A 144,179-nucleotide genomic window follows, 5' to 3' on the forward strand; every position below is an offset into this window, starting at 1 on the left:
TAGAGAGATTTCTCTTACAAGGTATTAGGGTTTAATCTTGTAAAGAAGATGTTGGAGATCACATTCGTATTACTTTATTTTTTTCCATCTTGTGTTAGAGATGTGACGAATAGGAGAAAATTGGTCTTCCTCTTTCTCTTCTATCTTGTTTTGTACTTTATCTCACTTGCCTTAGAGTCACTAGGGTTTCTTGGAGCTTTTATGAGCGTCTTGAAAATTGTGGTTAAGGTTTCCTCCCTTTGAGTCTTGGAGATTAGGGTTTTGAGATGAACCCCTAGGTTGTGCTTGTTGAAGTGAAGAGGAGGAGATGTATTCCCTTGTAGGACATGTTTGTGTGATGTTAGCTTGTTGGAGCTTCTTAGGCTAAAACTAGTTGGGACACTTGGGTATCTTTTCTCTTGAATTGCATAGTGGATTCGCGTTGTTAAGAAGTCGAATATTATTCATTTTTTCTTTTGTTTTATTTAAATTTCATAATATCCCTAATGCTGCAAACTCAAAGGGTTAGGATCCAAGAAAGCACTAGTGAAGAGGTGAACTTTTTGTTTTGAATTGAAGTATTAAATTGCAAAATTTTCTAATATAGATAAATAAAGTATTGAAAATAAAAATGTTCTTGTATCAATACTACAGCTTGGCATTTCTACATTTTTTAGCCACCAAAGGTTATTTTCTCAATATTGCGGTTCTAATTCAATTGGAAATTCTATTGTGTACATAAGTACTTGAAAATTTGGTGTTGTAACCATACAAAATAAAATTATAGATTATTTTCCGAAAAGAAGTTATCATAATCTTGGTTTTATCAATGATAATGGAAAGCTCTTTATGTTTGCAGAAATATTGTTGTAGAGATTAAGTTGCTTGTAATCTTCAATATCTTTTGCAAGGAGAATGATATCATCTACATATAGAAGAAGAATGACAATGATTCCAACCATGTTAATATCAATGCATCCCTCCTCTTTTAAATATTTCTCAATTTTTTCAATGTGGATGCCAAAATCAGTAGGAGAAAAGGGGTCACCCTTGCTTGACACCAATACAATAATTAATGTCCATAAGTCACTCATTATAATGTTGCATATTAGAAATAACATTTTCATATCATCTTCTTCAAGCATTTTCTTGTGACCTTTTATTTATTTTCCTTTTGTAGTTGAGGTGTGATACTATGCATGGAACACCAATTGCATTGCTTTTGTTTCTCCCCTGATTGCAACAATATTTTAGGCTTATAAAATATGTTTACATCTCTTCCCAAACTCCCCCACTCATTTCTTTAGTCATGGTCTCAATCTAGCATCAATTTGATGATGTTTTTTCTCCTTGGTTAAGTTTCAACTTCTTTAAATGAATCATTAGTTATGGTTGTTGAAAATGGTTGTTATGTTGGAAATAATACTGAGAGGGGGGGTGAATCAGTATTATCTAGCAATTTACCAAATCTTCCTTATTTGATTCTTTTGAAATATTCTTGTATATCAGTACCATAAAACAATGAGCATGAATAAAGAAAATAGACAGTCACACCAAAGAACACAAGATGTAAGGTGGAAACCCAATGCGGGAGAAAAACCACCTGCTGCAATATGTCTCTATCTTCTTTCAAGAAATTCTTTTTACAATGATTTTGTACTGGTGCAGTCCTTTACCAGCACGCAGGCTGCAACCTGCAGAGAGCTACAACTCTCTCTCGTTTTCCAGACTCTTCTGGAAGGGAGCTACAACCCCCTACTTCTTTTCATGAAGAATCAAATGATCAACAAGTATACAACAGATACAGTCTACGACAGATATCAGATCAGTAATTACAGAAACAACCCAGAACACCTTATGAACAGAAATATACAGTCAACAAATCATCTTAAGACAGGGACGCATATTTTCTTTCTGTGGCCTGCGACTGGGCGCAGTGTACCTTATGCTGTTCTGCGTGCAGACGCACTGTTCCTCTTTGCTTTTCTGCGACCGACGCACACAGAAACACTATCGCGCCGCGTCTTTCGCTTCAGAGACGCACCCAATACCACAGCCGCGCCGCGCCCTTTGCCTCAGAGACGCACCTGAGCCTTTACTGTACTGCGTCCCGGCGCACTTTCCCTTCACTGAATCTGCGTCCCTTCAGATATAGAAGATAAGAGGACTTCAGAACCAACCCAAACACTCAGATCCACAGATCTGATCATGCGCCATATAGATCGTAGTCCATTAGAAGATTTGCCCTTATAGATTTGGACTAGATCTCACCAAGAGATATTCAACCAAGATGATGCTTAATCCAAATGAACTCCTTTGCTTTATATAGGCAAGCTTCTCCCCAAAGCGTGGAACAATACCACGAGCCGACACCATAGAAACACAAAAACCGTCGGCTAGATACCACACAAGAAACCCCCACGTGCTTTTCTCTGCCTTGAAATGTGTGCACTGGGCGGACGCACCTCCTGAACGGCTGGCCTGCGTCCCTGGACGCGGGTTCTGTATGGTATACCTGCGGGGACGCACTTGCTGAACATATTTCCTGCGTCCTTCTTGATTTACCACCTGAAAGAGTTTGCCATCAAGGACAACACCTGAATCATAATGCCAACAAACTCCCCTTTGGACTTGATGGCAACCACATAATCTTCAGCGTCATCATTCTCCCCTTTGACATCAAGGGCAAAGGGTATGCTCCCCCTATGCTCATGCTTCTCCAGATCTGTAACCAGAAATCCATCATGAAGGAGACAGAGACATATTGCAGCTATTTCCAAGATCTCCTTCTCCATAATGCCAACAATGCATTATGTGCTCCCCCTGAGCCTATACCATCAATAGGAAGATGATCAACAGTGAGATGATGCATCAACAACCCCCAGCTTTTGCCTGAGGTATTCAAAAGTGTCCCTGGGCAACGGTTTGGTGAAAATATCAGCAACTTGTTCCTTAGAAGGAACATACTCCAACTTGACCTTCTGTTCAAGTACTTGTTCCCGGAGAAAATGGTACTTGATTGGTATGTGCTTGGTTTTTGAATGCATAACCGGATTCTTTGAGATGCTGATTGCACTTGTGTTGTCACATAAGATAGGAATAGGAGGTGTACAAGTGATTTGATAATCCTGCAAAGTCTGCATCATCCAAAGAAGTTGGGTGCAACAAGATGCAGCAGCAACATATTCCGCTTCAGCTGTAGACAAGGCAATTGAACTCTGTTTCTTGCTGAACCAAGATACCAGTCTGGGACCCATAAAGAATGCACCACCACTTGTGCTTTTCCTGTCATCCACGCTTCCGGCCCAATCTGCATCTGTATAAGCATGAAGAGTGAGATCTGTATCTCTAGGATACCATAGGCCATAATTTTGAGTCCCTTGAAGATATTTGAAGATTCTCTTCACTGCTTGAAGATGAGTCTCCTTTGGATTTGCCTGAAACCTTCCAACTATTCCAACTGCATGCATGATGTCTGGTCGGGTACCTGTCAAATATAGTAAACTTCCAATCATAGATCTGTAGGTTGGTTGATGTACTGCTGCAGATTCATCATTTGCACTGAGACTACATCCTGTGACCATGGGTGTACATACTGGTTTTGCATCTTCCATGCCATATTTCTTCAAAATCTGCTTGAGATACTTGGTTTGAGATAAAAAGATTCCTCCTTTCTTTTGTTGGATTTGCAAACCAAGGAAGTATGTCAGTTCTCCTAGCAAGGACATCTCAAATTCTTTCTGCATGACCGAGGCAAAGCTTTGACTCATAGCTTCTTCATTACTGCCAAAAATAATGTCATCTACATACACAACAAGTATTAGTAATTTGTCATTTTCAACTTTTATATAAAGATTGCTATCTGCTGAACCTTTTGAAAAACCTTGTTGATGAAGATATTTGTCCAACCGGTAGTACCAAGCCCTTGGAGCTTGTTTGAGACCATAGAGAGCCTTTTTTAATCGGCATACAAGATTTGGATCGTTTCCAAGAATGAAACCATCTGGCTGTTCAATGTACACTTCTTCATCCAAGTCTCCATTCAGAAAGGCTGATTTCACATCCATTTGAAATACTTTGAAGTTCTGACAACTTGAGAGAGCAAGAAACATTCGAATGGCCTCAAGTCTTGCAACAGGAGCAAAAGTTTCTTCAAAGTCTATTCCTTCTTGCTGTGCATACCCTTTACAAACAAGTCTGGCTTTGTTTCTAATTACTTCTCCATTTTCATTCAATTTATTTTTGAAAACCCATTTTGTTCCGATAACATTCTTATCCTTTGGTCTAGGAACCAGCTCCCAAGTGTTGTTCTTTTCGATTTGCTCAAGTTCTTCATCCATTGCTTTCACCCAACATTCATCTTTGCATGCCTCTTTCACATTTTGTGGTTCAGTAGAGGAGAGTAATGCCAAATAACTTGAAGCTTCTGCAACTGTTCTTCTAGTTTGTATACCTGCTTCTTTTTGTCCCATGATCTGAGATTCTGGATGGTTCTTTTGAACATATCTGGATGGAGTCTTTTCTTCTACTCTTGTTCTTTCTTCTGCTTCTTCGTGAGGTCCTTCTTGAGATTGTTCTTGCGGTTCTTCTTCTTCATCATTCTGTCTTTGAGGGTAGCTTTCATCTTCTTCAATGTCTTCACGATGTATTTGCCTAGGAATGTATCCCTTCTCATCAACCACTACATCAATGCTGTCAACAATTCTGCCAAGTCTTTTATTGTAGCATTTGTATGCTTTGCTATGTGGAGAGTAGCCAAGAAGAATTCCTTCATCTGCTCTAGGATCAAGTTTGCCAAGCTGCTCCTCAGTATTCTTGATATAGCATTTGCTCCCAAAGATTTTGAAGTGCTTTACCGAAGGAGTTTTACCACTCCAGAGCTCATGAGGAGTTTGAGTGCTGTTCACTCGGACATTTGTCTTGTTGAGAATAATAACTGCCGCATGTGCAGCTTCACCCCAGAAGGTTGCAGGAGTTCCTGATTCATCAAGCATAGCACGAGCCATTTGCTGAATTGTTCTGTTCATTCTTTCCACTACATTTTGCTGAGGAGTTCTAGCTGTAGAAAATTCTCTCCTTATCCCATGTTCATCACAGAAATCGAAAAATTCATTTGAAGTAAATTCTCCACCTCTGTCGGATCTGAGGCACTTAATTTTGTGACCTGATTCATTTTCAACCAAAGCTTTGAAGGATTTGAATTTTTCGAAAGCTTCATCTTTGTGCTTCATAAGTCCTAACCAAACAAACCTGGAGAAATCGTCAATAAATAATATCAAGTATTCCTCTCCTCTAGGTGTTCTTTTTCTGAATGGTCCACATACATCTGTATGTACTAGCTCAAGAGGCATGCTGGCTGATCCTTCTTTCTCTGGAAAGTTAGTTCTGGTTTGTTTTCCAAACTGACATGATCTGCATATGGTGTTGTCAGGAATTTTGATATCTGGAAGATCGCGAACTGCCTGATATTTGCAAGCTTTCCTTATTTGTGAGAAGCTTAGATGTCCCAACCTTCGATGCCATAACCAGTGCTCTTCATCCTTGCTTAGATAGCATTGTTGTTGTCCTTCATCAAATATGTATAGATTATTTGGAGTTCTTTTTCCTTTAGAACTGTTTTACCTGTATCAAGATCACGAACAAGACATCCATTTGATCTGAATATAACCTCGGTTCTTTGATCACACATTTGGCTTACACTTAGAAGATTATGCTTTAGTCCATCAACAAACAAAACATTTCCAGCCTTAACATCTTCTTTTAAAGGAGCAATACCTTTTCCTTTTATAGTTGCAGGAGTATCATTTCCAAAAGAGACTTTCTTTCCCTTTTCTAAATTAGAATAAGATTCAAGTTTTTCTTTATCACCTGTCATATGCTTTGAACATCCACTGTCAATGTACCATAGATTTTCTTGTCCTTCTGCATAGAATGCTATCCCACATCTTTCTGTTTGAGGTTCCTTTATTTTCCATGTTTTGGTGCCTGAGGCTTGTTCTTTTTTTTGTTCTTGTACCTTTCTTTCCGGAAACCTGCTTCTGCATTCAAAGTCTTCATGTCCAAAATTATTGCAAATAGAGCATTCAACTTCATTTTCAAGAGCTGAAAAGTTGTTATAGGTCCTTTTTGTAATCCCTGTCATACTTCTTTGTTTTTGAGCTTCCCTAGTCATGATTGTTTTATACGCAACACATTGAGCTGCTTTGTGACCAAAGTTATGGCAAGAAAAGCATTGTCCATTGAAGAAGCTTCTGCGATTATTGAATCTACCAGCCAACTGATTGTAATTTCTATTTTCATCTATTCTTGAACCAAATTGGGAAGATTTTACCTGTGGCTGGTTGTGGCTTTTGTTCACCCTTAAGCTGGATTGCCCCTGATAGTTTCTGTTTGACGTTTGTCCCTGCTTTACCTGATGATCTTCCTTGTGCTCTTGCTCATTTCTTCTTGCTGCATCAAGATAACTTTTTGAAGTGGATGCTTGAGAAGTTTCTCCATTATAGCCCAGACCTGTCTTATTTAGTGGAGACCGCTGCACACTGATAATCTCATTCAAAGTTTCAGATCCTTTGACAAACTTGAGATTGATAGTTTTTGTTTTCTCAATTTCTTTTCTAAGACCAACAATTTCACCTTCTAATTTTTCAAGATGTTTTTCCTTTTCATCAATTTGAAATTGTAGAGTATCAATAATCATGTTCTTTTCTTCTATACATCTCTTGAGTCTAGTAATTTCATCATAAAGGTTATCCACATCTACAGCATCCTCATAATCATCATCTTCAAATGCCATTAACAATCTGTATTTGTTACCTTGTTCATCTTCATCACTGTTTGATAAGCCATCACTATCTTCATGGGTGTAGTAGCTTTTCTTATTTGCACTCTGTTTCTTGTTCCATCTAACTGGTTCCTTTCCTTTATCCTTATAAGAGCATTTTGCAGCATAATGACCTACTCTTCCACAAGCAAAGCATTTGAAAGGTAGCTTACCTCTGAACCTTCTAGAACCCCTTTGAAGATTTCTAACAAAATTTGATTCTTCTTCCTCTTCTTCTGGAACATGACTTGCTTCATAGTGATCTTCTTTGCCTGATGCTTTAAAAGCAGCTTCCCTTCTGTCTGATAGACCTCCCTTTCTCATTTCATAAGCAGTTAGAATTCCATGTAGCTGAGACATAGTGAGAACACGGAGATTTTCCTTTTCCTCTACTGCAGATACTTTAGATTCAAACTTGGGGGATAAAGATCTTAGAATCTTTTGAACTACTATAGTCTCTTTTATTTCTTCACCCAAATTTTTCATACAATTAACAATCTCATCTACCCGAAGAAAATAATTAGCCACACTTTCATCATTATACATCTTGAGAGTCTCATATTGAATCCTGAGAGTTTGAAGTTTAGCTTCTTTTACCTGTTCATCTCCTTCATAGCTAGTGATCATTTTGTCCCATATCTCTTTTGTTGATTTGAAGTGCATGACCTTCATGAACTCTGTTTGGGATATACTTCCTAATAGAGTACTGACTGCTTTTGCATTTGTTTCATACTGCTTTTTCTCAGCTGGATCTGTAGGAGTAGCTGAAGGAAAGGCATAGCCTGATTCTACAATGTTCCAAACTTCTGTACCAAGAGATTGAAGATATGCAGTAACTCTTACCTTCCAATAATTGAAGTTTGTCCCATCGAAGACGGGTGGCCTGATTGATGCTTCTCTCTCGTAGTTGCTCATGATGAACGATCTACCTTCAAGCGATCAAGCTTTTCAGAAGGACATGCTCTGATACCAATTGTTGGAAATAATACTGAGAGGGGGGGTGAATCAGTATTATCTAGCAATTTACCAAATCTTCCTTATTTGATTCTTTTGAAATATTCTTGTATATCAGTACCATAAAACAATGAGCATGAATAAAGAAAATAGACAGTCACACCAAAGAACACAAGATGTAAGGTGGAAACCCAATGCGGGAGAAAAACCACCTGCTGCAATATGTCTCTATCTTCTTTCAAGAAATTCTTTTTACAATGATTTTGTACTGGTGCAGTCCTTTACCAGCACGCAGGCTGCAACCTGCAGAGAGCTACAACTCTCTCTCGTTTTCCAGACTCTCCTGGAAGGGAGCTACAACCCCCTACTTCTTTTCATGAAGAATCAAATGATCAACAAGTATACAACAGATACAGTCTACGACAGATATCAGATCAGTAATTACAGAAACAACCCAGAACACCTTATGAACAGAAATATACAGTCAACAAATCATCTTAAGACAGGGACGCATATTTTCTTTCTGTGGCCTGCGACTGGGCGCAGTGTACCTTATGCTGTTCTGCGTGCAGACGCACTGTTCCTCTTTGCTTTTCTGCGACCGACGCACACAGAAACACTATCGCGCCGCGTCTTTCGCTTCAGAGACGCACCCAATACCACAGCCGCGCCGCGCCCTTTGCCTCAGAGACGCACCTGAGCCTTTACTGTACTGCGTCCCGGCGCACTTTCCCTTCACTGAATCTGCGTCCCTTCAGATATAGAAGATAAGAGGACTTCAGAACCAACCCAAACACTCAGATCCACAGATCTGATCATGCGCCATATAGATCGTAGTCCATTAGAAGATTTGCCCTTATAGATTTGGACTAGATCTCACCAAGAGATATTCAACCAAGATGATGCTTAATCCAAATGAACTCCTTTGCTTTATATAGGCAAGCTTCTCCCCAAAGCGTGGAACAATACCACGAGCCGACACCATAGAAACACAAAAACCGTCGGCTAGATACCACACAAGAAACCCCCACGTGCTTTTCTCTGCCTTGAAATGTGTGCACTGGGCGGACGCACCTCCTGAACGGCTGGCCTGCGTCCCTGGACGCGGGTTCTGTATGGTATACCTGCGGGGACGCACTTGCTGAACATATTTCCTGCGTCCTTCTTGATTTACCACCTGAAAGAGTTTTCCATCAAGGACAACACCTGAATCATAATGCCAACATGTTATTGGTGTCAAAGGCTATCCAAATGAAAAAGAAAGTTACATAGTCATATAGTATATTTTGAGACTTCTAGAAATATTTTTTTGGGTTTTGAATGCCCCAATTAGATACTCCATCTTTGAATGCAATTTTACTCTAATTACCTAGCTCAAATGGGAGCATAATATATATGGTTGGAAATATTACTCTAAGACCTTTCAACGGTATATGGAACCCCTCTAACTCCGCACGATTGAGGAGAAATGATTTTTTGAATATTCATTCGAGTATATCTAAGCAAGTGAAGGAGCAGTTCTAAGGTTCATACCTCATGAACCAAGTGAAGTGAACTCGAGTTGGAGATGTTTTATGTGGGAAGGGTTTTTGGCACATTTTTGGAATGGATTTTAGCACTCTTTGGAAAAAAAAATTGGTCTTGGTTAGAAGGAAAGTTACAAAGATGTTCTAGAGGTTAAGTTACATCCCTATTGAAGGTGAGTTTTAACCCTTTTAAAGGCCAAACTTCAGTCATGTTGAAGTCAAGTAAGTGGTTCTTATATAAAGATGTGTTTCATGATTTATGTACATCAAATCTTTTGAAAGATAAAATTAGTTAAAATAATAAAATATTGATTCACCCCATCTCAGTATTTCCAACAATGGTTTCATAATCCAAAACTATCATCCATTTTTCCACGTTCTCTTTTAAAATCTTTAGTTAATTTTTTGAATCCATATTTGTTTTTCAATGTGTTTTGCTTGATCCATTCATTGGAAAATGCTTTTCCAAATTCTTCCAACATCATGATATCACTAATTACATGAATTACCATTGGAAATTTGATTTATCAAAAAATATTATTCAAGTTGTTCATTTATGTCATGCAACCATTTGTTAGGATGCATCACATCTTTATCATTAGAAAAATGTGGGATTGTCAACGATTTTTAGGTTCCATTTACAATTAAAATGTTCTTTAATACATACATGGAGCTAAATAATGTGGTTGTTTTATATCTTTATGTTTCTTTGTGGCACCTAAATTTCACCCAATTTGAATTTTATGCTAAAATCTATTGAAAATTTTGCTACTTTTATTTCCTCGAGATTTTCTCAAGATACCGACACTTTCAAAATCAAACAGAATAATGAAAAATCAAATTCAGTTTGAATATTCACTTCTTTTATCTTCCACTTTCATTGCAACCTCCGATCACATAAATATTTGAATATAATTGAATTGATTAGCAACATCAACATAATCAAGGAACATTAAGCATAGATAAGAAAATTCAATAATAATAATTTATATTTATCAGTTTCCCTCATTTAATATTACCAATTTGTAGCTTTACTAGTAGATCCAAGTCGAGTCATTTATCCCATTGGAGTAGAAGCAAGGGTACCTAGAGCAGTGGTTCCATCTCCAAATCGTGTTCGATACCGAGCACCTATAGATCGATACCCATAGCCATGTCCGACACCTATAGATCGATATCCATACCCATGCCCAGCATCAAAACCTGCGCCTTGTTTCCCCCTACTTTTACATTAGATACAAAAAAGCAAATTCAATAATATTTTAGTTTCACCAATCCCTATCTAAATAATTGAATATAATTGAATTGATTAGCAACATCAACATAATCAACAAACGTTAAGTATAGATGAGTTATTCAATAATAATAATAATAATAAATTATCAGTTTCCTTCATTTTATATGATGATACCCCATATTTTTACATTATATATAGAAAAGCAAATTCAATAATATTTTAGTTTCACCAATCCCCATCTATTAATGATACTTCCTAATTTTACCAAACAAATGTTTTATAAATATATCATCAACATCGCTGAAAACTTAATTCATAATTTTACTATTAATTTATCAAAACCCTAATTTGACAATATCAATCTCTTATCGTTTCCTACCATTTTTTAAACCAAATCAAACAAATGTCTTATAAATATATCATCAACATCTCTGAAAACTTAATTCATAATTTTACTATTAATTTATCAAAACCCTAATTTGACAATATCAATCTCCTATCATTTCCTACCATTTTTTAACCCAAATCAAAAATATCAATCTCACCACCAATATCTCACTACTTTATAAAAAAAACTAACATTATGAAAAGTACATGTAAATACAACCAAACAATATATATCAAATGTGTTTTATCCTTTTAAACAGCTAAAACCCATGCGTAATACAAAGAGCTAAAAAGCTCAGCACAAAACTATTGATACTAAAAGAAATCCCATTATAGAGTAAAATAGTCTTGAAAGAGGCTAGCAGTACTATGCAGAAAAAAATGGGGTTCAATTATGTATTTGCGAGGGAGAATATTTCATCTAATGCATATTATTTAACAATTCACTTTTGTTTATTTTGATGGCATCCAGATTAACATTTATTTGGCACTAAATTAATATTTATTTAAATATTATATATATATCGTTTTGATGCATTCGTTGTTGTGTGTCTACATTTAGGTAGGCTTTTAAATGTTTTTATATTTATTGTCAAAATTGTATTGCATTTTCCCATTTCATTTTAAGTTTTTTCTCCTCTTTGTTAAAAGTTAAAAAATATATTATAATTAAGTTGTTGGTGGGCAATGAGTATAGTCATTACTGGTTGTTATCCATATATGTGGGTCAACTCATTACCATTATTCAAAATGACTAGGCTACCTGAAATAACATGCTAGTATTCTATAAAGGATCAGAATTCCACTCATGCTAAATCTGGCTAAATCTTGGGCCCTAACCCAATTTGAGCTCTTACCCCAAGACCAAAGATAAATTTTAGCAAAAAAATTATTCACAAGACCAGGTACCACCCTCCCCATCCATGACACACCAAATATCATTCACCCCAAAATATTTACAACGAGACTATGTAAAACTTTGTCCTCTCTTCTGATATATATATATATATATATATATAAAATCCCTACACCACCCCATCACTAACAATGTGTTTAAAGAAACTCTCCCAATCATAACTAACAAGACTAACAATGATGTTTAAAGAAATCTCTCCCAATGATAGCAATTTTTATCTTTAAATTTTAGAAAATAAAAAATATTCAACACTACTTTTAACCTTCACAAAATTGTATAATTCAAATCTTGGCTTTGAAATGTGATCCACTAAACATCCACACTAACACTACTTTTAACTCTCACAAAATTGTATAATTCAAATCTTGGCTTTGAAATATGATCCCCTAAACATCCACACATTTGTTTCCAAATCAATTCCTAATTTTATAAACCACGGAACCAATGTTTTCTCATTCAAAACATTCATCAGTACCCAATATACTGAATCCATCGCCACAAAAACCTTTCACATAATCCAAGAGACTAAATCCATCGCTAAAGGGCTTAATCCACTGTATTTACATAATTTCCGTAGCTTAATCCATCGTGCTTGCATAAAATTATATTATAGATGAGAAAATGAGAATTTATATTCAGCCTGGGACAAATATTTTGCAACGATGATTTAGATTTGTAAATCACATCCCTTATAATTAGCATACTTTTTCTCGTTTAAAATGTAACAAATGTGAACATGTAATGTGCCATTTAGAGTTTTGCATTTGTTTCTTCTAGCATAAATTTGTAAGCTATATTACTAGTTATTCACTTTATCATTAAGTTGTCATGGTTCTCGAACTCTAGCCTTGGGTAGCATGAATCATGTACCAAGTTCACACGCACGGACATTCCCCTGCAAACCCTGGAGACGGCAGAACCCCTCAGATTTAGTTGCCACCTTCCCATTTAGAAAAAAGATTCATCTCTTCCCATTCAGAAAACTAGGACATACGCTCAACAAATTTTCTCTAAGGTTTCTCGGTGGTGAACATTTACTAGGAAAGTAAAATCAGGAATTATCAAACATTTACTAGGAAAGAAGAATCAGAAACGAGGTGAAAAAAAGCCTTTAAAACAAAGTTACCCTTCCAAAACCTTAATCCTTGCTTTCCCACCGTCATTAACTCAAAAGCACCAAGTTACGTTCATTTTTTCATTTTCAAATCAAGGAAGAAACAATCCAATAAAGAAGAATAAATAAATAATATCATTTTTCTTACCATACACAAAAGTCACGAAGTGGACTTCACCATTTGATATTTAAATTGGCAAAAGTATTTTTCCAGTGTTTATTCTTTTTTTTATCTTCTTACAGATTCTCAGTGATGGCTTCGTCAAATCTGCTCTATCCATTCTGCAATTATGTGGAAAACAAAGGCTCCCAAGGTTCAGGGGAATAAAATCATACATCCATTGCAACCCTTGTTCTTTAAAATGAAAAGGATACTATACTAAGGTTTTAATTGCCACCCATTCAGAATTCTTTTCTAAAAATTTCTTTCAAATTATCTGTGATGGCTCCATCAAATCTGCTCTATGCATTCTGGAATTATGTGGAAAACTAAGCCTCCCAAGGTTCAAGGGAATAAAATAATACATCCATTGCAACCTTTGTTCTTTAAAATGTAAAGGATATCATACTAAGGTTTAAATTGCCACCCCTCCTACTCAATCGCAAGTCTCCTCAGTGACAGGCAACAGGTTTACCGATTCTGCTGATTAAAAAAACGACTTTATTTGCCACAATGATTGGTGATGTGGGAACGATGGAGGCAATCTACCTCAGATGCAAATGTGGAGGTAAAGCATTTGAATTTGCATGATCACAATTTTTTGAAGGATGTTAAATTTAAGTCGAATCGTAAAGCCAATATGTGATATTCTTTGTTATGCAAAAGCAGACAACCTATGGAGATACGTTTAGGTGAGATTCATGAGAGAATCGACTCTGTGCAAAAGCATTCAATCCACCACCAAAAAAATTCCCAACTAATAATCACAATTGAAAAAATATTTATACATGGATAGTGAAATAAATTGAACACCATATCTAATATGGCAACCTATGCAATTAACCCAAAATGATATGATACTACAATATGAAAAAGCCTCCATTCATAGATAGAAAGGTGATGAAAGAGTTTATGAATGTTAGAGAAAAATAAATAAATATATATATAATCCTCTAGAAGAGACACCCAATTTACACTCTCAGTTTGCGTAATTTTAACAACTATGATTCATGTTTGCTTCACATGCTACTTCAAGCAATGGGCATTAGAAAAAATATCCTGATGATTGGTGGTGGCTTCCTAGTGTTGATACTCTTGAGTTGCAGGAATTTGACATATGATTACTCTAGCAGGAAGCCAATTCCTCTTCCTGTTAAAGGAACTGGAGCACAGATTGAAAAAAAACCACTTCAGTGCCAAAAAGGCAGATAGTATACATTCATAGCACACATCGTCTCATTTCTTGAAAAGACGCAAGGTAAAAAGAGAGTCCAGTCCAAAGATGGGACCAACACAAAAACGATGTTATATGAGTGGAGGAAGAACCACAACTAGATGGCTTAGTCCACGTAACTCTCAGCACTATTGTCAAAGAGGAGCTTATGTTTGAGAACAGCGATTACCTGAAGAGCCTTTTGACTGAGGACCTTCGTTATGCTGATTATTATGAAGATGCAGAGCTGGCATACTCGAGGAAGCCGAATTAGCAATGTTTTTTCGATTAAGATGCAGCAGAACCAGCACACTTGACTTGAGCAAGCTGAATGAACAACGTTTTTCTCATTTTCTTTTTGAAACACCACTAGGCACTTTTTGAATGTAGCACGTGTTTGGCTTAACACACGAGACCTATCGATGTCAAATGGTAACAATCAAGTTTAATGCTGTTTAAATCATTGTTTGATTGTTCGGTGTTGGATAAGAATTTTGTATCATGAATACGATTTTATATTAGATATATCCTTTCTGTTACTTCCAAGTTACACCATTTCAGTTTTATATGAATAATGAATTTCATCTAGAAAAAGATATTATCTATCAATGTTCATTTAGACAAATTCCAATATCGTTGTTTTTTGAAAAAAAAATCATCTTTTCCCTCTTTAAAGGTAGAATGTGTTGTTCCGAATTTCATATTTATTTCAAGATGTGTTTGATCCATATAACTATTAGTATGCATGTGATGGTTACTGGTATGCATGTGCTAGTACCTGCATGGCACATGCAATGTGGTTGTATAAAAATAATTAGTTCCAATAATAATTAAAGCATGGCAAACGTGCTATTTTTCCGAATCCGTGGATTATTGCAAATACACCTTTTACGAGATGAGCAATAGAGGTCATGCGAACACTTGGAGTCCATCTGATTCACAAGTTATTCTCATCGTTAGTTTATTGATTTTCTCCCCAATTCTGTTAAATCCAATCTATGCAGATCCAGAAGATCAGTTTAATGAACAATGGCAGATGCTTCAGCACGAAAATGCTTGGGAGAATATACTGTACAGATGCATGAGAATAATGCATCTTGAGGCAAAAAAGTGAGATTACTAAACATACCATGACAATATAGCCAACCGTGCTGTTCGATTGTTTTTCCAGATGGAAGAGAACAAAATTACAGCCATCTTTCAAAGGAAGCAAAACAATGTTAAGATAAACTCCAGCTCTTTCACCTTTGGTGAACCAGATTTCACTTATTGAAATTAATTTGACAATTAATTTTTCGCCGTGTAAAGCGAGGGATAAAGGGAAATCAGTCTTATATACAGACGAATAAAAGCATCCAACCCCTCTGAACTGAAAGATATTTGAGAACTTTCCGAGAGCATTAAGCAAATAAAATAACATGAATAGGAAGACAAGTATTTTGCATAGATAGAGTTATGCTTGATCTTATGGGAGGAAACATTCAATCTCAATCCAAAGCTTGCCCAAAAATTAATCCTCAAGAATCTTCAATTTTTCATGGTAATTCAATGAGAAGGACTAATTCCAACCAGATACTTTCCAAAGAGTGTTCATTGTTTTCCTTCAAAGAAGCTAATTGGAACTAGTCAACATCAGAAAGTCCAACAAGAAAATAAGACTTGCAAGACAAAATCTGACTGTTGTTCATACACAGATCATGCTGATCGATTTCTAATGAAGTTTTAATAGAATCCAATTATTCAAAGGATTCATTAAAAGCAAATCTCTATTTTGGACACTTTTAGTAGAATCCAATAATTTGAAGGATTCATAAAAAACAAACGTCTCTTTTGAAACTTTCGACCTCTACCCATAATAGGAGTATTGGACTACTGGGGAAAACATCAATACTTCTTTTGTCATAAGAATATTCAATAGCAACATACAGTTCTCTCAGGTCATTTGACTCATTCCTCATTTATAGCGGCATGTCCACAGAATGCATATTTATGGATAGACAATCATAAGATATCTAATCCTCCCTCCACTAGTGCATACCTGCCCAATTGTTCCTGGTCATGGAGAAATTTGCTTCACATAACTTTAATGCTAAGTATTTCTGGTCATGGATATTGCAAAATTTGCTTTCCACCAATTAACTTGTAAATTCTTCCGTTGTATATATGAAGCAATGTTCACCTCGCTGACAAATTTCTAAGCACATCAGGCCTGCCACAACATTTCTTCCACTTCCGCTGTGATCCACAAGAGCAGCTTTCATTCCGCCCTTGTTTCTGCCATGTGACAGCCATCTTTCCATTTGCATTCAGGGTTACAGAGCTTCCTTGTTCAGTGTGCAAAGATTCTGAGCTCAGAGCCCTCTTTCTTCCATTGGATGTTACTTCCTTTTCATTCGAGCTCTCTAATCCATTCTTCTCTGCACTCTGATTTTGTCCTACAAGCATTCCAGACTGACCTAATATTGGCTTGCCACCATTTGCATCAAACTGACCAACACCAGAGATCCCATCCCCCACTGCAGTTTTGTGCACTGCTGTAAAGCCATTTGCACTACAATCATTCTTTTGCGGAGCCTTAGACTGGGTTACATGCTGTGACCTGGTTCTCCTATCCAGAAAACCACGAGCAAATAAAGGTTTTGCTTTTATGGTGCTTCCTGTTTGTCTCTTGGCTGCTTCACATGAAACAAAAGCTATTGTCTCGGCTTTGGGACCCATGTCAAGCTCAGTAAAGACAGGAGTCACCACCTTTGACCCATCTACCGGGGTACAAGAATTTTCATGTGAAGAAACATCTAAATGAGTTCTAGAGTCCACATCAAACTGAGCAGAAGTTGAAGTCACCAACTTGGCACCATCACCATGCAAATAAGAGTCTTTGCGTGAGGAACATTCTCCACTTGATGTAAATGAATGATTTTTACCATCTTGAGATGAAATAGAACCAGTCATAGGAGACAAACTTGAAGGTCTATTCAAAAAACCTGGAGTAAATATAGTCTTTGGTTTTACAGCTTTCTTTGCTTGTGTACTGATCAGTTTACCATTACTGCAGGTAGTGACAATTTTGGCAGAATCTAGTGGACTAACAGAAAGTTCATTAGTAGAAGCAGAACCTTCTAACATTGCACCTTGTGCATTTTCCAGACATCCATTCTGCTCATTTTGACATGTATCACTGTGTTCCTTTAAGTGCTGGTGTGCAAATGACCATAATTCTGATGTAGAATCTGCAAGTCCCTCCACCATGCCATCCTCAATAGGAAATCCCTCTGCATCTCTAGTTGATTCACATGACATTACATCATTATCTGTTGCTAATGTCAAATTAAATTGGGAATCAACAAAGTCTTTATCCTTGTTGAGTATTCTTGGTTCTGCCGCTGATGACTGAGCAGCAATGCATGGCATGCCAGGATGAGAATCATTCATAATCGCTTGCCTGGAAGAAGAACCTACATGTTTATGAGGTTCATCCCCCACATCATTGTCTTTCTCCATCATATCAGCTTCAGAAATATTGTCAATCTTTCCAGCCTGACCACATGAATCCCTGTAGTTCAGAACAGTTCCATGTTGATTTTCGTATGTAACTGTAGGCAGGCAGGCATGAACAGATGAATTCAGAGAAGCTTCACCATTGTCACAAGAAAATGGTGATATATTCATAGTAGGTGGAATACATTGTGAAGAATTATCCACAATTCCATTTATAGCATAATCGTTAAGAAAACCATGAAAGTTGTCACTGGAATTTTCAGCTGAGAGTTGTGTTACTTCATAGCCACAATCCATCTTTTCTGGGCCAACTACATCTAAATCACAGTTCTGAATGGTAGAAATCCTGCTTGTATCACTTTCAGTCAAATCACTGGTCCTCGGGGTATCTAAATATGAATGCTTTGAGGCTGAGCAACTGCAATCTCCATTATCTAACCTATTGTAAGGGAAGAAAACCAAGCCTGCCAATGGATCGAATGAGATGGCTCTTTCATTTATATTGTTCATAAGCAGGCTCTGCTTCATTGCCACAAGAGAAGGGCAGGAAGAACTCCTATTCAAGCATGTGTTCAGTGGCTTGGGTTGAGAAAGGGGGGAATGAACTGTATTCAGGCTCCTTTCTCCAGCTTTCGTCGATGACTCTTCTGAACAACTTGAATTACTAGTTAGCAATCCTGATACTTCAGATGTCACATCTACAGGCACCATATCCACGTCACAACTACTCAAAGATCTTGTAGCTAAATCTGACTCCTGCATATTTCTTAGCTCATCACTGCTTGTAAGGTTGCCCAAAACTTCAATCTTTTCAATGGTAGCTTCTTGTCCATTACCAAGGTTGCTCCTGAGGGGTTCCACCACTTCAAAGGGACTGGATAGATATCCATCTGTCCTACAGGATGTAAAATGAGATTGATTGTGAACAAGAGATGTACTGTGATTAAAATCATATTTTGCCACTTTTTTAACTGCCGAGGTAGGGCTATCAGCAACAGCTGAGGGGGGTCGAACAGATACTCTGTCACAAGGGGAAAAAAGTTGTAATCTTAAATCAGAACAGATAATCAGAACCTTAAAATCACACAACTTTCATAAATTGCTACAAGGTAATAAAGAAAACAAAGTAGGATCATCTGTGCCAATAATGTGCTATGCAACAAAATCAAATCTGAAAAACAATCATCAAGAATTCAACAATAAGTTAAAAAATCAGATTCCAGAACCACCAAATCATATGGCAATTTTTTGTGGAATGCAAGGAAAATATTAGACCAATATAGAAGTAAAATGTCATTTTTCTCTGAAAAGAAAATATTTGTAACATTACCATGCAGGAATTCAATTTCAGAAGGAAGAGACACATCCCTTCTTGCATATATTATGAAACAACATGCATAGACTCACCTACTGTATAGAAGCATATAAGCTCTTTCAGACAATACGTCCTCTAGATCAACTCTCTTAACCTGTAAACAAAACAGTTCCATAAGTACTGACTCAAGTCTCAAACTACAGCAAGGAAAGATAACTTTGCTGCATTAAGGTACACAATGGATCAAAACTATAAATCATAAAAGCTGTACTTACTTTGAAGTCATCTATTCTATACCATGATCCATGCAGGTCCTTTACATAACAAACATAATGCCCAAAAAAGGAGGCATTTAGCATATCGACGTGCACAACAACAACATAAAGCTTGTATATATGCAAACCATTTCCCTTTCCACTCACGTAAGGTGACAAATCCAGTGTTTCAGGGAATGTTACCCTCTTGTTCAACTTGCCAAACCTCCCAGTCTGCATCTTCATAAAATATTCTTGTAAGAACTAAAGAGTAAAGTCCATAAAAAAGTCATGAACTGTATGAACCAGGATAACATTAGGACAATGTGCAAACATGGATTAAGTTATGGTGGCAAATAGAACCTGAAATCGTTTCAGTGCAATTGTAAGAATATTAGGAGCCTGATGGACAGTAAGTTGTTTCAATGCCTTCACATAAGCATCACATCTGCAATCATAGTAAGGTAATAATCATTACCATTTTTCAATGAATAAAAGGATTTGCATACCTTTCTCAGTGTCATAATCACAGCTGTAGGGGAAAATATCATACTATATCAATTTATAAAGGGTTGTTCATAGAAAAAAACCTCAATGATAGAATAAGGTGAAGTTTTACAAAATGGCCTAATTTGTAAAACTAAGCCATGTATCGTGTGTGTCTAGTGACAAAAGGAATTGCACAGATTTCACTACATCTCAAACCTCTTGCAGTGAGATACTAAGCATCCATGAAAACATGCAACATCCAAGTGCTCCACTTTAAGCCGCCCCGCACCAGGGAAAGTACCATGGATGATTTATGGAAATAAACTACTTATTGACTGGTTAAACTTAACATTCTAAATAAAGTCCCATAACTTACGTAAGTGCCCAGGCAGAAACAGGGCAATGGTTTAATTAAGGCCTTGATTAATAAGTTTGAAGGGTACCTCAAATAACAAAAGGAATTTCACCAGGTTTGGCTACAGTTCAAGCCTTCGAAGGTAACAAATGTCAAATGCCCATGCAATTTTGAATATTTATAGATATAAAAGTGATCCCCTTTAAAACAGAACCGATGAAGCACACTCATTATTGAAGTCCTGCCATTAAGATTTTATTCTACACACCATGGCATTAAATAAGATACAAACATACTTAGTATTGTAGTTACCACAGCGCAGAGGTGCGGACTCCACCTAAGCAGGTCTGAAATCTAAATTTCTAGATCATGGGTAGAGGAAAACATACTGTCCACATTTAAATTATGTCAGCTCGTTACTAGACACAGAAATTAAAAAAAAAAAAATCATAAGCAAGAACATAAGATCTGGAAACTGGCAAGAGCCAAATGTCACAAATATGTCAAAGCCAGAAAACTTAAAATCATGCTTACCTTCCATATAATGAGAATTAAAATAAAATTAAAAAACAAATACCCCCCTCACAGTTGGACAATCAACTCACTCACAGTTGGACAATCAACTCACTGTCTGACTTGCATCCTCCTATTCCATCAACAAACTTTATGTTCTCTCATCCTTTCTAAAACTTTTTGTTTTCTGCTTTAGCCTAAATCACGCAGTTCATATTAATACTTGAATTTGGCAACAATGAGTCCAGATAAAAATGCAAGTGGAAAAAATATGATCAAATTGACCATTAAATTCTGCAAAAAGAATAAAGCAAATTATTATATCATTATACCACCCTGATAAAGCATCATATATTGTTAAAAAAATGTCTCATATGTGCACATACACAACACACAAACACGTAAATTTTGTTACAGCTAAGGAATGAAAGAAACAAATCTTAGCAATCCTTTTACGAATTTTATAATAAAAAATTTTGCTGAAGTTCTGAACCAATTAATACAAAACTCACCATTAAGTTCACCATTGAATGCCACAGTAAATTTGCCAGTGGTGGAGACTAATATTTTAGATTCTTCATTAAGTTCACCACTGAATGCCACAGTAAATTCGCCAGTGGTGGAGACTCATATTTTAGATTCTTTTTAAAAGCCGCCTTAACTGAGTGGACAGGAAAATAGATTTCAAATGCAACTCACCTCTTAGGTAAAAATATACATGGTGTAGTTCAGGGTATGCAGTTAAACTCTGAGAAAACTAACTATATATCTTAGTAATGACACCATGCAACCTCCATTATAGCAGAACCTCAAGTCCTCCCATGAAAAATACATGGACGTTTGTCACACCTCAGTTTGGCATTAGATGATGTCCAAAGAGCCTATACATGATGCCATTAAGGCATTAACAAGCCTCCAAAGATCCTATATGGGATTCTTTAAGAGGGTGACAGTACCTGCTAAATCTAGAGAGGAATGTTGTCATAGACCATGAACTCAAAGACACAACTTATACTGTCACCTCTATTGCACTGTGTCACCCAATATCATTCAGTATTCTCTATATGACCAAAGTTCCAAACTGACCACATTGACACAGAAATTGGCTTGTTCATTGAAATCACCATCTCCACATCTTGGCAGTCCAACATATCAAGATTTTGTGTTTGCTTCTCTAAGGAAGCACCATCATGTCACCCTTCATGAGGGTCTTCTTTACCACTTCATCTTCACCCTCCTTGAGGATCTTCTTATTAATCATAGCAGATAATGCATAATATACATGCTGTTTGCCTTCTCTTCTTTGCTGATTTAAACTTGTTTCAACAGCAACATCATCCAGGGCCTCGTTTCAGGAGCTCTATCTCACCTGACACTTCTCTAGGAGTCTAGCATGGCAATTATAGCTGTGTTTTTCAGTTAAATTACAGCCACCTTTCTGCTGCACTAACCCTATATTCTCAACATCTAACACCAGAAATAAACTTTTGTTCATTCGCACCAACAGCAACCATCATTTTGTTATTCTTATCAACAATAAAACACCCATTATCACTGAAAATTATCTACAATTGTGGGCTATGTTCCATTATAGTGCTTATCATAAGTAGGATTTTCTCCACACAAGGAACATACTCGACGTCTTTAATCACCTTCTTCACCCTTAGTTGTAGGACATTTCACTTTTGTCAACCTTGTATTCTTCTCCACCATGCAACACTCAATATCAGACTGAAATTCATCCCCTACAAAATCAGCATAGCAATTAATATTGTTAGCAAAATGTCTAGGTGCCCTTCAATCAACATAGCAATCAACCTTAACACTCTTTGAATCCTTGTTTCAGACAATGAACACATAGACCTTTTCCTCCTCTTTGTGTTCAGCCACATTAATTGTTAACATGTTTCTATCTAGATTGATCATTGGAAGAGTGCTCTTGGCTATGCTTTTCACCCCACAACCACTTCCCACAAACTATACTACTTATATGCCCTAATCTTCCACAATAAAAGCATTTGATTTCTTTTCTATGTTTCCTTGACTGAGAAATGTTACCATCATTATCTTTGCTCTATTTAGCAACCTTACTCGTAGACTTTGTTGCAAGTACTAACTCAAAAGGTTCAATCCCATGACTATTCCTAAATTGTTCTTTCCATTTCAACTTGTTGCACAAGCTTAGTGATCAACAGCTAATATGTCATTTCTTTATTTGTTGGAATTTCCATGCACCCCAGGTCTGATCTATGCCTAAGCTAGGAACATAAACACACTATGGATGCCCAACAACTTCGGGATATAACAGCAATGAGATCAATAACAGTACACAAGAATTTATAGGCCAAACATGTTTCTTATTTGTCCATTAATAAGAAAACCTTAGGGCTCCCATACTAGGGATCATGGTCTTTTACAAACCCCAGTACAATGCCAAAAAAATAGAAAATATAATACAAAATACCTGAGCTAAGGCTAAGTCCTTTTAACCCTCATCTACCCTTGATCCTGGCTGTCCTTTGACACCAAATTCATCAGCTGTCTGCTGCAACACACAGGGCACTCCTTGCCCTTGTCAAACTGCCCAGCCAACTCCTTTAGACTCACAGTTAACGCTAAGTTACCGGAAACGCGGACCTAACCTCCCAGAAACGTCATTCGGCATTTAGGATCCTGAAATTGGTATGAAATGCCGGAAAAACAGCTTTGATACGTATTCTTGACATTTCAAATTTTTGGAAACGGCAAGTTAGAATTCCAAAACGTTTTTATGGCGCTTTTAGTAAAAATGATCTGTTTCCGGTAAATTTGAATACGTTTCACTATTTCCGGAAATGGATCCGGCAAAAAATAAAAGCGTATCACGATTTCCCAAAACAGATCCGCCAAAGTGAAAAATGTTTCATGATTTCTTGGATGCCTGGAACGGTTTTCTTATTTTGTTTTCACTGTGTTTTTTTATGAGCCAGTCTAATCTAACCTATTAACTTTTAGGTTATTACCTTTACGGTTTACCTTTTGTCATTTTGTCATTTTCGCTGGAGGAGCCGCCAATTGTGAGCGTGGAGTGAGCCCAAGCCGACTGTAGAGTGTGGAGTGAGCTGTTGGAGTGAGCCCAAGCCAACTGTGGAGTGTGGAGTGAGCCAACTGTGGGAGCACTGCTGACAGCTGTTCAGTGGAGTAAGCTTACTGTGGACTCGTGGAGTGAGCCGACCCGGGACCGTTCAACTTTCAACCATTTGAGCAACTGTTCAGTGTTGGTAAACCTCAATTTTAAACACCCTCTACCATGCATTTCTTTGCACAAGAAGTATTATATACATTGCATTATATATGCTCAATTCTTGATCTTTTGCTCCTTTTGTTGAGCGGACCTTGTGCGTTTAAGATTTTTGCCTCATTTATTTTGCACATTGTCTGGCCTCTCTTGATCTAGTTGACAAGATATTTGCCTTGTTTATTTTGCACATTGTCTGCCCTCTCTTAATCTAGTTGATTTTTGTTCGGCATGCTTTCCACAAATTCCATCCAATATCTTTTTCACCTCTATATGTTCTAGCTACTTCCTTAGGTCATCAGAGATAACATCATTTTCACATCTGTTGAGCAGTACTTTTGTTAACCCCTTACTTGTGGTAACATTTAATAGGCCTTGGGATTCCTTTGATTACTTGAATAATTGTTTTTAAGCTTTAGTTACTCAGATGTCAGGATGTGTAGTGCATGTTGAAAATTCCAGCATCAAAAGTAGGCACTATTTTTGTAATCCTTTTTGAGAAGGTTATACGTTCTATATAAAATGGAGTTTGGAGTGTGGAGTGAGCTGTTGGAGTGAGCCCAAGCCGACAGTGGAGTGTGGAGTGAGCCAACTGTGGGAGCACTGCTGACAGCTGTTCAGTGGAGTGAGCTTACTGTGGACTCGTGGAGTGAGCCGACCTGGGACCATTCAGTTTTCAACCATTTGAGCAACTGTTCAGTGTTGGTAAACCTCAATTTTAAACACCCTCTACCATGCATTTCTTTGCACAAGAAGTATTATATACATTGCATTATATGCTCAATTCTTGATCTTTTGCTCCTTTTGTTGAGCGGACCTTGTGCATTTAAGATTTTTGCCTCGTTTATTTTGCACATTGTCTGGCCTCTCTTAATCTAGTTGACAAGATATTTGCCTCGTTTATTTTGCACATTGTCTGCTCTCTCTTAATCTAGTTGATTTTGTTCGGCATGCTTTCCACAAATTCCATCCAATATCTTTTTCACCTCAATATGTTCTAGCTACCTCCTTAGGTCATCAGAGATAACATCATTTTCACATCTGTTGAGCAGTATTTTTGTTAACCCCTTGTGATAACATTTAATAGGCCTCGGGATTCCTTTGATTACTTAAATAATTTTTTTAAGCTTTAGTTACTCAGATGTCAGGATGTGTAGTGCATGTTGAAAATACCAGCATCAAAAGTAGGCACTATTTGTGTAAACCTTTTTGAGAAGGTTATACGTTCTATATAAATTGGAGTTTGGGAGGCAATCTCTTTTTATTAATATTTGATATATGAAATCGAAATAAATGTCTTCATCTTATATAAGATTTCATAAAAAAAATGGGAATTTACCAGATTCCTTCCAAAATTGTGAGCTTAATATGACCAAACATCAACACCTTAACATACCACTTTCCAAGGTATTAAAGTGTCAAGCAAACAACAAAATGACCCAATTTATGATCAATAATGGCCTATGTTTCACTTTGGTATTGACATGGCCCGGAAAGCAGCTCGAGAGTATGAGACATTGAGACAGTGAATAAGTCACATAGATTACATGTCTAATCACTGGTTTTGATAATTATTGTTCTTTTTCAAGGCTTGTAACTTGTTTTGAAATACATATTTGTCAATTTTATTTTGCAGTTTCATTTACATCATCATCATGGCAACTTCAACTTCAGTAATTTGTGAGGCAGAGGAAGTGGAACATGAAATTGAAACTGCCCCTAAAGTTGATCCAAAGTCACCACTTTGGAGATATGTAACTATTGTTGGGAAGATCCAAGGAGGGGGATCATTGCCATGGGTTTGCAGTGAGTGTAAAAAGGAGTACAAGGGATCATACACACAGGTTAAAGCACATTTACTTGGGTTAAAAGGCAATGGGGTTCGAATATGCAGTGGCCCACCTAAAGAGAATGGGACAGATGCAAATGGGTTAAGCAAGGCAGAACTTTCAAAATATCAGAAAGAACAAGACAAGGCAAGTGCTAAAGCAAATGAGGCAAATCCTGATTGTCAATTAAAACAACCAACAAGGTTGGGAGCATCTTCATCAAAACCTCCACTTCCCTCTCATGGAATTGTTGGTTCAAAGTGGGGTCTAATTTGGGACCACTTAAAAGGATAATAATGATGCTCGAGAGACGGCAAATGTAGCTATAGGTCAATGCATTTATGCAAATGGCCTTCCCTTTAACCTTGTGCGATCTCCTTAATGGGCAAAGATGATAAAAGCAGTGAATGAAGCCACAAACGGGTACAATAGCCCTAGATATGAGAAGGTCTGCACTACAATGTTGAGTGCTGAGAAGTTAGATTTGGAGGCTAAATTGAGCCCCATTCGTTATTCATGGCGCATTTCAGGGGTGTCCATCAATCCTGATGGATGGAAAGATCAAAGGAATAGGCCTTAGATCGATGTGATTGCTCAGAGCCCAAAGGGGGCAATGTTTTTGAAGGAAGTGGATTGTGAGGGGCAGATGAAAGATTCACAATTCATTGTGGACATCTTGATTGAAGCAATTGGATTGGTGGGGCCAGAAAATGTTGTCCAGGTAATAACTAACAATGCAATGGTGTGTAGAGTAGCAGACCTAATTATTGAAGGCAAATATCAGCACATCGTTTGGACCCCTTGTGTTGTACATTCATTGAACCTCATGTTGAGCAAGATAGGGAAGCAAATTCAGTGGATTCGAGTTATTTTTTAAGAGGAAAAATAAATTCTATAGGTCAATGCATTTATGCAAATGGCCTTCCCTTTAACCTTGTGTGATCTCCTCAATGGGCAAAGATGATAAAGGCAGTGAATGAAGCTCCAAAAGGGTACAATAGCCCTAGATATGAGAAGGTCCACACTACAATGTTGAGCGCTGAGAAGTTAGATTTGGAGGCTAAATTGAGCCCCATTCGTAATTCATGGCGCATTTTAGGGGTGTCCATCATTTCTGATGGATGGAAAGATCAAAGGAATAGGCCTTAGATCAATGTGATTGCTCAGAGACCAAAGGGGGCAATGTTTTTGAAGGAAGTGGATTGTGAGGGGTAGATGAAATATTCCCAATTCATTGCTGACATCTTGATTAAAGCAATTGAATTGGTGGGGCCAGAAAATGTTGTCCAAGTAATAACTGACAATGCAATGGTGTGTAGAGTAGCAGGCCTAATTATTGAAGGCAAATATCAGCACATCGTTTGGACCCCTTGTGTTGTACATTCATTGAACCTCGTGTTGAGCAAGATAGGGAAGCAAATCCAGTGGGTTTGAGTTATTTTTGAAGAGGCAAAAGAAATTCAAGCCTTCATCACAAACCACCACATGTCCCAAGGTATGTACAGGGAATTTGCAAAGTTGGAGCTCCTTAAGGTACCTGAACTTTAAAGTTTATTTCATAAATTCTAATTTTTATGAATCTAAATTAAAATTTCAAATAGGTAAATCGAATTCTCAAATGTCATGATTCAATCAAAATTATGATTTTTACTTTATTGAAACATTGGCAATTTAACACTTGTAGGTTGTCGAGACTCGTTTTGCTTCTCACATCATAGTCTTAACAAGGCTTATGCAAGTGCAAGAAGAATTACAATCAATGGTATGCAGTTCTCTTTGGAATCAATAGAGGCAATCCCAATCTGATAGAGTACAAGCAATGAAAAGGCTAGTTGTTGATGATGAATGGTGAGATAGGGTGGAGGACCTCTTGGCATTTATTAGGCCAATTGTGGATTATAAATGGCAAGGAGAAGGCCCCAAATGAATTATTTTACAGAGAAGTAAAAAATATAATGACCAAAAGGTGGAACAAGATGACCACCCCATTGCACCTTTTGGCCTATGCAGTGAATCCAAAATATTATGTTGCAGAGTTGCTAAGTGATCCAGAAAGAACCACACCAAACAAAGACTCGAAAGTCTTAGAAGGATTTAAAAAAGCTTTTAGAAAGCTTTTTGTAGATCTTGAAATTGGGATTCAGATTCGTGCAGAGTTTGCTCATTTTGTGGGATCAAAGGGTTGGGGTTCTGATATTGATTGTATGCAAAACAAGACCAGATTAAGTCCAATTGATTGGTGGAACTACTATGGTGGGGAACTTCCACATATCCAAAAATTGGCCATCGGGATATTGTTACAAGTTGCTAGTTCCTCTTTAGCAGAAAGGAACTGGAGTACAAATGGCTTCATCCATTCAGTGAAGCGAAACAAATTGGGCTCTAAGAAGGCTAAGAAACTAGTGTATGTTCATTCAAAACTTCGCCCTCTGTCACACAAGAGAGACGAGTACAGATTTGGGTCCACCAAACTATGGGATGTGGAACCAAAGTTGCCTAACTTGGATATGGCATTGAATGCCAGGTCTCATATGACTTTGTTTGATGAGGAGGCACCAACAGGTGGATCTTCAAGTGGGCATGGCAGCAATGCTCCCACTTCTGGAGAGGATGTGGTTCTTAGAGACAGGAATGAAAACATATTTGATAATATGTAAATGTAATTAATGATGGTGTTTTAAATTTTAAACTTCTGAACAATGAATATTGAATACCATAATATGCCATATGAATTATGAATAATGATAGTAGACTACCAGTCATAGTTAATTTTGTACTTTGTACTATGTAGTGTGCATTATTAATTTTGGTGATGATGTTGTAACTTGTTATGTTGATGATTGGAATTTGAAATAGAACTTGATGATATGTTGAATCATGAATGGTATAATAATCATTAATGATGATGACAATGTTTATGTTGAATTGATGATGATGATAGATGATAATTGATTATGTATTTTTAGATATAGAATCTAGATCCTAAAAGACGAATGGCAATATGAAATTCTTATTTTGTTATATATATAGTGTGTGTGCGTGTGTGTGTCGATTCATATCTAGATTTTTTGGAAAAAAATCGTATATGTTTCAAACCCCATATCCGTATCTGTTTCAGTGCAACTTAGAATTAACGTCTACCCACCTGGTAGTTCCACTGACAACTTCTTAAGCCTGGGTTTATCCCTTTATCCCACAGACTTCTGTTGTACCATAATTTTCTCCACAGCCAGCACTTGTTTGGCCCTCCTAGGTCGGCAATTCCTTTGTTGTCCAACATAGGCCCTCCTTCTACAGTTTGGCAACCTCAACACAAGCCACAGACTCCTTAGACAGGCCCAGACAGAGCTTCGGCCTCCTCCAAAATGCTATTGTGGGTACCCTACAGGCTGCAGCCCCAAACCACGGTCCAACCCTTCCACAAGGTGCGGACCTCCCTCAAATGCCTTTGGATGCCTTGCTTTAGGCCGTGGCCAGCCTTCTCCTCCTCGGCCTACCTGTCCTCAATTCCTGAGAATTGAGGCCCTCGACCTTTCCAAACATACCCTTATTCTTTGCAGGTGGCCTTAACTGGGCCTTAAACCAGCCTCAGCCCTTCTAACTCAGCTTGGTTGCCTTACTACAGGTCGTTGTTAACCTCCTTGTGGCTATGGCCTATTCTAGGGACCAATGTCAGCGCTTGCTACAACAGAACTCGACTCGACCTTCCTACATCAGTTTCACTCCATATAACTTTTCCCTATATAACTGTGTCCAAACATCTATATTCAAATATGGCAAGCATTTTCTATTTTCTAAACCTTGAAACAATTTATGATGGCACACAACCATACATACATACATACATATCTTGAAAATTGTTCTACATCTTGTGAGCCATTAGAAATTGTTTTAAGATGTAAAATGCATACATACAATTTTCAAATACATTCATTTTCTAATGGCACACACACATATTTAACACTAGAAATTGTTTTAAAATGTATTTTATATCTTCCGGTACATCTTGAAAATTGTTTATTTGTTGGATTTTGAAAAATTAGCTTTTAAGCTCTAAATACAAATGCATAAACCCTCTTTAAATTTGGTTTCTTCAAAATTAATGTCAACATGGGCTCAGCAATCATAAAAATAACAAGTATTTATAATTTAATTCTCCAATCATAGATTGTTTCAATTCTTCTTCAAGAACACTCGTTTCTCTTCAATGCTCCAAATACTAATAGGTACAATTAGGAATTTTATAGTGAAGATGTTGATAACTTGATATATCTTTGTTACTATACATTTTTTGTCAAACTATACTTTGAATCCTCTTAAGGCAACTATTCCAACTCAATTCTACTTATGGCAGCACCTCATATTTGCATGAACAACAGCTTCTTTCCATTCGACAACTAGAATTTTCATCTTTTGATGGTGGTCAAAAACACCTTTAATCTCTTGACTATGCTCTAACTATGCCCTCTTCAATGGTGACTTGTAAAAATCTTTGGTGGCTCCTTTAACAAAACAAATTACACTTTATTTTATTTTTTCTAATCATTGACTATATTTTACAATAGATGACAAGCTATCGTATTCTCATGTCCACAATCCCATAATTTCTTTGATCTATTATCCTCTGCAATGAATTCCTCGACAACATCGACTCTCAATCACCCATTGTCAAAAACTCAATAGCTCTTTCTAAGTTTACACAGTCACAAACTAAATTTTGTCGAAATATGTAACTAGGTTCAATCTTCGTAATGACATGTGTAATCATGATTTTATGTAATTGATGAAAAGAAGAAAAATAAAATTAATTTTGCTTGAGTCATGGGTTTCATGCTCAAGGAATTTTATTTTTAGTTGAAGCTCCCATTGTGAGATATTAGGTTTGGTCATCAAGTCATAAAGTCTATTGAGTCAATGTCAAGTATTGAAGACCCATTTGGGCACGTTACACATTGAAAAAAGAGAAGTTATTCGTATCACAAACCCTCCAAGACCTTGTCACAAGCACTCCCTCATGTCGGCTTTCAAAAGAGATGAAGATCATTCTAGACAAGCATGTCGGCCTAGTCACAAGGTGAAGTCAACCTATTTTGATGGACAGTCCACTATATATAGTGAGGACTTGACCTCCATTAGCACATCATTCGATCAAGCATCTAAATTAGAGAAAGAAGTGTTAAGAAGGGAGAAAAAGAAGCCTCTCTTCCAGCGAAGAAAGGAGAATAGCAATCCGAAGTGTTTTGGGCCTGTTTAGGGCTAATACCTCCACACATGTGAGGAAAGAGGAGTGCCACCTGTTGCAGAAGAAGCCGAAGATATCATTGTTGTCTTCGGGGCCGAAATCAAGAAAAAAAAACATGTTAGTTCTCAAGCCGAATTGCAGAAGAAAGGAGTCTTCATCTAAGCGAAGGTAATCAAGGGATAAACCTCTCACACATGCCGCAACTAGGGCATTTGGAGAGGCCAAGTGTTGCAAATCTGAACTAAGAAGCCGAAATCTGAAGGAGAGCCAAAATAGAAGGGGAAGCAAGCAACTTGACCATTGTTGACTCGGGAAAGAAGATATCAAACGAAGAAGTCTTATGACTTGGACTTGGAGGAAGTTGATATGTCAAGGGTCCTAGTCTTTGTATTCGTGAATTGAACTTTTATAAGAAGAAGAATTCGTTTGGATTTTCCTCTCAAGTTGGAGAGGTTTTGGCCCTGGCTGATCGCCTACATTTTGTGTCTCTTGTCTCCTTATTGTTGATGATTTGGTAGTTATTTGATGAAAAGGAACACTATAATAATCTAAGTCAAGAGAAGAAAACACTATAATAATCTAAGTCAAGAGAAGAACCTAATCTAAAGAAGTAAAAAAGAATTCACAAGCAGTTATCATTACAAGAGAAATCACTTACTCCTAATGCCCTAGATTTCTCAACATTGTATCAGAGCTAAGACAACAAATCAAGGAAGGGCATCTCATTAAGAGACACTCAAGCATTCAAGGATCGAAACTCTAGAAGGGCATCAAAGCAGATCTAAAAGATCATCTCATCCTAAAAGCATCTTGAATTCAAAGGAAGTGTCAAAACCCTAGATCGAAGAAGAAGTCTACACCAGAAGAAGTCTTGGGATCCTCACTCAAGTCATCATCAAAGAAAAGGACCACAAAGACCCTACCTCTACTCAAGTTGAAAAGATCTACAAATCAAAGTAACTTGAAGTCTACTCATCCAAGAGAAGCAAGATCAAGGACATTGTCATCATCATCAAAAGTTCTAAGGTGATCTCCCTCTCTTTGGAGCCAAGGATCACCCTTGAAGAAAACTATCTTCACCCTAGATCGAAGAAAAAGTCTACACCAGAAGAAGTCTTGGGATCCTCACTCAAGTCATCATCAAAGAAAAGGACCACAAAGACCCTACCTCCACCCAAGTTGAAAGGATCTACAAATCAAAGTAACTTAAGTCTACTCATCTAAGAGAAGCAAGATCAAGGACATTGTCATCATCATCAAAAGTTCTAAGGTGATCTCCCTCTCTTTGGAGCCAAGGATCACTCTTGAAGAAAACTATCTTCATCAAGGATAAGTTTTCTATTATCTATATCATCATCAAATTCAAGGAAGCAACAAGTGGAAGAAGCATCTTCACAAGTAAGTATATTTATGTCTACATTTGAATCTATCAAATGTCTTTTTGCAAGGAAAGCGACAAGTTGGTTGGGGCTTCAAAAATTTTTGCATGGAAGAAGAGGACATATCTGAATCTCATTGAAAATGAGGTCATGGAACATGTTAAGGGCTTAATCTCCAAACCTCCAAAAAAAGATGCTCAAGCACTTGCAAGGTTCATGAAAGGGGAAGTGAGAGCTCGAAGGATTCTCATAGAATCCATCAAGGATCCCCTCATTCCATATGTATCTAACCTCGAAACTTCAAAAGAAATATATGACAAACTGGTAGAGTTATAATTTGTAAGCACTGTAGGAGAAGTTATCTCATTAAGGCAAGAACTCTACAAGCTAAGGATATCAAAAGAAGAAGGAATAGCCTCATACTTTATGAGGATATCTAAAATAACGGATCAACTTCAAGATTTGAGAGAAATTATCACTGACAAAGAGATGACCACTATAGTACTAAATGCACTACCAAAGGAATGGGGTGACTTCACATCAAGCATTTATGGGAAGAAGGAAGCTATTCCATTCAAGGATATATGGTCACTATGCAAGATTGAAGAAACCAGGCTGAAGGCAAAAACTGATGTAGGATCAAGTGAGCAAAATCAAGCACATGCTGCAATGACAAAAAGAAAAGGAAAATTTGGAAAGTTTGGTCCTTAGAAAAAGAAGAAGAATATGGCCAAGGTTCAATGCTATGGATGTCAAGAATATGGGCATTACAAGACAGATTGTCTTAAGCTCAAGAAGGACAATAACAAAAGAGGAAGAGAAGAAGCCCACATCACCGAAGAAGTGGAGGAAGCTAAAAAAAAGAAATCCAAGGAAGAGGAAGTAAAAGATCTCTACTATTATTGAAATAGTCTTTCTCACCTAGTTCTTTTCAAGTTTTTCTGTTGTAAGATATGGCCATCATGAGTCACTAAGGAGCATGATAGGATGCATCATGGCATCATGGAAGCATTGAAAGAAAGAGCTCGTGAAATCATCATAGAGAAGCATGAAAGATAAAGTCTATGGCAGTGACCTATGGAAGGATATAGCTCTTGGTAACCTCATTAGAAGCATAAATGGTACTTGTGAGAAAAGGGAAAAGTCATCTACTACTGTATTTCAATCAAAAGGAAAACATTTGTTGAATGAGGATACTCAAAATCCTCTGTTGGAATTTTCATTGGAAGGTTCACCAATTAAAAGGAATCAAGTGTTTCGTCAAGAACTCCAACTTGTGGGAATTCATGGGAATGATGTCAAAAGAAGTGAAGCAAATCAAGGAATTGAAGTTCTTTCAATCAAGAAAGTTGTTGAAGGAAGACTAGATGACCTAAAGGAAAATGAGATATGTATGCTTGTATTTGATAAAATAGAGTCATGTAACATGGTTGCAGGTAACATGGATAAATGATCTATCTCGAGAGCATGATCAAAATAAAGGATCTCCTCCTTTGAAAGGATGTAGGAAGGCATGGGTCACACATTGACTAGATGAAATCAACATAATATGTCCTCATATGAAATATGAGGTGGTTGACAAAAAAAAATTGGAGGAACTCTGATTGGAAGTTCCTAGAAAAGAAATGTGTGAAGAAAGAAAGAAGAGATCTTGAAATATGCAACTATGGAAGAGACAATCAACATCCAAGGAGACTATGATATATCCATGAAAGGTATGAAGACCCTGATGAAGTCTAAAAAAGAAAGAGACCCTTAATAGTATATATATCTTTTGGAGATGTGTCAATATATATGTGGGATGTTGATGCAAACAGAAAGATGTCATGATGAAAGACCATCACAAAGGTAATTTTGATTTAATGTTCACTTCTTATTTTTGAATAATATCTGGATGGGCTTATGCAGGACTGCCAAGGGAAGCACTGTGGATGTCTTCCGCAACTGATGCCCATGTAGCAGGATGAAAGACCCTTAAGGAAACATGGCATGAATAAGGCAGCATGGTATGAAGAAAGACCAGATATGGACTAATAGATCACTTTCCAATGAACGGAATGATGACATGACTCGTGGATGAAAGTGATGGATGCTCTATACCCTACATCAAAAGGAGTTCTACAAGCAGCTAGTTATCCCATGATCGCCACCTAAGGAGTTGTTGGAAGCAAGTCCCTAGTCAAAAGGGAGCTTAGTCAAGTCCCTAGTTAAGAGGGAACTTGGGTACATTGCTTTTAATAGGAATGGGCACATTCCTTCAGTGGAATGGGTATGTGCTCCCTAAGTTGAAAGGGAGAGATAGACACATCATTCTTGTCTTCACTTGGGAAGATAGAATGGAGGATTGCATAAACATTTGGCATCCGATACTCTTTGAGGACGAGTTAGGGCATCCAGGATAAGAGTGGTCGTAGAGGACCGATATTCTTTAAGGACTGGGAATCCAAGATAAGAATAGCCTGGGGGAACACACTCTGAGAACCCAGGTAGGGTATGTTCCGAGAGAGACAATGATGAGGGTGTTTATACGTCATTGGTCTCGCCAGCATTGAGCTCTAAATCTTGTGGAGAAATAGAGCTGTTTGTCAAAGCCTTTTTATGAAACAATGTTGGATGATATGATGATATACAGATGAGTTACAAATCAGACTCTTCTTATGATAATTCTTCAGATTGAGAATGTCCAAGCACCTTGTATAGATTATGAAGACCTCCCTAGTTAAGAGGGAGTGTTGAATATGTAACTAGGTTCGGTCTTCATAATGACATGTGTAATCAAGATTTTATGTACTTGAGGAAAAGAAAAAAATAAAATTATTTTTGCTTGAGTCATGGGTTTCATGCTTCAAGGAATTTTATTTTTAGTTGAAGCTCCCCATTCTGAGTTATTAGGTTTGGTCATCAAGTCATAAAGTCTATTGAGTCAATGTCAAGTATTGAAAACCCATTTGGGCATGTTACACATTGAAAAAAGAGAAGTTATTTGTATCACAAACCCTCCAAGACCTTGTCACAAGCACTCCCTCATGTCAGCTTTCAAAAGAGATGAAGATCATTCTAAACAAGCATGTCGGCCTAGTCACAAGGTGAAGTCAACCTATTTTGATGGACAGTCCACTATATATAGTGAGGACTCGGCCTCCATTAGCACACCATTCGATCAAGCATCTGAGTTAGAGAAAGAAGTGTGAAGAAGGGAGAAAAATAAGCCTCTCATCTAGCGAAGAAAGGAGAATAGCAAGCCCAAGTGTTTTGGGTCTGTTTAGGGCTAATACCTCCACATGTGCAAAGAAAGAGGAATGCCACCTATTGAATCTGTTTCTCAGAAGCAGTTCTTGGCTGAGAAACTACGCTGAGAAACCAACTCCACCAGTGTTTAGGTTCAAGTTGGCCCTTGAACCAAAGAGGGCTCTGTCAAGTGTTACGAGGCCATTTTTTAACGATGTTCACTGTCACTAGGCAGCAGCCTATGAAGCACAATGGCCAGATCTATGATTCGTCGTAGGTGGTTGCTGATGATTATCCAATCTCTACTCAAAAATAAAGCCCTCTCTTGCTGAAACTTAATTAAAGTGCCACCATCTAATTCCGACAGAAAACATAGCTTAAAAAGTTTGGTGGAGGAATAAAAGAGAAATTAGATAATTGAGTATTCATATTGAATACTTAATCAATCAAATATAGTATAGATGTGTAGAAGGTTTCTACAGCCAAACAAAATATGTTCAAGTGATGACAAAAGGCAACAATTAAAAGATATAGAAGAACTAAATTAACCAAAGTGTTTAGTTAATTAATCCCTTTAATGATTATAACTTTGCAGCGGGTTGTCAGGGAGGTTGATATTCAAACCTAGCATTGCCCTAACTCCTATGTTACCTTGAACATATGCAGAAACAAATTATGGAATAACAAAGAAAGACATAAATGAGAAACAATTTTTGTCATGAAACTAATGCCAGAATACTTCAATTAAAATTCGTGTAATAAAAGTCTTTACAAAAATGGCAAGGTTTTCGCATCAAAAGCCAACCCTTTTACAATGAAAATGAAACAATATATAGGAAAACATCTTCCTCAAACTGTCACTAGTCTATAGGAAACAAATCCTATCAAATAAACTAAAAATACAATATGCTGCAGAAAATCTGGAAATGGCAGAAAGTCTTCTGCCTTTAAATCTGGGAGTGATCTTTTAGTTTCTGATTCTTCTGCTAAGAAATCTAAAGTTGTTTAAGATTATGCCCTATAAATTTGGAAATGATTGCTTGACTATTGATTTTGTTCCCTCAAATTTGGAGTTGTTGAAGTTGTTGCTTAAGAATTTATTAGTTGTCCATAAATCTGGTTGTAATCTGCAATAATTTGGTTCACTGATCATTTTTATAGAATTGATTAATCCCCTGTCCTTTGATAAAATCATTTGATGATTCTTAACTATCCTTCAAGTGCTTAACCATTGTCGAGAAATTTGAAAATGATTTGGAAATCATTGATTTTTTGTCACTCCTTATTTTCAAAAATATAAATCTTAAATTTTGGGGAATAAGATATTTTGATAAAAATATTTCCCAAATATATATAAAATCATATTTTCATGAATTTTCTTAAATGAAAACTCAAAATATTTCCTTAAATGATTTTATCCCGTAAAACCATTCATTGTTTGAAATCCAGGTCTTGTTTTGAAATCCATGTAAAATTGTTCCTTTCCTCGTGAATTTCATAAATCAAATCCCAAAATATTGCTCTGTAAACCCATCCATTGTTTTGAAAAACCATGTACTGTAATACTTCTCCATTGTAACATTTATTCGTTTATGAATTTCATATATGAAATTAAAAACAATTTACCCAAACCATTCACTGTTTTCATATTTAGTTTTATCCACTTTTGGTTTACTTATGAATAAATGAAACTTCATAAATAATTCTCCTTTTTTTGTGAAAACCATCTATTGTTTTGCTTCCTCGTGATTTTGAACACTGTGTCTCCCTTTTCAACTCCCTTTTCTACTTCTGTAAAAACTTTGGATAAGAAATTATCCAAATTTTCTCTTCGCAAATATTTTCCTCTTTATAATTCTTTTCCTCCTTATATCCATAGTATAAAACATTAATTTCTCTACTTTGCAAAATTTCATTTTTTACATTTGTAAAATTATTCCCCAAGGAGGAAACCTCTTTATAACATTGGAATGATTTGTTTTTTAAATGTACTTCTAAAACATGTATCTTCATTTTTACCTGCATGAGGATATATTTCAATTGTTGACCTAGCCTCCTCTTCCTTCAATCTTTCACCCATAAGCTCATTTCAGAAAAATACGACTATAAAAGTCTTCCCTCCATTATCTCCTTCCGTACAAACTTTATAATATATAAATTTGCTTGCATACCTCGTAGACCTTCCCGCCTGATATTATAAATTCAAATCAATGTAAAAAGTAGTTTTACAATAGTCTTGCGGGGGCGATAGTAGATGGTAAATGGTTTGGGTTTGGGTTTTGGGGGGAGGGTGGAGCGGTCCGCAGTATATGAAATGATAACATGTGTAAAAGGTAGCAAAAGTGAAACAACTTTGAGGGGGGGGGGGGGGGGGGGCGGCCAGGTTAAGAGTCAAATAGGCAGCCCCTGGTTTGGGGGGGAGGGTGGAGCGGTCCGCAATATATGAAATGATAACATGTGTCAAAGGTAGCAAAAGTGAAACAACTTTGAGGTGGGGGGGCAGGTTAAGAGTCAAATAGGCAGCGCCCCCCCGGACAAACCATTGATTTAACATTTCACACATCTTGAGGTAATTTATATAATGGTTTTTTAATGTTTGAAATGAAGGGTGGGGACATAAGTTTGATTTGACTCATTGATTTTGACTTTTGAGTTGTTGTTGTTGGCTAACGTATATAACATGGATTTAGAAATTGGGTTTGGCCCGATAATTTTTTTAAATAAAAAGTTTTAATAAATTAAATAAATAATTTTATAAAATATATATAATATATAATTTTATAAAATTAAATTTATTTAATTTCAAAACTAAAAATGGCACAGAATACATAGGAACTATTTGCCTCATCAAATCTGTATATGTTGGATGATTTGGCTAGGGAATAAACTGGCCATTTTTGAAAAATAAAATTGTAACTTTTAAGGGTGTCAGAAAAAGTTATCATTACAAGAGAAATCACTTAATCCTAATGCCATAGATTTCTCAACAAATTTACCCACAACCACAAACTCAATGACAGTCTTTAAGCAGAATTACCCATCACTAAGATGGTGTTGAAAATGTAACTAGTTTTGGTCTTCAGAATTATTGTTGTACTCATTTCAATATGTATCATATGTAACAAACAAAAGAAGGAAAGTAAAATTTATTATTCTTAAGGCATGGGTTTCATGCTTCTTATTGATGTTCTAGGTAAAAACATGTTCTTCATGCTTCTAGGGTTTGTTAGGTCTTAGGATTTATTGTCATGAGTCAAAGGAGTCAACATCATGTTTATAAAGGCCCTTTCAAGCAAAATGTAATCGGAAACAAAAAATATTTCAAGTCTAGAAAGTCCTGGAAACTCCAAAAGTACAAGTCAGCCTTAAGAAGGAAATTCGACAACTTGAGAAGGGCTATGAAAATGAGCAGGTCCACCTCATTTGGGACAACACACACACAAGTTCGAGCTCAATTAGGATGTTTGATCTATATTTGGGAAGCAAAAGAAGAACGGAAGAACGAAAAACTTGTTTTTGGGCTATTTCTCTCTCACACGTGCAAAAGTCTAGGGTTTCTACAGCGATTAAGGAGGCCGAAATTGCAGATCCGCGTTGCAGTAGGACAAAGTGCAATCTCTTGTTGCTGGAAGGAAGAATACTCTATCTTGACCTCATTAACCTTGGGAAGAGTTGTCTTGCTCAAGGAAGGTCTCGAGAGGAAGTTGGGTTAGGGTTTCTAGAGTTGCTACAAGGGCTGAAGTTGCAAAAGAAAGAAGCAGTTCTGAAGCTAGGAGGTCAGAGTTGTAATTTGAAGTTGGTTGGTACCAGGTCAAAGGAAGGACATGTTGGAAGAGGGACTTGGAACTTGGAGAAGGACTTGGTCTAGGATTAGGTCTTTGTTGTCTCATTTGAAGCAAATTTTATAAGAGAAGAGTTTTTCAGGTTTTCCCCTTGGAGGGGTTTTTCCCTGGCTGAGAACCTAATTTTTGTGTCCTTTGTTGTTATTGTTTCTGTGCTTGATATTTGTTTAATGAAAAGATCTAAATAAAGAACACAAGAAGACTAACTAAGTTCACAAAAAAATATTAAGGTTAAGGAAAATCGGAATTAATAGCTGCCACATTGCATTTTCCAACATGGTATCAGAGCCAAGGTGAACAAGAAGGCAGCTAGAACGATTATCTTGTGGACACAAAGAAGGATTTGCTTGTCAAGGGGAATCATTTAAGTTAGTAGAAGACCTATTGATCTGGAAGAAGGGTTTCAACATTGAAGAAGATCAAGACTACATCAAGCTCTCATCAAATGAAGGCTCGAGAGGAAGACTACAAGAAAAGTTGTCGCTTGAGAAAAGGAGATCTATCTAAAGGCTCATTAAAATAAGGAAGCATCAAAAGATTTTGGTATCATTCATCACTCTTGAAATTTGTTATTGAAGGAATCTTAGGAAACATCTTTCAAGGACATTATTTTCTTCAAAGGTCTTTAGGGCATCAAGAAATGTTGAAGACATCATCGAGGAAGAGGAGAATCTTGGTTATCAAGTATCATATTATTACTTTGACTAAATCTACAGGTCATATGGTTTCTTTCTCAAAGAAAGGAATAAGCTCGTTGGAGCATCAAATTACCTATCCTAGAAGAAAAGGATTGAACTCGCAAGTATAGAACTTGAGGTAATGGAATATGTTACTGGTGAAATCACTAAACCTAGCAAAGAAAGACTCAAGATCTAGCAAAATACAAGAAAGGGGAAGCGCGGGCACAAAGGATCATTGTTGAATCTATTAAGGATCTTCTTGTTACATTTGTTGCAAATTTGAAAACTTCCACAGCTATGTATGACAAGCTAGTGAACTTGTACTCTGTGAGTACATCAGGACAAAAGATGTCTTTGCGGAATAAACTATACAAGATGAAGAAATCAAAGGATGAGGACATGGCATCCTCTTTGATGAAAATCTCTCAATTAAGAGATCACTTGCAGGGACTTGGAGAGACAATTTCTAATTTAGAAATGACCATCTGTGTATTAAATGTATTGCCACCAGAATAGAGCAACTTTGCAACAAACATCTACTCTAAGAAAAATTCAACTCCCTTTGATGAGTTGTGGGCACAATGCATTTTGGCAGAATCAACGATCAAGGTAAAAGATGACATTGGATCAAATGAGTAGTGTCGAGCCTTTCTAGCTAGAGTCAAGAAGCTGAAGAAGGGAAGGTTTGGGAAGTCCAAGAACAAAGATATGTCCAAGGTTCAATGCTTTAAGTGCAATGAGTATGGACATTATAACAGGGATTGTCCTAGTTTATAGAACAAACAAAAGAAAGGAAAGAAGTGAAGCCCACATAGCTGAAGAAATGGGAGAACCCGAGAAGAAGCAGAAGAAAGAAGTAAAGGATATTTACTATTGAAGAAGGCACCCTATCTGTCAAGTGCTCTGTGAAGATTGATCTTTCCTTTAGAATAGTATGCATTGTTGTTTAATTAATTTTGCGTAACATTGTAGAGAGAAGCATGTGTAAATATGAAGAGTCTACTTGGTTAAGTTGCTTTGTAGAAATCATATAGTCTTTAAAAGAAGATAGATAAACCATTTTGCATATTGCTCATCCAAGCATTATCTAACATTATGTTAGAGGTAGTCATTTTGCTTATAGGTGGATCATCACGATCTTGAAAGAACCATCATTGTGGAAGGTTCTTAGGAGAAGCACTATGACAAGGTTAGTATACATTCCATGTAATGTGGAATAAATACTAGTAAAGGGATGAAGAAATGCAATGGGTCAGGTTGTGGGCTCACTATAAGACATATAGCTAGATGATGGAATAAGAGGCATAAGGATGCTCATCTGAAGTGACTCTTGGTTAAGATTCATGTAACATGCTTAGTATGATTTATGATGTTTAAAAGGAAGAATTTGACTTACTTAAGGATGTGTAAAAGATTAAGACTTTCTCTAGAATATGTAAAATAATTATTAACATCTCTGGAATAAAAAGTTGTAACTTGGTAATCAAGTTTGATCCTTAGGCACTCTGATGCATGAAGGAATATCCATGTGGAGATGGACCATATGGATGTTGATATTTGGACGAGAAGGTCATCATAAAGAAGTAAGTCTATTTTTAATTATTGTTAGTTATCTAGTTAACATATTATTTTGATACGTGGAAGAATGTCGCAAGAATACATGATGACAATTGAGGCAAGTTAAATTGTATGAATGGAAATGTATGAAGAATGTTGAGGGAAGCTCAATATCTGGTACCTGGCAATTGTGAAGTCAAGATGTGTCCATCTTGGGATTGAAAGGTAATAGTACGAGAAGATAACCTAAAGGTCAAAGGAGATCACTTTCATGAAGAAGCTATGATCAACTCAAAGTTTGGAAAGGCTCAATGCAATGCCTTTATCTATGATGTCGAAGATGAAAGTGATGAGCAAATGACCTGGATCTTGTCACAAGATTGAAGAGTGAAGATGGCTCCATGATACCTCGAAAGGAAGCAAGCTCGATACAATGAGATGCGGAGAAAAGAGGGAGCCAGGCAATTATGGAGAACCGGTAGCTAATACTCTTATGATGACAAGCTATAGGGCTTGTGGTGTTGTCTTCCCAAATAAAAAGGAAGTCTAGAATCTCCTCTAGATTTGAGAGGGAGCAAAGGAGTCTCCTTAAATAGGAGCAAGGATATATTCCATGGACAAGAAGGAATAGGGTTATCTTCTTAGGTTGAGAGGTAGTGATGTTGAACATCACATGTGCATTCTCGTCTTCAAGTAATGAAGAGAGAATGGTGGAGGATTGGATAAGCATTTGTGCTTTCCTCGAGGATATAGAATCCAAGAAAGGAAAGGTAACGACACTCTAAGGATTGGATAAGAATCCAAGAGAAGAGTGGTCGAAGAGGACCGATATTCTTTGAGGACTCGAAACTGGAGATCCAAGATAAGAATAGTCCTAAAAGAACATACCTTGTGAACATCCGGATGAGGTATGTGCCTCGTAAAGGTAGTGCAGTATCAAACGTAAAGCCTCCCAGCATAATGCTCTTGAATGAAGTAGATCTTGTCTAGTTAGGCCTCGGAGACAGTGCTAGTCATAATGATGATGTTTACAATTTGGCTTATCAATCTGACTCTTCTTATGAGAACTCTTCAATTTGAGAACGATGTTGTATTGGTTATACAAATTATGGATACTTCCCTAGTTAAGAGGGAGTACTGGAAATGTAACTAGTTTTGGCCTTCATAATTGTTGTTGTACTCATTTCAATATGTATCCTATGTAACAAACAAAAGAAGAAAAGAAAAAATTATAATTATTAAAGCATGGGTTTCATGCTTCTTATTAATGGTCTTCTAGGTAAGAGCATGTTCTTCATGCTTCTAGGGTTTGTTAGGTCTTAGGGTTTATTGTCATGAGTCAAAGGAGTCAACGTCATGTTTATAAAGACCCTTTCGAGCAAAATGTAATTGGAAAAAGAACTTATTTTGAGTCTAGAAAGTCCTAGAAACTCCAAAAGTACAAGTGAACCTTGGCAGCTTCAAATCGACCTTAAGAAGGAGACTCGACCCCTTGAGAAGGCTATATAAAGGAGCAATTCAACCTCAATTGGGACACACTCACACACAAGTTCGATCTCAATGAAGGAAGTACGATCTGTAGTTGGGAAGCAGAAGAAGAAGAAAGCGATGGTCTAGAAGAAGAAAGGAAGAACGAAAAACTTGTTTTTGGGCTATTTCTCTCACACACATGAAAAAGTCTAGGATTTCTGCAGCTACTAAGGAGGCCAAAATTGCAGATTTGAGTTTGTTAATTTTAGGTATGTTCTATTCTTAGAGCAATTTACTTCTATTTTTCATTTTAGCCCAATGACAATATTCATATTAGCAATCACATCAGCATGATAGTAAAGTGCAGATAGAACATAAACAGCAAAAGACAAGCCAAGACAAGAGGACACAAGATGTGGCACCAGCCAGGGACAAACCCCAATGTGGGGAACCCTTGATCAATTCTTCTTATATTCTTCAATAGTTCAGCAGAGAGAGAGATAGTACAAATACATTTGAATTCAATACTAGACTTGCCAAAATAGGAGATCAGACATCAGAGATCTTCACCATGAAGATGACACAATAGATCTGATGACAAGGACTGAAGATATGCAGCAGATGATAGGTCTAGAACAGCTCAACCAATTACCCCAAAATACTGAAGCTTTCCTTCCATAAGACTCTCCTTCCTTTGCTTCTTCACTGATCATGACAAGGCTGCCCATCTGGCAACTTGTATACGCTGAAAGGACTGAAGCATATCTTGGTAAACTGATTACAGGTTAGGGCACAAACTCAGTGTGTTATAGCACCTACAATACACCCCACAATCCACCTATAGACAATGACTAGCGTTCATACAGTCCTCCAATGAAACGTTACGTTATAGGACTGCTTACCTTCTAAACGCAATCCTAAATGGAGATGCCCTAATTGTTGTTCTCAACAAGATCAAGGCACAGTCATGAAGAAGCCCTAAACGCAGTCAAAGAAAGAGGCTACTATCCACAGTGCTAAAGAGCCTTATATGTTGTTCCAAAGTGCCCTAACCGCAGGTCAAGAGGTGCCCTAAATTGGCAGTTAAGGATAATTCAAATAAGCCCTTATACGCTGTACTAAGGTGGCTTAAATACACTGTCAATAGAGGCTTCAATCTGCAGTTAAGGGTGACTGTTCTAAGAGGCCCTTACATGTTGTTTCACAGCTAGAGGGTAATCCTTTTTCTGTAGCTTCAGGAGGATGGTCACAGGCAGTTCTAACAGTTGGTTGCTGTCCAGAAGGAGGGCTTAGACAGTCACCTAGCCACTGGGATAATGCCAAATTGTTGTAGGTGACAGCGTAGCCATTTCAGTATTGTTTGGGTATGATATGCTGGGCAGAAGTATCCACAATAGAGAGGAGCTTGGGTTTGCTGCATAAGGGTTGTTTGGATCATTGTTTGGAGAGACTATAGTTGCAGTCCACTGCTGGGGTAGGCCGCAGGCCATAGCTAGCAGTTGGAGACCTTTTTAGGAGTTGCATTCATAAGGTAAGCAGTCCTATAATGCAGCATTTCATTGGAGGACTGTATGAAGGCTAATCACTATCTATAGGTGGACTGTGGGGCGTATTGTAGGTGTTGTAGCACACTGACTTTGTGCCCTAACCTGTAATCAGGTTTACCAAGATATGCTTCATTCCTTTCAGCGTATACAAGTTGCCAGATGGGCAGCCTTGTCATGATCAGTGAAGCAGCAAAATAAGGTGAGTCTTATCGAAGGAAAGCTACAGTATTTTGGTGTAAATGGTTGAGTTGTTCTAGACCTATCATCTGCTGCATATCTTCAGTCCTTGTCATCAGATCTATTGTGCCATCTTCATGGTGAAGATCTCTGATGTCTGATCTCCTATTTTGGCAAGTCTAGTATTGACTTCAAATGTATTTGTACTATCTCTCTCTCTCTCTGCAGAACTATTAAAGAATATAAGAAGAATTGATACAAGGAAAAATACAAATCTGGAACCTGCAACTTGGCTCCCTCAAAATGAATTCAGTCTAGGAAAATCAGCCTCAAGGAAATCTGCATCCGGATGAAATCGGCCTGAAAGACTCAGCCTCCATCAACTCAATTTGCACCCTCCAACAACTCAATTTGTGCACTACCACTGATTCACACTAGGAAAAACCCAACACTCCAGCAACTTGACTTCCTCCAGATAAATACAATCTTTCTCTTGCAACTCGGCCCTACAACCTCCTCCTACTCGGCCTCCTTGGATTCGCACAAACCCACTCGCACTTCTCCTTCTCTGCACATTGGTCCACTGAGCCACTCACACTGTAGAGAAAATCCCTCTTTGGAATATGACTCAACCACACAACTTGTGTTCTTCGTCTTGTGTCTGCACCTCCTCATTCAACTCCCTTTATAATCTTCATTGAGTCCAAATCCCTAACCCCAATCTCCCTTCTAGAACCATCTTGGAGATTAACGGTTGAGATTATTTCAAAGTCACTTAAATAATTAAATTATTTATCCATAGAAAGTAACTCAATAGTCCACAATAATTAATTTACTTAAATTATTGTACTTTTCATAATTTACACTCGAGAAAGAAGACATAAATCACTAGAAGAGGCAAATATTGTCTTCCACATGCTAAGACACCAAGCCAATGTAGAAGACCTTCTGAATCTATTCACATCAACACTCCCTCCTAGCAAGAAAGGGATTCTCCACTACTCCAGCTTGTCTCGATACTTCACAAACTTTCCCTTCACCACAGGCTTCACGAGAACATCTGCCACCTACTCCTCTGTAGAAATGTATTGTAATCTCACAGCACCCCTCTGGTCCCTGTCTCTGATGAAGCGATATCTGATCTTGATATGCTTGGACCAATCATGAAACACAGGATTCTTAGAGAGCTTAATGCAACTTTGATTATCATAGTGTATCACCGTTGGCCCCATCTGCAGATCAAATAATTTTGCAAGCATATTGCAAAGCCAAACTACCTCAAAACTCGCCATACTCGCCGCTGTGTACTCTACCTCTGCTGAATTGAGTGGCACTGACTATTGCTTCTTGCTAAACCATGAGATCATGGCTAATCCCAAGTTGAAACAACATCTAGATGTGGACTTTAGTCCACCACAGTCCATGCCAAATCAGAACCTATGTACCCCTGCAGCTCCACTCCTCCAGCGTTGACATATCTCAATCCAACATCTATTGTCCCTCGCAAGTATCTCAACACATGTTTCACTACCTCCCAATGAACCTGTCTCGACTCCACCATGAACTGACTGAGTGTGTTCACAACAAAACGTATATCTGACCTAGTGTTGACTAGATACATCAAGGAACCTAGTAGTTTCCTATACAGTGTGGGATCCACTAATTCACCTTCAGAAGCGCTCAACTTCCTCAGGTTAGTGATCATAGGTGTAGACATAGACCAGCAATCCTCCATCCCAAATCTCCTTAAGATCTCCATTGCAAACTTGCCTTGCCCAAGGAAAATCTCACCTAGTTGTTGCCACACCTCCAATCCCAAAAAGTAATGCATGAAGTCGACGTCCTTTATGTCGAAATCTAAAGCAAGTTCTTCCTTGCACACCTTTATGAGCTTCTTTAATCCTATCAAGAAGCGATCATCCACATATAATACCATCATTAACAATTCACCCTCAATGAGTACAAAGTACAATTTGGGATCCGCCTCACTCTTGGTGACGCCCAAACCAAGAGAATATCCATCAATCCTAGCATACCACGTGCGTGAAACCTGCTTCAGCCCATAAAGGGCCTTCTTCAACATGCACACATGTGAATCTCTCCTGTGCACCTCAAAACCCTAAGGCCGCTCAATATACACCTCCTCAATCACTCTGTTAAGGAAAGAAATATTCACATTCATCTGTTGTATCCTCCACCCCATCTTTGAAGCAATGGACATAATTGCTCGAATATATGCCTATCAGGTGATGGGTACGAATGTCTCTTGGGAGAACCCTCTCGCCACGAACCTCACCTTATACTTTTCGATACTGCAAACCACCACTTCAGTCTCGGCATTATATCTTAAACATCATTGCTCATGATAGAGTTATACTCTTCTATCATGGCAACTCTCCAGGCCTGCTCACCTATAGCCTCCTCAAAAGTGGAAGGCTCAGACACGCTAACACTGCTCTATAGTGCTATTACTAGAATATTCGATCAATGGTCTGCTTTACTTGAAAGTGCTACTAGGAGCCTCCACATGCTCCTCAATATCTCTCAATGTTTGATCGACCTATCTTGGCCTCTTCCCGATAGAGCTTGATGGAATATCTAGCTCATCCTCCAAATCTGTTGGTTGTGTCCCTGCTAGTGCTTTTGGTCCCTTCTCAACCTTAGGAGCCTCTTTCTCTCGCTCTCGCTCCTCTACCATTGCTGACTCCCTGGCATGAGATCTCCAAAGTGTCCTATCCTCATCAAATTTAACATCCCGACTCAAGATCACCTTTCTTTGTCCTAGAATATAGACTCGATAGGCCTTTGAGACCTCACTATAGACAACAAATAAGCCCCTCTCAGATAAGGACTTTGGCTTAATCCTCTTCTCTATAGGCACATGGACATAAATTAGACAACGAATATGCTCAAATGACTTACATGTGATTTCACTCCTGTAAACAACTCTTCAAGAGTTACGTCCTCCAACACCCTGTGAGGACTCATATTCTGCACATACACAGTTGTACTGTAGGTCTCTGCCCACAAGAATATCGGCACCTCCTAAACATAGATCATTGCCCTCGCTGCCTCCATGATGGTCCTATTTTCTTCTCGGCAACCCCATTCTGCGGAGGGTTGTAAGGCACTTTAAGCTCCTTTTGATTCATGCTTCCCTGAAAAATTCTAAGATCTCATTAGAGGTATACTCACCCCCATTATCTGATCTCGGCACCTTAATCTTCCTCGCTATCTGGTTCTCCACAAGAACCTTGAACTCCTGAAACCGATCAAAAACCTCATCCTTGGTCTTCAAGAAATAGATCCAAGTCTTCCTGGAATAATCATCTATGAACGTCACAAATATAAGGACCATGTGATTGACGTCACAGACATATGACCACAAATATCATATTGCATGAAGTCTAACACACCCTTTGACCTGGTCTCATGGTGAGGATATGTAATCTTGCCTTGCTTGCCAAGCGCACACTCCATCCTACTCCGCCTAGATCTCTGAAAAACTAGTAACCATTCTCTACACCATCAAGAGAGCTCTGTAGTGTAGGTGTCCCATCCTCCTATGCCAAATCTCACTCTGATTATCACTCTTCTGAACGAGAGCCTTCACCGACTGACTTCACCACAGATAGATATCGCTCTCCCTTCTACCGATCACACACTTCTTGTTGACATTGGTCCCTTTCATCCCAACAACCACTTCACCTCCCATAAAGTTGTCCTCTAGTCCTTTGTCTTCCATGGCCAAAATTGAAGGGAGAGTCTTCTCCAACCCGAATACATTAATATCTCGTTCACCTCCCTGATCCCTCCTGAGTCCACCTGAAACTCGATACTCCCAGTGCCCTTGACCGCATACTTGGACTTGTCACCAAGCTCCACATTTACATCTCTGGGCCCCCTAGTCATGTTGGTGAAGAGTTCCTAAGACCCCATCATATGATGAGGTGCGCCAATATCCACGAACCAGACACCTCTCCTGACAATTCCAGAAAGGCAAGATGCTAGAGCGAAGTTTTTCTCGAACTTCTCTGCCATCTCCTCCATCTCTGCAGTAGTTGTTGTAGCAACCTTGCCCTTGCCCTTCTTTTTATTAGGACACTTGCTAGCAAAATGATCGAACTTATGACAAGCAAAACATTTAACTATGCTCATGCTTTTTTCCTTCTTGCTTTGTGAAGATGCTCCTCCAACCTGGTTCATTTTTTCCCTTTTCGCTTGTGCAGCAAGAGCAACTTCATCTTTCTCTTCACTGCCCTTTTGTTGTCCTCCTTCAGTCAAGGAATTTTCCCAGATCTCCTTATGGGTGAAGTCATCCCATAACCAATTCCAATCAGAATGCTACTGATGAGCAAGAATCACATCCACAAAAGTGGGCCACTACTTCACACACCCTTTCCTAACAACTTTGACCAGCTTTGACTCATGCACAGTTTCCCCAGCAGTTATAAGCTCATCACGAGCATACTAGGCTCTCGTGGGATAAGATGCCACGATCTCAAATTTGTTCATTTTAATATTGTTCAACTTCTCTTTCAACACCATTTTCATGTTCTCCTTTGTACTCTGACAAAGACCATTCAAAGCCAACCACATCTTTATTTCGGTGTCCCCTTCCCTTATATGTGGGGGATTATATGATCCCTCACAACATCCAGAATTATGAAGCTCGCTTTCATATCCTTCTCCCTATGCTCGATTGCTTCAGATCTGAAGGAACATGCACGTCTCTACTCACTAAATCCCAGAGACCATTCGACTTCAGAATCTAGGTAATTCACTGCTTCTAGGGGCTGAAATTTGATACCTCATCCAACCTATCTTCGTATCTCAAACTGAACAATGATGCCATCTCCACAAATCAACGCGGCCACAAAACGCAGTTGCAAAATTTACGAAATAATTATGCGACTGCAAACAAGGAAAACTCGTTGCTGCAAACCCTTGTGATCTCAAATCTTTCTTTTAGAGTCTTCTAGACTACTTTGATACCAAGCTAATTTCTAATACCAACCAGGTTTATTTTCTCACGGCAAATTAATTTATCCCCAACAGTTTATTTATTAACCCAAATAAACACTAATTTACCGAAAAATAAAATCGTTGGTATTTCAACTTCTAGAAATAAAAATATGCAGCAGAAATAAACCAGAGAGAACAATGACACATTACAAAATTAATTAACCGACAATCAATTCTTCATCATTTCATTATCTGGAAAATTTGGGTTTCAACGACCCACAGGGATACAAGGAAAAATACAAATCTAGAACTTGCAACTTGGCTCCTTCAGAATGAATTTGGCCTAGGAAAATCAACCTCAAGGAAATCTACCTCCAGATGAAATCGGCATGAAGAACTCGGCCTCCGGCAACTCAATTTGCTCTCTGCCACTAATGCGCACTAGGGAAAACCCAACACTCTAGCAACTCGACCTCCTCCAAATATATACAATCTTTCTCTGGGAACTCGCCCTTGCAATCTCCTCCTACTCGGACTTCCTATATTTGTACGAACCCACTCGCACTTCCCCTCTATGCACTAGTCCATTGAGCCACTCGCACTTGAAAGAAAATTGCTCTCTCTGAATGATGACTCCATCACACATCTTGTGCTCTTCGTCTTGTGTCTTCTCCTCCTCGCTAGGCTCCCTTTATAATCTTCATTAAGTCCAAATCCCTAACCACAATCTTCGTTCTAGAACCATCTTGGAGATCAACAATTGAGATTATTACTAAGTCACTTAAATAATTAAATTATTTATCCTTAGAAAATGACTCAATAGTCAACAATAATTAATTTAAATTAATTATTGTATTTTTCCTAACTTGGACTTCAAAAAGAAGACATAAATCACTAGAAGAGGTAAATAATGTGTTTTGCATGCTAAGACACCAAGCCGATTTAGAAGACCTTCCAAAGCTATTCACATCAACATATATAGTAGAGCAATTTTCGAGTACATTACATAAATCTAAAATACCTATCTAAATATGACCATTATCTCCAACATATAATGCACATGAGGTTGTGCACTTTGCATATGGGTTTGATGCCTTGCAGTATGACTTCATTAATGTTACATTTCAAATTTTTTGAATCAAGTACATGGGCCCATATTCCAATATTTTGTTTATGTGATCTTTTCCAATACAAATAATATCCTTCCTAGAGTTTCTATACAAAATTCATAGAATCATTTCCACTATTTCTTACTGAGGATTATGCTATGGATGATCCTCGACCTATTATAGTGGATCTTTCTTTACCACAATTGGATGCACCTCTTCTTATTGACATACTTTCCACAAAGACTTCCTCTACATTGTTGTTGAACCTAAAGGACTCCTTTTACCTTGTATATTTGGCAATGCATTTTACCTACTAGGCCTTACCGATAATAAAACGTAATGATATCCTTATCAAATATCAACCCCGCCACCTTTGGAGACATCTTTATGTTCCAAGAGTTGGTAATTTTACAATGGATGCTTTAGTTTATTGTGACGCAAGGCTTGATTCTTGTCTATTAGTTCATAATGACATTTGTGGGTCTATGACCACTTGTTCTATATTGGGGAGCTACATACTTTTTCACCTTCCTTGATGTAGTTTTTACTCACATGTCCATGCAATCTATACCAATTTTTCTTATAGAAGATTTTATGGATGACTCTCAAGGTATTTCCATGTATGCTTCTTCTAGACCTTTGCCAAAAGCCAACCATCTTCAACAAATTATTGAGCCATACTAGTGGGAGAGGTATGTGTTCAAGAGGCACAATCTATTTGCCTCTTAATTAGAATTAAGAACGATTGCACCTTGTGATTGAATGTCTTCTAGCTACAACCCATTGTACAAATTAGAGGGGGAAGCCACAATGAGGAGAAGACAAGGAAGTGAGTGAACAAGTTGAAAGACTACAGTAGTTATAGAAGGTGTAAAGGCATTGCTAACACATACAAGTTGGATAGAGGAGTAAGGCAAGTCGACCTTTGAGGTTTGTCATAATTATTCTATGCTTGATTACAATGAATGGGTGATTTTATAGTTTAATAATTGTGAGACAACATATCATGGAAAGAGAAAGGTGAAGAAGTACATCAATTATTGTTTACATGAGCCACTTGCAAATGTAAATGAAGTTGAGGACCTATGTTAAAATTGGAAACTAGGCCCATATTCCACCTTGGGACAACTCATTTTATGGAGATGATGATTGCATTAATTCCTCTTTTTGATAGGACCAAAATTGATATAAAGATCATCTCATTTGGACAAGCGGAAGTGTGATTTTGAATTTATGCCCACACGTGAAAATTGTTCAAGTCGGCCACATCAACATGTAGGCTCAAGAAGCCCAATGGATGTGTCTCTTCACCCACAACGAATTGTATAAATACAAGTGACCTCACACCTCATTTGGCATTATCATCACTCACACATTCTCTCTCCTTCTCTCATTGGTTTGTACTACATTGGGCACTCCTCTCTCTCACACGTGTAGATCAAGAAGTACAAAATTTCAGACTGAATTATAGGGCCGAAAATCACAGGAAATTTTGCAGTTTGACCAATGTTGTTTGTGACCTTGCAGGCATCATTTGACTTCGATTTTCTAGGGTTATTTCTATCTCAACAAGCCGCAACCGAGGCATTCTGTGCACTTTGACCGCAGATTTTGTGACTATTTTGCGCTGAATTTGACCGCTAGTGGAGGCCGAATTTGGCTGGGGAAGACCGAGTTGTTTTGAAGATGTTTTATTATTGTTTTGACCAGCGTTGAATTTCTGGTAAGGGCTAAAGTTTGACTACAAAAATTGACAGGGTTGTTTTGACTTTGAATTGGGCAAGTCAATTTGACTATTGTACTCTCTCTCTTTGTTGAACATTTTGATATAATAATAAGAAGAATTGATCAAAGGGTTTTCCCCTCATTAGGGTTTTTCCCTGGCATCCGCCAAATCTAGTGTCCTCTTGTCTTGGCTTTTGCATTTTGTTTCATGTTCTATCTACTTTTATTGTCAATGTGAATAATGGTTAATGTGATTGCTACCAGGACGCCAGAGGAAACGACAAAAATGAAAGAGGAAAAAGCGAGGTTCAGAATGGATCAGACGAGCCTGAAAAAGGGCAAAAGGTAACATCTTCCACCTGCAGACCAGTGGCTAAGGAAAGACCCCGTATAGAGTTACCAGGAGAAAAAATAGAAGCACGAATACAGTTCATGCAGGATCATGCCCTCATAGGGAAGTTCATTGGGTTCTGGCCTACGGAGAGAGCACTCCAGGGATGGATAAAGGCGAAATGGAAACCGAAAGGGGATGTCACACTTCAACTGGGACCAAAAGGATTCTTCACGGCTATCTTCTACTGTTTGGAGGACAAGCTTCGGATTCTAGTGGAAGGCCCCTATTTCTTCAATGCAGCTGGGCTTTATCTGAGGGACTGGATCCCCAGATTCAACCCAGATAAAGAAGACTTAACCCTAGCACCTGTATGGATAAGGCTATACTCCCTACCAGCAGAATATTGGGAGGAGGACTCTCTCAAAAGGATAGGCGATGGAGTGGGAACTTACATCAGATCCTCTGATGAAACAAAAAGTAGTAAGTTTGTTTCTTATGCCCGCATATGTGTGTTTATCCGCCTAAACGAAGCCCTTCCCGACTCTGTCACCCTCTCCCATTGGGATGAGGAGTATATCCAGCCTCTTGATTACGAGCATGTACCTTTTAGATGTCGAAAATGTCACTCTCTCGGGCATTTATTCAGAGACTGCCCCCAAAATGCCCAATCCATCAAACCCAGCTCCTCAGACTCACCCTCTCAGGATGGCTTTACAAAAGTTCCCAATAGAAGGCGCGCTCACAAAAAACCCCACTCTGGATCTCAAGCTCATGCACCCAAAACCCATGGTCCCGTAACCAAGAACAGTTTTGATATATTGGGCGAGAACCCAGAGATTCCTTTGCCTGACTCTACGACCAATACTAATATCCCATCTTCCTCAGCTTCTCCTCCTGGATCTAACCCCCCTATTTCCCCTTCGAATGTCTCATCCCCCTCCTCGCATCAGCGAAGAAGATCTGAATCCCCTGCCAAGGATAGGCATACGGAGAACGAAGGGGAGAAGGAGCGCTCTCAAAACCAGGAATACCCTGGGGAAGAAGAAGAACAGGTGCAAAATATGGAAGAGGAACCGGAGAGTTTCGATTTACACGGATTGGATATCATAGAGCTGGAAATAGCATGTCAAAAACAAGCATTTGATAAAATACCAGAATTCACGCTCAATAAGCTCGAAATGGTCATTTCTCGAGCCTACCACCAAAGTCAGCTGGGAATACAACCTGACAACCAATGGGATGGAAATCAGTACCTAAAAAATCCCAAGAAAAGAGGCAGAAAAACAGATTTGCAAAGAACAATAGAGATAGGTAAGATCCTGGTGGATTCAGGGAGATGTGCTCAGCTCACAAAGTACTTCAAACCCACCATCAATTGATGATGATGAAGCTAGTTTCATGGAATGTAAGAGGGCTCAATAGCCCAGGGAAACTCAGGATGATCAAACATATGATTAGAATGGAAAAACCACAGATGTGCTTTCTCCAAGAAACAAAGTGTAATAGTGAAATGCTAGGAAGCATTCTTTCAAAAGCATGGCAAGGATGCAGGTCGGTGGCTGTTGATGCCTCAGGGGCTTCTGGAGGCTTGGCGATTGCTTGGAACCCGCAGGCAGTTTCCCTCTCAGATTTCCACGCCTCGCACCACCTCATCCAGGCAACGTTTCACATCCTGGGCACCAATGTCTATGGCAACCTGTCCAATGTTTACTTCCCTCAAGAATCAGGCAGCAAGATGGCGCTTCTAGACACTATAGAAGACCTCAGCAATAATAGAAAGTACCCGCTTTGGATGATAGTGGGAGACTTCAACATGATAACGCAGACGACTGATAAGCAAGGAGGTAGAAGCCGATTGGAACCAGAAGACGCCCATTTCCGAAGTTTCATTCAATCCTCCTCCCTCATCGATATGCCCTTCAGCAACGGCACCTTCACCTGGAATAATCGAAGATCAGGTAAATATCAAATTGCCTCCAAGTTGGACCGCTTCCTCCTTTCGGACAATGCAGTTCACCTAGGCGGCGATTTCTCGGCAGCAATCCTCGCCCACACAGGATCGGATCATTGGCCAATCGCCCTCCAATGGCAGAGGCCAGGTAACACACTCAAACACCCTTTTCGTTTTGAAGGCTTCTGGCTCACTCATCCCGCCTTTAAAGAGTTTGTTAAATCAGTCTGGAATGCCTTCATCCCTCCCGAGGGCTCCAAAATGTTTCAATTTCAGCGAAAGCTACGCTTTCTCAAAGACCACCTCAAACGCTGGAACAAGGATACATTTGGCAACATCTTCCAGGATCAACAGAAGCTCGCTCAGGACATGGAGAATCTTCATCAACAAGTCATTCAGAAAGGGCATACTGAAGCCAGCCTAGAACAGGAACGCCGTCTGCACAGTCAGATGGATAACAGGAGAAAGCAAGAGGAGATTTATTGGAAACAAAAGTCAAGAGTGCGATGGTTAAAAGAGGGCGAGCGTAACACAAAATTCTTTCACAACACCACGGTGCAAAGAAGAATCCACAACAAAATCCCGTTTTTACAAAAAGCGACAGGCGAGAAGGTGGAAACGCACGAAGGGATTGAAGAAGTCCTACTAAATCACTTCAAGCAGATCCACATGGAAGGAAAAGAAGACAGGAGACAGGCTATCCGAAAAATCACAGACAAAATACCAAAACTCATCTCAGAGGAACAAAACGAGCACCTCATGCGACCCATTCTTCCACAGGAAGTAGATGACGCCATGAGACAGCTAAAGGAAGGCAAGGCCCCAGGACCAGATGGCTTTTCTACCACCTTCTTTCATGCCTTCTGGGATATGATAAGGGAGGAGGTATGGCAAATAGTGGAAGAATCCAGAGCAATGCGATGGCTCTTGCCAGCTCTCAATGCCACTTTCATAGCGCTCATTCCCAAGGAGGAGGATTCCCTCACACCGGACAAATTCAGGCCCATTGCGCTATGTAATGTGATATATAAAGTAATTTCAAAAGTGATAGCTAACCGTCTGAAACCTCTCCTCCCTGGGCTCATCTCCCCGGAACAATCAGGGTATGTGGAGGGGCGGAACATTATGGATGGCATCCTTCTTTCTCACGAAGTAATTCACTCCCTCAAGCACTCAAAGCAATCAGGTATGCTTCTTAAACTTGACCTTTCCAAGGCTTTTGACAAATTGGACTGGAATTACATACAGGAGATGCTAAAAGCCTTTGGTTTCTGTGCTCCCTGGATTCGCTGGATTATGAATATGATCACCTCTGCTCATTTCTCCATTCTTGTCAATGGCTTCCCCTCAAGTCCCTTCAACCCTTCTCGAGGCATTCGTCAAGGCGACCCCCTTTCCCCTTCCTTTTCGTCTTAATGGCAGAAGGATTAGGAAGGCTCATTAAGCATGCTCTCCACTCGCATCTGATTAAAGGCATCTCTATTCATAACTCCCCTGCTCACTCCCACCATCAGTTTGTGGATGACACTATGCTTTTTGGTTATCCCTCAGTGCAAGAAGCCCGTCGCCTCAAAGCTCTCCTTAATTCTTTCTCGGAAGCCTCAGGAATGAGTATAAATAATGCCAAATCCCAAATTTTTTTCTTCCACACTCCTCCTTCTGTTAAAAGGGCTGTCTCCCGCATTTTGGGCTTCCCTGAGGCTTCTCTGCCGTCCAAATATTTGGGAGCCCCCCTATCGGCCTCTGCCCTCAAACTTCCTGCCTGGCGATTCCTCTTAGAGAAGTTGGAAAATCGACTCTCTCAATGGACCTTTAGATCCCTCAACTTGGCTGGACGCATGGTCCTTATTAAATCCGTCTTGCAGGCCATGCCTCTGTACTTATTCTCAATTTTGGCAGCGCCTAAATGGGTGTTAAAAAGCTTAAGGAATCTTCAACGCAACTTCCTCTGGAGCAGCGCAGCGACCAATCGCAAGTGGGCACTAGTCAAATGGTCCACTGCCTGTATGCCCAAGGAAAAGGGAGGAATAGGATTGAGGGACCCTGAGTACAGCAATTCCATAATGAATGCCAAGTTATGGTGGCAGTGGATCACCTGCCCAGAAAAACCTTGGGGGAAAGTATGGAAAACCAAATATGCAGAAGACAGGCCTCAAGAGGAGCTCATTCGATTCATTCCCAATGCAAAGGGTTCTCCTATATGGAATTCGGCTAAGCAACATTATCTTCTCATCCAACAGCACAGTTTTTGGGAGATCAGGAACGGACGCATGGCTCGTTTTTGGACTGATGCTTGGAACCAGCAGCCCAAGCTACAAGACACTCTTCACCAGGATATCGTACCAGATGAACCAAACCAACTGCGCAAAACGGTTAATCAGTACTGGTTAACAGATTCGGAGAACAACTTTCGACAATGGAAGGGCAGCGATCGAATCCTCCACCACCCTGGCACTCAAAGACAAGAGGAGCTCACCATTGAACTCAGCAAAAGAAGGATAAGGCATGATGATGGCAGTGATATCCTTAGATGGGGTTATTTGCCAAAAGGTACTTACTCCACATCGGAAGCTTACAATCTGATGAATAACTTCCCCTCTCCCCCAGACTTGTTGTGGAGCAAAATCTGGAAATTGGGACCGTGGCCGAAAATTGCTTACTTTCTGTGGTTGGTAAGCCATAGAAAAATTCTTACTTGGGATAAGCTTAGGAAACGGCGTTATAAGGGCCCTTCAATATGTATGAATTGTGCAAAGGACGAAGAGACTCTCAACCACCTCCTAGTTACCTGTCAATTTGCCAAGAAAATATGGGACAAGGCCGGCTTCCGATGCCAGAAAAGATGTATGGAAGAAAATGATATAGTCTCTTCTTTAAGACTTTGGCCAATGCAACCTTTTGAATGCCAAATCCTCAACCATCTATGGAGCATTATTCCGGGCATTGTTCTCTGGAACATCTGGAAAGAACGCAACCAGAGAATCTTCAGGGACAAACACTCACCCTTAGAAGAAACTTGGAGGAAAATTCACCAGAACATTCAGGAAACTATGGCTCTCCAGAACTGGTCCAAGGAAGACTTCCCTTCCACTGAGGTTGAGCGCAGCATATTAGGCAACTGGCAGCTTCAATTTTCTTCCAGCTCTCTCCTCAGCAAGTCTCCTCCTTATTCCAAGAAGGGAGACTGTAGGTGGAAAGCTCCCCCTAGCAACACCTTCAAAATCAATTTCGATGGAGCCTCCAAAGGGAACCCGGGGAGGCTGGATATGGAGGTCTCATTCGAGATTCTACAGGTAAAGTTATCAGGATATATTATGGTAACCTAGGGTGGGACACCAACAATTCTGCGGAGTTGGAAGGTCTTCTGCAAGGAATGCTGCAAGCAGAGATTCTCAGTCTTCAATCTGTGATCATCGAAGGGGACTCCCAAATACTGATCAACTTAGCCATCAGGCTACAGAATGGTTCAAAAGCGAGAAGAGTAGCGCCAAGTTGGAGGCTGGAGGCAAGATTGAATGAGGTTGCAAGGCTTATCAGCAATTTCAGAGCCATATCCTTCACTCATACTAAACGGGAGGGCAACAAAGTTGCGGATCTCCTGGCCAACATAGGAGTTGAATCGAGCAAACCTCTCCTTGCAGGGGATAAAAGCATCCTTCCTAACAGGCAGCAACTTCAGGACTATCAAAATCTCATCATTGCTGATGCTCAACCCCCGGATGCGGGTGATGAGGTGGAGGGCATGGAGCCACACGCCGGGAGGCCGACGCCACTTGCCGCGCGAAGGGAGCCACGTGATGGAGGGGACGGAAGCTTAAATAACATAAGCCTCTGCCCAAGAAGTCTTAATGACCATTAATGCTGGTTGCAGGGGAGAGTGTAGAGCATTCATGGCGCTCTGGTGCCGAGGGAAGGAGGAGGAATTTAAGAATGAAGTGGGAATGTGGCAGAGACATTCTGGGCAAGTTCAGGTTCTGCGGAAGAGTGGGAACATTCTCTGTGCTTGGACGCTTCTGGAGATTTGGTTTTGGGTTTGTAGTGTGGACAGCTTCTCTGCTCCCATGGCGAGAACCAGAGAGAGGCAGCCATGTCGAAGGGGACCTGGACGTGGGGCACCTTCTCGCTCCCCAGCAATGGCAGAAAGGCAGCATCAGTGTTGCTGCTGTTGCAGTCTTCGTCGGGCAGGAATTCCCCATTTGCAAGTTTCTCAATTCCTGGACACAGAGGATCCGCATGAGAAATCGCCAAGGCAGACTGAGAGCCCAGCATTTGGCTCTGCAGTATTCAAGTTGGGCAACTTCAATGCCCACGTTACCATCCTCTTTGTCAGAGATGAAACGATGGACCTTGAAGGGGCAGATAAGCATGAATTGCCCTCAGAGAACCAGAGGGACCAAAACAAGGTTCAGGGGGAAGAAACAAAAGGCAAGGAGCCTCTCCAGAACATGGCGCAGGAGGCGTCATCCTCCAAAGCGGCAGCGGACGAGGACCTGGACTTTCCCTTTGGCTTCGGGTATCCAATTGTGGAGATGGACCCGGCTGACCTGGACGACCTGGACGACCTGGGGCCAGGCGCATAACTGCATCACTCGCTTGCCGTTCAGGTCAGATTTTGTTGTTTGGTCTCTTGGTCTCTGTCGCTTGGTCTCTGTCTGGTTGGTTGCTCATGTTTGTTTTGGTCAATGTCTCTTTGTTTGGGTCGAGCGGGCATGCGCTGGTTTATTACGTAATCTTGTTAAGGTGCAGGGTCGCCCCTGCGTGGGCAAGGTCTTCCGGGTCTTCGCCCCTGCGTGGGTGGTGGTTTTTGAGTTTCTACCCCTGCGTGGGTATGGTTTTGGGTCTCTACCCCAGCGTGGGTATTGTTTTTGCATCTCAACCCTGCGTGGGCTATGTCTCTGATTAATCTCGGGTTTTTCTGGAGGAGGATATTGGCACTCAGAGCTCAAAGCAAGCCACAGTTGGCTACATTGTCTCAGTGCCATAGCTGGACTGAAAACGTGCTACACTGTTTGTAATTTCTCCTTGTAAATAATATAATTTCTTAGAGTAGTTTTATCGATAAAAAAAAAAAAATGTGATTGCTACTGGAAATCTAAATTGGAAATTGTTATTGGGTTGCTTAAGGAACATTGAAGTAATTATGCTAAGCATAGAACATACCATTGTTAACTAAAATTAACATGGTATCGAAGCTCAAGTGAAGACAAAGCCCAAGTAAGAGAGAGAAAAGAAATCACTAAAAAAAGAGTTGTTGGACAAGAATATTGGTCTAGCTTCAATGGCGACTACATCATACTCCAAATCCGAGGATAAGCTTAAGGACAAATCTGACTATCATGCATGGAAGATGACTTTGGATTTGACTTTGGAAGAGAATAATGATATGGACTATGGAAAGGGAAGAGTGTTGGAGCCTCCCTCAAATGCACCTGCTATTGCAAAGACAAAGTACAAGAAAGGAGAGGTCAAAGCTAAAAGAATTATCATTGATTCCATTCAAAAGCATGTGGTTGCCAATATTTCCAATTTGGGAACATCTAAGGAGATGTATGATAAGTTGATTGGCATGTTCAAAGTAAACAATGCAAATCAAATCCTTTTTCTCAAGAACAAGTTGAAGTACATCAAGATGGATAAAGGAGAGTCTATCCAATCCTACTTCATGAGGATTACAGAAATCAAGATTGATCTTCTATCTATTGGAGAGGTTATTGCCAACAGGGAGCTCATTCTCATTGCTCTTGGAGGTCTCACAAGAGCATGGAATGTGTTTAACACCACTATTCTTAACAATGATAGTATTCCTAGTTTCAATCAATTATTCGCTAGATGCACTCAAGAAGAAATGAGTAGGATGGAGAGAGACAAGCCTTCAAATGGAAATGAACCTACTGCTTTCTCTGCACATGCAAAGAGGAAAAACAATGTTGTTCCAAAGAGACAAGGTCAAGGATTCAAGCAAGGATTCAAGGAAGAAAAGGAAGGTGCTACAATTGCAACAGGTTTGGCCACTATGCTAGAGAGTGTCCTCACAAGAAGGATACTCTATAGGATGACGACAACAACCACAATCACAATAATTTCAAAGGCAATGGCAATCAAAGGAACAACAAGTTCATCAACAAAGGAAAGAGGAATGCTCCCACTACTCGATATGGTAATGATCAACCTCCCGAAAGGACGAGAAACTCCAGGTATGAGGAAACTAATGTTGTAGAAAAACAAAAAGAATTTTATCTTATTTCCGCGCTCAGTACTGCCTCTCCTCCAGACACTTTGGATCATTGGTTGATTGATAGTGGTGCCTCAAGGCACTTCACTAGGTACAAGGAGGCCCTCTCAAATTTGATTGAAAAGAAGACTAATTTGGCGATCATACTTGGAGAAAATGCCACCTACCCCGTAAAAGGGATAGGGATTATCACTCTTCACTTAAATCAAGGTCAAACACTTCATCTACAAGAAGTATTGTATGTACCCGATTTGAAGAAGAACCTAGTGTCTATTTCTGCAATGGAAGATAAAGGCTTCAAGATAGCAGCATTCATTGATGGAAATGTAAGTATTTGGCAAAGAAACCCTAAAGATGCATTTACACTTAGATTTAGGGTTAAAGGTATCTATCAAGTTGGAGGAAGTCCTTTGGGAGCTTTGACTTGTGATATTTCTCTTCAATTTGAAATATGGCACCGGAGATTCGCCCACCTTCATTACAAATTCTTACCCCGGGGTAAGGAAGATGGTCACAGGCATGCTTGAATTCAACATAGATCATGAAGGTGTTTGTCAGGGTTGTGCAATTGGAAAACTTACAAGGGGACCATTCCCTTCAAGTGAAAGTCAAACTACCGACATCCTTCAATTGGTCCATTCTAATCTATTTGGTATGTTGCCCGTAACATCATTAGATGAATACTTATACTATGCAATTTTTGTGGATGACTTCTCTCGTAAAATGTGGATCTATTTCTTAAAGAAGGATGAAGTGTTCAAATGGTTTCATTCTTTCAAAGCATTAGTTGAAAATCAAACAGGGAAGAAGATCAAAATATTGAGGAACGATAATGGAACCGAATATGAATCAAATGAATTCAACAACTTTTGCAGAGAGGCTAGCATTAAGAGGAAGACAATCATTGCATACACTCCTGAGCAAAATGGTGTTGTTGAAAGGAAGAATCGAACAATCATATAAGTCACCCGTGCCATGCTTCATGACCAAGGCCTACTGAAGTTCTTATGGGGAGAAGTTGTCAACATTGTCGTATATGTTCAAAATAGAAGCCTACATCAAGCATTGGATTTCAAGGCACCCGGAGAAGTGTTCACTGGTAAGAAACCTGATGTTTCTCATTTTAGAATATTTGGATGTCCCTTATATTTTCATGTGCTTATGGAGAAAAGAAACAAGTTAGAAGCATTTGGGAAGAAAGGAACATTTGTGGGCTACAGTGAAACTTTGAAGGCATATAGAATATATGTTCCTGGCCAAAAAAAAGTGGAAATAAGCCATGATGTCACTTTCGATGAAGATTCTGCCCTTGGGAAAGCCAGAGATTTCCCTATCCCAAGGAAGGACAATGATGATGTTGCAGAAAAACAGGATGAATCCCCGACAGATGAACCGATGCCCGATGTTGAAGGGCCGATAGATCCCATTGATCCACCTCCTAGTGATTCCTCTACCTCAAGGAAAAGACCTTTGCGGGTCAAAGACTCTCTCGAAGATGTTGAAAGACATATTGCTCCAAGAGGGACATTTCGTGAAAGTAAGGGACCGAACATGTATCAAGGGTACTTAGCTACTATGAGTACTATTACTCAATCTAAACCATGTATGTTCAAAGAGGCCATGAAACACCAAGTATTGAAGGATGCGGTGAATGAGGAATATGAATCAATCAGTAAGAACGATGTCTGGGATGTGGTTCCTAGACCCGAGGACAAATCTGTGGTCACTTTTAAATGGATTTACAAAATCGAACATGGAGTTGATGGGAGTGTTGAAAAATACAAGGTCGGGTTCGTTGATCGAGGCTTCTCTCAAAAGAAAGAAGTCCACTATGATGAGATATTTGCATCGGTTGCCTGATACACCACTATCCAATCTATTATTGCTCTCGTTGCCTCTCAAGGATGGAGCCTACACCAAATGGATGTTAAGACTGCTTTCTTGCATGACTCGCTTAAGGAGGAAGTCTACGTAAAACAACCTGAGGTGTTTGAACTTTGAAGTACAAAATCGAAGGACACACGTATGCAGGCTGATGAAATCCCTCTATGGGTTGAAGTAAGCCCCTACGGTTTGGTATGAAAGGATTTATAGTTATCTTATGAAGTTGGGATTTACAAGGAGCAAAGCTCACCCTAACCTATATTTCAAGGTTGAAAAGGACAGACCTCTCATTCTGTTCCTCTATGTGGATGATCGCTTTCTGACAAATGCAGACCCTCTCATTTATCAATGCAAGAGGGAGTTGGCTTCTGAGTTCGAGATGAAGGACCTAGGTTTGATGCACTACTTCTTAGGCCTGGAGGTCTAGCAAAATCCAAGTGAGATTTTCCTTTCTCAAGGAAAATACATTGTGAAGTTGCTCGAGAGATGTGGGATGGTGGATTACAAGTTTGTGTCTACTCCGATGGAACTTAACTTCAAGAAGTTATGTGGAAGTGTTGTTGGGCCGACATTGGCAAATCCCTCTGAGTATCGACAACTTGTGGGGGCCCTGATGTTCTTGGTAAACTCTCATCCTGACATATGCTTCACTGTGAATACGTTGAGTAAATTTATGGTCGAGCGTCATCACACACATTGGATTGCTTCTAAGAATCTCTTGAGATATCTCTGGGGCACAATCAATTATGGACTGAGATACGCTGCCAGGAATTTGAGGTTGCATGGATATACAGATGCTGACTGTGTTGGCAGTGTGGTGGATAATAAGAGGACATCTAGATGTTGCTTCTCATTGGGGCCTACTTCAATATTTTGGATGAGCAGGAAGCAGAAATCGGTTGCTTTAAGCACCGGCGAGGCCGAATACATTGCAACTAGTATGGTATGTTGTGAAGTTGTTTGGTTGAGGAAACTCTTTAGTGAGCTATTTGAGAACGTGTTGGATACCACTGTGATCTTCTGGGACAACCAAAGTGGGATTCGCCTTTTAGAGAATCTCATGTTCCACGACCACTCCAAGCACATTAATATCAGGTACCCCACTTTATCTAAGATATGGTACAACGGGGAGCAATAAGGCTCCATCACATCAGGTCTGATGAGCAGGTCGCAGACATCCTCGCGAAGCCATTAGGGAAGGTCAAATTCTTAGCCTTCCGAGAGAGACTTGGAGTCATGGAAAGGCTCTCCTATGAGGGTCCCGCTTGAGTTGGACACTGAGCTCTAGGAGCTCTTGGGGGCTTGGGGAACTTCTTGGAGCTACGAGCTATCATTGGGTGAATGGTTCAGCTTCCCCTATGATTGACATATGCATACGATAAGTGGTTCGCCTTCTCCTATGGCATATGAGCAGGATGAGTGGTTCACCTTCTTCTGTTGATGCCCCAGCATACATCCTACCCATGTAGTCTGGGACTCATGGGAAGTACCTCTCACCTCGCCCATGAGTCGGGAAACATGGATAGGGACCATAGCACTACCAATGGACGCATTGTGTACTATTGTACTCCCTATGTCTAGGATGCATAGTGTTCAACAACTTGATCTGGGATCAATTGAGGTTCTACCTCTGGGCTGACTTTTGTCAGTGGATAGTGGTAAGGTCTTGTGACTCACTCTCGATCTATTCTTCATTATTACATCATGGTTCAATAGAGCAGAGATGAGATGACAGAGATGTTTCATGACAACAGGATGGCATGATGATTGATGACAACAAATGGATTGGCAGGTAGAATTCTCCCTAGTTGATAAGGAGTGTTAAAATTGGGAACTAGGGCCAAATTCCACCTTGGAACAACACATTTGATAGAGATGATGATTGCATTAAATTCCTCTTTTCAATAGGACCAAAATTGATATAAAGATCATCTCATTTGGACAAGCGGAAGTGTGATTTTGAATTTATGCCCACACATGCAAATTGTTCAAGTCGGTCACATCAACATGTAGGCTCAAGAAGCCCAATGGATGCATCTCTTCACCCACAATGAATTGCATAAATACAAGTGACCTCACACCTCATTTGGCATTATCATCACTCACACATTCTTTCTCATTCTCTCATTGGTTTGTACTACATTGGGCACTCTTCTCTCTCACACGTTTGGATCAAGGAGGACGAGATTTCAGCGGAATTACAGGGCCGAAAATCACAGGAAATTCTGCAGTTTGACCAGCATTGACCGTGACCTTCCAGGCATCATTTGACTTCGATTTTCTGGGGTTATTTATGTCTCAGCATGCCACATCTTTTGGCACAGAAATCCAGGCATTTTGTGCACTCTGACCAAGTTTGACCACAGATTCTGTGACTATTTTGCACTAAATTTGACCACTGTTGGAGGCCGAATTTGACTAGGGAAGACCGAGCTGTTTTGAGGATATTTTTTGTTGTTTTGACCAACATTAACTTTTTGGTTGGGGCTGAAATTTGGCTGCACTTGACTACAGAATTTGACTGGTTTGTTTTGACTTTGAATTGGGCAAGTCAATTTGACTATTGTACTTTTTCTCTTCGTTGAACATTTTGATATAATAATAAGAAGAATTGATCAAAGGGTTTTCCCCACATTCGGGTTTTTCCCTGGCATCCACCAAATCTGGGGTCGTCTTGTCTTGCCTTGTCTTCTACATTTTGTTTCATGTTCTATCTACTTTTACTGTCAATGTGATTAATGGTTAATAACACAACCATTGTTCTATCTACTTTTATTTTTACAATGGGCTACTTAAGGAACATTGAAGTAATTGTGCTAAGCATAGAACATAACCATTGTTAACTAAAATCAACAACTTATCCGTTATTTTGTGTGTAAAAATAACCTACTGAAGAGGCCAACAAGTGATGCCCTAAAACATTGAAAGAGTTGCCACCCGAGAATCACAACAAAGAAGTGGACCTAATTAGATCAAAACCTGGGACATTCTTGTCAAAACACATCCCATGCCCATTGTAGATACAATACTTTTATTGATGTCCAATGAAGATAGATGAGATAGAGAAGATGTGTAACTACAAAAGAACTAAAGACATTGAAGAGATCAAAACCCATGACAAATCAAGGAATCTATGAACATGAATTTTATAAAGAGTGAGTTATCTTGTATAATGGAGATATAACATGATAAGCTTCCAGTCACACTATGATAAGTCATCGCCCAAACTGTGTTAAGTTGCTTGTCATGATATGTGAAAACACCCAATCTACAACCATCCAAAAACATTTCCCATGTGGAATGTAATAAGAATAACATGTATGTCTCTTGGTGAAGATTGTGAAGAATTCATGCCAATCAACAAACCAAGCATTATTATTTTGTCAAGACAGGAGCAACATGCAAGATGACATGAATTACAGAACATGAACCTTACTTAGGGCATGCTATTAAGGTGAAATTGTAGTTGTGGAGTCAAGTTAATGATAGTGGAGCCAAACTAATCAGACAAGTGAGCATGCATTCGGAAAGAGGATCAAGTTGCTACAAGGGAGTGGGATCAGTACATAATCCCAAGTCAATTTTTCTCTGAAATCAATTCAAGTAAAAAATCTTGAAGAGTATTAAAGTTCAAACTACCTACAAGATTTAAAGATTGAGGAATTTCAAGTTCTTTTCTTTAATGTATAGTTGGATTTCCTCTTTGTGAAAGTTTTTGTCATTATGGCAGCACAATTATCACTAAATCTTTTAAGCAATAGGATTATCAAATTTTGAATTACACCATAGAGAGATAACCCTATTCAGAATTGTTTGGCATGTTCAAGATCTTCAAAAATGGCCAATCTATCACATACTAAGGTTCCTCGTATCAAATCATCACTTAATGGTTCGTCAAAGGATGTATTTTGCAAGACCTCAAAATTAAAAGCATGGTCCTCTGCAACACTAGGAATTTCACAAATAACCAAACCCACTCAGTCCGGTTCCTTAAAGGTACAGCTAACATATTTCCAACATCGTATTCTTGAAGGAGTGCTTCCTCTCCTCCTTTGTCCTCCTATGTCTACATCTTTTAAGGGATATGTGTTCTCTTTGGTGGAGGTAGGCCTTTCACCTGATCCAATTAACAATTGTCGTTCTTTCTAGGAAAATTCCTTCCAATAAATGAAAAAACTCAAATATGAACTTGTCATTAATGTAGATATCCCAAACATATTTTTCTCCAAAATTGAAACTTCCAAAATTAAATTGGATTGTTTTCATAAGGATGGTACATTTTCCTACACGGCCATGTGTTACAATAATGCAAAAAGCCATGTACAAACTCATATGAAAGTAATTGTTCTCAAACTCTTGAATTTGTCTACATATAGAATTGCTTATAATTTAACCCCAATCAAATCTAATGGCAAGCTTGTCAATTATCCAAACCTTATAATTACACAAGTCTTTGGTGTTGAGTTACTTACACAACCAACACACCAACAATGCAATTTCTCTCTATGTGAACCTGAGAATGTCAATTTCATAAACTTAGGCCTTCATCATTGTAGTAGTTGACTCAACCCTCCATGAATTAATAAGTGCATATAGCCCTTTCTTTGTAGTTATAAAATCCTTGGCTTCTTCAACAAATAATTCTCATTGACACAATGGGAGAATTGAAATTTCATTAGGACAAATCAACTAGAAACACGCCTACAACTACATTGAACTACCTTGTTTTCAAGTCATACTTCTTCATGCACCAATCAATTAGCTATCTAGAAGGAAAGACATTATGAATCCCAATTACTCAGATTAATCTTGTACTCCATATTCTCTAATTCTCTGTGTTTCAAGGGTAGGCAATTAAAATTAATGTAGTGTACAAACTACATAGGCCTGATGTTTTAAGTGTTGTCAATACACAAGTTTGATTTGATTTCTTTTTGGAAGCCATGGCAACGTTTTCTTAGCATATATTCATGGGGAGTGGATTTTAGGGTGTGAACTAAGGAACTCAACATACGGAGGAAACTCAATAATCTTTCGAATGGGGAAAATAAACACTATGTTTCAGTAATTAAGATGAGATTAGAATGTTCATTACTTTTCACATTATGTTGATGTGCCATGCACTTCTTAAAAATTAATTGCTTTAACACTATGGTCATCATCCATACCCCTTAGCATTTACCACCCTAAATTTTTCCCACCAAATCTTTAGAAGACAAGGATTTTGATCTTTCATTTTGTCATTTTTGAGTAACCCCTTCTTTGATAGTGAGTTTTTCTACTAAAACTCTTATATGCCTAATCATTCAATAGCCAATCACACCAAGTAGCTGCAATCCATAGAGGCTTTTAATCAAGGATTATTACTCAATGTTCCACTAAGACTATGGGACAGGGAGACGTGGGTGCGGGGAGACGCACAAAGGGGACGTGTGGGAGTACCCTCAAACTTTAGGGAAATTTAGGGGGGGACGTCGGGACGTCGGGGTATATAATTTTTTTCTTTTTAATATATATATATATATATATATATATATATATCAAATTCATATTCTATAATGAAAGCATAAATACAATAATACATACATATTTGAATTAAATAATGAAATACATTGATCCATACTCATCATCCTTACTAATACATACATGATTCATCCATAGACCACGAGATTCAATAATGAAATACTCTGATCCATATTCATCATTCATTATTCACCATTCTAGAATCTACATTGATTTAAAAATTAAATTCATCATTCAAAATTCCAAATTGATTTAAAATTTAAATTCATCATTCAAAATTCCAAATTGATTTAAAATTTAAATTCATCATTCATCATTCTAGAATCTAATTAGCACTAAGAAAAATAGACTATAATAGATACTGAAATCTAAAGTCTGGAATAGTAAATTGATATAACTAAAACTCAAAAACAGTGGAGTGATGAGTCTAAAAGTCACTCTAAAATACACAGAGGGCTTGGTGCTCTTGATTAAATACTAATTCCATACCCTTGTACATGACAAAATGTAATGGAAACATTGCAATCCATCGAATCCTGAATGCCTGAAAAACTATTTAAGTCTGTTGGATTTTGAGTGAAATCTAAAATTCTACTTTCTCCGTATGAAATCCAATGAGGTCGAAACCACTCTCAAACATCCTGAGTCATTTCATGGTAATGTTAAAAATTTAAGTAAAAGGATGAAAATGAAAGATAAAGAAGAATGTCATTTTAGGATGAAAATGAAAGATAAAGGAGAATGTCACTTTTACTTTAAAATTTAACATTACCATGAATTGCATAGCATTAAGAGGGAAATATGGTCAAATTTAAGGGGGGGATGCATAGCCCATTTTTAGGGGGGCGCCCAGGGGTCCCCCTTTTGGGGAGTCGCATCCCCCACATTGGGGAAACTTCCCCCCATGTGTCTCCCCGCATCTTCCCAAAAGGGGGACGTGGGGAAACGTTTCCCTAAACGTCCCCTCGTCCCAAGTGCGTGGGGTGCACGCACCTGACCCTGGGGGACGCATCCCCGTGGAACATTGTTATTACTTTTCTCACAGTTTCTTTAAGTCATTGTGTTAAAATTGGCAACTAGGGCCAAATTTTACCTTGGGACAGCTCATTTGATGGAGATGATGATTACATTAAATTCCTCTTCGAGAGAACTAAAATTGATATAAAGATCATCTAATTTGGACAAGCAGAAGTGTGTTTTTGACTTTATGCCCACACACGTGCAAATTGTTCAGGTCGGCCACATCATCATGTAGGCTCATGAAACCAAAATTGACGTGTTACTTCACCCTCAACGACTTGTATAAATACAAGTGACCTCTCACCTCACTCATTCACACATTCTTCTCTCTCCTTCTCTCATTGGTTCGTACAGCCTCTGGGCATATCTTTTCTCTCACATGGCAAGGAGGACGAATTTCAGACAGAATTACAGGGCTGAAATTTCAGAATTCTCCTGCAGTTTGACCAATGTTGACTTTGACTTTCCAGGCAGATTTTGAGTATGAATGTTTGGGCAGGTCGTACCATTTAGTAGGTGATCTGAGCACTTTGACTGCAGAGATAAATTGCAGGTTGACCGAATATTTCCAGGGCAGAATTTGACCAAGTTTGACTGTTGACATTGTGACTGTTTTGGGCTGACTTTGACCACCTGTTCAGGCCGAGTTTGACTGCCTTCAACTGAGCTTCAAAGGGGGTGTTTTTCTGCTGCATTGACCATTTTGACTTTCTGGTTAGGGCCGAATTTGACTGCAGATTTGTCATTGTTGTTTTGACTTTGATTTGGCAAGTCCATTTTGATTTCTTGTACTCTCTCTCTGTGTTGAACATTTGACATAATAATAAGAAAAATTGATCAAAGGGTTATCCCCATCTTGGGGTTTTTCCCAGACATCCACCAAATCTGGTGTCCTCTTGTCTTGGCTTGTCTTCTGCATTTTATTATTCATGTTCTATCTATAGTTACTGTCAATGTGATTTATGGTTAATGTGATTGCTATTGGAAAACCAAATTGGAAATTGCCATTGGGCAGCTAAAGAACATTGAAGTAATTGTGTTAAGCATAGAACATACCATTATTAACTAAAATTAACACATTGTACCCTAATAGCTGACAAAAGCTTAAACAAGTCCCCAAGGAATGATTACCATGAAAAGAAACAAAACCCTTCTCAAATCCCAAGATGCCAAAAAATAATGGAGGTAGCCACCACCAAACCTCAAAACATCAAATATTGTGTAAAATATTTCAAAATAAAGAAGTCAAAGACCTTTGATAGGTCAATCCACAGCAAGAACCGTGGCCAATCACAACTTGGAAGGAAATATAGAACACCCACACCTTTCCCACAATCCAAATAACCGAAACTCTATCAAGTGTCAAGAAGGGGGGAAGAATTATTCCAAAAGAGGTACAAACCCTTAAGAGGCTGATCCATGTTATATGATCAAGGTATTGGTCTAGAATTTGTGTAAAATAAAATAAGGACCAAGGACTTGATTACTTGCTAAGCCTTTAAATAATTAGGCATCTACTTAATTATACATCACAAACCAATAGTTTCTCAAATGACTCATGCACAATTGACTCGAAGCACCTAAGTCAAAACTTCAAAAATATTTCAAGCACACGTCTGAGGCAAACTTTGAACTAATAAAAACAAAGACTTCCTAAATAAAGCCTCTACATGTAGGAGAAGACTCAACAAATAAAGCCTCTAGCAATTACCGCAATTTCTAGAATTTATCAATCTCTACAAACTAGGAATAAAATTGCACTTAACCAGATACACTTTTATATTAATTGACTTTTACTACCATATATTTACCTTATCGAAGGAGAGATAAACAATAACTACAAAGAATGTTGCCAAGACAACACTCAAATAGATAAGAAACAACCACCATAGAGAAGCTGAATAAAAATAAGTCATGTAACTCCATACTATAATCAATAACACAACAAAGAGTCTATTGGGTGAACTGGTAAAACAAGGAAAAAAACACGTTTGAAAAAAGAAATCTAAATGGTAAACAGAAAAGGTAGAATGGAACAAACATGAAACAGAACCAAGTATGTCAAGTAGGATAGGTGGCTTAAAGTTGGGTACATGTGAAGGAGTTGTTCAAGACAATACAGGTGCAATTAAAAAAAACCCAAGATTTTATTTATTTTTGAGAAGACGAGACAAGTATGAGAAAAGTTTGAGACTAACACCAGACTAATACCAGATAGATGTTCAGGACTACAAAAATTGGAAATAAATAAATGCTGACAGCTCGTTGCACCAGTACCAGTGCATTGAACAAAGAGAATATGACAGCCTGCAGCTAGTATTGCAGAGACTCCAACACGATTTGCAAAAAGTAGCACCTAGTATGGATAGCTACATAGAGAACTGCACCACCAACGAAAACAATTCATGCAGGGAAACTGCCATAAGAAACAACCAACACCAATGACCAATGACTAGAAACATTTCCTGCTACCATTAAGAAGTAGGGGCAAATCACGTGATTAATCTTTGGAATTATGAGAACTGAAATATCCATTTCAGATTTTGAGCACACAATCCGAAATGGATATTTCAGATCAACTATACCCACACCTTCAGGAGGGGGTGTGAGTCATGACTTTATCAAAAACAATGCCACACCAACAGGAGGGAGTGTGAGTCATGACTTCATCAAGAACAATGCCATACCATCAAGAGGGGGTATCACTCCAGTGACATTCCAGGCCATCAGTGATTTCTAGACTATTCCTAGAGCACCTAGAGTGGATAGCTACATAGATAAGGTAAGATCATTTTATTAATGTCCAACATGTGACCCCAAAAAGTAGGTCAACTGGACTGAAGAAGAGTACAATCAGCATAAGTACAATGTGGGAGTCCAAGCACAACTCCTCGAAAATGCTGAAAATAACATAAAGAAATAAAGAAACAAGTTGTAGTGTTGTCGTTACACACCTGTAAAAGATCATGGCACAATACCAAATAATCAACGGCCTGCAGGGCAGCTGGCAAGAGAAACAACCAACGCCAATGACTAACAACCATTACCAATGACTTGAAAAATTGCATCCTATCATTAAGTAGGATGCAAATCAAGTGACTGATCTTTGAAATTACCAGAACTAAAATATCTATTTCAGACTTTGAGAGCACAATCTAAAATGGGCATTTCAGATCAACGACACCCACACCTTAAGGAAGGGGCATAAGTCATGACTTCATCCAAAGCAATGCCACACCATCAAGAGGCAGTGTCACTCCAGTGACATTCAGGCCATTCAGTGACTTCTAGACTATTCCAAGAGCATTTCTTTTCACTACTGCTTCAGCACTTCTAAGTTCCATCAACACAATCATTCCAGAAACATTCTAAACAACAATGGAAGTAGATGCTAACCTCTTCCTTACAAAATATTAAGTCAAACGTTTCAAGCATGGGTGGGAATCAAATTTCAGCCCATCTCACCAAAGAAGAAGCCCTTTGAAGAGACCCCTTCAAATTTGTATGTTCAACAACATGCATCAAATCTAACATCTACAGTCATATTCATTATTAATAACTCGTGCATACATACATACCTAAATAATCCCCTTCTACCTCTGTGTGTGTATTGATGTAATTTATCAAGAGCAAATTGCTCAGAGAAAAGTGGAGTTAATGTGTTTCTGCCATGCTTAACATTACATAACTGTGCCCATGGAAACCAAGGGGACTTTTAAGTGCATGAAAACCCCAGAAAATTAGCATGACATTTGAAATCTCAACTTCAAACAAAGCAATTCAAGACGGTGGAAAAATTATTTGAGAAGGCATCCCATACCCATCACACTTGTATCTATTTTCCCCATCCAGCCATTCAAGTGCAGTAAATTGCTCTAGTGCATCCTCCAAAGACGCCACATCTCCTTGAATTTCAACATTAAGATCCATCATATTCTCATATCGATTTGAAACCCGGTAGCATTGTGTACATTGCACCTGTGAAACCAAAAGAATGAAATTTTCTTTATCTATAAAGGAACAGTCGCCCAAGTTGGGAAAGAGACAAAATGAATAGAGACAGCCACAAGTCATTCAGATATGTTAAAATTTACCTGGGACTGAAGATGCCCCCCAAAAATATAATATATAAGTGTCGTCTCACGAGTATCAGGATCTACTGCCTTCTCTCCTCCAACTTCATCAAGACAGATAGATTGCATTGAATCAATTGCAACCCTACAAGGAGTTCAAACAGTCAGTTAAACTTAAATGGTACTCATACATAACACCCTCTGAAAGAGCTAAAGGAGAATGGTTGCAAGAATAAACCATCATCCTTTTAAGCCAAAATAGAAGGAATTGAGAAATTTTCACATAAACTACCTCATGAACTCATGAGCATCTTCTTGCCTTCCATATCCAAGACTTCCACTCATTTTCGGGATACGGGAGAGTATTCCTAATGGTGAAAATGGTTCTTCACTTTGCTTAACCCTCCGAACATGATGTTGAAGCTCACATAAAAAACACCAATCATTCCTTCCACCTACCAAGTCAGAGCATAAATTAAATCAATATGAAAACCTTGATGCTGATAGAATAAGAAAGACAATTGCCAATACAAGCAGGCAGACCAGAATGACAAAACTCACATGTATCTGAATGGTTTGATTCTAGCAAGTAAGCTACAAGTGGCCTTGTGTATGTGAGACACTGAAGCACAACATTTGCAAAGCAGCTGTGAATATTGACCAATAGAAAGGATCTTATATTAGAACCACTTATTGAAGTTAAAATGGAACATATAAAAGATATTCTCAGTATATCATACAGCATAGAGAATCTCATAACTGATGGTATTGCAAGCAAAAGATGATATCAACACAATTCGTATTCCAAATAAAAATGGGTATGAAAAACATTCAATTGCCAAATTTAGCATATTTTTACATTGTAAAAGTTACCTGTTCCCACAATTGATCAGCCCGCATGGTGGCAGCCTTAACTTGTTCCAGCTGAAAAGCTCCACGAATATTTCGTAGGGAAACAATACCTGATCCATCATATATACATCAACAGGACTAAACAGTAGCATTATTTGCAAATTCCATTTATTTAGTGAAAGTGAAAAATAGCAAAATTTATTGGGCAATTAATCAAGCAAGCATTTCCATGAGAACCAAATACACGAGCTTACTACCAACCTTTTTAGGCTTCGCCAATATGCCATTCGTACCTCCACTGGAGGCTGCAAATGGTACTCCAGTGTCAGAAGCTTTCTCCAATGAATCATTTTTCTTACAAGTTCCAAATCCATTGGATGAATTGCAGGAATTATTTTTAGAGTCCACGACAGCAGAATCTCTAGTAGCTTTACAATCTAGTTTGTGACCTTGATTCCAGTGCTTGCTTTGGCATTCCAATGAGCTGAAACCAAAGGTAAAGTCATCATCAAACTGCAGTCCCAGTAGATGTTATGACCTCGAAAAAGGAAATAAAGTATGCTTTTTATATATAATAGCATTATCTTGGCACTGAGTAAACTTGCATCCATCTTGAATGCTTGGTTGTTTGTCTTTGTAGCTGTATTTTGCAAATACAGATGAAGGCAAGGGCTCTCACACTCGCTACAGTACTCTAGGTCTCACCACTAGTTTCCATGGAAGGACAAATATTTTGAAAGACTGTAAAGACATTATAAAAGATGCAGGCTTCAGATAAATTTCATATGTAAATTAACAGAGCAATGCCATTGTGGTTAGTGCAAATATCACAGAAAATGCAAATTGGTTAATCACATTCATATTATACGATGGAACACAGGTCATAGAATAAAACTAGTAAACTAGTCATAACGCTACAAAGAACCACAAAATTATTTTGGAACAAACGGGCACCAATTTGTCATAGCAACGAGATTATGTATATATCTCTTCTCAATAGACCATGGAAATCATTCCTCTTTAAGCAAGGAAAAATTATAGTAGAATTTCACTGCTGGCAAAGCTATCAGGAATTGGGTTGGAAAACCAGGTGATTACTAGCCAAACACTGAGAATTTTGGGGCCCCTGAGATATTACCAACAGAAAATAGCGAATTTGGCCAGTTTTTCAAAAAAACTCAGCTGTCAGAAAAGAAAATACTTATGCCAATTCAACCAGTGGTTTTCTCATTTTTCACTATCCTTTTCTATGACTACAAGAGGGATGAGCGTTCCAGCATGTTTGAAAGGGCATACTTAGAGATTACTAACTCTCAACAAATCTTTCATGGATTGAGCATCAAATTCCATTTTGTTTTCAGTTTGAAGGTTTATTTTCAACTTTAGTCTTTATGCAAGAGTCTGTGATGTGCATAGAGTCTCTGTTGTTTTGGATCATCCTTGGAGTTCTGCAGATTTTCTCGGTCTAATTTCTTTTAACAAGCATTTTTATTGTTGAAATGTTTCAAATTTTTAAGGTTTCATTTATCATCCACCAATATGCCAAATGATTTGGACAGAGTTTTGGAATATAAGCAACATTTTGAAGGCATCAATCATTATAAGATGTATTTCAAGCTTTGTGGGGAACTTTCTGTTCAGAAGGATTCACCATTTAAAATACCACCTTACAATGATCCTAGGCCATAAGAATGAACCCTGTCCAGTTATTACCCCAAATGTCCAGCAAAAGGCTTCTGGCACTATTCAAGAAAGGGCAAAGTAGAAAGAAGAAAAAAAACTATGCAGATTGATATTGCAGCAGCTGAAATAAAAAACTCTAAGTATATCCTAAGACACAGGGCTTGCTGAACCCAAAAATGTTTTAGGTTCACAAAACCTAAAAGAAAAACGGTAAACCTCAAGTCGAATCAAATCAAATCAAATCGATTGGAACCAAATCACGAATTTAGTTAGAAAAGAAAAGATAACAAAACAAAAAGCAAAAAAACAGGTTCAATCTAGGGTTTTTAAAATTTGTTGGAAACATAATCCTTAGGGATTATGTAACTTGTCATATTCACTTGAAAAGGAATATGAATAGGCGCCAAGCACCCAAGAGACCTCTTGGAAGATGAATCCATGGATCAGAAAGGCATGTAATTTATGTTTATCATTTGAATAATATGTATCTCACGCTTTATCTTATATCTCTTTCAATTTCGTTCATCTAACAATGGTATCAGAGATTCAGAGCGCAGTAGGTCCTACTCAAAAATATGTCAAATATGCCTCTTCTAAGCCTGTCAAACCTGTTCTCCTCAGGTCTGGCATTCCCTCAGCCGTATTTGTGACTATTTCCAAGGTGTCAGAACTTTATTTGATGTAGCTTCCCATAGAGATAATTCTGGCAACCCTAACACACAGACCATTCTCTGCCAATCTACTGGTGTGTTATTCTACTGGTGGAATTTCTATCCGCGTCATTCTCCATGCGAACATTTGTGTTGAGTCCCAATTCCTTGACCTAGGTGCTCATACCCTCAGCGAGCCCATCACTCTTTGGCTCCTCGAGTTTGGTTGTTGTTCCTCAGTCCCTTGCATTTTTAAATAATCCAGGGGCCCTTTTATGCACATCTCTCCTACAACTCTTTAAGCTTTGTGCCGCACATCACAAGCATCTTTACATTAGTGAAGACTTGGAGTTATGGATGTGTTGATAGGGCCCCTGATTTTCTGTTCATGGCGAATAGGGAAAGGTAACAAGTTACCCATCTTCCATTACCATTCGCATGTCCCACTGCATGCTCACGAGTGTGCTATCTCTTCTAATCTTCATGCTCCTCCATAGCTCAAGTGTTTTAGCTCCATGCCTTTTTGCACATTGTCCAAAACCCCACTTTTTTCTGTGTCCTGCTCTTTTTCTTCCGCACTTTCTCCCCATAGCTCAGGTTCCTTCTTTGACTCAGCTCTCTTGATTCTGTTTGTGGTTTTACCTCCCAGTTTTGCATATTCTTCCCCTTGGTTTCATATATTTTGGCAATCTGCACTGCATCATTTTGCAGACTATAGCAATCATAACCATATTCGGAAGGGAGAGACAGGGTTTTCTCTTCAGCTTCAACTTGCCATTTTCACAATGATTGCAGAATTTTCAGAAGGAGAATTCACAATGATCAACTCCATAACTTATGCCTGTAGCTGCTACTCAACAAAGTTGGCAGTCCATTGGCCCAAATCTAACTCGAGAGCTTCTATCAGAGTTATTAGTTTCCATACTCGTACCAGGTACAAACTTCTCTATTGATAGACAAGTACTTATTATATCAAATACTATACAGGGCATTTTCCTCTTTAGGTTTGACTGTGACTCCAAATGTAGGGAGACACAGAATTTCAACCATAGATTTGATGGACAACTGAGAATGCCAATGTCTTTGAGCCAATAATCCACTGCTATGTGGACAGATGTGTGACTGAGTTTGGTAATGCTTCTTGGGCATATATTTGCACTTCCAGGCCTAAATCATCTAGCATAAATGCAGCTCCTAGAGATCAATTCTTGGATTCTACCATGATTGTTACACAAAAAGTTATTGGTGCAATTTGTAACACAACAAATTATGTGCTAAGATCCATTCCAATCCATTTCCATCAACGCTCAATCCTCCACGATGAGAGAGTAAAGGTAGCAGCATCACCAACTACTCTTGGAGGGTCTACTCTTACTTTACATTATGCTAACGTAATTATCATTTTGAGAAACATATAAAGAAGGGAAAAAGGATTGGTTTTTCAAAGGCAGCGTTGTTTGCAAAGTTCAACTTTTGGCCATTTTCCTATGGATTGACTATGCTGTTTGATAAGGCATTGCATAATAATATTATAATGGCATGTGCTACATTGAGGATTGCTTCCATATTTTAGCTTCAACATAATTAAGTTAAAACCCAACAAGAAAATCCCACCATTCCAAAATCTATGCAGCTGGCGAAATAGGGCTTAAAATGGCTCAAGTTGATGATGTATTAGAGTTACTGAATACTCTATTAAAAAAACATCGTCAACAATATAGTCATTGTAGACAAAGTAACTCTTACTCATGTTATAACTTGCTTACGAGATTCGCAAGGCAAAATCAAGTTTCCCCATCTTGAATCAAAACTTCAACAAGATGAACTGGAACAAAAGAGTGATCATTCTAAACTAGTTTTTGTTCAAAACAATTCCCCTTTTGAGTTTGGAAAAGAGTGTTGCCAACCATCAACATATGATCAAATCAGTGACAACACTTTGGGAGCGAAGTCAAATGAAGATGCACAAGTTTTGTTTGCACTTCCCAAGACCATAATCAGACCTTCGGAAGAAGTCATCAACAAGCACAGAACCAGTCTTAGATTTAAAAAGGAAGTGACCTTTCACATTCCAAACTACTCCAGACCAATCTAGTTTCAGAGTGCTATGTTTCTTCAAGAAAGTTCATGTTCACCTGCTCCACTTCCACAAAAATTCCCAAATGCCAAAGTTGTTATCGAATTGACCACATGAAAGATCAGTGTTGTGATCTTCATCCTTGTGAGTATTGTCGAAAACATAATAATTTTTCAGACAGACGTCTCAGTGACAAGAACCCTACAAGAGTAAAGTTTCACCATAGATGGACTGCTTCTTGGCAATGGTCATCAACATCCAAGAAGATACATCAATCATATTGTAGAATTCATTCTCGAGTATTGACACATCTTGCAATGGAAAGATTTTCGACCTCTCACTTTGTATTTGACATAGTGGGAATATCAGTGATTGACAATCAGGCTTCAAGTTTCAAAGTCCTGTCAATCAAACAAAAATAAGCAAGCCTAAGCCACGAGAAGAACCAAAGCCAACAACAGGAGCCTAGAGTCAGTGTTAGGCTTTAGCTAAACACAGTCATGTTCTATGGGTGTGATTTGGTTTTTGGTCTTCTTTAAACCACCACTTAGAAGACTTACTGCTTCTTCTAGAGACAATAGTTTGTAGTCATCTTTAAACCACCATCTCAACAATCTGGCCATCTTTAAACCACCATCAGAGAGAAATTTTGTTTAGCAAAAGCCATAAACTTCTAGCCAAATTCGAAATTGTTCTAGGAACCGCTTCAAACCAAATTGTAAAGTTGGTGGCCAGCCTTAAAACACCACCAGTAGAAGACTTCAGCTCCTATTACCCATTTGGTTTGTGGTCTTCCTTAAACCACCATATTCAAAGAGCACATCCAACCATTGGCTGTTATCTACCTCCATATTTCAACTCTCTTCTTGGGCTCGCATACACTCCTTCGGATTGGGGAGGGTGGGGGTATGTAAGAAATGTGATCCTTGGGGATTACGTAATTTGTCATATTCGCTTGAGAAGGAATATGAAATAACTCTAGCAAATATGAATAAGCATCGAGGGTCCATGAGGCCTCCTGGAAGATGAACCCAAGGGTCAAAAAGGCATGTATTTATATGTATTTCATTTGAACAATATGTATCTCACTCTTTATCTTATATCTCTTTCAATTTCATGAGTCTTACAAAATTTATCAAAAACAAATTAAAAAATTTTAAAAACTAGCATGTCAAGATCTTGTTTGAGTGACGAGGTCAACCAATGCCACTATCAGCAAGGTACATAGAGGGCTTGGTGCTCTTGATTAAATATTAGTTCCATACCCTCCTACATGACAAAATTCAATGGAAACATTGCCATCCCCCCGATCGTGAAATCCTAAAAAACTGCTAAGTCTGTTGAATTTTGAGTGAGATCTAAAATTCTACTTGCTTTCTCCATATGAAATCCAATGAGGTTGGAACCACTCTCAAACATCCTTAGTAATTTCATGGTAATGTTAAAAGTTTAAGTAAAAGGATGAAAATGAAAGATAAAGAAGAATGTCACTTTTAATTTAAGAATTTAACATTACAATGAATTGCATAGAAATAATAGGGCCATAGGCTTGAATATTAGGCTTCCCGACACAAGTTCTTGAAACTCAAAAGGGGTGCTTTTGGGCATCTCCCCTCAAAAGGGGTGCTTTTGAGCAGTGTTGATAATATCGCCGATATTTCGGCGATATTCGTAAATATCGCGCTATTTTATGTGAAACGAGATATCGGCCGGAAAATAGCGCGATATTTTCCGATTTTGAAAATCTCGCGATAAATACGATATTTCGGCGATATTTTCCCAAATATCGCGCGACGATCCTAAATATCGCGGATGGGGTTAAAAAAATTTACGCCGGGCTGTATAAATGAATTTTTTCGCTATCTGTTTAGTCATTTTGCTGCGAAGGAGGCCCGAGGGTTTGAGGGTGCTGTCGTTTTCCATTGGGGCGCTGAAACGGTGCTGTCGTTTTCGTTTGAGGGGCGCTGGAAGGTTGCTGCCAACGACGGTTTTCCATTGGGGCGCTGTCCACTGATACAGGTACCTTACAGTTACAATATATGCCTTCAAAAGTTCAATATATGCCTTATACACGACAGTGAAGAATAATGTATGCTGGAAATGATACTTGTGATGACTGTAACCGTGTATGATAGAGTAACCCTTTGACATGACAATAACCTTGTTCTATGACAGCGATCGGCAGTCAGTTTGCATGACTGTGATTTATATATCTCTGATTTTGATGCAAGAATAGCACAACGGTAACTTGGAGGCTTGACTGGGTTCTATACAGAACAATCATTTTTGATATGGCTGTAACTATAATATGGCAATGAACTTGGTATAACAGTGATCTCCGATATGACAAGTAACCTTGATATGGCAGCGACATTGATATGGTAGTATATAATAGACACAAATACAACCTTGAGAATATACTGAGTCACTGACCGTAGGGAATACAGCTGTGCTGTTGGATATTTGTAGATTAGGTATAAGACTCAATACTCCATTTTATATCTTGTTCTCCAAAATCCATTTTATATCTTGTTCTCCAAAATTCCTTACGACAGAAGCCTCAAGAATCTGGTGCTCCAGCAATTTCCTGTAGCTGAAAAGGATCTGCTACTTGATGTTGATGGCATTGGTTTTGATTGCAGGATGGTCTCCAAATGCCTCTTTAACAGTGTTCAATTGTTGGTGGATCTTCCTCAAACCTGCCCTTAATTTCTTGCACTCCCAGCTCTGACCCCAACCCTACATAAGGAATGTCGTCTTCACTATTAATCCACTTCCCTTTGTCATCTTAATGTTGCCTTTAATACTGAGATTCCAAGCCAGAGGCATGCATGTCCTGCATCTTCCACTCGATTATCCAAATAGCCAACAACTTTCCAATCCCTTCAGTTCTTCAATAGCCGACAACTTTCCAATCCCTTCAGTTCTTCAATAGCCAAGATATTGTTTCCCTTTAATTTCTAAGTGTTTGATTGAAGTTGATTGAAAATCTGTCCAGTTCAATTATTCTATTTCTATTTATGCGGTGGCTCAATGGAAAGAGATCAAAGCACACCATAATGACTTGTTGTTTGTCCTGAATTGTAGAGGTCTGCACCTATGATTTTCTGGCATATACATCAAACTTCAAAGTAACCAACATCAAAGTAATAGATGCTGTATAGGTTAGGATATACAACATTTAATATTTATTACTCTGCTGCAGGGTGCATGATGTTTATAACTTTATCCTTGCTTGTGATTGTTATTGTTTTGTTTGAGTCCTTGAATGGACAATTATCACTATCAGGGATCAGCAGGATATGTGATGTTATTTTGTTTGAGTCCTTGATTGGACAATTATCAGGGATCAGCAGGATTTGGTATCGCCTTTGAAGTTTGATGTATCATTTCTATTTGACATCATATATATCAATGCCTTCTTCATATTTATGTGCCAATGTGTTTAGTTCATGTTGTTATTGCTTTATATGTTTAGAAATCTGAAAAAAATGAATATATTATGCATTTTTTATGCTTGCCGATATTTGCCGATATTTTGCCGATATTTTCGCCGATATTTCCGATAAGATATTTTCCGGACTCTCGCCGATATTTTCCCGATACCGATATTATCAACACTGCTTTTGAGTGTCCCCCTTTTCAGTGGGTACGCCCAAAAGCACCCCTTTTGGGTAGACGTGTCCCCCAAAAGCACCCCTTTTGGGTAGACGTGTCCCCCACACTGGGGAAACGTTTCCCCATGTGTCTCCCCAAAAGGGGGGCATGTGGAAACATTTCCCCATGTGTCTCCCCAAAAGGGGGCATGGGGGAAATGTTTCCCCATGTGCCCCCCCTACCCAAGTGCGTGGGAAGCATGGGGTGCATGCACCCCACCCTAGGGGACACTATTAGAAAATCAATGTGTTTGTAGATTAAGTTTGATTTTCCTTGATAATTACTTGTGATATTTGTTGCCTTTTTCAAGACAGGGCAAGAACCCATAATTGGGGAAAACCCGAACAATCCTCTTCTTATTGACTCAAATCAAAATGAGACCTCTAAGATCCAAAGACTGAACTTCCTCCAATCACCAAGTCAACCCTCCAAAAGTCTTGTTCAATCAAGTTAGCCTTTTCGCAATGATGGTCAAAACTTACAAATTCTGCTTCAACTCAAATTTTCATCCCTCTGCTTCAAGTCCGCAATTCAAACCTACAATCATTAGCTCTGCAACTCGCAAAAAGACCTAGCATACAAGTACATGTGAGCAAAACAATGTAGAAATCCATGTCTTCTTTTTCTTCCTTAAGTTTTTATTCTGCCCTTGGCCTTCACTCTAATTTCCTTCTTCTCTTATACACGGATCAAACTTCCTTGTTATACCTTCAAATGAGGACGAAGTCTTCCTTATATATAGTCATTCAGGAGAGTGAAAAGGTGCCTCAATAGAGTCGGCTTATCATGGCATGGCCGACTTGGTGTTGGAGGACAAAATGACACATTATTTTTTCTTTTGTTACAAAGAGTCTAAATATTCTTCCTGACTCAACAATCCCTAGAAGCATGAAGAACATGCTTAACCTAGACTTGAGCATGAAAACCATGCTTGAACAAATAAAATTATTTTTCTTCATTTACATATAATACAAATTGATATGAAGACCGAACCTAGTTACTTTTCCAACACACACATCCCTGTGGAACATTGTATATTTCAAGGGATAAAATATAAACTATGAATACCGACCTTAGCTACAAAATTCAACACTTTGGTGCCATGGGTTCATTGCACTACTCTGATATCCCCATGCAGATTTGTTATTCCTCTATGTACCTTTCTGGCACCATGTGAATCCATGATACAATTGTTGGTACCCATGCCCTTGCTCGATGACTATTGTTTTTACAGGTGATGTCCATTGCAATATACATCATCCTTAGTTATTACATTGGTGGGTTTGGATTCTTCAACATGGTATTTCTTTCAATCATGTACCCCCTTAGCTTCCTTTTTATGCCTTTATTGGAGCTTTTCTTCATATGCTTTTGTATGCGTTGCTTCTAATTCATCCTTGATTCTACAATTATTTTCTTAGCAAGAACGACTTTAGGTGCCCCCATGGGCCCTTCTCGCTTCCTAATAGACATATCTTGCACTATGATTTTCTTATTCTTGTACCAAAGTTTCATAAATTTCTTTTATACATTAATATTAATTGTACCGATTGATTGGTAGAAAAAAGGAAAACACGGTGAACAGAAGACAAGCTCTACCATCCATGAGGGTTCTATTTTAGGGTTTTGTCGCTGGTCACCATGGCGGGGCACGAAGGAGGGAGATCAGCTCCCTCCTACAGTCAAGTGGTTGCGGACAGAAGCAAGGGAGTTGGATCGCATCGCTTCAAGAAACCAACGGAGGTGGTAACAGAGGCTAAGAATACAGAAAAATCAGAAACTATCAGACCTCAAGGACAGGAAGAGAATCATGAGGAAGCTAGTAAGGAGAAGAGGACAGAGGTTAGCAGTCCGAAAGTTGCTCCTATGAGTACATCAGGGGTCTATAAACCCAAGTCGACCACTATTCCTCGAGTCATTTTAAGTGACCCAGCGCTGCAGGTACACAGAGACCACATGTCGAAGTATGCTATTATCTGTAAATTTATGGGGATTTGGCTGACGGAGAAGGCTTTGCAAGCATGGATAAGGAACCATTGGAAACCAAAGGGGGAAATTGACCTTCACCTTGGGTCCAAGGGCTTCTTCACGGTGGTGTTCACAAGCTTAGAGGATAAAGACAGAGTGTTCGAGGGAGGACCCTATTTTTACGCTTTTGCAGGCCTTTATATGAGACCATGGGTAATGAACTTTGTCCCAAAACGAGAAACTTTCACCTCGATGCCGGTATGGATAAGACTTTATTCCCTTCCTTTAGATTATTGGTTGTCAGAGTCTCTAGAGGCTATCGGCAACAAGCTAGGGCATTTTATAAAGATCTCAGATGCTACTCTAAGAGGCAAATACACTTCCTTCGCCCAGATATGTGTGGAAATGGACTTATCTAGGGCACTTCCAAATGCAATCATTTTAGAAGTGTATGACGAGGAATGGGTGCAGGCGGTGGACTATGAACACGTCCCATTTAGGTGTCGTAAGTGCCATGAGCACAGGCACCTATACAGGGACTGCCCATTGAACAAGCTGGAGAGCAATACGAAAGCCACTACAAGCAAGGATCTCGAAGGTTTTACTAAGTTTGGGGGTAAAGAGAAAGGAGGCAAGCGGTACCAAAAGAAAATTAATGAAGATAGACAACCGAGTCACAATAGTTTCAAGATCTTAGAAGAAGAATTCGAAAATAACGGGACAAACCAAGAATCGGAGAATATTCCCGCTGAGAAGGAAAGTGATACTAACATGGAGGATATACCAGAAAACAGCAAACAAAAGGATGTTATGCCGAGCATTATGGAGCTCAGTAGGAACCACGAGATGACCCCAAGTGAGGCTGGAACGGAAGACCATGAACTGCAAGAGATTCTAGAGAGGAAGAATTTAGATCTAGAAAAGTTTCTGGAGCAGGGAATCACCAAAGGGCTAAACTCTCTGCCAAAAGAGGAGTTTGACAGGGTTCAACAGCTCTTACTCTGGAGATCACAAATGAAGTGTTCTAGAGTCAAAAGAAACCATGATAGCCAGGAGATTTAAGGTGGAAACACAATGTTGGAGAAAACCATCGTTGTTGTCATCTCAGTCTTTAAACTTATTAATATCAAAAACTTCTTGCATTCTTGTACTAGTGCAGACTCGTGCGAGTACGCAGGCACCCACCTACTGAAGGCTACAGCTCCTTCTCCAGCTCCTACTGGAAGGGAGCTCCTACCCCCTGATCTAATTACCAACTACTACTAACAGGAACCTTTAACTTCCTCATTGAAGGCTCCAACCCTCAGCAACATCTGTGGACCACGTTTCATAAATTTTCACACTAGATCCACCTGCTTTAATACATCACAACTTGTAGATCAACTAAAGCAAACACCAACTTAATTCAAACAAAACAGTGAGATCACTATAACCAGAACACAGAACTGAACTCAGAATACTGCATCAACACATAGAATCAACTGCAACCCTGATCATTCATATGCCAACATGTATACGCTACTTCACTTAAGGCAACCCGCGTGTATACACGCTTTTCTGTAGAGCAACTTGCGTACATATCTCAATATACTAAAAACTTGTAATTTTGAATCAAACACAGAGTTGACCAGAGTTATTATGAAATATTATGTTAGCTTACAGAACCCTCATACAATTAGCAGCATCAATAATCTTTTCAACCAATCAACATGTAACCAAATTCAACTTCATCATTCAATCAGTTCTACTTTAGACATTATCACTCAACCCAGATCAACATGAGGACATCATTGATAGACAGCAAAGATACAGCAACACTGATCAGGTTGATCAGTCATTTATGAATATAAACCCTTCCTTTATGTACACGACTTTGAAGAAACGAACCCACGTGTATACGCGACTTAACCGAGACCAACCTACGTACAAATCTGCAAATTTTGACCTAAAATTGCGCAGCTCTTCAGAACTTCAAAAAGACCCAGATCATAATATTCAGAGATAAAAACATGCATCAATACTTAGATCTAGTCAATCCATGAGCAGATCATACAATGGAAAGTCATTTCAGGTCTCATGATCCTAATCCATCATTGTATTCATCGGTGCATAATTATTTCAAATCTATGTGTCAACTATGGCCCTTACAATGCAAATATACTTCAGATTGAAGTATTCATCAAAAACCCTTTCACATGCACACATAGCACTTTGATCCTCACATCTTAGATAGTTAGAGCCTTAGCCAATAGTAAATACCATGAGTCAAAACTACAACAGTGTCGGTGATAATCTTCGACGGGATGAAGTAACCGTTATTGCGCTCAATATTGTGGGCTAATACCATGGTAAGGACCCTTGGTATTCTTAAATTAGTGCGCCAACATGTACGCGACTTTGCTTCTTTGTACCTGCGTGTATACGCAACTTGGCCTTAACGAACCCACGTATAGATCTTCAAATATTCACCTTTATCAAACTTTTGATTCTGATCTATAAACCTTTGTCCCGTCATTCTATTATTTTGTTCCATCACTTTGTCACCTCTGAACTGACCTGTGGATTCATCTAGTTACTATATACTTGTTCTGTTACAAGTGAGTTGCCATCAAGGACAACACATGCACCATAATGCCAACAAAGTTCTACAAATATTGCGAAAATAGGTTTAAAAAATTAAAGATGGGATTTTTACCAAATAGAGTTGCTGCAAAAAAAAAAAAAAAAAACTTGGAATCTAAAAGATAGGTTTGAAGTAACAAAGGGCATAGCCCCAAGGGTTAGTTCAAGGAGTCATGAACCAAATGTGAATTCTCTCCCCCAAAGTTATGGAGGTCATGGATTCAACTCTCTTGATCCCCTCAAGGTTAGGCTCCATAATTAGGGATGACTCATTTACCATCCACAAATCATGGGGAAGTTCTTTAAGGTTTTCCACAAGGTTTTCCTTAGAAATAAGCAACAATGTGGAAACTATAGAAATACAAACAAAAACTCTCGAATACCCACAATTAAATTGAAAATGGAGCCACGGTTAACTTGTAGAGTTTTCAACATAAATCTTGAAAATTAAACAATGGGTTTAAAGAAGTAGCAATAAGCACCATTAGCCAATTTGGAAAGGTAATTAACTGCAAAAACTTTCATAAATTCATATAAAATATCTCAAATCCCCACTTGCATTATCTATATTCCAAACTCTGAATCCACTCTCCAAATACATTTTTCTTTAAGATCTACTCCCCACTTTTAATGTCCAATCTTTGAGTCTTCACTTATAGATCAGATAGTTATTTTCTGCATCTTGCTTTATATAGGAGCCAATTTGGTTCCCACAATGTCTCAACACTATTGTACTAAGCAATCCCATTAACATATTTTTATGGACATTTGTTGGACATTAATAAAATTAGCTTATCTTATCTCAAATTTTAAGAATAAATATTTCGAATTTTAGGATAGGTTAAGTAATAGAAATAAGCACCACTGCCCAATTTTGAAAGATAAGCAGTTGTAAAAACTGTGACCAATTACACAGGAACACGCATACTTGCAATTGAACTAAAAAAGAGCCTAGGGTTTTTTTATTAAATGACTACACCAAACAAAAATTTTATAAAACTTTGATATTGGAATATGGGTTTAAGAAGTAACAATAGGCACCACTAATCGATTAAAAGGTTAACAATTACAAACTACAATGAACTCAAACAAACTCGAACAACTCCTAATTGTAGAAAGATGTTAATACTTGCAATTAAATTGAAAATGGACCTAAGGCTATATATTAACTAAGCTAAAAAAAGATTATATAACTTTGAAATTAAAATAGGGGTTTAAAGAATTAACAACCAGCACAAATGATCAATTCTAAAAGGTTGTGATCAATTCAAACAACTCACAATTACTTGCAATTGAAGTAAATGGGAGCCTAGTTTTAGTTAATCAACTAACCAAAAATATAGAAAAATTGAAAATTGGGTTTAAAGAAGTAAAGATAGGCACCAAAAGATAAGAAATTAAATAAAACTCCGATTGATTCAAATAAAATCTCAAGATCCAAGCTTTTAGCCACCTTTTTCAGATCAACTCAAAATTCAACTTTTGGCCACACTTCAAGAAATTTTTAGAGTTTCACTATCAACAAGTTGTTGACCGCAAATCTAGCCTCTAGCCATTCTAAGTTCTTTTGAAGAAATAATTACTCCATTGCTAAGAAAAATTGAAGAAATGTCAAGGAAAATAAATCAAACATTTCCATTGAAGAAAAATGGCTTTCTACTACAATTTTGGAAAAATATGTATCACAAAAAAAGAACTACCAAAAAGAAATTTTCACCAGGTGAAAATATGAAAACCTTAAGAAACTAACACTCCAATCAAAAATCTATAGAACACTAATGAAACATGATAATCACCAACATAAGCATATGGCTTGATAGTAGCAACCATCTATCATTCATTGATCACCACTGGCAAATGATTCCATCATCAAAACAATGCCATCAAATAAAATAGCTTTTAGAACTTGGAAGTGTTGTTGTCTAAGGTTGAAGGTCAAGAACATGACGTAATTGCTCAACACCATTTCAGCTCTGATGTAGAAATTCCTTGTAGATTCACCCTGTTAATTGTAATTTACTAAAACAATAGACTTGAATCTACTCTACTCATCAACAGAAACAATTAAACGATTGTGAAATCACGAAGCATATAAGAAAAAGAATTCAATCAACACATTACACAATGATTTCCTAGGGAAAGCCACAGGTAAAAACCCCTGCTATCTATATATTACTTTAGTCAGAAAATATGAGAAGATTACAATGCTTTGCTCAAGCCTGAGCAACTTCTCCAATATCTCTATCTGACTCATAGATTCCTAAACAAGCCTAGGTCAATACTTAACCAATTTTCTATTTGCCCAAGTCCCTATTTCCTTGCGTTGTTTCCTTGGGAATTAACCCCTATTAATTAGGGAAATTATTCAATTGGAATTGCAAAATCCTCATAGGCCTTCCTCTAACTGCATGCACCACTTGTACAATTTGGATGATTATACAACTGACTGTACACTGCCCTTGAACTCCAATCTCAGCTGGGTCTCTCATATCTGACATGCATGAGTTATTTACGAGTGAATCATCAATTAACTAGTTGAACACACGAAGCTCACCCTACTATCTAACCTCCTACTGGTTCCTCCATCAGTTGGAACTAGTTTAACTGACTTTAACTTGGTTAAATTGAATTAATTAATTACAACTCAGAAAAAACTCAACCAAGGCTCCTATAAAGTAAGAGACACTCTACATGACTCAAGTTAGACCTTCAACTCGAATTAACTGAGCCAACTAAGTCAAATAAACTTAGTTAACTCGTACAAGTTGTCTTGTGATGTGGGATTACAATTTTATTCCTAATTTAATTCAAGGACAAAATTATATTAGCATTTTCTTGTTGCATTTTCAACATTTGAAACATGCTAGGGTGCCACATATGAATAGTGCATCATTGTCGAGATACAAGTATCAAGGACTAAGGAAAGATATCATGAACTGCCATAAGGGGCTTATGATCAGAAGATTCTAAAGGAAGAAGAGTTAGAAATGCCGTCAATCCAAACAAAAATTCACATTTACATACTACAATTAAACAAAATTTGAGCCTAGGGCTTTTAGACAAATTATAGGGTTTCAAGGATAAAACCAATATTGTGTAGGGCCCAGGGGATTAGATGAACTAATTGTTGCAATTATTTTTAGGCATTGGGTCAATTCCATACTAGCAATCATCTAAATCAAATCCCCCTAGGTGAATCACACTAGCATATACCAATTGGTTTACTAAGCATGCCATCCATGAATGTGAGGAAGCATTAGCTAGGTTTCCTCGTGAGGTTTTCTACAAAAAACACCAATAATATGTTATTTTGCACCAAAGACAATGCTTGGTTCTATCAATGATAAGCACCATTAATCAATTCAAAAAGGTAAACTCAAGATCAAAGGCTCTAATGATGAACTTATATGGTCTTTGAACCCTATCAGAGAGGTGTATACTCCAAACCAATGCTACAAAGTGCTTAGGAAGGAAGAGAGGCTAGATGACATGTGGTGGTGGTATAAGATAGTTTAGAAGTTCAAACCCCATTTTAAACAAAAAAAAAATATGTTGACGGTTCTTAGGAGTAGGGTTCCAAGCTCGAATTACATGCAAAGAAAAAATTGGTGGAGACCTAGTAAATGTCTTCCTTGTAAGGTTTGTGAGGAATCCTTTCATCATATGCTCACTATTTGTGATTATGTTCGTTAAATTGGAAGGTGATTGAAATCATGACTAGTCTCAAGGATATGTAAGGGAAGAGACCATTTGTGGATGATTGTCTAAAGAGTTGGTGTGGACACTAGACACCCTTTAGTTGAATCTTGCTAAGCTTTTCCCCTTCTCATTTGCCTTGGGAATTTGGTTAGCCAAGAATTCTAGTCCATTTGATGATAAGTACCCCCCACTATTCACTATGCATCCTAAAACCTAAACATTTTTATATGTTTTAGGCTGGTAAAGGATGTTGAAAATCCCCAAGAGTCATCATGGCTACAGATATTGACAAATCTAGAGCTTGGGCTTATTTCGATGGAGCTTGCCAAGTTGATCCACTAATTAGTGGGTTTGAAGGATTTGTGTTTTTATATGTCTCTCACTTTTATAAGTTCCAAGCAAGTTTAGGCAAGGCCACAAACAATATGGTTGAGCTTATGGCTCTTAAGCTAGTCCTCGTGTGTCGAAAAATACAAATAATGTGAGATTTTTAACCATGTCCAATATGGAAATCTTTTTACTAAGGTAGAATTTTGAATCTAAAATTCGGTTTTAATGAGAACATATTGGTTGATGATTTATTTGGAATTCAAATGGCCCTAGGTTCTTGGCATATATGGGCACAGCGATAGCCCTGTCTCTCTAAATATTATCTTGGACTATGCTTTGGATTAAATCATTTGGTTTATTCTTTTGTTGAATTTTTCCTGTAGAGGTGTATCATTGTTTCTATGACAATATTACGGAATTTTGAAACTATATAGGACCAATAAATGGTTCATAATGGATATGAGTAGTTGTTAATCTCGTGATAGCATATTGTTTAAGCAATCATGAGATGAAATTTTTCCACTCTGCTTTTGAAAGACGGATTGATTGGTTGAGAGACTAAGAGATATTTTATATACTCTCACGTTGCTAAGGAGTGTATGAATGTTGTATGGCATCTTAAAAAATGCACTTATGTCTTTAGTAATAAAATTATGGTTTTTTTTTTTGAGGGGTTACACGACACACGTCGGTTGGACGGCTCCCGCTGCGGCTCTGGCGATTTGAAACTCCCGCGCGCGCCTGCCTTCGGCCCCCAGGCCCTGCCTGGCTGGGCTCTGCCCCTCGCCTTCTCCTGCGCTTCGCTCCTACCTCGGGCACCTGCCTTCGGGGCCCCTCCTCCCCTCCGCTCTGCTTTCCTTTTGTCCTAGCGGGCCTGCAATGGCAGGGCCCGCCCCTCCTCCCCCAGTCTCTGAGAACCAAGAAGAAATTTTCGCCTCTCTTTTCTCTGAACCTTCAGATGATAGACCTCGTCCCTCAGTAACAAAGTTTATTAAAAAACTGGATGAAATCCCGGAGGTCAATCTTCCTCCTGCCCTGCCAAGGAAATCTGCAATAGCTCTGGCAGAAAGAGGCCTCGTAGGCCAGTTCACCGGGCTCTGGCCCTCCCCAAGATCAGTCCAAAAATGGGTCGAGCGCAACTGGAGTGCAATGATCCAAGGAAAGATCGCCATCAGATTCTGCGGACGTGGATACTACACATTCCTCTTTGAATCGAAAGAAGATAAGAACCTCATCTTCCGCAATGGACCTTATTTCATGGACACAAGAGGTCTTTATCTGAATAGATGGACCCCGGACTTCGACCCGGAAATGGATATCCCAAATGCGGTCCCAGTCTGGGTCCGTCTCCCTCACCTGCCGCTACACTGCTGGGGGGATGAATCAGTCAAAGCAATAGGGAACGCAGTCGGAAAATACATCGACAGATCGGAACCAAGGGAGAACATGCACGCATGCGCAAGGATCTGCGTGGAAGTAGACCTAGGAAAAGGACTGCCAGAAGCTATAAAGATAAAGGTGGACCAATGGATGCACATACAGCAGCTGGACTACGAGCAGCTCCCCTTCAAATGCAAGGTATGTCACGAGTATGGCCATTTTGCAAATAGATGCACTAAGTTAAAAGTTAATGAAGTAGAGAACACCGAGGAAAATGCAGAGGGTTCATGGGAACATGTCAAAAGGAAAAAGCCTTCCCCCACACAGGGAAATACCCACAAACCCCCCCCGGAATCTAGTCTTCCCCCCCGCCCCCCCCACCAAACTCAGCTTTCCCCTCTTCCTCCAACCCTTTTGAATCTTTGTCAGCCGAAGAACCTTCTTCTCCCCCGTCCTCCCCTCGGGCAGCTTCTCCCCGTTCGTACCCCCCCCCCTTCCCCCCCTCCCACCATCGAAAGAATTCTCACCAGAAACAAAGCAAAAGAAGCCAATCAGTCCACCGACCCCCCAAGGAAAGTGGGCCGAAAGACAAACAAGGAACTCAGAGATGAAACAGCTGCAAAGGAAATGGCAACGGGAACACAGCAACCTATGGACTCATACTTAGGCAAGCTAAAAGGGAGCGGAGAAAAGGTAAAGGAGAAGTCTGGATCCCACCCAACAAATGGTAAATAATGATCCTGGTCTCTTGGAATAGCAGGGGGATGGGTTCTTCCTTAAAATGGAAAGCAATAAAGGATTTGTTAAATCAGGAACACCCAGATCTTCTCCTTATCCAGGAGACCAAAATCACTGAACAGGATTTTCAACATCAAATACAGCACTTCAAAAATTTCACAGGTCTTTCAATAGGCTCAGATGGCGCATCAGGAGGGATAGGAACAATTTGGAACAAGAATAATTGGGAAATTATCCACTCATACCTCTGCCCTTGGTGGATTAGAACAGATATGAAAAACAAAGGCACTCAGGAAGTTTTCCACATCTACAACATATACGCCCCAAATCACTACAGGGATAAAATCAGCTGCTGGAACACCTTAGATGCAGATCTCCTTTCTATCCAAAACAGTAGAATAATCATCGGGGGCGACATGAATGTCATAAGAAATGTGCAAGAAAAATTTGGGGGAAATTTTCATGCAGACACATCTCGGGATAAGCTAGAATCCATCATTCAGTCATACAATCTGCTCGACACTCCTTTGTCAAACGGCAAATATACATGGAACAATAGAAGATCAGGCTCTCATAATATTAAGGAGAGACTGGACATGTTTCTAATTCAGGAAGGAATAGCAGAGAACTATCAGTCCATTAAGAGTTACTTAATCCACGCCTCAGCATCGGACCATAAGCCAGTGATCCTCAACTTGGTCAAAGATCGCAATCTGGGGCCACTCCCATTCAAATACAATAAAATTTGGGACCTCCAAGAAGATTTTCGTGCCCTCATACAAAACCAATGGGAAAAGGAAGTAATCGGATCACCTCATTTTGTTTGGGAAACAAAATTAAAACACCTCCGGGTTGTCATTAAGCAATGGGCAAAGGAAGCGGCGATCGCAGAAAGGAAAAAAAAAACAGACTTGATCGCAAAGATGGAGAGGTGGCACAATGACAAAGAGGCCACTCATTATTCAGAAGAAGATTTAGAGCTGGAAAAAAATCTCTACAAAGAACTCTATCGACAAAATCGAGTAGAGGAGGAGGAACAAAGACTAAAATCTCGTTGCCTATGGCTGAAAGCCGGCGACAAGAACACCTCTTTCTTCCACAATAATATTAAACTCAGGAGAGCTGGCAATCAAATCGACAAAATCGAGGTCGATGGGAAAGAGGTGAAGGATCAAGAAGAAATCAAAGATGCTGCCTACAATCACTTCAAGGCCCTCCTTTCAGCAGCACCTCAGCAAACGGATAGCGCAGACTTCCTCAGTAAAATAGAGTGTAAATTGTCAGAGGAACATAACCAAGAGCTGGAACAAGACATCACTGAAGAGGAAATTCGTGTTGCAACATTCAGCATGCAGCAAGATAAGGCTCCGGGGCCTGATGGATACACGGTGGCCTTCTATAGACAGCACTGGGAAACAATCAAAAAAGATTTTGTCCGGATGATAAAGAATGTCTTCAGAAATCATAAGCTGGGAGAGAACACCAAATCTTCACATATTGCCCTGATCCCCAAGGAAGCAAACCCCCTCTCGTTTGACAGGTTTCGTCCCATTTCTTTATGCAATGTCTCTTACAAGATTATAACAAAAATCCTTGCAAACAGACTCAAAAAAGTCCTCCCTCTTTTAATATCTGAAAATCAAGGGGGTTTCGTTCCAAGCAGGCAAATAACAGATAATGTCATTCTCATTCAAGAAGCCATCCACAGCAGCAACAGCAGAGGGGAACGAGGAATGATAATCAAGCTGGATATGGCCAATGCCTTCGATCGTGTGGACCACGCCTTCCTAACAGCAGCTCTAAAGAAATTTGGGATCTCAAGCAACTTCATTAGCATAATCAATGGGTGCATCTCCAACCCCTGGACTGCACCTTTGATTAATGGCCGACCCAGCAAATATTTCAGAAGTTCTAGAGGGCTGAGACAAGGCTGCCCCCTTTCCCCATTCCTCTACATTATCATGGCTGAGACTCTGAGCACCCATCTTGATCACCTTCGCAGCAACAAAGAGATACCGGGAATCTGTATAGAAAGAGGGATAAAAGAGATAAATCATTCGCTTTTCGCGGATGACACTCTTTTAATTGGTGGAGCCTCCAGCTTAATGGCAAGGAGATTCAAAAGAGTCTTGGATGCTTTCCTCTCAGCTTCTGGGGGTAAACTGAACAATAGAAAATGCAGGATATACACTTGGAATGTCCCTCCCCAAATCCAACAAAGAATATCTCTGATTTTGGACATTCCGGCACAAAGGAATTGGAGCTCTTTCCCTTACTTAGGACTGCCTTTGGCTAAGGATTCCGTTAAGTCTGAAGTCTGGACAAAACATATTGAAAAGATGAAAGGCCTCCTTCAGGGCTGGGGAATTTCTTGGCTCAACTTAGCCGGTAGAACAATTCTCATTAAGGTTGTTCTCTCAGCACTTCCAATCTACCAGTACGCAGTCATCATGGCTCCGGTCAGCATTCATAAACATATGGAACTCATCATGAGAAGTTTCCTCTGGCAGGGAGGAAAGCAGGAGACCAAGAAATTCAGTCTAGTAAAGTGGGATCAGGTAACCCTCCCTTATGAAAAAGGGGGTCTCTCCATTAAACTCCCAAATCTCTCAAATCAAGCACTGGGGCTCAAACTGATTTGGAAAATCCTCTCAAACAAAGGATCATGGTGGGTCGAGGCTATAAAACGAAAATATCTCAGAGGTTCGAATTCTAACATCCTCACTGAAGCAATTGTAGATAGGCCTTGCACACCAATGTGGAGACTGATCAAAAAAGTCCTGCCTCACTTTAAAGAAAATGTATCCAAACTCCCAGGAAATGGAAAGGACACCAAGATTTGGTTGGACCGCATCATGGGTTCAAAACCGAGAAACCTTCTACAAGGCCTTCGACCCCTGCAGGACTGGATGGAAGCTCGAAAGATAACATCCCTGTTCGACATCTCTGTATGGAACCACAACAGATGGCTAGACTGGAAGGATATCCAAACACCCCCCCTCCTCAAGGAACAATGGATCAACCTCAAGCTTTCCCTTTCTGGCTCTGCTCCAACAAATATGGGGACTGAAGATAGATATATCTGGGACCCCTGTGGGGGGAATTTCACAGTGAAAGAAGGATATAAAACTCTGCAAAACTTATCTCCTACAGCAAAGTGGAATCTGCACGCAGTGGCTTGGAAGTCAGAGTGTCTTCCCAAAGTGAAATATTTCAATTGGACACTCCTCAAGGGGAAAATCCTTACAGCTGAGAACTTAAGGAAAAAAGGAATTCAGGGTCCTTCAATTTGCTGCTTCTGTCGAGCAGAGGAGGAGTCCATCCAACACATCTTCCTAATCTGCCCCTTAGCACATCGTTGCTGGAAACAGTTGATAAGTCCCATGGAATCTCGAGAAAGCTTTGATCAGATTCACAACCTTCAGAAAAACTGGAGGAACAGCTACCCCTATACCAGGAAAGGTAAGCACAACCTCACCCGAGTATGGAAATGCATCCCTGCCACCCTTTGCTGGCACCTATGGTTAGCAAGAAACAACTATGTCTTTAACAACAAAGAGCCAAACATGGCTAGTATTCTGGCAAAGACAATAGCCAGCATCTCTGAATCCATCAGTGCCAATTACATAGCTCCTCCAGACCAAACGAGCTGGCTCCAAGAAGAGAGAGACTGGTATAGCAAATTCAGTCTCAATCACAATCAAAATCAGCCTTCTCAGGCATCAATTAACAAAGCAAGGCCAAATTGGAAACTAAGAGGTTCCAAGGAAGAGGTACAACAGTGGATTTCAAATCAGAAGCGCCCAGTTCTTCTCTTCGACGGTGCTTCGAAGAACAACCCCGGAAAAGCCGGTGCAGGGGGGATCATCAAAAATCAAAACGGGAAAAGCATTCTCAGTTATGAATGGGGCCTGGGGAACGCTTCCAACAATGCTGCTGAAGCATACAGCCTTTTTCTAGGGACCTCTCTACTGGTCAAATTGGGAATCAGGAATGCTCTAATCTTGGGGGACTCGGCTATTATTATTGCCGCTATGGTTTCAGGCAGAGATTTTATAAAGGAAGGCCTCAACAACATTAAGATTAGGATCCACGACAACCTCAGACATCTGGGAGACCCAACCTTCCTTCACATTCTAAGAGAAAACAACGCAGATGCCGATCACCTAGCAACTAAGGCTGTCAGCAGACAGCAAGGACAAGTGCGTGAGAATGACAAGATTTATGACAAGGCAATCCCTTAGCAGATTCAGCCGTCATTCAGACAATCGGTCCAGCGCCCTCAGAACTCGTCCTTTCCTCAGTCAATCTGGAAGCCAATCTCACCTCGATCTCAACCATGCACTCTCCTCCATGCTTTCCTCATCCCACATCTCAGTCATCAGCGCAAAGCATCTCTTTTTCACGCGTGCCTCTATCCATTCGAATGCTGGTAAACGTCCCCTCCTTCCCCTCACCGACTGCAGCAAGGATATGGTCCAGGATATGCATTCAGACTTCCCCATTAAAAATATCCAGATCTCTCATCATGACAGGCCTCCCTCTCCTCTTTATATCCATCTTCCCTCCCCAGACCTTCTCAGCATTCCTCTGTGCAATCTGAATCAGTTGTGGCTCGAAGTAGGTATTGATAGGAATAGAATCGCCCTCAGCAGTAGAAGCCAACTGAGCGCTTGTCTCACCAAGAGTTTGCTGCTTCATCTCCGGGACCAGTCTTCCAACAGCAAGCGAGGCCGACAGCAAAGTATCCGGGCAGAGATAGCTCCTCCTTCAGCTATCAGCCTTACAACAGCAAGCGAGGCCGACAGCAAAGCTTCCGCTTCTCTCTTCTTATCTCTGTTATCTAACTCCATCTTGTCTAGAAGCCAACTGAGCGCTTGCCTCACCAAGAGTTTGTTGCTTCATCTCCGGGATCAGTCTTCCAACAGCAAGCGAGGCCGACAGCAAAGCATCCGGGCAGAGATAGCTCCTTCTTCAGCTATCAGGTATAAACCGCATCACTCTTCTTATCTCTGTTATCTAACTCCATCTTGTTTAGAAATGGCAGAGCCATCTGAGAACAGAAAGCAGAAAGAAGCCCAGAAGGACCAAGATAAGAAGGAGAACCCGCTGGACCGCGTTCTGGGAAATGACACCTGCACCCTCTGCAAAGAACACTGCTTTATGATTGCCCGATTTGTTAAACACCACAAGGAGCTCGAAGATGACTTTCATGCAGACAGCAGGTCCAAGAGGAAGAAACTCGAGAAACAGAAGGCAGAAATAGAGAAACTCAAGGAAAGATGCCAACACCTGGAGGAGGCCATTACTTACATAAAGTCCATCGCGCAAAGCATGCAAGCAGAAGCATCCACCAAAGCCAGCAAAAAGGAGCCCCAGGTGGAAGACTCGGTAAACCAGTTCTAGTAAACAGTCATATGTCAAGCAAATTTTGTCTTCTGGCCGGCCTCTTTGTTCGGCAATACAGTCGTTACCTATTTCAATGTACTTTCATTAAGTTTAACTCTCAAAAGTCAAGGACTGCGAGCCTATTTTGGACTTCTTCTCTCTCCCTCTTTACATCTTATGTAACAACTCCTGCATTCAGCAGTTTTTTATAATACAAGAGTAGACGATCATGTTAAAAAAAAAAAATTATGGTTTTTTTCCCAAAAGAATTTAATTCAGAAGTCCCCAAATGGGGTGTTCAATGGGAGACAAATGGGGGAGCATACTACCATTGACCCACCATGCATTTATAGGACGAGAAATGGCAATACACCCTACGCGAGTATTAATGATTCTTCACTCTTAGCACGATTATTCATGAGTTGGAGAAGTGGTTCGCTAATTTGTGTTAATGCACCAGCCTGAGTAGAGTTCGAGCAAATCTATGACTTGTGCTCCCAAGGTTCATGGCCATCGGATAGCCCTATCCTGGCTGTACACTTCATGATGTTATATCACTACATGCGAAGAATTTCAATCATCTAATTTCGTGGGTTTAACTTGCACACAAGGCACAGTCCTCTTTTCATCAATGGCACACAGATGGTGACATTAAGACAATTCATAGTGCCCAGTCTTCAATTGTTGTCTTCTCCAAAAGGTGATATTTTTAGTTTATTATTTATGTTTGGTTTCCTATAGCTTTTTTCTCCCTCGACTCCCAACTTCTTCGTTGTGGCTCTACGAGTTTTCAACTTTTTCTCCACCTCTACTTTGTTGATTGAGGGCCCTATCAAACTCTCATTCTCCCTTCAATTCCATCGGTTGCTTTTGTCAAACGCTTAGTTATTTCTCGTTTATCCTTGCAGCTATTTCCTTTCTTGAGCTGCCCAATCTTTTCGCTCCCTCCTACTCTTCTCCCATTTGCAAAGCCAAGTTGTTTCGAGCTCTTCCCCCCTCCTTTTGTCCCCATGCTCTCGTCTGGCTTTAATATGCCACCAACTTTTCCCTTTCTATTCATCATGCCTTATCAACATGTTTGGTTTAAGCAAGGCATTGCATACCACAGGTCTGAAGAGAGCTAATACACCCAAATGAGGATTACCAGCTCTACTCACCACTATAGGGAGCACACACCTCAAGCAATATAGGAGGAAATAGAACATGTTGAACATGAGATAGCAAGGGAGCCTCATTGTCTCACTGACATAAAGATCTTGGTTAACATTCGCAACTGGGTACCTAACACGAGTCATACCTATGGCAAGTATAGCTAGTACATGTACATCGTTGATATATACTGACATCTCAAACTCTTGTTGGGTAGAGTCTTATTGGACAAGAATGAAGCCAAAGAGGAGATTTTATTGATGCTAGACAACATGCAACTCACCTTGCAATCCCTAGACAAAAGAGTCATTCGTGCACAACTAAGCATACCCACTAATTATGGCTGGCTCACCTAGGCATCCCCACTGATTCTGGTTGCTCACCTGAGTGCAACAATGAACTCATTGCAGTCGAAGCTACATACTTTGATAAGTCCAAAAGATACTCTTTGTTAAGTTTACTATTTTGAATTTCATGTTTTCGTTTCTAGCATTGCAATCAAACTATGGCCTTCCAGGCCTTGACTTACAAGTTCCTTTTTTTATCAAAAATGATGGACATAAGTACCTTGTTTATATGGATGGTTTTCAAACTACAATTATGTATCTGCTCTGGTTTCCCTAGTGGGAAACCAAGTTGAACAATTTCTTGTTTTGTTAGCTTTTTTACAAAGTATTTACCTTACCAAAAATAAATAGAAGATTTTGATTGGAAAAGAAAAAATCAAAAAGGTAAAAATTAACAAATTACAATCAATTCAAACAAAAGCTCATAATTTCTTGCAATTGAACTACAAATGGACCTAGAGTTTTTTAATAATCAGTATCAGACCAACAAAAAATATCTAAACTTGTAAATTTGAAAATGGGTTTGAAGAAGTAACAGCGGGCATCACCATACAATTTGAAAAGGTAAAAAAAACTGACATATATTCAAATAAAAGATTTCAAACACCAGCATATAAACTGAAAATGGAACTAGGGTTTTTAAATATTCCAGAGTTTTAAGCATAGATCTTGCAAATTCAAGGATGGGTTTGAAGAAGAAGATATAAGCACCACCGGCCAATTTGGAGAGGTAAACAATTGCTTAAACTTCATTGATTCAAACAAAAAATCACAAATACACGCAATTAAACTGAAAATTGGTAGGGTTTTTAGATGTTCAAGGATTTTAACCGTGGATCTTGCAAAGAATGGGTTTAACGTATCGATAAGCATTACTGGACATTCTGAAAGATAAGCAAATGCGGAAACTGCAATCAATTTAAACAGAAACTCACAAATACTTGCAATTGAACTAAAACTATCCAGAAATTTTTATGAGACTTTAAAATTGGAAAATGGGTTCAAAGAAGTCACGATAGCCACCACAGATCAATTCTAACAGGTAAATAATTGCGCAAACTGCAATCAGTTCAAATAACAACCACCGTTTACTTGTACTTGGAAGTAAAAATGGGCCTCGGATTTTTTTTATTGATCCACTAGTCAGAATTTTATGTACAACTTGGAAATTGAAATATGGTTTACAGAAGTAACGACAGGAACGAATGATCATCCTGAAAAGGTAGGCAACTGCACAAACTGTGATCAATTCAAACAACAACTCCCAATTACTTGCAACTGAAGTACACATGGACCTGGGGTCTTTTAGTCAGTCCACTTGCGGGAAATTTTTATGAAGCTTGCAAATCGAAAGAAGAGTTGAAAGGCTTAACGATGGGCATTACCGACCAATTTGAAAAAGTTAAAAATTTTGCAAGAACTGACATCAATTCACAAACAAACAAACAAACAAAAATCTTATCTACCTGCAATTGAACTGAAATTGGTCCCAAGGTTTCACCAAAAAATTCTCATCTACCCGTAATTGAACTGAAATTGGGCCTAGGGTTTTAAATAAATTTTAGGGTTTTGAGATTAAATACCAATAACGTGCTGTCTTGCATCGAGAACATCGCTTGGTTCCGGGCTCCTGACATACGGCACAGGCATTCGTCGAGGAATCCATGTGGAGAGGTTTTTTTATCACGGCTGGGCCTTGTTCCTCTGCTTCGAATCCAAGAGGGTAAAGGTACTTTGAGGCCGTGAACTTGAAGAGGTTCGCAATGCCAATGCAGACCAGCAAAGCTGTTATGAAGTACGGTAACAGTGTGGATACATCCACATATCCGCCCGCGTCATGCATCTACTTCGAATTTATAAAAGTGGAAGGAGGTGTATATTTTGTGTGTATACTTCCGGGACGAGCGACTACTTTTCTTCGCCTCCTCCCTTCTGTGCGAGCAAAGAACCCGACGGGTTTGGATTTTCTCGCGTGCGACATCAAAAGGAAGAGATACCCAATTCGTCGCATATATCTCGTTTCATGTTTTATTTTGCGCGTTTTTAAAGACAAAATTACTAGAAGCTTCTTCGCAAAGTTTTGAGTGAGGGTGAAGGTAACAAATTTGGTTCTTTCAAAGTGTTGTCATCGAATAACCTTTTAATGTTTTTGACCATAATATATAACAATAATGGATATGCTGGATTCAAAGATCCTAAGGGTGAAGGACAAATTTGGTTTTTTCAAAGTGCAGTTGTGGGATGGCTTTTTAATTATTCTCTAATAGCTAAGTGACAAGATTGATGTTTTTGAACATGAAATCTATTAATAGTTGGTATGTTGAAATTTTCAAGGATAAGATTTAAGGAATAGTTGATTTGTTGTATTCTTATGAATAAGATTTAAATGATTTTTCTTTTGTCTTTGAATATGAAATGAAAGTAATAGTTAATATGTCGGAATTTAAGTATAAAAATTCAAGTGGTAGTTAGTTTTGCTATCAAATCCAAACAATAGTTGGTTTACTTATTGTATGTTTCAAATTAAGATTCTAAGTAATGTTGGTCTCCATTCATAAAATTTGAAAGGATTAATAAAGGGTTCATTGTGTCTTCATGAATGGGATTATGATTTGAATGGAAAATGGCATTGATTCATGGTATTCATCCACTCATGGTATTCATCCACCCATGGTATTGTATGTGGCATCCACCCATGGAATTTACCCATGGTATTGTATGTGGCATTCACCCATGGTATTGTAAGTGACATCAATCCATGGTATTCAGTCACCCATGGTATTATAAGTGACATCAACCCATGGTATTTAACCACCCATGGAATTTACCTGTGGTATTGTAACAAAAAAAGGCTATAAGTAACAAGTCCATTTTGTAAAAGAACAGATTGTCCGCCACAATGTAGCCTATATAGTTGTTATATTTTTAATAAAAAAAAGTTTCTTTGTGGTTTTGTTATTGTGTGTTCTCCTCTTTTCTTTTGGCATTTCAATTTTTCAAATAATGAACTATGCTTACAAATAGAATGGAAATAAGATAGCTCGGGCGATGGTAGCTTATCTCTGAGAATAGATGTGGCGACTACATGCCTCTAAATTGTGTTACAATGAGGCTCAAAGGCCTATTTATTATTGAGAAACAATGGAAAACCCTGACATCCAAAAACCTAACCCTAGGAGATGAAGCGCCAAAACTTTGGACCCTGTTTGGGTAAATTGGTACATCAACTTCCCGGGGTCGTAACTTTGGCATACAATCTCCGTTTGGCTATCATAATACATCATTTCAAAGATCTCGAAGAGGAAGCCAAAAACAAATTGGCATGCCAATTTGACATTTATTTGGTCTCTTCGTTTTCCCTAGAAACGTCGTTTAGGGCCTCAAAATGGCTCCGGAAGTTCAGGACCTGAAAAACTGCCAAAAATAGTAAACTGTGCTACAATTAAGGAAACCAAAAAACTAAAAGAGACAGTGTTGGGGGTCCAAGTGGAATAGGTGGGTGGCCACCAATATCCACCTGGATCATTCCTCCCCCCTTAGGAAGCAATGGTCCCCATTGCGTTGAGTGCCTCCATGAGATGGGGAAACTTCTGCTGAACTTGGTCCCTAGTGAGCCATTTGCCTTGGTGAAGGAGTTGGCCATTTTTGACAACTTGATATAATTGGATCTTCTACTAGCGAGTGTTCTTGATATGTGTGTCCATGATCCAATCAGTGGTGGCTTGTTCCATGCAATCTGGGCTTAGCTCTATTGGTGTGAGTTGTTCTGGAATGTCGGATGTGTCTAGTAATGGTGGAAAGTATGGTCAAAGGCGGTCTACATTGAACACTGGGTGCGGAGCAAGGAATGGTGGAATGTTAAGCTCAAAGGCATTGTTCTCTACAGCTTTAGTGATGGTGTATGACCCATATCGGAGCGAGTGAAGCTTGCGTTGGGGTCCAGCAAAGCGCTCTTTCTGCAAATGTAGCCAAACTTTGTCACCAACCTAGAACTTGTGCATCACCCGATGTTGATCATGGCGTTGCTTATACTTAGTATTAGCTCTGTCTAGTATATCATGGACCTATTGGCAGATGAATTGAATGCGCTCAATGAAGTTGTTAGCTCTATTGGCTTTGGACTGGACATGAGCCAAATCTGCCTGAGTAGCTGCAAATGGTATGGCCACATCAATCGGACATAATGGTTGAAATCCCAACCCTATGTAAAAGTGGTTATGGCCCGTTGAGCTGTGGAGAGCTCTGTTGTAGTTGTGTTAGACATAGGGGAGGCTTTCATCCCATGTGTGTGGATGCTTCGAGTGGTACATGTGTATAATGTGTATGATCATCTTGTTGACAACCTCTATTTGGTCATCAGTTTGGGGATGGATAGTCGTGGACTTAGTAAGTTTTGTATTTAGCATCGACCAGAGACTTGACCAAAATACACTTAGGAATTTGTTGTCTCGATCTGAGACAATGGACTATGGGATCCCAAAGTGTACCCACACTCGCTCAAAGAAGAGCTTAACAGTGGCCTCTATTGTGATACTCTTCTTGCAGAGCGCCATGATGGCCATCTTAGAGAATCTATCAACGACCACGAAAATGCAATCATTGTTGTGCTTAGTAGAAGGAAGGTCTAACTTGTAATCCATGGAGACAGATTCCCAAGGCCGACTAGGAGTAGGTAGAGGAGTATATAGGCCTTGCTTCTTGATGGTTGGTTTGGCAATGGTGCAGGCGGTGCAGGATCTAATGTACTTCCCAACATCCTGATGAAGTTTCAGCGAATAAAGTTAATTTCCATTCGGATCATATTAAGTAATAGTTAACCTTTATTGTTCTCATGCATGAGATATAAGTAGTAGTTAACCTTTATCGTCTATGTACATGAGATTTAAGTAATAGTTAACCTTTATTGTCTTTGTGCATAAGCTTCAAGCAATAGTTGAAAATTATTGTCATTGTGCACAAAATCCAAATGATAATCAATATACTATATTAATGTAGGGAGATCTATATAAAAAGGATTGGCACCTTGAGAGATCTAAACCCTCTCATAGGTTAATAGATTTGGGGTTAGAATGTATATATATATATATATATATATATATATATATAGTTGATACTAAAATATATTAATTTACATGGATATTCAAATGTTTTATTTAAAGAAATCTTTCTCTATATATATGATACTCTTTTACTGCTCAATCTAGTGCCCTTTGTTGGGTTTCTCTCTTTGTCGAAGGTGGGATCAGGTTTCTCTTGAAGTATTGCGGACAACAGACTATGGGTTGTTGCCCTCCCACTTCTCTCTTCTTTGGATCCAAATGGAAGGCTTCTCGGATTTGGTAAAGGTAGCATGGAGCAGGTGGGAAATTGGTTCTCCAATTACCATTTGGGAAAAGAAATCAAAATTTTGAAGTTAGCCGTTAAGCAATGGATAAAAGAAAATAATGAAGATGAGGGGGCAAAATAAACATGCATAAATCAAATCTAGAAGAAGCCAAAGGTAAAATAGAGCAGGTAGTTGTCATAAAGTAGCCTTTGCAATACGAGTAAGCGGAAGTTAAGGCCATCCAATATGCGCTCAAATTAGAAGAGGAAGAATGGTACCTCAAGTCTTGCAGCTTATGGATCCTAGTTGGAGATTGCAACACCAAGTTCTTTCGTAACAAGGATAAGGCACGGTTTTGGAGGAATAACATTAAATATATTTGCATGGATGGAGTGTAGATCAAGGACTTCAAAGCGATCCAAAGGGCAGTTGTTGATTACTTTAATTCGTTATACTTTGCCCAACATGTACCCAATTTAGTGGTTGTCCAGTATATGTTAGATAAAATCCCAAAGTTGGTATCTAAAGACAACAAATTGGACCTACTTCGAAGCATTGTAGAAGAGGAGATCCTAAAAAAGGGTATTTTCTTTGATCCCAGACAAAGCTCCAAGTCCAAATGGGTTTTTAGCCCACTCTTATCAAGCTTATTGGGATGTCATTAAGTTTTATCAAATACATATAATGGATTACATCTTCAAGCACAATTGTAAGGGAGGAGGGATTAAATTATCCTTCATTGCCTTGATTACCAAAGATCGCCCTCCTTCGCCAGGTATAGACCAGTATATTTATGCAATGTTTCATGTAAGGTAATTTCTAAAATTTTAGCATAGCGCACTAAGCCTTCTTCCCAAGCTCATCTATGAGAATCAGGGGGGATTTGTGGGCCAGAGGCGCATAATAGATAATATTGTCCTGGACTAAGAAGCGGTACATTTGAGTAGTGTAAGGAAGGATAAAGGTATGCTCATCAAACTTGATATGGCAAATGAATTCGACCATGTCAATCGAGACTTTTTATTAAAAGTACTATCTAAATTTGGCTTCAATGGGAAATTTATAAAATGGTTGGAGGTTTGTATCTCCTCCCCTTGGATCTCCCCTTTAATGAATGTTTGCTCCTCGTGGTTTTATAAAACCTCAAGAGGGCTTTGTCAAGGGTGCCCCTTGTCACCTTTCCTCTACATCTTGATGGCAAATTAATTATGCAAACATCTTGAATATGAACGAAGGAGTAGAAACCTTCTAAGTATATGATATGTCTCAGGAATCAAGAGTATAAATCACTCCAACTTGTGGATTATACCCTCTTATTGGGAGGAGCCTCATTAATTATCGTAAAGCGCCTCAAGCATGTTCTAGATCAGTATCTACTAGCTTCTGCAGGTCTTATTAATCATAGAAAATCACATATCTATTCTTGGAATATTATCCCCCTTCTTCAGAAACAATTGGGTCTCCTTCTTGGGTTTCATCCTATAGCCTCTTGGAAAGATTTCAAATATTTAGGGATTCTAATTTGTTTAAAATCCCATTCTTCCCAACTCTAGTTAGGAATTATTGTGAAATTCAAGTCCAAGCTACAGTAGTGGGGAGCGACCTGGTTAAACTAAGTTAGGAGTCAAGTCTAATTAAAGCAGAGTTAACATCCTTTCGACTTTACCAATTCACAATTCTCTTAGCGCCAACTGGGAATCTTTGAGAACTAGCTAAAATTATGAGAAATATTTTAAGGAAGGGTGGTAAGCAAAGCCATAAAAAGTTTCATCTCATCAAATGGGTTGTGGTAAAATCTACAAGGTCTCATGGTGGCTTGGGCTTCCAGGATCCATCCCTTACAAATATTGCATTAGGTGCCAAGTTGGTGTGGAGATACATTTCAAATCATTTTGCTTGGTGGAAAGAAGTTATATGGTGCAAATACTTTCAACAAAATTGAGATCTTAGATTCAAGCTCCCTTGGCTCCAAAAGGAGGCTCATCCATATAGAAGCTCTTATATTCATCTATAAATCTTTCCATATATTTAGGGAATGAGATGTCAATAAATCTATGATTGGATTGAATCCTTAATAAGCAGCTTTGGAAAGTCATGAGGAGCTAATCCCCTTAAGAGATTGGTTGATCTTTAAAAGAAATTCCACAATATCAGATATTTCAAAGTGGGAGCTTTGGTTCGTGTATTTGTTGGGACCTAGGCGACATTCCACACCATCTCTCGACTTGAGTTAGCCTATTGGTGTCATTGTTGGTTGTCTGCGTCCCTAGGAATCGGGCCTTTGTTAATCATTGGGTATTTTGGAACTCAAAATTTATGGTTCGAGAAGGCTTCTTTGTTTTAATGTTTCAAGCAATTCTTCCTCCAAAGTCTCATGTTTGGTCACGAGTCTGGACTCCCAACCGTCCACCGAAAGTCAACTCCTTTTGTTGGTTATTAACACATGGTAAAATCTTGACAACGGAGAATCTTTGGAAAAGAGTAATAGTTAGCCTCTCATGTTGTCCTTTATGCTTGAGACATGAAGAAACACTTGCTCATCTATTTCTCAGTTGTTCCTTTGTTCGTGAAGTCTGGGAGTTCACCCTTGCTCCTCTCTTCTCTAGTATTTGATGCCCTAACTAGCCCGCCTCCCTTTTCTTTTCTTGGGAGGGTTGCTACCTTCGCAAATTCAAAGGAAAGAGCTTTTTCAGGCAAGTCTAGTTGACGTTCGTGAAATTTATTTGTTGGAAGGTTTGGATAGTGCAAAATGACAACCATTTCAATGAGAAGTGGTATCACCCTCACTCTGTATCCTTAAGAGCTCGAGTTTTATGTGTTGAATATTCAAAGAATTTTGTCATCCCTGATGATACAGGAAATCTGGATTCCCAAGAAATGGAATGACTTCTTAACCTCCTTCTTGGCTTTCCAACGAGCAAGAAAACACACTCAAGGCTTGTAGAATGGTGGAAGTTGAGGCTAGATTAAGATGAAATGATGAAATTGAGGAAATCTCATACATCCTTTTTTGTTGAGTTTTGATGGTGCTTCAAAGCGTATTCCAAAGATGGAAGGAGCGGGAGGGTTTATTCTCAACCCTATTGGAAAAATTGAAATTGAGTACAATTGGCGGTTAGGTAATTGTGCAAATAATGTGGCATAAGCCTATGGATTACTAGAATGTGATATGAATGGAAAATGGAATCCACCCATGGAATTTACCCATGGTATTGTAAGTGGAATCCACCCATGGTATTCATCCATACATGGTATTTATCTACCCATGGTATTGTAAGTGACATCCACCTATGGTATTCATTTACCCAAGGTATTGTAAGTGACATCCACCTATGGTATTCATTCACCCATGGTATTTTCCCATGGTATTGTAAGTGGCATCCACCCTTGGTATTCATCCTCCCATGGTATTTATCCACTCATGGAATTTACCCATGGTATTGTAAGTGACATCCACCTATGGTATTCATTCACCCATGGTATTTTCCCATGGTATTGTAAGTGGCATCCACCCTTGGTATTCATCCTCCCATGGTATTTATCCACTCATGGAATTTACCCATGGTATTGTAAGTGGCATCCACACATGGTATTTACCCACCCATGGAATTTACATGTGGTATTATAAAAAAAAAAAACTATAAGTAACAAGTTGCATTTTGTAAAAGGACAGATTGTCCACCACAATGTAGCTTTTACATTTATTCTCTATTTTAATAAAAAGTTTCTTTGTGGTCTTTTTTATTATTATGTGATCTCCTCTTTTCTTTGGCATTTCATTTTTTTTTAGATCTTGTGGGCCTCCCCCCAAGATCCAGATTAGTGGTATCAGATTCAGGTTACGACTCCATAGGAATGAGGGTTTGAAGCATATTTTAGTTTCAAAATTTTGTAGCAAACTTCATGCAAGTGCTACGACCTCCATAGATCATTCTAGAAGGTGCAAAATATCTCATTTGAAAGTGTTTTCCATTAAATGGGTTTTTTACGAAATTTGATTTTGTTTCCTGGTTTGAGAGATATGAGCACTTGAAGTTACACATGTATGGAACGTTGCATGGCCATGCGTACCATGAGTTTCTGGAAACATTTTCTCGCTCCACATGTCATGAAATTCCAAGTGCCTTATATCAGTGGAAATATATCTTCAATACCTCAAATGGGGCTTTGACGGAATTTGATTTCATCACCTATAGCAAAAGTTATCAACAAAGTTGTAGCAAGAGGTCTATAATGTGAAATAATACTTTACAACATCTCATTAGATAGGAGAATCTACAACACCCATGGCCACTTTGTTACAAGTCTGCAACACATTTATGTTCATGTACATATCCAGTGTGGCCTGGTTCTATACTCCACCCAGAATACATGAGTTTTTATATTTTGAGCAGCATTCGAAGTAGGTTCCCTTTGGAGACGTGCACTCCCACCCCGCTTTAGTAGGCACCTACTTCACATTCATCAGTTTCATCATAGCAGCATCTGGCTTGGGTTCTTTGAAGATGTTCCCTCCCACCCCAAGCTATGTAGGCACCTGCTACTTCATCAACAGTCAACATCAAGGTTATGTGTCAACCACACAAAACCCTTGTCATTGAAGTCCATTTACTTGGCCGCACACAGTTAGTATCACCGTTGGTCACAAGCATTACAGGGTATCTCTATCCTCAGATCTTCGTTCTTCATGGTTATGGGTCATCCACAAACCCACGCTTCATCGACATTCATTTGTTAGACCGCACACTATTAGTATCATAGTTGGTCACAAGCATTACAAGGTATCTTTATCCTCGGATCTTTGTTCATCATGGTTATGTGTTAACCACACAAAACCCTTCTCTTCAGTGACTCTTCATATTCAAAAAAGGTTTCTCAGAAGGGAACTTCACGCAATGGGGTCCATTTCTCTTTAAGGAGGGGGGAATGATTTGAATGGAAAATGGCATCCACCCATGGTATTTATCCACCCATGGAATTTACCCATGGCATTGTAAGTGGCATCCACCCATGGTATTTTCCCATGATATTGTAAGTGGCATCCACCCTTGGTATTCATCCTCCCATGGTATTTATCCACTCATGGAATTTACCCATGGTATTGTAAGTGACATCCACCCATGGTATTTACCCACCCATGGAATTTACTTGTGGTATTGTAAGCAAAAAAGGCTATAAGTAACAAGTCACATTTTGTAAAAGGACAAATTGTACACCACAATGTAGCTTTTACAGTTATTCTCTATTTTAATAAAATGTTTATTTGTGGTTTTTTTTTTTTTAATGTGTGTTCTCTCTTTTCTTTGGAATTTCATTTTTTTTAGATCTTGGGGGCCTCCCCCCAAGATCCAGATCACAAGGGCTCCTTCTGGCCAAAGAAGTAAACATCAAAGATTTGGTGGTGTTGGGAGATTCGTAACTAGTTATTCATCACCTTGTTCATGGATATTTGTCCATGGATTGCAAGTTGAGAAGCATTATTGAATGAATGAGGACTCTGAAACTAGCCTTCTCTCTTATCAACTTCTTTCTTGTGTTGAGAATGAATAATTTTGTTGCAAATGATGTCACCCATAAAGGTGTAAACTCGGATGCAAGAATCCTAATGAGAAATGGTAATCCTTCCCTTGCAATTATTCCTTAAAAATGGGTTTGTTATGCAGTGTAAATTTGTTTGTACCTACGGGTCTTTTGGAGAATTTACACCTCTAAAGACCTTATGTCCTATAGGATAGTAGAACGACTAATAGATATTGAGAATAAAGATCATCGCGAGGTTATAGGTATAGTTGGCCTCGAAGGATTTTCATTGTATTCGCCTGTTGTATAGGCCATGATCCAAGCACAGATTTTGATTTAATACAAATTTCTCATCACAATTAAAAAAAATAAGAAGTTATATATAAAATTATGTTATTTACTTTGAACATCGAAATAATTTATTTATGGATTACATTGAAATATTTTGTTGTTATTAATATTTCATATTTTTTAAATACTACATGTCAATTCCATGTTAAGGACAAAACAAATTACACATCTCCCTCGTACTGGGTTGTAATATCAATATTACTTTAAATGCCATGTGTCAACTCCATATTCAGTAGTGAAGGAATTGTGCATCTCCCCCATGCTAAAAAGTAGAAAGCAATTATAGAAATGGTTTACTTTCAATTGTTTCATCTCTCTATATAAAGTTAATGTGAAATCAAGGTAAACATTAAAGTATTCTATTTATTTTCGATATTGAAATATTTTTTTTGTTAATAATCTTTTTTTTTGTTAATGTAAGTATTGTTTTATGGGGGTTGTGGAAGTGGAAGGGGTTATTCTCAACCCTGATGGAAGATCAGCAATTGAGTACAGTTGGGGGTTAGGAAGTTGCACAAATAATGTGGCAAAGACATATAGATTACTACAAGGGCTCCTTCTGGCCAAAGAAGCAAACATCAAAGATTTGTTGGCGTTGTGAGATTTGCAGTTGGTTATATATCACCTTGTTCATAGATCTTTACCTAAGGATTGCAAGTTGTGAAGCATTATTGATCGAATCAGGAATCTGAAACTAGCTTTCTCTATTATTAGCTTCTTTCATGTGTTGATAATGAACAATTCTACTACAAATGATCTCATCAATAAAGGTGTAAACTTGGACACAGGAGTCTTAGTGAGAAATGGCATTCCCTCCTTCACAATTATTCCTTACTAGTGGATCTGATAAGCAACGTAAATTTTGACTATATCTACATGTCTTTTGGAGAATCTACACCTCCAAAGACCTTATGTCCTTTAGTATAGTAAAAGGACTAATAAATACTATTGCGAGGTTACAGGTATAGCTAGTCTTGAAGGATCTTGATGCAGGAAAATTTTAGTTTTCCTACAAAATTCACTCACACAACATATTATTTAATAAACATATGGTCAAAACCCAACTAACCATAATATCGTTTATGATCATATTACACACAGAGACAATTTGTGAACATAATGAAAAAAATCCTCATTAATAAAATCATGTCCATAAAATTAGATAACAATTACAAAAGTATCCATTCCTCTCTTGGTTGATCTCACATTCATTTGGCCATTAGTTTTACCCTTAGGCTTACAATGTTTTAAATAACATATACAAACAAAATAAATTTTCCTATATCCATAAATCAATCCACAAATCACTCATGCTTTTCAAGGCAAACTCGCTTTTGCCTTATTGACAAAATCTTGTCTATCCATAGCTTTTCTAAATCCTAAAACAACCCCGAATAGTTTCTAAGATTTCTAAACTTTTTTCTTATCCTAAAAAATTGCTAATTGCTACCAAGATTATTTTTTCTCCTACAACTTCGCATGCCTTAAAAGGAATATTTACTTCTTAGAAAACTTATCTAGTTAAGATTATCTTTATCCATAGTTGTTTAGAAATAAAGAAATTAAAATTATTTACAATAAGGAAATAAAATTCCTTTTCCATGTTGAAACTGGGTTTGGAGCTTTGTCTCCAAAAAACATGATGTGTATGTGTGTATGTGTGTGTGTGTGTGTGTGTGTCATGGGACACCATCTCCTTCATATTGGGATGTAGAGCACCTTTCGATGCAATTATCCTCATGCACAAAATTCAAGTGATTATCACCCTTATGTTCTGCTTTATAATATCCAAGTGATAATCACCCTATTATGTCATTGGCCACTAGCTTTAAGCAATAGTTGATGTGTTGTATGGTAAGGCATGGAATCTAAGTGACAATTAATGAATTATGTGTTCTAGCACAATATTTGAGCAATAATGAGCGGATTGTGTGCTCTAGCGCAATATCCAAATTACTAAAAAAAGATACATATTATGTCCTTGTGCATAATACAACCAATAATTGGCCTTCATTGTCCTTGTGTATGAGGTATAAGTGATAACACAATCCAAGTGAGTAATAATAAACAAGGATTGCGTTCATGCATGTGACTAGTATGAGTAAGTGTCACAATGCATGAAATAAATGTGAGAATCACTATGTTTTCCCCGTGACAATATCCAAATGATACTCATCGCATTGTGTCTTCAAGCACGTGATTCAATCAATAGTTCCCCTTTTATGTGTTTAGGCACGAGATTTAAGCAATTGTCTCTGTTTGGCCTACATTATAATGAGATCCAAGCAAGCAATAGTGGGCCTATTGGTCTCATGCAAAAGATCCAAGTCAAGTGTTACTCAACCCATATGTCATTATGCATGAGATCAAAGTGATACTCAACTTTTACTACCCGCATTCACAATATCTTAATTATAGTTAGGACATTGTCTTCATGCACAAGATTCAAACAAGTGATAATCAAGCTCTTATCTTAAGCGTGAAATCCAAGTCAATTATGGTTTCCCTACCATCTTCCATAAAATCAAAGCAATGGTAACCCCATTCTCTAATCCGGGTGGATATCAGTGGCCACCCACCTATTCCACTAGTTCAAAGCACAATTCTCCATATTGGTAGTTTTTTATAGTTTTTTCAAGTCCTGAACTTTTGAGGCCATTTCGTGGCCATGTGTACTTCTCGGCTAGACCTTTCTAATGCCCTATTGAGCATGCCAAATAGAGATTGTATGCAAAATTTACAACACCGGGAAGTTGACATACCAACGAGCCTCGTCTAGGTCACAAACCTCTTAGGATTCCATTTCTTAGGGTTAGGTATTTGGATGTTTAGGGTTTCATCATTGTTGCTTTATGTTAAAAGGCCTTTCAACCTCATTATAGGGTGATCTGGTGAATGAGTGTAGTCATCACATTTCTTCTTATAGATAAGCTACCACCATTTGAGTGAATTTATTTCATTCCACTTTTTTACAATTTCAACACATTCCATTTTTTAATAGAGGTCAAGTTTTACTATATCTTTGTGTTTTTGTTATAAATTTGCATTCCAATTCGTCCCCTTCATAAATCTGAATCACTATCCCCATGGATGAGATTTGAGCAATAATCATATCCTCATGCATGAGTTACAAGCAATGGCCACCCTATTTTTTATTCAAGCACAACATTTGAGCAATAGTTAACCTATTATGTACCTACACATCATATCCAAGCAAGCACCAATTACCATATTTGATAAGGCTTATATAGTCATGTCCATAATTACGCATTTTAGCATTGTTGTGTTGTCTTTAGCTTTCTTATAATCCGAGATTTCATTTTATGGATGAGTTCTATTTAGTTTTATTCTCATTTGGGTTTTCCCTCTTTGGATGAGCTTTAATTTAAAAATATAAGTGACAAAAGCTACAAATTACCACTTTTGTATGTTCATTCCAATGTTGGATTTTCCTTGCTCGTATATGTACACAATAAGAGCAAATATACACCATAGGTCTATATGCATGTATAGTTGAAGCAATCTCTTTGTGTGCATTTACAGATTCTTGTTACAAAATTTCTCATACCTGTAACAACCCTGGTCAAAAATCTATGTAAAAAAATTAATAAAGGTAAAATAAAACCTTGGTCACGGGACATGTATTCCAAGTTGAATGTTGGGCAAAAACATAGTGATGGGGATCAATTGTCATTAATTAGTGGCTAAGGAAATTGGCAAAGGCCATGGCTAAGGCTTTGGAAAGGAAAAGTGGCAATTATTGGCCTTTTATTTATGAAAATAATGGAAATCAAGAGAAGAGGGAGGTGAAAGGCCATAGCTTGCATGTGAGGAGGAAAATGAAGGAAAATAATGGAAAATGAAGAAAATGGAGGCCTCATTAATAAAAAGGCTTATGAGGATCAATTCACAGACTTTTGTCAGTTCAGTTTTGGAGCTCTCTCTATCCTCTCTCTCTCTCTCATACTCTGGACACTTAGAATTTCTTTGAGCACTCTCGGAAGAGTGTGGCATACTTGGAGTCTTGGAGCAAGAAGGCAAAGGAAGAGTAGGAAAGCTCAAGAGGACATCGGGATCAGCAACTACAGTGGATTCTGCTTGCATGTACCAAGTTGCACGTATGTTTTCCTCACTAGTTTTGGCATGCATGGCATATGCATGTGGTTTCTTAGTTATGATTTGTCATTGGCATGGAGGATTACCTAAATTGACAGTTGATTTATCTAGCCTTTCTATTTCATGGATAACCATGGTGTTATGGGTTTTACTTTTGTTTTTTGGTTGGTTTTCTTGTTCCTTTAGTTGTGGGTTGAGTTAGTAGTTCTTGGATCCTTGGTTGGACAAACGCTCTGGAGCCCTGTAACAACTTGGGGTTGAGTTATTAGTCCTGGAGCCTTGGTTGGACAATTGCTCTAGAGCCCTTGGTGGGTTGAGTTACTAGTCTTGGAGCCTTGGTTGGACAAATGCTCTGGAGCCCGATAGCAGTTGTGGGTTGAGTTACTAGTCTTGGAGCCTTGGTTGGAACAAACGCTCTTGAGCCTTATACAGCTTGGGTAGAGACCAATATGGTGATGGTTAGTGATGTCCGACTGTGAGATGGAATCATTAGTTAAGGGTTGAGGTGGTTTGGCCTCTGGAAGCATTGGATGGTTTTGATTGATGTGTTTTATGAGATCCCACATTCATGCTTGGAATATGGCATGAGGGTGACTGGTTGAAAGAAAGATTTGGTTCAGCCTAGTCTATGGTCAGGTGGTTCATGGAAGTCCCATACCTGGTCAGCCTATGCAATCATCAATAAGAGCTGTGTTTCTCTGTTAGGTCTCTATACTACTAGTGTAACCCCTTATTGTTATTTGTGCAACCACCTTATTATATTGTTGTTCCCATGTAGTCCCTATATTGTTATTATTCTGCCCCATAGAAGCCCACTAATGTTATTATTGTGCCCTTACATTATTATTGTTTGGTCGACTCTGATTATATTATGACCCATTAGACTCCTATATATAGAAAGGAGGTCTTCTCATTTGTCTCATCCAAGAATTGTTCATTTGTGTAATGTAAAGGAGGTTGCCCCCTCGAAAAGGTTGATTTCTAAGGTGTTGATCTATCTTTTCTATCATTTTTTGAGCTAGTTTCATATCATTTGGAATCAGAGCTTTGGATTATAGGGTTTCGCTGCTCCAAACACGTCACCGTGGCATTTTCGCTATAACTTTTTCTGCAACTTTTCATAAGCTAAAAAAAAGACCCATTTGAGCCGAAATATCACTGAACATCCGGTCCATATTTCAGATCTTGTCTCGCTATATTTTCGGATATATGATCTAAGGAAGTTAGGGTTTTTGAAAGCTCCAGAATTCCATCTCAAACTGGTCATCGTGGAATTTTCTCTCTAATGTTTTCTCTGCGAAGTTTTAGATTTTGAAATTAAAACCCATTTGAGCCGAAATCGTGGTGAAGCGCAGGCTCGAATTTCAGATCTTTTTTTACTATATTTTTAGAGATATGGTCCGAGACATTTAAGGTTTTTGCAGGCTCCTGAATTACACCCCAAACAGGTGACCTTGGGAAAATCGTCATAACTCTCTCTCTGAGCATTTGATTCAAATTTCATAAAAAGTGACAGAAAGCAGACGGACTGTAGTTTGTTGGGTATCATTTTCAGAACCTAAGGTCGAAACAGTGACACGTGGCATGTCGTAGAAGTTCTCTCTACTGAACCAGTCTATAATTAGGTCATCGTGGGAGATTGGACATAACTCTTTCTTCGGGAATCCAATTGTGATCAGACTTGCGGGGTTAGAAAGAGGACTCAGAGGGCTATCACAGACCAAAATTTCAAAACTTAAAGATCCAAAATTACAGAGTTACAGTCGTTTCAAGATCGAGCTCCTAAAAACAAGAAAAAGCGATATGAGGAAGTTTGATGGCAAGGATCTGGTAAATTGGATACTACAGATGGAGAAATATTTTGATCTACATGAGGTGCAACTGTTACAAAAGGTAAGCATTGCATCTTTATATTTAGAACCGAATCATTTTTATGGTATGAAAGGCTTTGTTCTCGTAAACCACTTGTCATGTGGTCAATTTTCATGGAGGAAATGATAGCACATTATGAGGATACAAAGAGAAACACCTTCTTTAGCCAATTTATAAATCTCAAACAAAAGGGTTCAATGGCAGAGCACATTGAGGACTTTCAAAATTGAATATAAGGGTAAATGATATTCTAGAGAAGCAAAGGATTGATGTCTTCATAGGGACTTTAAAGGATAACATTCAACATGAGGTTCGTCTTTGGGAACCTGATTCATTGGAGAAGGCATTCAGGTTGGCAAGAAAAATTGAAAGCAAAATTATGGAAACAAGGAATCCCACCACTCACAACTATAAATATGGAAGTGTTTTTGCTCCTAGCCTTCCACAACCTATAAGGTTTACACCACAACATTTGGAAGAAAAAAGAGAAAAAGGGCTTTGTTACATTTGTGATAGCAAATACATTAAAGGTCATAAGTGTGCTGAGAAGAAATTATTTTACATAGATTATGAAGAGGAGGAAGAAAAGGATCAAGAAACATCAAAAGAAGAGGATATACACTAGGAACCAACCCCAGAGAAAGAAGAAATGAATCAGGCCATACCTTGTAAAGCATTTACAAGAATTTCCAATTCTCAAACTCTCAAGATAGAAGGACATACTAAGAAGAAAAAGGTTCAAGAAGTGAAAGATCACATCGAGAAAGAAGAAATGAATCCGACCACATCTTGAAATGCATTGGCCGGAATTACCACTCCTCAAACTATCAAGATAGAAGGACATATCAAGAAGAAAAAGGTAATAGTGTTGATTGATTTGGGCAGTACCCATAATTTTATTCATTATAAGATAGCCAAGGAATTGAATTGCTTCCTATATCTAGCACCAGAGTTTCAAGTGATGGTTGCGAGTGGAGGAACCTTAAATTGCTCTGGAAAGTGCCATAATATCAAGCTATCCATGGGATAATATGTATTGAATAGCCCAATGCTTTCCATTCCAATGGGTGGTGCTGATGTTGTACTAGGAGTCCAATGGCTACAATCCTTGGGAAAAATAACTTTTATTTTTCAAGAACATTTCATGAAATTTTCTTCGGAAGGAAAGGAAGTTGAATTAAGGGGTATCACAGGGAAACAGGGAAAGATAATCATCTCCAACAGAATGACAAAGCTTCTAAAGAAAGAAAAATGAGGCATAATTGCACAATTATGTTCACTAGAGGTTCCCACATCGAAATCATCTATTTCTCCAGATCTCCAAAAAGTCTTGGACAATCATTCCAAGGTATTTGAGACTCCCAAAGGCCTCCCAACTATTCGTGATCATGATCATTCTATTCATTTGATTCCAGGAAGTGTTCCTCCAAACATCAGGCCTTACAGATTTCCCTATGCCTAAAAGAGTGAAATTGAACGTATGGTTGCATAAATGCTAGAGGTTGGTATAATTCAACCTAGTCAAAGTTCTTTCTCTGCTCCACTAGTATTGTTGCACAAGAAGGATGGGTCATGGAGCATGTGTCCAAATTATAGAGAGCTCAACAAACTCACTATTAAAGATAAATTTCCCATTCTTGTCATTTATGAATTATTGGATGAATTGCGTGGATTAATTTACTTCACCAACTTGGATCTTTGTTCAAGATATCATCAAATAAGAATGAAGACTAAAGAAATTCTAAAAACAACATTATTGAAGAAAGATGCATTTTCATGGACTCCAAAAGTAGCGAAGGCCTTTGAACATCTTAAAGAGGCAATGTGCCAAGCACCGGCCTTAGCTACGCCAGACTTCACAAAAACCTTTATTGTGGAATATGATGCATCAGGAAATGGAATTGGTGATTTTTTAATGCAAGAAGAAAGACCCATTTCTTTCGAAAGTCGTCCAATCAAAGGAAAGTATTTACACAAAGATATTTATGAGAAGGAAATGTTGGCAAGACTACATGCACTTAAGAAATGGCGACCTTACATAATGAGAAGATCCCAGTTCAAACAATATTGCTAGAACTTGACGAGGAATGAAAAACCATATTGGAACCTAGAGCAGTCACAGAAACAAGAACTTGACATCTACGAAATCGACCAATTTCAGAGTATCTCATCAAGTGAAAGAACTTACCCGCTGAAGATTCCACATGGGGGGACAAGAATTTATACATAAGCATCAAGAACTACTCAAGCGTTGAGGACAACACTTTTTGAAGGAGAGGGGCATGTTAGGTCCCTATACTACTAGTGTAACCCCTTATTGTTATTAGTGCAACCACCTTATTATATTGTTGTGCCCATGTAGTCCCCATATTGTTATTATTTTGCCCCATAGAAGCCCATTATTGTTACTATTGTTAGGTCGGCTATGATTATATTATGACCCCTTAGACTCCTATATACAGAAAGGATGTCTTGTCATTTGTATCATCAAAGAATTGTTCATTTGTGTAATGTAAAGGAGGTCGCCCCCTCGAAGAGGTTGATTTCTAAGGTGTTGATCTATCTTTTCTATCTCTTTGTGAGCTAGTTCAGCCTAGTCTACGGTCAGGTGGTTCGTGGAAGTCCCATACCTGGTCGTCCTATGCAATCATCAATAAGAGCTCTCTTTCTGCTTGGTATTTTAGGGGTAAATATACTTGTTTATATGCGGTTTATATGGTTGTTATATCCTTGATATTTCTGTTGGTTATATGTGTTAGCGCTTGAATTTGGCCTCAGGCTGAAAAAGACAAAATCCAAGGCAACATCAAACCACTTAGCCTCGTAGCTAGCCCTACGGGGACAGGAGAGGGCTCTCTCCAGGTCTATCTCGGCAAAAGGTCTTCAAAGGGTGGAGATGAACAATAAAGAACACTGATTTTAGGCTAGTAAACTGATAGGGAAAGTTTGATTTTAAATTTTTAGAGTTTTGTTGGAAAACTGAGCACATCAATTTTGGGTGCAGGGATGAGACACAGTTTTTGCAGAGGTCTTTTCGGGGCAAGGTAGGAGATTGTCTTGATGCCTTTGAATTAAGTGAATGGATAGGAATGACCGGTGAGGAGCTAAAGAGAGAAAGAAACCTTCGAGAGTTCTCTTTAGACAGATGAAAACATAGATATTAAGCAAACTTAAAGGCAGAGCATAGAAACCATGAATTCTACCTTAACACTTCATTTACTTAATGTGCAGAAAGAGAAGTAGGAAAATGATACACATAACACACTTACAAGTACATGAGAGAAGCACACCATCAACACAAAACACCACAGGAATCCCAAATAGTGTTGCAAAACCCTGGTCTCTCCTTTACCAAAATTGCAGAGATACAAAGAGTAAAACAGTCTAAGCTTATCCCTCAAGAGTCCAACCATGAAAATGACTAAGAAAGTACATAATATAGGCAATCTAACACACTTCCTTGCCTCTAGGGGTCGAGCTCATCATCCTAGGAGTTGTTTCAACCAATTCTAAACTGAGCACTACAATCTAGGCAATCAAAACAACTTGCCTCTATAAGTTAGGAAACCAATTCATTCATTAATTTTTTGCCATTTTATGAATGAATCTTCTAGAATAGGTAAAAAGTGGCATGTCAATCATAAAATTACATCAAATACAGCAAGGAGGATGAAAAATCCAACCAAAAAGTCAAAACTAGTCACTGCTGCGTTTTCCTGTGCTGAAGATGCAAATCTGGCAAATTTTCCCAACGCGTAGCGCGCCTTTCAGGCCACTTTTGAGGCACTTCCCGACATCCAAATGAGGCACAAGTGGGCTTGCTGGAAAGGTCTGGATGTCTACTCTCCAGCCCAAGTGGAATTTCTCAATTTGGTGGTCATTTGCCCCTCCAAAATTGCAATCTCCCAAGACTGCTTCCTGTGTGTCCAAAAAGTGGCAGAAGGTCATTTTTTGCTTGTTTTTTGACCTTTTGGGGGCTCAAATCTCCATGAAACTTCTTGGCAGTGGTTGAGCAAGTGTATTTTGCCATGAAAAATCCAAAAATGCTGAGTTTTCCTGAAATGGACCTCCCCAACTTAAGGGTAGCGCGCGGCGCGCTACGCGTTGAGGGCAAAAACCTGTGTTTGGCACAAAAAAGTCAAAATTGACCAAAATAGCTCAAAATTTCCTGAATTTTGAGCTGGAGGTGTATCATTGAGCAACATTCTCCCTCAAGGTGGCTTCAGCCAAAATTTGAAGCGGATTGGGCCTTTTCCTCCGTTTTAGTGCCTTAGCCAAGCGTGCTTTAAGTACCTTCATTTTTGCTTTGCACACATGCATGCGGGCCCAATAATGGTTCTTCATGTGGCGGAGCATGTCTTTGTCCCTGTTTGCCTTTGCTATCAACCTCTCTAGATGTGTGTTCACCTGAATGAGCATAGAGATTTGCTCCTTAGATGTCAAATCACCGGGTCTCTTGCGAGCCAAATTCTGGTCTTCTCGGATCCTCTGCAACTCATCAAGAGTGTGTTCATCCTCTAATTGCTTGTTGCGCTGCTCTAAGTATGTGATTGTCCAATTTTCCATTTCCAACTTTTGTTGCAACAAGGCATTTTCAGCCCTTAGTTGCTGGATGATCTCCTTTGGCTCTAGGCTAGGAGAACTGATATCAAGGTCAACAACATCTATGTCTGGATCACCTGATGGCTCCTCATCAATCTTGGGCTGCTTGCCTTTCTCTTGTACCTGTGGTGCTGTCGATAGCGAGGCCCCTTCCACCTGATGTGGAGATAACACTCGATGTGCTGATGAAGAAGGCGAGACCCCTTCCACCTGATGTGGAGATAATACTCGTCGTGCAGATGCAAATAAGGCCCTGTGGCCTCTCTGATATGTAACATATGGAGGAGTGCTGACATGCTCTGGCTCAGGAATATCAAACTGCTGTGAAGGCCCTCCCTCATCATGGACAACCTCGGGAGGTGGCTGTGGCACCATGAAGAAGTCGCGAGAAATGAAATCCTCCCAAGCAATACCCTGCTGTGCCAACTGATGCATCACTATGATCTCGATCAGTGCATAATGATATATACTTTTGAGCTGCTGTGCGGGATTCTTCCTTTGCACTACGAGCACCATCTTCTCTATATTTCGACACATGAAAAATGGAATGTTCATCATTCGTACTCGGGTGAAATGCATCAACAAACGGATATGGTACGAATATAAACGTGAAAATTTTCCCTCACAAGTGAAATAACGCATAATGAGCCTCATCAAGGGTGCATACTCATCCCTTAGGAATCTGAAAGGAAAAACAGCAGTAAGCTGCCTCATGCATCCGGGTTTGATGTATGGTTGATAATGAAATTTGTCTAGCAGCTTGTGCTTGGTCCACTCTTCCCCAACATTTGGTATCCCGGTAGCTTGAGCAACCATTTACGGTGATAAGGTGAAATCCACTCCTGCAAGGCTCACATGGCCATTGTGCAAATGTAGGACAAACAAGCAAACCAACTCTCTATGGTGTTGAATTTGTGAGATCCTCTCACAATATCCAAAACATGATTGATATCGAAAACATGACATTGCAAGTGGACAAGCTTGCTAATGAGCCAATGAAGTGGGCTCCTCTCTGACATGCCGACCACCCTTACCACCCTTATGATGCCTCCTTGGCACTTCTACCTCTGGTGATGAATCACTGTCATAGCTCTGCTCATAATCTGATTCGGTTTCTGACATGGTTATGAAGGCAAGATGACTGAAATATATTGCTGACTTGGCACCCAATTAACTGCTCTTTGACTTTTCAAATGCTGTCACCAAGGGGACATAAATACAAGGGAACTGTTAGGGATAGGGGAACATGTGGGAATTAGGGAGAATAAACACAAAGAAGGAATTTAGGGAAGACAAGCATGGGAAATTACAAAATTGTGGGATTTAAAGTGTAGTAGGGTTTAGGAATTAAGTATGCTTTTAGGAATTTTAAGGAGGAGAATGATGAAATTTCAAGGGAAAATTTGAGGGAGAAAGATGATGAAAATGAGGGTAAAAGGGATTTATAAATGGGCAACCTTGGACAGCAAGAGAAATTTGAAACCCTAGTGCCATTGAAACTTTAAATTTTCCATAACAAGGGAGGGTTTTGATTTATCATTCACATAGCATTTGAACATATTAATTCTCTTTTCAATTTGCAAAACCAAATCTAGGCATAGAGGAGAAGCCTACCTGCACTTTGTCTGAGAGAAAAATCGTTTTGATGACTTGCTGGCAGTTTTTTGAGCTGAATCCCCAACGCGTAGCGCGCCCTGCCCAACGCGTAGCGCGCCCTGCCCAACGCATAGCGCGCCTCTGACGCGTAGCGCACTTGTAAATTAACACTGGAAAAGTCTGCCTGACGCGTAGCGCGCCTCTCCTGACGTGTAGCGCGCCCCTGAAACTGCTCGACTTGCTCAAGAACTCCTCAAATCGACTTTGCAAGGATTCACTTAGCTTGTAAATGGCAAATGAGTTGTAAATGAGGAGTGATGTGCTTTTATAGTTTTCCTTTTGATTTTTACTTGCCCAAAACCCACTTTGTAATGTTTTGAGTGTTGACACTTTTTGAATTAATTGGCTCTGACCTTTGATTTCTTTTCTTTGAAAAATTGGTTGAAATGATGATTTCTTCTGAAAATTTTTGCAGGGATAACTTCTAGGATGCTTTGGCAAAGGAGACCAAGGCTGCACTTCGACATTTGAAGAATTTGAAATTTTGTGAATTTTTACAAAAATGAGATAATGACCTTGTTTTCAAAAACAGAGTTTTTGAGAACAAGGTGAAAATTTAGCTGTACAATGATAAGAATGTTCGAAATAATGTTCAATGAAGGACATCCCTCTGGTCTGCTGGTCCTTTATGACCTCTCAAGACAAAAATGGACTCAACCCTAGACCTAAGACCTTAAAACTTAAAGCAAGATGAATGAACCTTTGAGGATTTTATTTACTTGAACAAACTTGAACCAGCAGTGCCAAACAAGAGGGGAATAACGACACAAACTCCCTCCACCAGGATTATGGCATGCCTAACGGAATGCAACATGATCACACTGATGGGACACCTAATCATGAAATGCAAAGAGCTTTGATCTCTGGAGGAGGGCTACTAGACCGACTCTAACAATATGTTGGATATGAATTAGTTTTATGACAGTGGAAATGTATGGCTCTCATCATGTTTTGGTTAATCACTAAATGTACAATGAATATATGGCCTAATAGATGGTAATGTAGTTATTGTGATGAGGCATCAATGCTTCTGAGTGATTATCAGATAATTATGAGACCCCTATCCTCAAATATGTTGTTTAAACTTGTAGATTGCATCCTTGTGACATGTTTGAGGAAATGTCTATCATGGCTGGTAGGGGTTGAGAATAGCTAGTCTTGAAGGATCTTGATGCAGGAAAATTTTAGTTAGGTCCCTATACTACTAGTGTAACCCCTTATTTTTATTAATGCAACCATCTTATTATATTGTTGTGCCCATGTAGTCCCCATATTGTTATTGTTTTGCCCCATAGAAGCTCACTATTGTTATTATTGTTAGGTCGGTTCTGATTATATTATGACCCCTTAAACTCTTATATATAGAAAGGAGGTCTTGTCATTTGTTTTTATTGACACCTAATCATCAGGATTGGGTGAATAAGTGTAACTGATGTAAATAAATAATAAGAAATATGAATATTCACCGGGAGATGAAGTGAACAGTCTATCCCTCATGTATATAATAAAGACCAACCTGAATGAATAAAATGAATTGATTTGGAGGGGTTACTGCCTGGCTTGACATGGTATCAAAGACAGCTCCCGAAATTAGCTTTATGTAACTCCTGGTGTCAGTTTCCTGCCTATGTTCTGCCTATTTTGCAGAACTCACACCTCTACCTGGTGTCAATTTCCTGAAGCCTGCTCCATACAGTGTCATATACATTTTTGAATAGTCCGCCCTCCATACAGTGTCATATGCGTTTTTATATTTCCTCTGAACAGTCGCCTGCTTCACTGGAATCGCAGTGACAGCTGTGGGATATGAAGCCATGCACCAGACCAGAACCTTAATCTGAAGCCATGCACCTGAGGCCTGGACCCACTGTCATATACACGCCTTAGACCAACTCGGGAATCTGGTGTAGTTCCGTTGTTGAGAATTCCGTTTAGTGGTGAGAATTCCATTGTTGTATCCGTTGTAGTGACAGTTGGTATCGACCTCGACCCAACAACGTCCACTAAACCTCTCCGCCGCAGCGTCCAGTGCAGCCTGAGACATCACCACTGCGTTTGGCTCCCAAGTTGGCCAACGTTCCATTGCTGCTCTGTGAAGCCAGCCTCACGCGTTCCTCGACTCTCTAAGGCGCATGACACTTCCCGGAAGAAAGCTGCCAGACCTCTGCTAGCCAGTCTGCCCGCGTTCCATTACAAGTCTTTGGCTTCCTTGACATCGAGATGGTTGCCAAAGCTGACCCAGGCTCCATATGAGAGCTAGATCGCCTTGGTCTCCAAGCTCTCTCCATGCAATTCTCTACAATAAGTGACCTCGTGTTTGCACTGTATTGGTGTCAGCAACTGTGTATAATCCCAGAGCTGCGTTGAACTGTGGTAATATTCCCACAGTTGCATCAACTGTGGTAATATTCCAATTTCTTTGGCAGAGAGGGTAATAAAGAATAGTGGAACATTGAATTATCCGAGATTGCCCGAGATGGTGTTGGTGGCGACGACAATGGTGGTGGAGGTAGCTGTTAGTAGTGCAATGACATGGTATGAGATTGCCAGAGATTACCCGAGAGCCTCGGTATCATTGTTGTAAGCCTCAGTATTACTGAAAAGAAAAGAAAAAAGCGTTGAGCATGATAATGTATTGGAAAGAAACAATTTTGCTCAAGATTTTTTCCTTATTTTATTAGTCATTCTGGGTTTGTTGAGGGCATGAATGCTTGATATATCGTATAAAATAAGGTTGAAAATACAAATGGTGATATTCTATATGGATAGAATATAGTTGTGCTCTTTGTATATTGAATCAATTTCTTACTTAATCAAGAAGGAAGAATAATGCTGTAATATTTTGAAGCACATTTTTTCTAGCAGAAGTATTTTTTTTATAGTATGCATTCAATCATATCTATTGTGGGAATAGTTCTCACTGGCAAGGAGAACTATCTTGAGTGGTCCCGGATGATAAAACACACGCTCATTTTTAATGAGTTGTGGAAAGGAGTGTGTATTGGAGATGGAGACAAAGAGCCAGAACAACCTACCTCAGACAAAGAGTTCGCCATTTGGGAAAATAAGAACAGAAAAGCCTATGCATTAATTGCAGCATCTGTAAGTGAAGAGGTGAGTCGCCATATTTCGCCATTTTCAATTGCTTTCGAAGCCTTACAAAAGCTGAAAGAACTCTATGACTCACATTCTGCACTTGAAGTTGTTCAACTCATGATTAAACTCTTCACTCTTTAATTACAAAATAATGATTCTCTTTCTCTTGCATCCGAAGTAAAATCTATAATGCATGATATCGAAGCCACTAAGGTTAAATTGGATATTCCTCTTATCGCTTTTCTCAAGGCACTTTATCCTACTTACTCCAATTATCTTGAGTCATTGCAAGCAAATGGAAATCTCAAAGATATTACCTTTGACTCTCTTGTGAAAAAATTTGCTGAAAGAGAGAAAGATTTTGGAAAGAAGACAACCCCTGAATCTTCTGAAGAGGCTGTGTGCCTTGCTCATAAAGAAAAGAATCTTGCCCAAGATTCTTCCAGAGGAAGAGGTGGTCGAAGAGGAAGAGGAAGATATTTCAGAGGCAGGGGGGCATACACTCTCAAGGAGAAAAGTCAAATTTGCACTGCATACGCTGCAAACAAAATGGATCACATGATGCCTCTACATGCAAGTTACCTTGGGACAAAATTGAGCAGCAAAGAAATCAACCCAAAGGTAAAACTAATGACACAGACAAAGGTAAAGCACCTGAATCCGCTCATTATGTTGTGGTACAATGTAATATCGGAGTAAATGAAGACTTATTTAATGCTTCACTTGCTTCTTGGAAAAATGATTGGTTGCTTGATTCAGGATAAACTTGCCACATGACTCATAGAAAAGATTTTTTTGAAGAATTTACTGACAATGTTGATGGAGCAATATACTTTGCAGACCAATCAAAAATCAAGCCTTCAGGGCTTGGCACAATCAGGCTTAAATTGCTTGGTCTTCCAGACTTTCTTCTGCATCATGTTCTATATCTACCACAACTGAAGAGAAACTTGTTGTCCTTGGTCCACATTCACCAGCAAGGTCACTCCATTCATATGTTTGATAGCAAGCTTGAGGTGAGAAAAGCATCTGACGACTCACTTGTCATGAGGGGAATAGAAGAAGAAAGGATTCTCAAGCTGTAAGGTGCCTCTGCTCGTGCACAACATTTCTCATACAATTCTCATTATGAAGAAGGTACACTTCCATCAAGTTTATTATGGTGTGCTAGATTTGAACATTTGAACTATGACAGCCTTCGCTTGTTGAAGGAAAATGGTGTTGCTGGTTTGCCTACAATTCCTAGGAAACTTAAGCAATGTGATGCTTGCATTCTAGGAAAGCATAGCAAATAGTCTTTTCATGTTTCACATTCAAGAGCACATAGAAAACTTGAACTCATTCATTCAGATTTATGTGGTCCAATGCCTATTCCTTCTGCAAATGGAAATAAATATATGATGACATTTATTGATGACTACACCAGAATGTGTTGGGTTTATTTATTAAAGAACAAATCTGATGCTTTTCAAACATTCAAGAACTTTCATACATGGATTGAAAATGATGCACATTCTCATATTGGCTCTATTCGCACTGATAATGGAAAAGAATACACTTCAAATGAATTTGAAAACTATCTTCGCCAACATGGAATCAAACATCAAACAACTATGCCTTATAATCCCTAACAGAATGGTGTAGTTGGAAGAATGAATAGGACAATCTTAAATATGGTGCGCTTCATGATGCTTTTCAAGAATGTAAAGTTGATGTTTTGGGCTGATGCAGTTCTATGTGCTGTATATATAAAGAATAGATGTCCATCTAATGCTATTAGAAACAAGACTCCATATGAAATGTGGTATGGGCACGTTCCTTCGGTAAAGCATCTCAGGATCTTTGGTTCCACCTGTTATGCCTTGATACCAAAGCTGCATAGAAACAAACTTGGTGCAAGAAGTCATAAGTGTATCTTCCTGGGGTATTCAAACACCTCCAAAGCATACCGTCTCTACGATGAAGTCAATAAAAAGTTTGTTGTATCTAGAGATGTAATCTTTCTTGAATCATCCAAAATTGACAATGTTGTTGAGCGGCAACTTGATCGCTTGGATAGATTTACAAATGCAAAATCATTTCAAGAATTTGATAATCAGATTCCACATCTTGAAGGGGGGATTACTATACTAGATCAACATGTGGAATTTTCTTCTGAAGAACTCTCTCCCCCGCATGAAACTCCAACAACGGATGATGCTTTAAGTGATGTGATTGATAGAATTGGGAGACTCAATCTTGATTCAGTCCCGACTCAATCAACGGAGCAGCCTGGACCATCTGAGAAAGGTCCCCCAAAGTGGCTGATAAAGACACTTGAAAGTGTTCATCCTGATGAGGTTGGAAAGACAGGAACTAGAAATTCAAACCAGCAAAATGGAGGTGATGTAGATGACTCTAATTCACCTATTGATATGGATGTTTCTTATGATTGTGAATTGAATTTGTATATAGATTTCGAACCAACTTCCTTCAAAGAAGCTGCTTCTCATGATGAATGGAAAGAAGCGATGCAAAAGGAGTATGATGCCCTGATAAAGAATGGCACTTGGAAACTGGTTGATCTTCCACTAGGCACCAAACCAATTGGCTGCAAGTGGGTCTACAAGAACAAGTATAAAGCTGATGGCTCACTTGACAAGCACAAAGCCAGGCTTGTGGCAAAAGGTTTTGCACAGAAGGAAGGGGTCGATTATGAAGAGACTTTTTCCCCCATAGCAAAATGGGCTACCATCTGGACACTCTTTGCCCTAGCAGCTCAGAATGGTTGGGATGTCCATCAAATGGATGTAAAAATTGCTTTCTTGAATGGAGATCTAAAAGATAATGTTTTTATGTCCCAGCCTGAAGGATTTGCTGTGAAACGACATGAACATAAAGTATGAAAACTTGTGAAATCCTTGTATGGACTCAAACAAGCACCACGAGCCTGGTATGAAAAACTAGCTGAGCATCTTCTGAAACTCAATTTCAAACATTATGATCTTGATGATGCAACTTTATTTGTCAAGAAAGTTGGCAAAATAGTTGTATATCTTGTGATATATGTAGATGATCTTTTGATGACAGGGAATAATGAAAGCTACATTGCATCCATAAAGAAGGAATTGAGGAAAGGTTTTGAAATGACTGATTTGGGCTATGTTCATTACTATCTTGGTATTGAAGTAACTCAACATCCAAAGTCCATATTCCTTTCTCAAAAGAAGTACATTGGATATCTGTTGAATAGGTTTGGCATGACAGAATGCAATTCTCTTACTACTCTAATGGAACAAAACTTAAATCTCACATCCATTGAAGGAAAAGAATTTGAGGATGCAACAAAGTATAGACAGCTTGTAGGAAGTCTCAACTACCTAACTACTACCATACCAGACATTTCGTTTGTTGTTGGAATCCTCTCTAGGTTTATGCAAAAGACTTGTGAGGGACATTGGTATGCTGCAAAAAGAGTTTTAAGGTACTTGAAGGGAACTTAAGACTTTGGAATCAAGTATACACAGGTGGATGACTTCAGCTTGATTGGATACTCTGATTCAGACTTCGATGGAGACAAAGAAACTAGGGTATCTACTTCAGGCTATGCTATGAGTCTTGGATCAGGAGCTGTCTCCTAGAGATCATGCAAACAATCAGTTCCAACAGATTCCACAACAGAAGCAGAATATGTGGCAGTAACTGAGGCAACAAAAGAAATTGTGTGGCTCAGGAAAATTCTTGAAGATTTGTAAGTAAAACAAGAACAATCGACTCCATTCATGATTAACAATACCTCGGCAATAAAGTTGGCCAAGAACCCAAAGCTCCATGATCGAAAAAAGCACGTCAATACTAAATATCATCTGATTCGACATCATGTTGAGGCCAAAACAATCCATCTCCGCCATTGTTCCACTAATGAGCAAATTGCAGACATCTTCACCAAAGCGCTTGGAAGAGAAAAGCTTGAACGATTCAGAACGATGCTTGGACTCACCAACATCCCTTCAGATTAAAGGGGGGGGAATGTTGACACCTAATCATCAGGATTGGGTGAATAAGTGTAACTGATGTAAATAAATAATAAGAAATATGAATAGTCACCGGGAGATGAAGTGAACAGTCTCTCCCTCATGTATATAATAAAGACCAACCTGAATGAATAAAATGAATTGATTTGGAGGAGTTACTTCCTGGCCTGATAGTATCATCAAAGAATTGTTCATTTGTGTAATGTAAAGGAGGCTGCCCCCTCGAAGAGGTTGATTTCAAAGGCGTTGATATATCTTTTCTATCTTTTTGTGAGTTGGTTCAGCCTATTCTATGGTCAGGTGGTTCGTGGAAGTCCCATACCTAGTCGGCCTATGCAGTCATCAATAAGAGCTCTCTTTCTCCTTGGTATTTTATGGGTAAATATACTTGTTTATATGTGGTTTATATGGTTGTTATATCCTTGATATTTCTGTTGGTTATATGTTGGTTATGAATGAGTTTTATGACAGTGGAAATGTATGGCTCTCATCATGTTTTGGTTAATCACTGAATGTACAATGAATATATGGCCTAATAGATGGTAATGCAGTTATTGTGATGAGGCATCAATGCTTCTTAGTGATTATCAGATAATTATGAGACCCCTATCCTCAGATGTGTTGTTTAAACTTATAGATTGCATCCTTGTGACATGTTTTAGGAAATGTCTATCATGGTTGGTAGGGGTCCAGTCAAGTCCTTGTTCAAGATTACATTTGTATCATAATTCTGTTGTTATCTTTCATTTATGGAAGTGTCATGGAGTTATGGGTAGTGACCTGAGCCCTGAGCTTGAAAAAGTGGCATAGAAGTCAGAGTTGTAGGCACATAACTACTTGGGAAAGTCCCCAGTCACAAGCATACCCATGTTATAGGAGCGACTAGAGGGTTCCAGTTGTACTCATGCCCATGTCATGGGAGTGTTTAGGGGATTAATAAGGTAAAAATTTAGTTTCTCTCAAGGACTAGTCACCTGGAAGGTTGGATGGCTTCTGGGGGTTTTGCAGTGGGTCTGGAAGGATTGTGCTATCGTGTTCCGTCTGTTCCACTTTCTTAACTGACACATATGGAGTTGAATCATATTATAGTAACTCTTCGTCACATGTTTACCCCGGTTAGCCAGTTACTTGGGTAGATGTGGGAGGAGGGTGTTACAATATCACTATTGTCCTTGTACATAAGGTCCAATGCAAGCAATAATTGGCATATTATGCCTTGTGCATTTATGATAATTAACCTTTAATATTCTTGTGCATGATATCTAATTTATAGGTGACTTGATGTCTTCATGCATGAGAATGAAGTGATCAATAGTCAACTTGATATATTCATGCCTGGAATCCAAATGAGCCATGATCACTTCATTGTCCTTATGCAAAAAAACTAAATGTTAGTCACCATATTATCCTCATGCACGAGATCCAAGCAATAGGCAACATGTTGTTTTTTAGCATAAGATCCAAGCAATAGTTGACCCATTATGTGTTTGGGCACAAAATTCTAACAATGGTTGACCTATTGTGTGCTTCAAAGTAAGATTTGAGTAAGAAATTGTTAACCTATTATGTCCCCGTGCATGATATCCAAGTCAAGCAATAATCATCCAACTATGCCCTTGTGCACAACATCCAAGTGATAGCCAATCTCCATTTTACTCATGCATGAGATCAAAATGATACACTATCCTAATATATTTAAGGATGTAAATATATCACACACTATAGAAACCTTAGTAAATCTTACTAGTCATTAAATTTATGCAAACTATTAAATGTTTAGAAATATTTTTGTGAAAATATATATTTTTTCGAATAATTTTATATCGTCTCTATAAAATTTTGGCTATTTTAAGGTAAGATAACTTTTTTCTTGTAAAATCTTGGTGAATCATATTTAGAAAAAATGGAAATTGACAATGTTTTTTTTTGGAAAAAACTTGGAAAATTAGTGTATCTATGAAATTTAGCCCCTAAATTTTTCTTTTTAGGCACAAAATCAAAGTGAATGATAGTGAATGTATTATCTTCACATGGGAGATTTAAGCGAGAGAATCCACCCTATTATATTCATGAATGAAATCCAATGGATAATGGACATGTCACTGGTAGTCATCCTTTTGTCCTTATGGACAAGAAATGAATAATAATTTGCTTGTTGTGTCTTTAGGCACAAGGTCTTTGTGATAATTAAATTATTATTTGTTAAAAAATAAGATCCAAGCAATAGTCGACTTCTATTGTATGTGTGCATCAGATTACGTTATAAATAATTTATTATCTTCATGCATGAGATCCAAAAGATTAAGAGTTGACCTATTATCTTCATGCTAAGCTTCAAGTGCTATTGATTTCTTTTGGGTTGCTAGCGGCTATTATGGTTGGTTGTTGAGATATCCAACATCCAAATATTCTAGAGAAGATGGAGGGATCACATGAGGTTTTCACTATGTGTGTTGCACACACACACACATCAACAATGCTCATGTTTGTTTGTGTGAGTGGGAGGATGAGATAGTTTGGGCCTACAGTAATGTCGAAGACCAATATTTAACCAAACTTGGATATCGAGCATAGCAAGAGATGGGAGAATCTATAATTCACTAGTGGTCCTTGAAATTATAAAAGATTGGGGGGGGGGGGGGCTAAAGGTCGTCCTGTTCTTTTGGTTGGTGTTAAAGGTGAAGGTCTTGACCTAGGACAAATTGCAACTCATAAACAAACATGGGCCACGTTATTTTACCTATGCAAGTGTAAACACGGGACCATTGAGCATGTCTTCTTGGACTATCTTTTTTTGTGACGAGTGTGGGTTCATAATGATAGATTGTTGTGAGATTTTCATTTATGGGAAAAGGATACCATCTCCGATTTCTTCAAAGATATTTTTTTTCCTCCACCTAAGTTCAAATCTTTAAAGGTATTGCCAATATTGATAATGTGGGGGGTCTAGCTAGCTAGGAAAGTCAATTTGTATGAGAATAAGGGTTATTCCTCCATTAAGGTCTCCCAACAAATAATTGCACTACTAAGCAAATACAAGATTATTTCAAACGTGAAGGAAAGTTGGATGGATTTAGGATCAATGGTTACTGAGCAAAGGCTTGGAGTTTTTTTTTTTTAATCAAGGTCTGAGGTGTCTTGTGGGTTTGGGATTCATCTTCAATTTATCTTATACTCTTTTGATCTTAGTCAAAGTAAACCTAGGACATGGTACATATAATTTGGGTGGGTTTAAGACATTACATTTCTTGCTCAAAATTGCCCAATACAAGAATGTTAATGTTTTACATGTATCTAGAGACTCTAAACTAGCAACTAAATAGATAAATGATGGGAAACAAATCTTGAATTCAAGTCTTGTTTAGAATTCACAACAACTCCGTGAGATCGCTAATTATTTCAATTCATTAGGTTTACACATTCACAAGGGTTTGAATGTGGATGCCAACACTCTTTCCAAAAATGTGTTACTCTTGCTTGATGCTGATTTTTTTCCTTGAAGAATTCTTGATTGGGGATTTGATCTCCAAGCGAGAAAGTTTATTAATGAATTGTAAAGTTGATACCTCTCAGCTTTAGTTATCAACTCTTTAGTACTAGTTGAATATTTTTGGCATGGGCATTGAATTTTTTTTTTGGACTTTTAGTGTTTTGATTTTTGACTTTTTATCAAGATGGTGGTTGCATCCATTTTATTTGGGACTTCGTCTTGACCATATTTTGTATTAAGTGTTATGACACCTAAGGGTTATGTTAGGGTTTTATAAATATAGTAGTCAAGGTATGGTTATCTAGTCATTTATCCAACTGGGATATTGTAAATTATTTTTCATTTTAAGATTGTCTAGCTTATAAAAAGCAAAATAGAAAAAAAAGAAAAAATGGAAAAGAAAGGAAAAATAGAAAAGAATAAAGATTAAAGGGGGAAGAGAAAATAAATAAATAAATAAACAATAAAACCTTAAAAAGTGTGCTAGTTCAAACGCCGCCAACTTTCGGACACACACACATAGCCCCCCCCCGCCCCCCCAAACTTTCAAGACTTAACAAGGGGGTTGGGGGGAGGGGCTGTGTGTGTGTGTCCAAAAAGTTGTTTGTAATAAACTCCCTAAGGTAATGTGGCAACTCCTTGTTCATTTCGGTGGGTCCCTTCCTTTTACCGCTTACCACTCCTTCCCCCCAAAAAACCACCTTTTGACGCTCCTTCCACCCGTTTGCTCCCGCTCCATCCTCGACACCCGTAACCTGTCGCTCCCTCCACATCACCCCTTCGATCACGTCACTCATCCGTGCACATCATGTAACCGTTATCATTTAAATTTCCCACCAACAAACATAATCAATGTAAACTTTGAAACAGGAACTATAAACTCAAAACGGGAACTCTGGCAAAAAAACCCCGAAAAAACATCAAAAACAGTGCTAAAAACGAAAATTGTTGATGGTGGAATAACATTTTTTTTTTTTTTTTTTTGGGTAAATTTTCAAGATGTTTTAAAAATGGCAGTGAAAACTAATTTTTTGCGCAAAAATGATCCAAAAAACACACTCAAAACGAAAAGTGTTAATGTTGGGAGAACACCCTTTTTTTTTTTTTTTTTTTTAAGCTGTAAGTAAAATTTCACATTTCGAAATAATGGCGTAAAATATTTTATCATGACCCTGAAAAACATTAAAAAATAAAAAATAAAATAAGTAAAATTTCAACATTTCGAAATATATATATATACTTAAAAAAAAATGTAAAAAAAAAAAATTAATGATAAGAATAAAAAAACTAAAAAAAAATAAATTATAAACAAATAAATAGTAAAAAAAATATTTAAAAAAATGGGGAAAAAGAAAAAAGAAAATAGGAAGTTATCTTGTAAACCATAGGAAAAAAAATTGGCAGAGAAAAAAGAAGAAGAAAAAAAAAAACAAAAAATTAAGTAGGTAAAAAAAAAAAAAAATAAAAAAAAAAAAAAGAAAAGAAAAGAAAAAAGAGTAAAAATTAAAATTAAAAACAAATTAGTTCTAAAAAAATAGAAAATTAACAAAAAAAAATAAAATTAAAAACTACTAAAATTAAGATTAAAATGTTGATTACTTAAAAAAAAAAAAAACCATAAAAGAATATGGAAGAAAACAAAATTAATATATATATATATATATATATATATATATATATATATATATATATATATGTCTATATAAAATCTTAAATCAAAATAGATAATTTGTTTCTTTAGGTCCGATAGACCATTATTTGGTCTCAAAAGACGTTAACCATCATCATATATATATATATATATATATAATTAAGTAAGTAAAAATAGAGAAATTGAAAAAAAAAAACATTAGCAAAAATTGGGAAAAAAATTAAAAACAAACTAGTTTAAAAATAAATAAATAAATAAATAACGAAAAACTAAAGAAAAAAATAACAAAAAAAATTAAAAAATTAGAAAAAAACAAAAATAAATTCAAAATTCAAAATGAAAAAAAAAAAAAATTTATTAAAAAAAATTAATTATTTTTTATTAAACATACATATTTTATTTAAAAAAATAAAATAAAATATATTTATTTTTTTAAACCATTTTTATTTTTATTTATTTATTTTTCAATATAAAATGTAGTTTTAATAATTTGTAGTTTTAAATAAAAGTAAAAATTGTTAAAAAAATTTATATATATATGTTGAATACAAATACTAAAATATATATATATTTTAAACAAATTTAATTTTTTAATTTAAAATTTAAAAATTAAAAGGATTTCTATTTTTATTTTTATTTTTAACCAATATTAATTTTTATTTTATTTTTTAATAATTTTTTAAATTTTAAATAAAAAAATTAAATTTGTTTAAAAAAAATAAAATATTTTTTATGATTTGTATCTTTAAATAAATAAAAAATAAATTGTTTAAAAAAAATTATAATTTTTTTTTTAATAAAAAATATATTTAAAAAAAAATTGTAAATTGTAAATTTTTATTTTTTAAATATAAAATGTAGGTTTAATAATTTGTATTTTTATTAAAAAAAAATAATGTTTAAAAAAATAATATATTTTAAATATATTATTATTATTTTTAAATAAAATATGTATGTTTAAAAAATAATTACATTTTTTTTTTAATAAAAGATATGCAATTTTTTTGTTGTTAATTATTATTATTATTATTATTATTATTTTTTTTTTTTTTTTTTTGCATTAATTTTTTTTTTTTTTGCTATTTTTTTTTTTTTTTTTAATTATATATATATATATATATATATTTTAATTTTGTTTTGTTTTTTTTGTTTTTGTTTTGTTTTGTTTTTTGTTTTTTTTTTTTTTGTTTTGTTTTTTTGTTTTATGGTTTGTGAGATAATATTTTTTTTGACATTTTTTGTTTTTTTTTTTTAATATCAATTTTACTAGTTTAAAAAAAAAATCGTGAATTTTCTTTTTCTTTTTTAAACTAGTTTGTTTTTATTTTTTTTTTGTTTTTGTTTTTTTTTGTTTTTTGTTTTTTTTCAATTTTTACTTGCTTATATATATATATATATATATATATATATAAATTCTTTTATGGTTTATGAGATAATTTTTTTTAACTTTTTTTTATTTTTTATTTTTGTCATATATATATATATATATATATTATATTTTTTATTTTTTTTAGAGACAATTATTTCTTGTGGATTGAAAATTTAATTAACGATTTATAAATATGTAGAATATTGAAAATGCAAAATATCGACCTTCTTCTTTAAATATGCAAATCAATAAAAACCTCATTACAAAAAAATAAAAATAAAAGTAAAAACAAGAAAATATGAAGAAGAAGACCACTTCCAAAATTATTAAATTTACAAAATAATTATTTACATTTCATACATTAAAAAATTTGAAGTAAAAAAATAAGTCTTTTAAAAAAAGAGTTTGATGTAACCACTTTTTAAATTCAGCATGAAAATCACTACCATTCTAAAACGCAATGTACATAAAAAAAATTAAAGTGCTAAAAACTATGCTCTAAAAAAACATGTGTGTTCTGCATCACCCCTTTTCAAAATCGGGTCACTTTTTTGCTATCTCTACAAAACGGGCAGTATCAGTTCCCGTTTCAAAGTTTACGGTTTTCATATAGTCGTTGGTCATTAAATAATCTCCTTCCAGTGTCTAAACAATCCATAAACCCTACGCTCCAAAATGGTAATAATCCCATTGATCATCGCCAATTCCCTTTATAAAATCCCATATCAACTTGTATTATTCCCTTTTACTTGTTTTCTCATCCACGTAGGTTCAGATTGAAAGATTTCCAAGCTTGCCAATGCTTTCTGCAAAGTTTTGCCTTTTGCAACCAATCCAATTTCGACCTAGTAACATTGTTCTTTGAATTTCCTATTAAATTTAAGATGTCTTCGCACAAAGGAAAGGCAAATATGCCTTATGAGGATCCTATGGTACCTCCTATCCCTGATTTAGACAGGTCCCCTTTAATTGATATCCAATACAAGATAACATAAACTCAATGTGAGTTTGATCTGTATGAGCTTCATAATTGGGAAAAACAGAAGTATTTAGACCAGAGCGATGATTTAAATATCTGGGAATCACTTTTGCCTCAATTTACCTTTCCACAGACTCATATTTTCCCAGAATTCGCTACCTCGTGTCATCTCTGGTACCTCCCCATCCAGAAAAAAGTAATTGCTCAAAACAATGAGATCTTGTTTTCAATTACTTCAGAAAGTATTTGTCAAGCTTTTCAGATAAAGCCTCATAGCTCTTTGCACCCATTTTCCACTGATGCACTCACAAAAATATACAAAAAGCTTACTTTCCCTCAGCGAGCCCATATTTTTGAATGTTTTCTGCTTGAAAATTCTGAATTTCCTAGAACAAATCCCCCATACTCTACTTCTATTTTCCTTGAGATGTCAAGACAAGTCATTTCCATGGTTACTTGCTTATTAGGTTATCATACATACTAATGGGTAGATGAGGTAGTGCTAGGGTTTTTATCAGTATTTTCAGTTGGTCAGAAGCCTTCAATTCTTTTCAATTACAGTCAGTTCTTATCAGATGTTATACATGAGCAGTTTCTCAAGTTTAAAGCTGAAGGTGTATTCAAACACCAATCAGTTTTAGTATATCTAATGCTATTTTACCAAGGAGACAGGTTCAAATTCTAGTTACAAAAGATGGATGATCAAGGAAGTCCATTATCAGTCATTCATTGGACTTCTTTAGTCAAAAGAAATTGAGAAGACTATTCATTCACCGATTTTGTGGATCAATTTTTACATACATCATTGTGTCTACTTAGCAGTGATGTTATACCAAGGATTTCACTAGAGATCAAGAAAGTTTTGCATCTTCCAGAACAATCAAAAGTTGGAGACTAGTATCTTTAACAAAACTATACAAGTATTTGTATCTATGGGTATGAGCTTCCTCCCTATGGATTACCAGTTTTTGTACCAGTAAGGATTTTTGCTTTGGAATACACTAGACAGATGTTAAACATGATGAATTGAATTTTGTATCAAATAAAAAGAAAAAAATATTTTAAATTGAAGGCACATGTTGTGCCTTATATTATAAATACCAAAGCAACAACAAGAAAGTGGAGAAAATATTAAAGCAAATGAAATTTAAACTAAGATTTACATGGTCTTATGATCCATTAGGGATAATTTCAAAGCTGAGAGTTGAGCATAAGACCACTCCATATGCACATACTCCTAGGCTAGAGATAAAGCAGTATGCTAATTAGGTGCAGTGGACAAAGAACCAATTACGGGAGGTTGAAGAGAAAATAGTCAATCAATCATCTTTGCAAACTCCTATCCCAAAAAGGCAAAGAAGTCAAGAGGTCGAGGAAAGTATGTATCCTACAAATTCAAAAGCACAAGTTGCAGACTTCCTTGTCTTTAAGAGGAGAAAGAAGGATCCAAAGAATAATATTAAGAGTGATCCTTAGGTAATAAATATTCAAGAAGAATCCTCAGAAGAAAAGGATTCATAGGAGCAAAGTACAATGGTTTTGACAGGTATTCCCACCACTTCATTCCCATATGTTGAGGAGACAACTGAGTCTCCTATCTCTTCTACATCTCAGATTCCAACACAACAGAGTATTTTTTCAAGATACAAGGATATCAAGCTAAAGAATAAAGATTTGAAGGCATCAACATATTTAGAGTTTTGGAAGCAAACTGCCACCACTCAACACAGGTTTTTGTCTGCATTTGACACAAAAAAGGGGCAGTTCCAAATGGCTTTTTTGGAACCTATAGTTTCATCCCCCAGAAGTGCAGAAGATTACAAGGCTTCAATATTTTCTATTTATACAAAAAATGTTCATGCAATCGATCAAATCATTTTTCATAAGCAAGCAGATGAGATGATTTACTCAACACTGGCCAGTTCAGCCATGGCTACCTCAAAGTTGCAAACCTCTTTGAATAATATGCATTCACAGTTGAAGATAGAATGAATGTATTATATGGCCAAAGAAACTAGAATTAAAACTTTGGAAGATTTAATAATCAAACTGGGATATGATCTTAATTATGTCAAAGCAGTTGAAGAGAGAATTAAAAACAAAAATGCAAATATTCAAGCCATCAGGAAACAACTTAAACTTCCAACCAGAGCACCCTCTAGCCAAAGAAGTAACCAATCTAGAAATGGAGAAAGAAAAGTTGTTCAAAATAATAGTTATACAGAATGTTAAAATCCATAAGATGGAAGAGGACATGGAAGCACTGTTGAAGGAAAAGGAGCAATTGGAAGCAACATATACATCATCAATAGGTACATCAACACAAAAAGAAGTACAACCAACAACACAAGCATCAACTTCATATTCTTCTGAGAAGCTAGTTCAAGCTTTAGGAGAATTATCATTAAGAAATAAGGAAAACGAGAAGTTAACATCAACACTCACAAAGATGGAGGAGAGCAAGATAAAAGCAGATAATGCATACCTAGCAAAGGTGAGAAAGAACTACAAGTTGATACAACAAATTCAAAAGTATGAGATCAGTATCTAACAACTTAGATGTTGGCAGAGGCAAAAAGGAGTATATGGCATAACATAAATGCAAACATCACAAAATTATGGTCATCTATTCAAATCATATTTGAGCAACAAGAGTTAGTGTAGAGTGTTAAGGCAACAATTGAACAAATAAAGGTTGAAATAGAGCACATGCCAATAGAAGTAAATAGAATTATTAAAAGGTTGAATTCTAAAACTAAGGAAGAGCTTTAAGAGCTCCAGATTCAAGACAGAACATGCACAATGATGGAAGTAAAAAGGGTATTAACAAAGAAGAATCTCATGATACAGTTGGATAATAAGTGCAAAGAATTGGAGTTACAAGTAAAAAGATTTAACAGAAAATTTACTGTATTGTAGGATAAAGGGGTCTAAGACTTAAGAGCTTCTAATGGCAAATTCATTCCATTAGAAAATTATCAAGACCAATTATGTAATATTGTTGTAGCTGCATCTAAGTTTGCTAAAGTCAGAGGAATTATAAGTGGAGAAGCTTTCATGGAAGGCCTACAACATGATATCTTCATTCAACATCAAATCCATCATCTATTTTTGAACAAACCAACTTTCCAGACATACACAAAATTAGATGAGAGATTTCGGAGCATGGTAAAATTTTCAATTAATAGTGAAGAGCGATGGGATAAATTGTTGGAGCTAGTTGAATAAAGACAAACAAAAATCCTACAATTTTGGGGAGTAAGCAAACAGAAGAAGCACAAAAGTAGCTACTGCCACCAACAATTCACAAGTCTGAACAAAAAATCAGAAATAGTCTAAATTTCCTATTACTTAGTTCTATTTTGGAAATATCTACATGTTTTTAGTAGATATTATTTTGTAATCAATTTTATTTGAAGTTTGAATCAATTCGAGACCAACTCTATAAATATTTTGTAAAAATGCTTAGTAAGGGTTGGATTATGAAAGAAAAGGTTTTTCTATGATTGTAGCTGTGAAATATATTTTTGAAGTAATCAATTTAGTAGTACAGAAGCAGTTTGGTTTTAGGATTCTAGTGTCAAGCAAATGGTGATGTTTCCCTCTTTGTAAATTTGTTTTCCTCTCAAGTTTCACATGAATGTTTTCCTTCTTTAAGTTGTTCACAAGAAGATTAAGGGCCGAATTTATTTTCTATACTTTTCTCTGGCTTGTTGAGCAATCTCAATGTTTTCTTTTTGATATTAAGTATAGAATTCATCTATGTCTGCTCTATATTTAATTGATCCTAGTTCTTATTCATCTCATTCACACCACAACAGTTATACGAGATCCAAGAGTTTGCCTACCTCGCCCTGTTTTCTTCACCTCTATTTATTTTAATTGATTACTGAAGACCTTATGACTCCATGCCCAATGGACTTCTCTTCCAGTTTACAACCAAAACTTCAAAAAATCTATCTTGTCCTTCCATACCTAGCCTAAAATCTAAACATTAAAATGAAAAATCATATAGAGAGAGCCATATCTGAAGCTGGAAGGGCTAGATCCCAGCTTTAAAAGTGGGTTGTGGTTACCTTTGCAGTTTCCTTTTCAGCCTAGGAAAACTATGGAGTGATAACATTTTGGCGACCATACGGGGGATTTATTCTCTGGTAACTTTGATTACAAAAGATCAAACCTATTTCATGTGGGTGAAAGTGAGTTAGGAAATCTTTAGGCTGAATTCTTCACCCATAAGTTGTATATATACCTAGCTATAAATATTTTCTTTGAAGATTTCCACCCGATCCCGTCCAGATCCTAATCCTCCCAAAGTTGTAAATAATCTCGGGAGGTTGACTAGAAAAAAGAGCTTTACAGAAAATCAAGCAAGAAATAATCCTTTGTCGAGATCTAATTCACTTCCAAAAAGTTTTATAATAGTCGAGGACATTGAATTTGATTTACCCTTTGAGCATAGTCTTTTCAGAAATAAATCAGAAAGCTTTGTCCCTGAAATAGTGTTTGATGAATCCATTTTGAAGCCTCATATCTCAGCACATAAGCTTGCCATTTTAGCCTATGATGAAGGTGTTGTACAACAATTTGAAAAGCTTGAATATCTAGTAACCCGATTGAATCAGGCTACTCAAAAACCATTTGTAGTTCATCAAACTACCATTTCTTCTTCTACCCCATAATTAACCTCCCCTGTAATTTCCCTTTTTTCCACTATCCGTATTTAATCTCTCATCGAAACACCTTATATAGCAACTTAGCAGGTCACAATTCCACCTCCTTTACCACCCCTAAAATCAATCATAACTACAATTTCATCCTCCTCTCATATTCTAATAATGGAAACTCGTTTATGCCCCTTTAGTTTTGGAACAACCACTAAATGCCATGCCACTAAATTATTCACAATGTATACCGTAATTTGATGGCGTTGGGTCCATTACAGCTCAACAACACATCGATAAGTTGAATGATTTTGTAGACCTAGAAGAGGTTGATGATGATGATGTTCGAATAAAGTTATTTGCTCAAAGTTTGACTCGTGAAGTAAGAAAATGGTATAGGGGATTAGCAACAAACAATATTTCCAACTTGCAGCAGTTTAATCAAGTTTTTCTTTCGTGTTGGGAGATTAAGAAGAATCTACTTCAGATTCTTGCAGAATATGAAAGCTTAAGAAGGGCTTCAAGAGAGTCAGTTCAAGATTATTTAGATAAATTCAAAAACCTTTGTAATTCTATTCCAATAGAAATAAAGCATCCTCCAAGATTGTCTTTACTTCGGTATCCAGATGGTTTTAATGCTGACATGGCCTATCAGTTGAGAGAAAGAAATCCAACCCCTTTAGAAGAGATGCAAAAGAATGCTGTTAGTGTGGAGGTCAATCTGCTTGCCAACAAATCCAAACTGATGGCTGAAAAGAGAGTCGCTATTAAAGAGGAACCTTGTTCATTGTCAGATGTGAAACTAGACACTTTGGTTAAAACTATGGAGAGAATGATGGAAAGAATGACTTTGACAGATAGAGCTCCACCAAGAGAACCACAAGGGGGTCCTCAGATCAGGAATCCAAATTTTAGAAGGAACCAACCCCAAATTAAACAAAGAGAGCCAAGAAACCCAATAGATCAACAACAAATTAGACCTCCTTTTCAGGAAAATTATGCAGAGGAAGAAAATGAGACAACAGATGAGCCAGAAGAGAATCAAATTAATCTTTTTGGTGAAGGAGAAATATATAATGTTTTCTTGACCAAAGAGGAACAAGATTTGTTCTTGTTAGCACAACAAGATGTCATGCCTATAGAATCAGAGGATTACAAAA

The 144,179-nt window shown here is 38.1% G+C and overlaps 1 protein-coding gene across 2 annotated transcripts; it reads right to left on the reverse strand.

Moving 5' to 3' along the window:
* Positions 1-16,214: 16,214 nt before the first annotated feature.
* On the reverse strand, positions 16,215-102,337 carry LOC149244247 (uncharacterized). Of its 2 annotated transcripts, none has more exons than XM_089374773.1 (11): positions 101,898-102,337; positions 74,888-75,110; positions 74,648-74,736; positions 74,336-74,421; positions 74,067-74,229; positions 73,796-73,919; positions 73,522-73,679; positions 19,737-19,821; positions 19,395-19,607; positions 19,212-19,273; positions 16,215-18,825 (listed from the first exon to the last, which is right to left on the reverse strand). In XM_089374773.1, exons 1-11 carry the CDS (start codon positions 102,155-102,157, stop codon positions 16,482-16,484), a joined length of 3,807 nt encoding a protein of 1,268 aa, XP_089230899.1. In that variant the 5' UTR covers positions 102,158-102,337; the 3' UTR covers positions 16,215-16,481. The 2 variants fall into 2 exon arrangements, with proteins under 2 accessions (XP_089230899.1, XP_089230898.1); XM_089374772.1 differs by having other exon boundaries at positions 19,395-19,613.
* Between the last annotated feature and the right edge of the window lie 41,842 nt (positions 102,338-144,179).

The sequence above is a fragment of the Pinus tabuliformis genome, chromosome 8 (assembly GCF_031772625.1).
Source record: "Pinus tabuliformis cultivar Carrire ecotype Pingquan chromosome 8, CPIR1, whole genome shotgun sequence".
Classification (NCBI taxonomy): Eukaryota; Viridiplantae; Streptophyta; class Pinopsida; order Pinales; family Pinaceae; genus Pinus; species Pinus tabuliformis.

What these genes read in the sequence shown, in the direction of transcription:
- LOC149244247 (XM_089374772.1), bottom strand. Translation starts at nt 102,157, where the DNA reads ATGCATGACGCGGGCGGATATGTGGATGTATCCACACTGTTACCGTAC. An exon ending in ATCAAACCATTCAGATACAT is followed by an intron (nt 74,230 to 74,335) that starts GTGAGTTTTGTC and finishes CTGACTTGGTAG; the next exon opens with GTGGAAGGAATGATTGGTGT. An exon ending in GATGCTCATGAGTTCATGAG is followed by an intron (nt 73,920 to 74,066) that starts GTAGTTTATGTG and finishes AACTCCTTGTAG; the next exon opens with GGTTGCAATTGATTCAATGC.